Genomic DNA, 121,896 nt, shown 5'->3' with positions numbered 1-121,896 from the left:
TGAACTGCAGAGATCTACAGCTGAGGTGGGAGACTCTGTCCATAGGACAACAATCAGTCGTATATCTGGCCTTTATGGAAGAGTGGCAAGAAGAAAGCCATTTCTTAAAGATATCCATAAAAAGTGTCGTTTAAAGTTTGCCACAAGCCACCTGGGAGACACACCAAACATGTGGAAGAAGGTGCTCTGTTCAGATGAAACCAAAATTGAACTTTTTGGCAACAATGCAAAACTTTATGTTTGGCGTAAAAGCAACACAGCTCATCACCCTGAACACACCATCCTCACTGTCAAACATGGTGGTGGCAGCATCATGGTTTGGGCCTGCTTTTCTTCAGCAGGGACAGGGAAGATGGTTAAAATTGATGGGAAGATGGATGGAGCCAAATACAGGACCATTTTGGAAGAAAACCTGATGGAGTCTGCAAAAGACCTGAGACTGGGACGGAGATTTGTCTTCCAACAAGACAATGATCCAAAACATAAAGCAAAATCTAAAATGGAATGGTTCAAAAATAAACATATCCAGGTGTTAGAATGGCCAAGTCAAAGTCCAGACCTGAATCCAATCGAGAATCTGTGGAAAGAACTGAAAACTGCTGTTCACAAATGCTCTCCATCCAACCTCACTGAGCTCGAGCTGTTTTTCAAGGAGGAATGGGAAAAATTTCAGTCTCTCGATGTGCAAAACTGATAGAGACATACCCCAAGCGACTTACAGCTGTAATCGCAGCAAAAGGTGGCACTACAAAGTATTAACTTAAGGGGGCTGAATAATTTTGCACGCCCAATTTTTCAGTTTTTGATTTGTTAAAAAAGTTTGAAATATCCAATAAATGTCGTTCCACTTCATGATTGTGTCCCACTTGTTGTTGATTTTTCACCAAAAAAAATACAGTGTTATATCTTTATGTTTGAAGCCTGAAATGTGGCAAAAGGTCGCAAAATTCAAGGGGGCCGAATACTTTCGCAAGGCACTGTACCTGTTATTGGGTATTGTAATGCCTGAATAAAGCCCTTGCTTTTGGATGATAAAATATTTTGCAGGTTCTATACTTTAACAATATCGGTTTCTATAGTAGTTTTTTTTAACACACACATTCCTCCATTGACTGGTCCATAACTGCTGTGTGACCTTTCGCTCCATGTTAGTAAAACCCATTTTACAGTCATTAGTGTCATTAAACCAGAGGTGATGGTTGTAACTATGACAGCTTTCATATGCACTACGTTATGAATGGCCTATGAACATACTGTTCAGTACAGTACATGCTGAATCAGTCAGGCCCATTAAACATAAGACATTGATTTGACATGACAGTTGTGTTGGATAGGATGAAAACAGAAGATGCATGATTTAAAAACAAGTTATTTTTGGCACAACAATCACTTTGTTTACATAAATGAACACGCAGGAGCTTGGTTGCCTCTGGGCGTGTCACATCAACGACACTAAGAGCTCCATAGCCCACTGGCTGATTCTCTGTTGTTGCCACTCTTCCTTTGGCTCTTCTAAACTCTGCTGTCTACTGGTCTCTGAATAACAGGACCAGAACAGAGCTATCTAAACAATGTGGTGAACAGGTTTTTATAGTCTCAGCCCACTTTAACTTGGTGACTGAATTTGGATTGAAGGAATCAGTTCCTGACTGGCACTCTGAACTAGTCATTAACCATTTTATACTGGGACTTCAGCCTAGCTACATCAACTCCAGGCCTAGTGATAGTCTTATCTCATCCCATGCCTCTATGACACAGAAATGGCTCAAAATCACTTGCATACTAAATTGCATGTGAGTATGCCTCTCATTCTCTGTAATTAAGAATGTGCTTGCAGTCTCAAGATCAGATTTCGGTGTGACCTTTCACCCCACTTCACATGATGTGCTTTGCATAGTCTGTCTGCTCCACAATGAACAATATGTTAATACCTGGTCTAGGGTCTTCCCGAATGTCAAGAGTACATTTCAAACCTGTGAATGTCAATCTTACACAACTTAGGCACCATATCCTCCAATACGTTGGGACTTACAAACCCCATCTGTGCCACTCTGGTGGAGCAGAGCTGTGGGCCTCAACAATACCTCTCCAGTGTTATGTTATTCTGTTGTGTGCTGTTTTAACCTCACCTCATTCCAGGTGGTCACTACCTCTTTCATTCATTCCTCATTGGTTCCTCTCCATGTCTCTCTGGTACTGCTAGCCCTTCTCTTGACCAGTGGATACCATTCTAATGTCTGTCTGGTTATGCTGCATTGAGGTTTATGTACAGTTTAAACTGCCTAAAATTAATAGGGGCGGCAGGTAGCCTAGTGGTTAGAGCGTTGGGCCAGTAACCGAAAGGTTGCTGGATTGAATCCCCGAGCTGACAAGGTAAACCTCTGTTGTTCTACCCCTGAACAAGGCAGTTAACCCACTGTTCCCCGGTAGACCGTCTTTGTAAATAAGAATTTGTTCTTAACTGACTTGCCTAGTTAAATAAAGGTGTAAAAAAATTGCTGTTATAACTAAGTCATAAAGCCTAATGATCTAATGTTTGAATACCAGGTTGTTTATTCCACTGCTATCCATGCACTGAGTCTGTCTCAGTGCAGGGCCAAGCCAATGCTTATGGATGTAGGTGGGAGAGTTAAGGGTCAGTTCTTGACCCATAGAGTATCTCTCTACTTTCAATTCAATGCCAACAGAGTATTTGGACGGATTTTGTGGCAAAGCATACAAACATGACTAAACCATATACAAATGGTTACAGAAGGACAATATCAGCTGTATGTGTCCTATACCCACCATGAGCATAATTCCACGGCTTCAATAGTCTGAAGGCAATCTGTATCAGCTTCTCTTCATTGTGCTTCAGATGCACTAGAGAAAGAAGAGTCACTGAACAAAGAAATGAGAACTGACTAAAGGGACAAAATGAAAAAGGCAAATGTGCAAAATCAGTGTAATGAAATGTCCCTCTTTGCGAAGAGGTTGACGGTGTTCCCTCCTTCAGTGTTTTTCTTTTCTTTCACTTATAGTCCCCTCTTTCCTTACAGTTCAAAGTTAGTCACTCTGCATTACAGTTTTATCTCCTGCTCAAGTTGATCAAAGCCGTCCTCACACAATGGAGTCTTTGATCTCTGAGCCCAGTCTCACCCGAGGCCGCGGGCAGGTGTGTGAGATCTCTACAGTGCTCTCCTTCAAGTTCAGAGGCCTCTTCTCTGACTCTGAGAAGCTCTTGCTGTTGTCTGGTGATGAGCATTCATGTGACGGCGTGTTGCAGATGTAGTTGTCATTGAGGGTCTGGTAACCCTTGTGGTCTGACACAGCTGCTGGAACTGTGTTGTTGCCATTCAGAGGCAAGTTTTCTGCTGGCTTCCCCACTATCCTGGGTATCTTCTGCTGCATGTTAGGACACTCACCTTCCTTCAGCATGGACTTCATGCGGTCACGGTTCCTGTAGACCACAAACAGGGAGAAGACCACCAGGGAGAAGCCCAGCAGGGCACACACTACGATCAGCTCGTTCCAGTAGGTCTTGGTGTTGATCTGTGGGGAGCGGGTCTCTCCAGGTAGGATGATTGGCTCCTCCTGGGGGACCAAAGGGGTGCGTGAGTGGCCAATCAGGGTGGTGCTCTCCTGTCTGGCCTCACCTCTCACACAGTAGTTGGCCAGGAGTTGTCTGAAGCCCTCCTCCACTGACCAGCACTCATAGGTCTCCTGTCTGTCAGCCTGGGCCACCACCACTAGACCTCCCTCAGGACTGGGGTACAGGAAGTGACCTGCACCCTCACTGTACTCCCACTTCCTCTCAGCCAGGTTGGAGCGCAGCTTACAGGGCAGCACTTTGAATGTGTTGGCTGGGATCATTATCACCTGGCATGAAGACATCCCTGCAGACAACAAAAGGAATGGCTTTTTCATTTTTCATTTGTGAAAGCAAGTCCATCCCAGGTAGTTTGAACAAACTGCATTATTATATCACTGTGGTAGCTGAGTAGGAGTGCGCTGAGAAGGAATAAATTAAATGAGCTGGGTACGAATAATGATGGTAAGGGAATATCGGAATAAAATTGTCAGCAAAATGTTAATTTAAATGCAGCAGTCCCAGAGTAGAGCACAGTGGTACAGTATAGAGCCGAAAAGGATTTAGTCCAGCAGGAGCAGATGGTATGGTACCGTACTTACGTGTGGGTGGGGGTTTAACAAAGCGAGGGCTGGGCTGTGTCTTGTTGCAGATAACTGATGTGTCTGCCTCGTCCACATCCTGCTGCCAGTGGCTGAGAAAACAGACAACAGTAAATCAGAGAAATGGGTGTCTCAGAACAGCTCTAACGTGCACTATCAATCTACACATAGATGGTCTTGACAGACTACAGTGTTAGTCTGCACATATAGCATGTAAGAAGACAGCATTGAGCATTTTCCTGTATTGTCACTAGTAGTTTGAGTAGTCATTTGAGTAGTCAAATGTTCTGGAAAGTTTTCAGTCATTATGAGAGCTTAGCATCAAAATAGTTTATACCTATCTCTTACATGCCAATACAAGGCTAGTATCTATTTGATGAGTAACACCTACATCTCTCTGAGTGGACCATGGAAATGTAAAGTATAATGGTTGGTGGTCTGGATGAAACATACCTATCTGGTGGAGCCAGCCTGACATCCAGGCACTGCCTCCCTGTCCAGGCACAGTAAGGGTCTCTGGACAGGACACACTCTCCACAGCTCTGGTAGTTGGAGCAGTTAGCCACAGGGACCTCCACCAGGCCAGAGTAGGAGGACACAAACAGCAGGCCCTGTAGAGAGACCAGTCAGTCAGTCAGATGCCAGGGAGGAATAGCCCTAGGTCATGTATTCACATACAGTTACCCCTCTTTAATATAGTATCAACACCATCCCCTCTACGAACCCAATGCTGGAGTAACATCACAGACTAACAGCACAGACTACCAGCACAGGCTACCAGCACAGGCTACCAGCACAGGCTACCAGCACAGGCTACCAGCACAGGCTAACATCACAGAGTAACACAGGACAAGATTCATGATGGGTCACACGCCGTTTACAACCCATCTGTTTTCAGTTCCCCTGAGAGGAAGTTGCATGCAATTATCCCAATGAATGTGAGCTGAACTCCCCTTCAAGCTCCGGCTCTCTTCACGGCTCATGGGACCCCTAAGCTGATAGTGCTGACATTTAGTGAGCTCAATATTACTACCACTATGAGGAGATGCTTCAGAAATAAACAGAGTTCCCACTCTACACTCTGTACTGTACCTTCTCAGACTCCAGTTCTATGTGTTCTACAGGCTGGGGGTCAGTGAAGAGCACAATCTCTTCAATGATGTGCATCTTGTTGTTGACATTAATGGCTTTGTGGAGTCTTCCGTCATCTGCCAGAGACATATGACAGAACAGTAAATGGTTCATGTCTGCTAGAGCTCTGCCTCTCATACAGAACAGGAAAGGGGGAGAAGTTCTGTCAGCAGAGCTTGTTTACAGTACCTGTTCCAATGAAGAGCACATTGTAGTGTTTGTGGATAGCCTGGACCCGGTGGACAGCTATCTGGGTGTAGCGGACGCTGCGTTTCAGCAGGAGGGGCTGGCTGCGGATCACACTGTCCATCAGGAAGTGGTCCTTGACGAAGTTCAATACCTTGTCAGGCATGTGCATGGAGGAGGGGATGCCATGGTCCCGGGCTGCATTAGTGATGCACTGTGGAAGAAACACAGGGAGTCTCATAAGCACACACCGGGCTACAATACACACTACACAACCATACTACGGCCCCATGCCTACTCCCCCATCAATATGTGTTTGTATCCTTCAGTTGATGTGGCCATGATAACGCTGCCAGGAAATGAAAGTAGCAGCAGCTTTTTGATAACATCAGGCCTTCTGGGAAGAGGGCAGCCAGTGACAGCAGAGAAACAGATAACTTAGCTGCTTAAGCACTGATGTTCAGGCCAGATTGGTGATGTGACTAAGGCAGGCTAGAACACATCAGACCTGCACACACGAGGTTGGCTAAAGTTTACTGTACACTTCCCAATGGAACAATTTTGTGCATATATTATAACAATATTTTGGTGTTAGGTAGCTTTCAGCAGTTTTTTTATTCGGCTGTTCGAGCACACATTCTTTCCTTGAGACTTGTTGTTGTCACGACTTCTACCGAAGTCGATGCCTCTCCTTGTTCGGGTGGTGTTCGGCGGTCGACGTTGCCGGCATTCTAGACATCGCCGATCCATTTTACATTTGTTTTGTCTCGTTTTCCCACACACCTGGTTCTCATTTCCCTCATTATGTGTTGTGAATTTAACCCTCTGTTCCCCCCCATGTCTTTGTGTGGTATTGTTTATTGTAAGTGCTTGTGCACATTTTGCTTTACTGATGCGCATCGGGTTATTGTGCCCATACTAAGCCATTATCAAGTTCTGCTCTCCTGCGTCTGATTTCTCAGCCACCAGATACGCACCCCCTACAGAATACCACACCATCTACATGGAGTCAGCAGAAGCAGATGCCCCTGGTATGGGGATAGATGAGCGCGTCCAGGAGCAAGCGACAATGATCCAACATCTTGGCGTCGCGATGGACCGCGTAGTGCAGACCATGGACCACTGGGAGAGACCGAGAGTTCCTCCAGCGCCCCCACCAGCACAACCGGGGTTACCACTACTTGTTCGTTACGTTTCCTGAATTTTCCCCGCATTCCCAGCATAAGGCGCTCGTCGATTCAGGCGCGGCTGGGAATTTTATAGACAGATCATTAGCCTTTAGTTTAGGGATCCCCACCGTTCCTGTAGGAATGCCCTTCCCAGTTCACGCCTTAGATAGTTGACCATTAGGGTCAGGGTTGATTATGGAGACCACTGTTCCTCTGGGCATGGTGATGCAGGGGGTGGGGGAGAGAAAATCAGTCTCTTTCTCAATGACTCTCCTGCCTTTCCAGTGGTGCAAGGTCTACCCTGGTTAGCTTGTCATAACCCCACTATTTCATGGCAATGGAGGGCTCTCACGGGGTGGTCGCGAAAGTGCTCGGGGAGGTACTTAGGGGTTTCCACAGGTGCTACTACGGTGGAAAGTCCAGACCAGGTCTCCACCGTGCGCATTCCCCATGAGTATGCTGATTTTGCTCCCACCTTCTCCAAACAGAAGGTGACTCAATTACCACCCCATCGACGGGGGGATTGTGCGATAGATCTCCTGGAAGGCGTCACGTGAGTCACATGTATCCCCTGTCACAGACTGAGACAGTGGCTTTGGAAACATAAGTCTCCGAATCCCTGCATCAGGGATACATTTGGTCCTCTACTTCACCCGCCTCCTCAAGTTTCTTTTTTGTGAAGAAAAAGGAGGGAGGTTTGCACCTGTGTATTGACTATCGAGGCCTTAATCAGATAACTGTGAGGTACAGTTATCTGTACAGCCATGGCGATTGAGTCAATGCACGGGGTGCGCTTCTTCACCAAAGTTGATCTCAGGAGTGCTTACAACCTGGTACGTATCCGGGAGGGAGATGAGTGGAAGATGACGTTCAGTACCACCAAAGGGCATTATGAGTACCTCGTCATGAAGTACGGGTTGATGAATGCTCCATCAGTCTTCCAAGCATTTGTAGATGAGATTTTCAAGGAACTACACGGGCAGGGTGTAGTGGTGTATATTGATGACATTCTGATATACTCCACTACACGCGCCGAGCATGTGTCCCTGGTGTGCAAGGTGTTTGGTCGACTGTTGGGCATGACCTGTACGCCAAGGCTGAGAAATGCCTGTTCTTTCAACAGTTCGTCTCCTTCCTAGGGTACCGCATTTCCACCTCGGGGTGCGTAATTGGCCGACTCCCACCACGGCCCCTTTATACCTGGGTGCAGCGGTTTTTAGGGTTTGACAATTACTACCAGAGGTTTATCCGGGGTTTTGGTCAGGTAGCGGCTCCAATTACCTCACTGCTGAAGGGGGGACTGGTGCATTTGCAGTGGTCGGCTGAGGCAGACAGGGCTTTTGGTCACCTGAGGGCTCGGTTTACCTCGTCTCCCGCGCTGGCCCCATCCGGATCCCTAATTGGCATCCATAGTGGAGGCGGACGCGTCCGAGGCTGGGATAGGAGCCGTGCTCTCTCAGAGCTCGGGTACGCCACCGAAGCTCCGCCCCTGTGCTTTCTTCTCAAGGAAGCTCAGCTCGGCAGAGCGGAACTATGACGTGGTGGACCGGGAACTGTTGGCTGTCATCAAGGCTCTAAAGGCGTGGAGACATTGGCTTGAGGGGGCTAAACACCCTTTTCTCATCTGGACTGACCACCGCAATCTGGAGTACATCCGGGCTCGAGGAGACTGAACCCTCGCCAGGCAAGGTGGGCCATGTTTTTCACCCGTTTTTGTGTTCACCCTTTCTTACAGACCAGGTTCCCAGAATGTGAAGGCAGACGCACTGTCCCGGCTGTATGGCACAGAGGAGTGCCTGGTGGCACTGGTAGTGTGGGAGTTGGACACGGACAATAAGCAGACATTGCATGCAGAGCCCGCTCCACTCCAGTGTCCCGCTGGGCATCTGTATGTTCCGTCTGCTGTCCGTGACCGGTTGATCTATCGGGCCCACACGTCACCCTCCTCTGGTCATCCAGGCATTGGTCGGACGGTGCGCTGTCTGACTGGGAAATACTGGTGGCCCTCTTTGGCTAAGGACGTGAGGGTTTATGTTTCCTCCTGCTCAGTGTGCACCCAGTGTAAAGCTCCTAGGCACCTGCCCAGAGGGAAGCTACACCCCTTACCCATTCCACAACAGCCATGGTTGCACCTGTCGATTGATTTCCTGACTGATCTTCCCCCATCACAGGGAAACACTACGATCCTGCCATCTCCTTCCCCTGCCCGGTCTTCCTACAGCCCTACAGACTGCGGAGGCCTTGTTTTTTCACGTCTTCCGGCACTACGGGGTGCCTGAAGATATGGTGTCTGATCGGGGTCCCCAGTTCACTTCGAGGGTCTGGAGGGCGTTCATGGAACATCTAGGGGTCTCGATCAGCCTTACCTCAGGTTTTCACCCCGAGAGTAACGGGCAGGTGGAGAGAGTTAACCAGGATGAGGGTAGGTTTCTGAGGTCCTATTGCCAGGACCGGCCGGGGAAGTGGACAGATTTCGTGCCACGGGAAGAGACGGCCCAGAACTCGCTCCGCCACTCCTCTGCTAATCTCTCCCCCTTCCAGTGTGTTTTGGGGTATCAGCCGGTTCTGGCTCCTTGGCATCAGAGTCAGACCGAGGCTCCTGTGGTGGACAACTGGTTCCGGCGCGTGGAGGAAACTTGGGACGCCGCCCATGTTCACCTTCAGCGCGCCATGCTGCGCCATGCTGCACCATGCTGCGCCAGAAAGTTGGTGCAGACCGTCACCGCAGTGAGGCCCTGGTGTTCGCACCGTGGGACCGGGTCTGGCTCTGAAACCTGCCCCTCTGCCTGCCCTGTCGGAACCTGGGTCCCCGGTTTGTGGGGCCATTTAAAGTCCTGGGGAGAGTGTTTGTTTGTTACAGGTTACAGCTTACAGGTTACAGCTTCCCCACAATTACCGCATTAACCCCTCGTTCCATGTGTCTCTCCTCAGGCCGGTGGTGGCTGGCCCGCTCCAGGAGTCTGAGGCGAGGGAGGTTCCTCCACCCCGTCTGGACATCGAGGGGTCCCGGCCTACTCCAATCGTTCCATACGGGATTCGAGACGTCGGGGCCTTCAGTACCTAGTGGACTGGGGTATGGTCCGGAGGAGAGATGCTGGGTTCCGGTGGAGGACGTGTTGGATCATTCAATGCTGTGAGAGTTCTACAGTTTCCGTCCGGATCGCCCTGCGCCTCGCCCTCCGGGTCATCCCCGAGGCTGGTGTCGATGCGCCGCTGGAGCCACGCATCAAGGGCGGGGTACTGTCACCACTTCTGCCGAAGTCAATGCCTCTCCTTGTTCGGGTGGTTTTCGGTGGTCGACGTCACCGGTCTTCTAGCCATCGCCAATCCATTTTTCATTTTCCATTTGTATCGTCTCATTTTCCCACACACCTGGTTCTCATTTCCCTCATTATGTGTTGTGTATTTAACCCTCTGTTCCCCCATGTCTTTGTGTGGTATTATTTATTGTAAGTGCTTGTGCACATTTTGTTTTACTGGTGCGCGTCGGATAATTGTGCCCATACTTTGTATTTCTTATGTCGTTGGTTTAACTATTAAACTGCTCCGCGTATTATCAAGTTCTGCTCTCCTGTGTCTGACTTCCCTGCCACCAGATACGCACCCCTTACAATTGTAGTTCGGTAGTCAAAGTTTACGCCACTTCGTTGGTGATTGGTCAACAGTAGATTCTTTAAATGTTTGTTGTCATTCAAAGACAAGCGACTAGTTTTCATGTAAATGTTTTCACTTGAAAAATACTGCACCTAACATCTTAGTTAAAATTGCGTGACTAAGACCTCCTTGGCAAAAATGTCAAAATGAATGACAGATTTCTTGAGTTATCTTAGAAAATTTCGGACTATTTTGAGGAAGTGTACTGGCTGACACAGCGTTTCATGAAGATGGCAGACGTTTACGTGCTCCTAACCAACTGTTAACGAGTCCGATGAGCCCGACGTGAAGGACATACTGCTTTCCCGGGAACAGACCCAAATCCCTGTCATTTGCGTGAAGGCAGAGAAAAATTGTTCACATCGTCAGATGTGGCTGGGCTTGCAAACCATTACAGACTACAAAGAGAAGCACAGCCGAGAGCTCCCCAGTGACACGAGCCTAACAGATGAGCTAAACTACTTCTATGCTCGCTTCGAGGCAATTAACACTGAAATATGCATGAGAGCACCAGCTGTTCCGGACAACTGTGTAATCACGCTCTTCACAGCCGATGTGAGTAAGACCTTTAAACAGGTCAACATTCACAAGGCCGCAGGGCCAGACGAGCATGCGCTGATCAACTGGCAAGTGTCTTCACTGACATTTGAAACCTCTCCCTGTCTGAGTCTGTAATACCAACATGTTTTAAGCAGACCACCATAGTACCTGTGTCCAAAAACACTAAGGTAACCTGCCTAAATAACTACCGACCCGTAGCACAAGTGCATTGAAAGGCTGGTCATGGCTCACATCAACAAAATTATCCCAGAAACGCTAGATCCACTCTGATTTGCATACCGGCCTAACAGATCCACAGATGATGCTCTCTATTGCACTCCATACTGCCCTTTCCCACCTGGACAAAAGGAATAGTGAGGGCACCATAGTGCCCTCAAAGCTCATCAATAAGCTATGGACCCTGGGACTAAACACCTCCCTCTGAAACTGGACCCTGGACTTCCTTTTCTTTTTTTGTTGTTGAATTGTACCCCCTTTTTCTCCCCAATTTCATGGTATCCAATTGTTAGTAGCTACTATCTTGTCTCATCGCTACAACTCCCGTATGGGCTCGGGAGAGACAAAGGTTGAAAGTCATGCGTCCTCCGATACACAACCCAAACAAGCCGCACTGCTTCATAACACAGCGCGCATCCAACCAGGAAGCCAGCCGCACCAATGTGTCGGAGGAAACACCGTGCACCTGGAAACCTTGGTTAGCGTGCACTGCGCCCGGCCCGCCACAGGAGTTGCTGGTGCGCGATGAGACAAGGATATCCCTACCGGCCAAACACCCCCTAACCCGGACGACGCTATGCCAATTGTGCGTCGCCCCACGGACCTCCCGGTCGCGGCCGGTTACGACAGAGCCTGGGAGCGAACCCAGAGTATCTGGTGGCACAGCTGGCGCTGCAGTACAGCGCCCTTAACCACTGCGCCACCCGGGAGGCCTGATCCTGGACTTTCTGACGGGCCGCCCCCCAGGTGGTAAGGGTAGGTAACAATACATGCACCTCGCTGATCATCAACACATGGGCCCCTCAGGGGTGCATGCTCAGTCCCCTCCTGTACTCCCTGTTCACTCATGACTGCCCGGCTAGGCACAACTCCAACGCCATCATTAAGTTTACGATGACACAACAGTGGTAGGCCTGATCACTGACAACGATGAGACATTCTATAGGGAAGAGGTCAGAGACCTGGCCGTGTGGTGCCAGACAACCTCTCCCTCAACATGATCAAGACAAAGGAGATGATTGTGGACTACAGGAAAAGGAGGACCGAGCACGCCCCCATTCTCATCAACAGGGCTGTAGTGGAGCAGGTTGAGAGCTTCAAGTTCCATGGCGACCACATCAACAACAAACTAACATGGTCCAAGCACGCACACCAAGACAGTCGTGAAGAAGGCACGACAAAACTTATTCCCCCTCAGCAGACTGAAAAGATTTGGCATGGGTCCTCAGATCCTCAAAAGGTTCTACAGCTGTACCATCGAAAGCATCCCGACTGGTTGCATCACTGCATGGAATGGCCATTGCTCGGCCTCCGACCACAAGGCACTACAGAGGGTATTGCGTACGTCCCAGTACCTCACCGGGGCCAAGCTTCCTGCCATCCAGGAACTCTATACCAGGCGGTGTCAGAGGAAGGCCCTAAAAATGGTCAAAGACTGTTCTCTCTCCTACCGCACAGCAAGCGGTACCGGAGCGCCAAGTATAGGTCCAAGAGGCTTCTAAACAGCTTCTACCCCCAAGCCATAAGACTCCTGAACATCTAATCAAATGGCTACACAGACTATCTGCATTCCCCCTTTATGCCGCTGCTACTCTATTATTATCTATGCATTGTCACTTTAATAACTCTACCTACATGTACATATTACCTCAATTACCTCGACTAACCGGTGCCCCCTGCACATTGACTCTGTACCGGTACCTCCTGTATATAGTATCGCTATTGTTATTTTAATGCTGCTCTTTAATTACTTGTTCCTTTTATTTCGTACTCATATTTTTTAAACTGCATTGTTGGTTAGGGGATTGTAAGTAAGCATTTCACTGTAAGGTTTACACCTGTTGTATTCGGCGCATGTGACTAATACCATTTGATTTGATTGATTTGATTTGAACAGGGACAAACCACTTTTTGTCGTTTTTCAAGCAAAGGTATTTTAAGGGAGTATGTGCGCACAGATGTTCACTTTCGCCGAGTCAAGTTCTGCTAGGAGCAAACCAAACCTATGTATGCAGACGCCTTTAGTACAGTCTAACGCCTTGATCAAACCGATAGGGTTTTTGCGCAAAATAGAACTCAGCATCATCTGGATATGTGTACGACAAAAGTTCAACATTCACCTTCTGCTACCATTTCTGTCAAGTCGTCTGCGCATACAGTTTTACGCATACGTTCGAGAAATCCAACGTATTCACCACACAGAAGGCACTGCAGAAGGCACTGCAACACAATGCTTCAAGGCACACAGAAGGCACCACACAGAAGGCACTGCAACACAATGCTTCAAGGCAAACACGACGTTGCATTTGAAATTAATGTACTTCTGGTGTACCAAATGCAACTGCACTATTGGTGTGATCGAGGCGTAATGCAGGTTAGTGATACTGTGTCAGCTGTCCAGCAGAGGGCAGTGGACACTAACTCACCGTTCCAGGCCGTGGCTCAGGGACAGGGTGGTTGTAGGTGTACCACTGCTGGGTCTCCCGGTTGACCTCCCGGTAACGGCCGTTGAAGGCCTTCTCCACCTGTTCCATGGTGAAGGCACACACTGCTGAGCTGCCAGAGGCCCCTTTATACCTGGGAAAACACCACACAGCAGTGAGGCTGCATCACATTCCTCTTCCCCCAAGTCATCCTATTCTTTACTCTGACAGTAGTGCCGAACTAATATAAAGTACATGATCAATAATGTCTCCAATACACCATAGACGAACAGAGGGAATGGAGGTGTGGCTGTTTGCCCACGACTGGATCAATGATAGTCTGCTATAAACTGTATGGAAAATGTTACTGAGGAGATACCAACCAACCCAGACACAGAATATTTCATTACCCAAATCAATAGAAAATCCTACACACTCTCGCATATGTACTGTATGTCTTAGTGACAAAGTGTTTCCTCACCACTGTGAAGTGAAGACCCCATAGAACACGGTGTTCTTCCAGTCTTCTGGGCGGGGCGTCAACACAAACATGTCCTGGATGATGTTGAAGGGGAAGCCATCGTCAGGCAGCGAACAGAGGAGCTGTGCTTTTAGGAAGGTGGTCCATTTCTTCTGCAGCACCCGCTCTCCTCCTTTGTCACCCTGTAATACAAATCAGAGCTTTGTTATAGTATATGGACCTGCAGTCACAGTAACCCAGTGTCCAGTAGAGGGCACAAGCATGTACGTTTAAAATGTAAACCCAGTAGTTGAAATGGTGAGAATGCAATAATCTGATGATAATCTGATGTCATGGCAAACAACTTGCCTAAATATTATTATGGTTTACATTCTGCCTGGTATACATGTTCAACACCTGTTGTATTCGGCACGTGACAAATACAGTTTGATTTGATATATGTCTGAAACATTATTCTCCCCAGTTGTTTACCTAGAAACGAGGCACTGTTTAAATTGGCATAAATGAGAACCAATATTGTAAAACCACCAGACTGAGTACAACGGATTGTGGCTATATAACACATCTCCCCTGGGGCAGTGGAGTTCTAGGTCAAGAAAACAATAAAAGACATCACAACTGGATGGAAGAAAAACACTGGGGCACTGGGGAGGCCAAATGCTTTTCAGTGAGAGAGAGAACAGGACACTGCTCACACACAATGCCTCTCCACGGACACTACCACTCTGAACCTGTGCCTGTGGCACTACCCTGCCTGGTGGGCTGTGGTCATCTATGGGAGCATGATACTTGGTTGGCTTGAGAAGATAAAAGTAGCACAACTTTTCCATTAAGAAATTATTAATTCACTTAGATCACTCCAACCTCGAATGCTGTACCTATACAGATAGCTGGATGTACAGGGAATGTGTGGGGACATACAACTGAAAAAAGGAATATAATTGTCTGTTTACATTCACTTGAGTCTGTGGCTCAGAGTGCAGCAATTACTCCAATTCTTGTCTAGGACATAGATCTGAGGAGAGTGAAAAGGCTGAGGGAGGAACGGTAAGTCATCTTCACAGAGCACTGTTCAGAGGACTAAAAAGAAACTAAAAGAAGTCTAGTCTACATAACCCAGAGCCCTGTAAGATGTGCCTTCATCTGAGTCCCCCTCTGCCCACCATTAATCAGAGGAAATGACATCAGTGAATGGTAAAGGGAAATGACACGTGACTAATGCTGAGTTTCAGAAGCAATTACTTGCTGTATTAACCCAACCAGATAATGAGCTACATGTATTCCCTGCTCTGCTCCCCTGGGTCTACCTAGTTATTATTAAAACCAGAGAGAGTGTGTACCTAAAGTCTCTCCTTCTGAATATTGGACAGAAAGTGCTCAATTCATTATCCCTTACATAAGCCTCCCTTTCCAACACGCAGGTACTCAGGGCCAGGTTGAATTTCCAGAGTTTCAGTAATACCAGCTTGTTGTGTTTTTCTGTTTTCTGCACAGCTGTATACATCCACAATGCTCCACCCATCAAAAGTTTGATTTTCAGTATTATTGTAATTCTGTATTTTTGACAATGACTTGTCTACAGTTTCACCAACACATATTGCACCATCCAAACCTTTACAAGGGGAATTCTCTAACAAAGACACTATAGTGGTGTGTATGGCGTGAGGATAAGAAAGACCAGGAGCTGTAGCTAAGATACTCTGTACTCTGAGTTCAAATCTCCCCTGTGATTGGCCTGCACACCACCATCCTGTTTTTCATTTTAGAGGAGAATCAAGGGTGTGTCCTGCAGTCTCATTCTAACAGTGGCAGACACACTGGTTACCATTTGACTGCCACTCAGTGTAAAGACATACACCTTCAGCTACTGTAGAGAAGCCTTTCTGCTTGCAGTCTGCAGAGCCTGGGATGTATAGGCAGTCAAAATCCTATTACTAGAAGCTGTCTGCTGCCTGTTTGAAAAATATAAACAAGGAAAAATATCCCTCCATTGGAACTGCAACGTATGGGGCCTCTTAAAATGCAAAAGATGCCTGTCGCTGCTAAGTGTAGACGGCTTTAATGAGTTTAGCTCGTATGGCCGAGGTGGAAATTAAATTAAAAAGGCACGGAAGCAATTGAAAATGACTTGTGAGCTGGCCCCAAAGCAGAGCTCTATTTCACATCTCATCAAGGTAAATATTTTCAAATTAAGTTTGATACTGGGCTTTGGTGGATTCATTCCGTTTGTTTGTTATATGCGGGAGGACAAGGTGCTGCCTGCAGGAGGACAAGGTGCTGCCTGCAGGAGGACAAGGTGCTGCCTGCAGGAGGACAAGGTGCTGCCTGCAGGAGGACAAGATGCTGCCTGAAGGAGGACAAGGTGCTGCCTGCAGGAGGACAAGGTGCTGCCTGCAGGAGGACAAGGTGCTGCCTGCAGGAGGACAAGATGCTGCCTGAAGGAGGACAAGGTGCTGCCTGCAGGAGGACAAGGTGCTGCCTGCAGGAGGACAAGGTGCTGCCTGCAGGAGGACAAGATGCTGCCTGAAGGAGGACAAGGTGCTGCCTGCAGGAGGACAAGGTGCTGCCTGCAGGAGGACAAGGTGCTGCCTGCAGGAGGACAAGGTGCTGCCTGCAGGAGGACAAGATGCTGCCTGAAGGAGGACAAGGTGCTGCCTGCCGGAGGACAAGGTGCTGCCTGCAGGAGGACAAGGTGCTGCCTGCAGGAGGACAAGATGCTGCCTGAAGGAGGACAAGGTGCTGCCTGCAGGAGGACAAGGTGCTGCCTGCAGGAGGACAAGGTGCTGCCTGCAGGAGGACAAGGTGCTGCCTGCAGGAGGACAAGATGCTGCCTGAAGGAGGACTAGGTGCTGCCTGAAGGAGGACAAGGTGCTGCCTGCAGGAGGACAAGGTGCTGCCTGCAGGAGGACAAGGTGCTGCCTGCAGGAGGACAAGGTGCCGCCTGCAGGAGGACAAGGTGCTGCCTGCAGCAGTACAAGATGCTGCCTGCAGGAGGACAAGGTGCTGCCTGCAGGAGGACAAGGTGCTGCCTGCAGGAGGACTAGGTGCTGCATGCAGGAGGACAAGGTGCTGCCTGCAGGAGGACAAGGTGCTGCCTGCAGGAGGACTCAGTCACACAGCTCCTCCCTTCACTGTATGCATCTCACTCTGTCCACTCTGGCAGCACTGAAATGGTACTGCTGATCTCTTCATAAAACAAAAAAAGGAAAGAAATGCAATATTATAAGATGCTTTCCCGGAAGATTGACTGCTGGAAATGCAAAGCCTGGGAGGAGGGGTGTTGCCCATAAAACTGTCAGCTAGTATTTCACACTGTATTTGGATTGGCCATACTACAGCTGGGATAAACAAGAGGCCATGACCATGCTGTCAAAGTGAGGGCAGATTCTCTGGTCACAGAGAATAGAAGAGGTTCATTAAATTATTGTGGAGAAGAAGTATCACTCAACAATAGACCGGTGGTATAATGATTGGAAACCTTTCCTTTCAGGTTCAAATTCTGGAAACTGAAATAAAGTGTTCCGGCTGCTCGTAGTACACCCTTGTCTGCAGGTACGTGCAGGAAAGAGGTGGAAAGGGAGAAGTCATTTTAGGTTTGCTGTGAATCCTAGCTGAACGCTAATATTTGCTGAAATGTGATAAGAGTAGCGGAGGAGGGCCCAAACAGGGGGAACTCACAGGAGGAATGTTTTTATGTAACACGAACCCCTGTGTCCCTCCCACCCTGTGAAACCAACCACTTCCACCCTTAAATCCCCTACCTCACACACACATACATACATCACATATAAGTGTACACACACACACTTCTCCCACTCTGATAGAGTCCATTAAAGTGCGTCTAGATCGGTGGGGTTGAGGAGAGCCTTGCTCAAGGGGAAAAGACACTCTTTAGACAGGCCATCTCCGTTGAAGCATCACTCACCTTACACACGCGAGCGATGCGTGACACAATGGTTTTGTCAAAAAAATCAAACTCTTTTCCCGCTTCGCTGAAGAAGAAGTAAATCTTATCGTCGTGGCCCACTGGGTTGCCTTTGGGCAGGCTCTCCTGGATGTAGGCAGAGCCCACAAAGGCTGGGTCTGGAACAACAACAAAGAAACCACAGATTGAAATGTAAACCTAGAACTATGCATTCTAGTACACGGACATGCCTTTTACATCCACAAACGTCTTCTGGTGATTCAGTGATTTTACAACAGGAACTACTGCATGTTGAAATTAACAAAATACCATGGAAACGCCTATAGTTCTTCAAAGCTACGGTCATTTTCATTTATCATGTCCAGCCTGAGGTCTTCAAATACTGATTGTATGTTTAGAGGGAAACTTTATGCATGTATGTTTACCTTATCATCTAGCTTCATATACAAACAGTAGACCATGACATGAAGCAGTTACCAGATAGCTTGCTGCCTGAAGATCTGAACTTACCTTGGAGCCAGTTCAAGGAGTTTTCTGTTTTCAGGGCAGCGCCTTGGCCCAGGCTCTTGTAAATGATAGGTTCATTTCCTTGGAAATTACTGACCGTACCAGCATACAGTTCTCCATCTATAATGTAAGGAACGATAAGATGAAGACAAACAATATCTGGACCTAGAGAAGGAGCCTCTGTGCCTCTGTGTAACAAACCCTGGAGTCTAGAAGGGAAGACACTAAGGATGGTAAAATATACATTGCAGCTACTGTAAATAAAATATTTTATAAATGATACATCTGTAATTAAGTATGTCTACATTATGTCTATTATTTGTATGCATGTATTGACTTGTATACAGTATGTATTGTGTACACAGTCTTATGGAAGCCAAACATATTTCCCTGACTGTAAATAAGTGACCGATATAGTGAACCTACCGGCCATGATGGCAGTGGACTTGTACTCAGGGTTGAAAGGGCAGCGGCTGCGTCCGTCCTCTGTCACTATCTCTCCAGTCTGGCTTCTCACCAGGGTGAAGTCAGCTGTGTTCTGGAGAGGACCCAGAGAGAAAGAGAGCCTTGAGGAGAAGTAGGGCTGTAATCTACACCGATAATTCCCACTGCCTGCTGGCCACTCTGTTTGCTACTACAGCGCTGTAGCACAAATTCTGGGGCGGGAACCACTGTGTGGTCACAGTCGGTCACTTTGGGGTGGGTCAAACCACAGGGTGTGGTTTGATATGGGTGTCTCGTGTGTGTTCGCAGGTGGGAGGAGTTAGCCAAATAATTTAGCCAATTAGCTCCAGCGGCTGGTGTGCAACCGTGGGAAAATTGGTTTGACTTTGGATAGCCTATCTCTGGGGCTGTTTAGGGGCCGTAAATAAATTACAGAATGTAAATGGGACAGTATGTTCATGTTGCACAACTTTTAGTTGTCTCATTAAATGCTTTCAATATTTGTATATGAAATTGTATAGATGGTTTGAAGTTTTTAAGTCATTGACATTTGAAGCTATTGACCTTTTAAAATATTGTCCGATATACATTGTGCAATTTACTGATGGCCCCTAACCAGCCCCATAGGGATATCGAATGTCAAACCAAACTGACAATGGGCATTACAATCGGCTCTGGTGCAGCTGCGCTCCGAATGTATGATTATGTGGGTGCTGCCATCTGTGGGTAGGGTTGAAATAAACCCAACCCAAATTGTTACGCTACCCTTCATTCTTTCCATTATCTTGCAAATCTGACTTTTGAATGAGACTGACTTTATGACCGAATTTATCCTATTTTCACATTGTAGTACATTTTAATAAATATTTGGACTCATATTTATGCCACATATTCCATTTTCAAATGAGAAATATCTTTTTAGGGGCCGTCGCTGTTTAAGTAAATGTTATTATACAATTCCTTTTAAAAGCGATCTGGTGATGGGGAAGACGATGAGTGATGCTTCCAGAAGGAATGGACATAACGTTGTATACTGTACTTTATATCTCTCTGTGTGGGCTGAGACTCAATGGTTGTGATAAGAGAGACACTCGGGAATCCTGGTTCACAACCTAAAGTTCAGCCAAGATACTTCCCCTCCTCCCTTAATGCCCCCCCCCCATATTGAAGTAGAACTAAGGGGAAAGGAACACACATTTGAGATGTTCTTTGACTGTCAATATTTTTAAATGGAAATGTCAATGTTATTCTGAATTGCCTCACTTTTAACACTTTTAAAGATGCACTTCCTCTCAAATCTGTGTGTTCCAAAACGTCTTCATACAACCCAGAGCCACACATGCTCACTAAACATCTGTAAGGGGTATAATTGGAATACACTGATTTCAAGTGATAAAAAATGCAGACTCCAGGGGGATAATCGCACAGAGAAGAAAATATGTACCTTGATTGACAGTGTTAAATACATGGCTAATTACACCTCTCTCCAACACACAGGCATGGTGGTTCTCTCTCCAACACACAGGCATGGTTGTTCTCTCTACAAACACACAGGCATGGTGGTTCTCTCTCCAACACACAGGCATGGTGGTTCTCTCTCCAACACACAGGCATGGTTGTTCTCTCTACAAACACACAGGCATGGTTGTTCTCTCTACAAACACACAGGCATGGTGGTTCTCTCTCCAACACACAGGCATGGTTGTTCTCTCTACAAACACACAGGCATGGTGGTTCTCTCTACAAACACACAGGCATGGTTGTTCTCTCTACAAACACACAGGCATGGTGGTTCTCTCTCCAACACACAGGCATGGTTGTTCTCTCTACAAACACACAGGCATGGTGGTTCTCTCTCCAACACACAGGTATGGTTGTTCTCTCTACAAACACACAGGCATGGTGGTTCTCTCTACAAACACACAGGTATGGTGGTTCTCTCTACAACACACAGGCATGGTGGTTCTCTTTACAACACACAGGCATGGTGGTTCTCTCTACAACACACAGGCATGGTTGTTCTCTCTACAAACACACAGGCATGGTGGTTCTCTCTACAACACACAGGCATGGTGGTTCTCTCTGCAAACACACAGGTATGGTGGTTCTCTCTACAACACACAGGCATGGTTGTTCTCTCTCCAACACACAGGCATGGTGGTTCTCTCTACAAACACACAGGCATGGTGGTTCTCTCTACAACACACAGGCATGGTGGTTCTCTCTACAACACACAGGCATGGTTGTTCTCTCTACAAACACACAGGCATGGTGGTTCTCTCTACAACACACAGGCATGGTGGTTCTCTCTACAAACACACAGGCATGGTGGTTCTCTCTCCAACACACAGGCATGGTTGTTCTCTCTACAAACACACAGGCATGGTGGATCTCTCTACAATACACAGGCATGGTGGTTCTCTCTACAACACACAGGCATGGTGGTTCTCTCTACAAACACACAGGCATGGTGGTTCTCTCTCCAACACACAGGCATGGTTGTTCTCTCTACAAACACACAGGCATGGTGGTTCTCTCTCCAACACACAGGTATGGTTGTTCTCTCTACAAACACACAGGCATGGTGGTTCTCTCTACAAACACACAGGCATGGTGGTTCTCTCTACAAACACACAGGCATGGTGGTTCTCTCTCCAACACACAGGCATGGTTGTTCTCTCTACAAACACACAGGCATGGTTGTTCTCTCTACAAACACACAGGCATGGTGGTTCTCTCTCCAACACACAGGTATGGTTGTTCTCTCTACAAACACACAGGCATGGTGGTTCTCTCTCCAACACACAGGCATGGTTGTTCTCTCTACAAACACACAGGCGTGGTGGTTCTCTCTACAAACACACAGGCATGGTGGTTCTCTTTACAAGCACACAGGCATGGTGGTTCTCTCTACAAACACACAGGCATGGTGGTTCTCTCTCCAACACACAGGCATGGTTGTTCTCTCTACAAACACACAGGCATGGTGGTTCTCTCTCCAACACACAGGTATGGTTGTTCTCTCTACAAACACCCAGGCATGGTGGTTCTCTCTACAACACACAGGCATGGTGGTTCTCTCTACAACACACAGGCATGGTGGTTCTCTCTACAACACACAGGCATGGTGGTTCTCTACAACACACAGGCATGGTTGTTCTCTCTCCAACACACAGGCATGGTGGTTCTCTCTACAACACACAGGCATGGTGGTTTGCTCTACAACACACAGGCATGGTTGTTCTCTCTACATCACACAGGCATTGTGGTTCTCTCTACAACACACAGGCATGATGGTTCTCTCTACATCACACAGACATGGTGGTTCTCTCTACATCACACAGGCATGGTGGTTCTCTCTACAACACACAGGCATGGTTGTTCTCTCTACAAACACACAGGCATGGTGGTTCTCTCTACAAACACACAGGCATGGTTGTTCTCTCTACAAACACACAGGCATGGTGGTTCTCTCTTCAACACACAGGCATGGTGGTTCTCTCTTCAACACACAGGCATGGTGGTTCTCTCTACATCACACAGGCATGGTGGTTCTCTCTGCAACACACAGGCATGGTGGTTCTCTACAACACACAGTCATGGTGGTTCTCCCTAAAGCACACAGGCATGGTGGTTCTCTCTACAACACACAGGCATGGTGGTTCTATCTACAACACACAGGCATGGTGGTTCTCTACTTCACACAGTCATGGTGGTTCTCCCTAAGGCACACAGGCATGGTGGTTCTCTACTTCACACAGTCATGGTGGTTCTCCCTAAGGCACACAGGCATGGTGGTTCTCTACTTCACACAGTCATGGTGGTTCTCCCTAAAGCACACAGGCATGGTGGTTCTCTAATTCACACAGTCATGGTGGTTCTCCCTAAAGCACACAGGCATGGTGGTTCTCTACATCACACAGGCATGGTGGTTCTCTACTTCACACAGGCATGGTGATTCTCTACTTCACACAGGCATGGTGGTTCTCTACTTCACACAGGCATGGTGGTTCTCTACTTCACACAGGCATGGTGGTTCTCTACTTCACACAGGCATGGTGGTTCTCTACTTCACACAGGCATGGTGGTTCTCTACTTCACACAGGCATGGTGGTTCTCTACTTCACACAGGCATGGTGGTTCTCTATACATCACACAGGCCTTGAGGAATAGTATGCTGTATGCTGCAGCTGAGTAAAACATTTAACACTTACTATGTATGCACAGATTGGGCTGAAGGCGTACGTTCCACACACGTATAGATGGGTACTGTTCACACGCAGTAAAATCTTGATGTAATTGAAGCAATCCGTCTGCATTAAAGGCACAGGAGAGGAGAGAGCATCGTTAATATGATTCATATGTTCCCACAATTCTGGAGGGAGAGTTACTCAGGTTGAATGGAGTAGCTCGTTAGGCGACCCTCCAAGCATATTCCCACATTACTTGGCCGGAATTAATTGCTTTCAAATAGCCTGGGAGGGCTGTTGGCAGCAGTGGGACAGACATCTGAGTAACTGTCTCACATAGAAAACAGATTAGAATGTCTTCATCAAGAACCTGGTCTATGAGCCTCTGTACCACAACCAAACAATCAATAAACCATAAATGAATCATACAATATGGCCTTCTGATAATATACTTCCCACAGAATTGAGGTTTCACCACAATCACAGGGGATTGGTTAGATGGTAGACAATTTATCTGGCTGTAACAAAATCACTCAGGCCTCCACTGCTGAATGGATATGTACTTAAATTAGAGCTTCCACTGCCTCTGACTAAGTTCATTTTCAGTACTATAGCAAAAAAACAAGCCTAAGGACTGGAATGGAAGTGTAAATATTGTCACTAGAGTTCCAGACATTGCAGTGTACTCACCTGTAGGTCTTTGCCTTTGAAACTGCACTCGTCTCTCTTTATTTTCGGGGTACTCCATGTAAGCTACAGGAGAGGAGAGTACAGGTGTCAGGCACATTACTAAGACACATCATAGAGCTGTAAAGAAAGTAGCTGCCGAGCACTGTCAAAAAGAGCAGTGTCCACAAGATGTCATTCACCATATAAGTTATATAATACTGTGTGATGATGTGTATCTGAGAGCAGAGAGGGTATTACATACCACCTCTAAAAATACAAATGTTTCAATATTCACACACAGACACACTCATGCCCACTTACATTGCGTTGTAGTTTGACTCTGCTGATATCAGAGAGGTTGAGGGCGAAGAGCTCCTCTCGTGCTCCAACATAGAGCATGTTATCTTCTTTACTGAGGAGCAGAGACGTGTAATTGAAGACTCCATCCACAGAGAATCTCTTGGCTGATCTCTCCTTTGCATCTGGGGTGAGAGGAAAAACAGAAAGAGGAGTAGAAATATTAACCTTACTGCAGTGGGCTAAATCAGGGTCAAAGAATGTTTCTTGGTAAGTCTTAAACAAACCTGCTGTGAAACTCAAGTATACACCTCACACACATGGGGTTGGTTTAAAAAGAAGAAGACACCTGTACCATGTCAGATATAAATGCATTCAATGTTGGGTTTGCACTACACTTTATAGACATCACAGAAGACTGAAATAACACCAAAACGTTTGACATAGAAACATCAGATTTTCTGCACTAAAAAAATAGTTTATTCATTATGAAATTATGAAAAATATTAATAACATTCCATTCATGAGGCCACTAGAGGGCAATTTGGTCATTTGACTGCAGGAAAGGACTACTGAACGGAATGTATTACTGCAATATGAGCCTGCAAAGAGCATTCAAAGAGCATTCTGGGCAAAAATGGGCAAGAATTAAACATCAAAACTGCAGTGTGTGTGTGTGTGTGTGTGTGTGTGTGTGTGTGTGTGTGTGTGTGTGTGTGTGTGTGTGTGTGTGTGTGTGTGTGTGTGTGTGTGTGTGTGTGTGTGTGTGTGTGTGTGTGTGTGTGTGTGTGTGTGTGTGTGTGTGTGCGTGTGTGTGTGCGTGTGCGTGTGTGTGTGGTCACATAACATCATGAGCAGGATAAAGACAGATGTTGTGTCTTAACCAGAGACACCAGCACACCATGTCATTACTGACGGTGTTCCTTCAGGCTGTATATCTGTTCCCATGACAACAACACTGTCTGGCCTAGCAGGCTGTCTCTCTCCATCGCTACAGGGGAGCTACAATAGAGATGGACAGAGCCTGGCCTCCTGTATGTGTGTGTGTGTGTGTGTTCAGTTAACGGTATACATTAGCAGCCTCCAGTCTTATCACCCACTCTCATCACCTCTGGAGTGGGCTGCAGAGAAAGAGAGCGAGAGCCGGCACCCAATCTGTCTTTCACCATCCTGACACCCCTTGAAAAGCCCTCACTCTGTCTGCAGCCTGTAGCCACGTGTCTTATCATTGACTCTCTCTCTAAGCCTTCAGCATTGCTGTCAAAGCTTCACAATCAGCGCACTGTTGCAGAGTGGAAGTCTTTAGAGCTGGCCACGGTCAAACACTTTGTCTTTACGCAAGTCCATCATTAGCAACATGGAGAACATTCTGTCATGCAAACAACGCCTACTAAGAGATTCTCAGAGGACATTACTGCCTTATGGATTATACTACATACTTCTAGGTAGTGTGTAGTTACCTCCCGGCCTGCTAACCCCACCACAGACGACAGAAGGTGTATAGAGAGGGTTCGCTTCCCCAGGGGAAACTACAGGCTAATAGCAGTGCATCAACGCCGCAACAGGAGGCTTTTTTACCACAAAATCATGCTGCAAAACAACAGGATCCTCTCTAGTCTACATAGCAAAAACCCAAGCCCACCAGGACTGCTCCCTCCCTGTCTGTGATTACAGGATGTAGTATGATTGGCACTCTATGCTTGTGCCATTTACCCTCTCTCCTTCCTTCTCGCCTCTCCTCCATCTTCCCTCTCTCACCTCATTTCCTCTCCTCTCTTCTTCTCTCTCCCTTTCGCTCCTCTCCTCCCTTAGAAATTTAACAGTGATTTACCCATGCTAAGACAAAGGCTGGAGCTTGAACCAAAACAAGGGGATAGAGGGATTCTACACAGTTGGAGTTAGATCACCACTGTCATATTCTCTGAGCACTGCTGAGGGAGGCACAATGAGGTGTCCAGTGTCCAGGGCACAGCTGGAAGCTGAGGGGGGTCTATAACAGGCGGCAACGGTGAGAGACATTTCTGGAGAGATTCATTTTAAAAATTAGAAGCTCAAACTGTTTGGGCATAGACCTGGAAAGTATGACAGAACTTTGCAAGCTATCTCTGCAGTATATTGCAACTCCTCCCCTTTTGTGTGCTAGTGTTATTTATTCGAGGTGCTCCTCGCTCTTTGTTTGGGTTTCAACCCTGTGTTTTTGTTATGTGTTTGTTTGGTCTTCGTCCCCGTGCCTTATGGCACGCCATAATTTGGGCATCATTTTAAAAACTATTATGCATTCCTGTGCCTGTCTCCCGAATCTCTTTATGCCAACGCGACAACAAGAATATGTGTGTCCAGAATACAATTATTTCCATGCATCAGATGGCTTGCATTGATTAATTATTCATGGAGCATACTAAGATAATTGCTCATAAATCCAAGATAATAATCTGGACTGATCCAAGAAAATGACCCTATGAAATGTATCAACGATTTGAGCAATTCAACGCATTTCCAGGAAATGGTAACATATGGAGTGTGAGGCTTTTGGCAGAAGAGGTGCAGCTGCAAGGAGGGCTATAAAAAAACTCAAGTGAGTAAATATATTGGATAAAGATATAAAAGAAGATATAATAAATATTGACAGTCTGTCTGCCTGAATGTATTGTTGCTGCTGTTAAGGATTTTGTTTAAAGGTGCTATTACAATGGCATAATTTAGGAGATAAATACAACATGATTGCTGATCTCAAAGGGACAAAATGTGATTTGGAAATAAAATACCATTTCTAGCCCTGGGACAACAAACCCCAATAGTGAACTGGAAAAACTGTGGGTCAGTGTCTGTCTGTCAACTATCTCCCCCAGTCTCCATACAGACAGACAGTCACCAGAGTCTCTTTCAGACAGACTACAATCTATTGTTGTTAGAGAGTCTGAGGTTGACTCCCGGGGGCCATCCCATGACAACGCAGGCAGCCATGGAAACGCTGTACTGTAGTCTACTCTGGGAAGAGAAGAGGTCTGGCCTGTTTAGTGTTTAGAGGAAGCAGAAGCATTCAAGAGCTGCTAGTGTCTTCTGGATCTTGGGGGACAGGGGGATGTCTGCCGGAGCTAAAGAAGGTGAGGGTGTTGGGGAGGGCAGGTAAGTGGGCACAGTGTAACAAATGAATAGTCACAACAAACTATATCACAACTAGCATGCCCTCACGTTGTTGAGCACACTCCCCCTCTCCCTACCCTGCATGGCCTGTGCCCCTCGGCAAAAACCAGAGCTCCACTGTACTTTTATCAAAGGGACATCTCATTATTGAGTCCCACAATGTCAATGACGAACAGGGGAAATCAAGCTAATAGAGGCTGGGTTCAAATAGCAATACACTTATGTTGGAGAGGAGACATGGCTATCTAGGCTAACAACATAGCACGTGTGCAAAGGGAACTGCATTGACAGGTGTTGTTAAAATGACCACAACACTGTTTTCTGCTATCACTGCGGGGTTTGTCACGGTTTTGAACATTCATTTGGATAGACTCAGTCCAAGTACAACATTGGTGCATATCACAGTTCCCAGTCTCCTTTTCACAGACAGGCTCAGAGTTCATTCAACACAGTCCTATTTAACCTGCTGGCTCTGACTGAAAGACACAGCCTCCACCTGACACAGCTGCCAGTCACACCTTTCTCTTCCTGTGTGCCAGCTCTCTCACCGTATCGCTATACCCAGGCCCCCGTTCGTCCGTCCGTCCTTCCATCCATCCCACACCCTCAGAGAGAGCACTTCCTGTGTGCCAGCTCTCTCACCGTATCGCTATACCCAGGCCCCCGTCCGCCCGTCCTTCCATCCATCCCACACCCTCAGAGAGAGCAGCTTTGTGTGACTGGGAGCACTTCCTGTGTGACCCCACAACCAAACACACAGACAGACACACCACACATACACACCAGTGCTCCTTCAGCAGGACACACAATAAGATGCAGTTAGGGGGGATGGCTCAACCACGGGCAGCTGTAAGCAATATGAGATCTTTACAATCATTATGTAATTAAATGTCATTTTTAAAAATTACACTGCTAAATGGATTGTAATATCCATCCTGCCTTGTTCACTAATCCATTTAGGGGCAAATTAGCGATGTGGGATTTTTGGGAACCCTAGTCTACATTTTGTTGCCATGGATTTCCCAACGGCTCTGAGTTCCAACAGCGCAAAGTTAATTATGAGCACAGAACATCCCGTCTAAAAGGCAAACCTCAACTAGCCTGTACCCCTGCACACTGCCCCCTGTATTTAGCCTCATTATTCTTATTTGTGTTACTTTGTATTATTACTTTTTATTTTACTTGGTAAATATTTTCTTCTTCTTGAACTGCACTGTTGGTTAAGGGCTTGTAAGTAAGCATTTCACGGTAAAGTCTACAGTCGTGGCCAAAAGTTTTGAGACTGACAAAAATATTAATTTGCGCAAAGTTTGCTGCTTCATCGTCTTTAGATATTTTTGTCAGATGTTACTATGGAATACTGAAGTATAATTACAAGCATTTCATAAGTGTCAAAGGCTTTTATTGACAATTACATGAAGTTGATGCAAAGAGTCAATATTTGCAGTGTTGACCCTTCTTGTTCAAGACCTCTGCAATACGCCCTGGCATGCTGTCATTGAACTTCTGGGCCACATGGCAGCCCATTCTTGCATAATCAATGCTTGGAGTTTGTCAGAATTTGTGGGTTTTTGTTTGTCCACCCGCCTCTTGAGGATTGACCACAAATTCTCAATGGGATTAAGGTCTGGGGAGTTTCCTGGCCATGGACCCAAAATATTGATGTTTTGTTCTCCGAGCCACTTAGTTATCACTTTTGCCTTATGGCAAGATGCTCTATCATGCTGGAGGCATTCTTTGTCACCAAACTGTTCCTGGATGGTTGGGGGAAGTTGCTCTTGGGGGATGTGTAGGTACCATTCTTTATTCATGGCGGTGTTCTTAGGCAAAATTGTGAGTGAGCTCACACCCTTGGCTGAGAAGCAACCCCACACATGAATGGTCTCAGGATGCTTTACTGTTGGCATGACACAGGACTGATAGTAGCACTCACCTCGTCTTCTCTGGACAAGCTTTTATTCGGATGCCCCAAACAATCGGAAAGGGGATTCATCAGAGAAAATGACTTTGCCCCAGTCTTTAGCAGTCCAATCCCTGTACCTTTTGCAGAATATCAGTCTGTCCTTGATGTTTTTCATGGAGCGATGTGGCTTCTTTGTTGCCCTTCTTGACACCAGGCCATCCTCCAAAAGTCTTCGCCTCACTGTGTGTGCAGATGCACTCACACCTGCCTGCTGCCATTCCCGAGCAAGCTCTGTACTGGTGGTGCCCTGATCCCACAGTGGAATCAACTTTAGGATATGGTCCTGCCGCTTGCTGGACTTTCTTGGGTGCCCTGAAGCCTTCTTCACAACAGTTGAACCGCTCTCCTTGAAGATCCGATAAATGGTTGATTTCGGTGCAATCTTACTGGCAGCAATATCCTTGCCTGTGAAGCCCTTTTTGTGCAAAGCAACGATGACGGCACGTGTTTCCTTGCAGGTAACTATGGTTGACAGGGGAAGAACAATGATTCCAAGCACCACCCTCCTTTTGGAGCTTCCAGTTTGTTATTCGAACTCAATCAGCATGACAGTGATCTCCAGCCTTGTCCTCGTCAACACTCACACAACAGACTGGAAGCTTCAAAAGGAGGGTGGTGCTTGAAATCATTGTTCTTCCCCTGTCAACCATAGTTACCTGCAAGGAAACACGTGCCGTCATATTATTGCTGCCAGTAAGATTGCACCGAAATCAACCATTTATCGGATCATCAAGAACTTCAAGGAGAGCGGTTCAACTGTTGTGAAGAAGGCTTCAGGGCACCCAAGAAAGTCCAGCAAGCCACAGGACCTCTTGCATGGCAAGAGGGACTTTGCAATTAATTGCAATTCATCTGATCACTCTTCATAACATTCTGGAGTATATGCAAATTGCCATCATACAAACTGAGGCAGTAGACTTTGTGAAAATTAATATTTGTGTCATTGTCAAAACTTTTGGCCATGACTGTATACTTGTTGTATTCGGCACATGTGGCAAACAAAGTTTGATTTGATTTTGATTTGATTTGAAATGTGGAGTAATCTGTCGTTCAGTCAGGGAGATCCAAGTGCTTCATTTTGTAGGGCATTCATCTATAGTAGCACCCTGATTCACTAAATGGCCTCTCGTTTGAAGGGGTGTTGTCTTTCACATTTGTGGGTTGAGGAGTTTAAAGTATGCATTCCCCATGAGAGACAAATGTTGTTATTGTTTACTTCAATGATGCAGAACTAGCTGGAAACAGTGATGGCCACTGGCAAAGCCAACAACACCAGCAACCTAACAAAGGCCTTGAGTGGGGAAAAAGAGGCAGGAGAAAAACATGATGAGTACTCTTTCCATTCCTCAAATCCTCACCCTTCCTCCCAATTCAGACCTGCATTATTTGAGCAAATAGATTAGGCTAAAATAAGGGACAGCTCTCTATAGCTGCAATAAGATACGCTGTCTGTTCAAACAGTCATTCATTTGGTGCCTGTCATAACAGCAGATGACCTGGAAACAATCTCATCCCTCTTCATTGAGATCAGACAGCATGCCCTTTTGGTGCATCTTGAACGGGATGTCTGATGTCCCATTTCTAGCAGTCTGTCTATAAACATGGCCTAGATTCTCCTGTGGAGGGACACATGAAGGTACTTCTATGGCATTGGCAGCAGGAGGCCACTATTGGCAAAAGGGCTGTGCCTTCTGTAAGCAGGGCAGAACAAGCGTATCAGCAGCAGAGAGCTGAGCACAGCCCCACAGCCACAATTACAGCCTGATGGAGCTGAACCTATTACTCACAATAAGACAGAGCACACCTCCACAACCAAAACACACTAGAGCAGGGTCTCAGCAGCACCACATGCCATACAAAACATGTCTGTGGAACTACATAAACTAACAGGGCCTCCACAAGATTCAAGAGCTTATGGGGTTTTCATTGAGATGACCCAAAGATGTACATACACAGGCCACTTTGGACATATCTCAGGAACAATTAATTGTAAGCAGGTAATCAGGCCTATCTATTCATAGGTAACTGGGATTTAGCCTAAAAAGGATAGCTATGTTGTGAAAGCCATGGGAGAAAACTCTGTCACTATTGAACACATGCATGAAAGATATCTGTCCAGAAAGTCCAATCAAATAGGTTGGACACAGATACCAGAACTTAAAAACACTAACTTTTGCTTTGTGTTAAGAGTCGGAGTCTGTAGTGGGAGTATGCTGAGTGAGTGGGGTTTATCAAGGATTAGGCTATAAGCTTTGGAAGGTGTAGTCATGGTGGGGTTTAAAAGAGAGGTTAGGTGGATGGCAGTGAGATTGTTTCACCACAGCCAGACCAAAGAGGACAGAGGGGCTCAATGGTGTTTCATATGTCTCCGAGTCTTTCTGCTCCACCTGTATCAGAAACACTCTCTGTCCTTTCATCTCACATCTCCATACCTATCTCATGTGTCTATCAGCACGCAGACACACACAGAAACCTGTGTCATCACCATACTTGTTCTTACAGGATCCTCTGTTTTGACTTTGTGCACACTAAAACCAGGCGGTTACTTTTAGTCATGTTCTTTTTCAGTTGGATCTGACCCAATGTAGAAGAACAGATACTCACAGAGGAAGTGGTCACACCCCAACTCTTGGGAAACAGTACCGGGAACCCCTAACACAGTTAGAACTGAGCAGCTCTTCCCGCTTTCTAGAAACCACTTTCCCAATGGGGACAGACTGAGCAAGGAACAACGTCAGTTCACAACTTCCCCCATCATCCCATCTAATCATATTCTCTGTGGACAAACAGCAGGAAGACAAAAACCCACCACAGACCTTGCTCCTTGTGGAGGCACACATGACATCAGTTGACCTAGAGTGGGAACTGAGTCAACCCAATGCTCTGGGACCTGGCAGCTTGCATGAGTAGTTTGCTGCGGAGGTGAGAAAGCAACATGAACTATGATTAGTAAAATGGTGCATGGCCGTGGTAGAGCAGAGGCAAGGGAAAGGGGCTGACATCAGATCCACCAGGAGATTCAGTAGGCACTCTGTGACTCAGCTGTTTGTTTAGGGAAGGGCTTGGCTCTTGGCTCGTTGTGGTTAGCAGGAGAGATAGGTGGTGGTTAGCAGGAGAGATAGGTGGTGGTTAGCAGGAGAGATAGGTGGTGGTTAGCAGGAGAGATAGGTGGTGGTTAGCAGGAGAGATAGGTGGTGGTTAGCAGGAGAGATAGGTGGTGGTTAGCAGGAGAGATAGGCTAGAGCTCACAAATGGTGGCATGATCAGAACATGGTGACGCTGAGAATTCTGGCAAGTTTATACACAATCCATGTGAAGAGGATGTTGGCTACCACAACAATTCAACGAAGATGTGCATATCAATGGTGTGAAAATGCAGTATCATAGAACTCAATAGGCATCTACAGAACAATTAATTTTGCCTAATTAATAGCTTCATTAGGCAAAGAGGGGCGCAACAGGTTTCATGGGAACCATAGTAACATTTATTGGGAGAAAGAATTAAACTGCTCAGTGTTTTCAGAATTGGTACAGCCTGCAATTAGCAAACAACGGTGTGGTTCGGCTATAATTAAACTCATTCCTGCAGGAAAATAATGTTGCCCTCCTATGATCCAGGATCGGTTCTGCTGGTCAGAGAGATCATGCTGCTGTATGCTGCTGAGTGTTGCTGCTGACCCTTCAATATGGTGCTCCACTCCACAATGTAAACCAGCCGTGGCCTCAGGCGCTCAGGCTCAGGACCTCTGCTGCACTATGGGGAGAGGCTGAGCATCAGCACCATGTCGTCAGAGTCCTTGGTGTGAGAGGACAGCAGGGGGCTGAACAGGCTGGCGGCAGAACTAGGCTACATGCTGAGTGGAGCACCAGACTAGACTATACAGTGTGTTGAGGAGTCCCTCCCCACAACACAGGTTAGGAGATGAGGGTGGAGGAGGAGCAGCAAGGAGGGTGTTTTCAAAACAAGGCCTGTCCAGGGTGATTCATGAGCAGCTAGCTCCCTGGTGGACTGGAGAAAGTGGCTGGGTCTCATAAACACTAGCAACATCAACATCAATGTTCTCCTCTTTATAATGAACCTCAGTACCCGAGCCACGGCCTGTTCACCTCGCTACCATCTAGAAGGCGGAGACAGACGAGAGACTGACAAACAGCTTCAATCTCCAGCCATCAGACTGTTAAATAGCCACCACTAGCAGGCCCCCGCCCAGTACCCTGCCCTGAACCTTAAGTCACTGTTACCACACGGTACTCTACCCTGCAACTTAGAGACTGCTGCCCTGTGTACAGTTGAAGTTGTAAGTTTACATACATATAGTTGCATACTTGCATGACACAAGTAATTTTTCCAACAATTGTTTACAAACAGATTATTTAACTTATAATTCACTGTATCACAATTCCAGTGGGTCAGAAGTTTACATATACTCAATTAGTATTTAGCAGCATTGAACACTGGTCACTTTAATAATGTTTACATACTGTTTTACCCATGCAACGTGCCTTCAGAAAGTGTTTATACCCCTTTACTTATTCCACCAATTGTTGTGTACAACATGAATAAAAAATTGATTAAATATATTTTTCCCCTCACCTATCTGCACACAATACCCCATAATGGCTAAGTGAAAACATGTTTTTATAAACTTTCACAAATCAATTGAAAATTAAATATCGACATAAGTATTCACACCACTGAGTCAATACTTTGTAGAAGCACCTTCGGCGGCGATTACAGCTGTCTTTCTGGGTAAGTCTCTAAGAGGCTTGCACACCTGGATTGTACAATATTTGCACATTATTCTTTCAAAAATGATTCAAACTCTGTCACGTTGATTGTTGATCATTGCTAGACAGCCATTTTCAAGTCTTGCCATACATTTCCAAGCCGATTTAAGTCAAAACTGTAACTGGGCCGCTCAGGAACATTCAATGTTGGTAAGCAACTCAGGTGTAGATTTGGCCTTGTGTTATTAGGTTATTGTCCTGCTGAAAGGTGAATTCACCTCCCAGTGTCTGTTGGAAAGCAGACTGTAAAAGTTGATCAATCAGACTTGATCTTCTAGGATTTTGCCTATGCTTATGGTTGTATTCTATTTCTTTTTATCCTAAAATAACTCCGTAGTCCTTGTCGATGAGAAACATAGCCATAACATGATACAGCCACCACCATGCTTAAAATAATATGAGTGGTACTCAGTCATGTGTTGTGTTGGATTTTCCACAAACATAACGCTTTGTATTCAGGACATAAAGTTCATTTCTTTGCCACATTTTGTGCCAGTATTACTTAAGTGCCTTGTTGCAAACCGGATGCATGTTTTGGAATATTTGTTATTCTGTACAGGCTTCCTTCTTTTCACTCTGTCATTCAGGTTAGTATTGTGGAGTAACTATTATGCTCTTGATCCATCCTCAGTTTTCTCTTATCACAGCCATTCAATTCTGTAACTGTTTTAAAATCACCATTGGCCTCATGGTGAAATCTCTCTAACAGTTAGGAAGGATGCCTGTATCTTTGCAGTGGCCGGGTATATTGATACACCATTCAAAGCCTAATTAATAACTTCACCATGCTCAAAGGGATATTCAGTGTCTGCTTTTTTATTTGATTTTTTACACATCTACCAATAGGTTCCCTTCTATGTGAGGCAATGGAAAACCTCCCCGGTTGTGTGGCTGTATCTGTGCTTAAATTTCACTACTCGATTGAGGGACCTTACAGATGACTTTATGTGTGGGGTACAGAGATGAGGTAGTTATTCAACAATCATGTTAATTAAGCAATAAGGCACAAGAGGCTTTGCTGTATCATAAACACAGTCACAGCTAAATGCCGTTTTTTGGTCCGCTATAACAAAGGGGTTGAATTCTTATTGACTCAATGTTAAATTCAGGCTGTAACGAAACAAAATGTGGAAAAAGTATAGGGGCATGATGCTTTCCGAAGGGACTGTATATACTGTATTCTAATCATGGCTCATCCTATAGAACTACTGCTCTACACACATTTTCTACTCATATGCTGTCCATACTTATGTATATTAATTTCGGACTCGTTCTGATATTTCTTAATTATTTGGGGGGGGGGGGATTTGTGTGTATTGTTTTGTATTGTTAGGTATTACTGCACTGTTGGATCTAGAAACATAAGCATTTCACTGCACCTGCATTTACATCTGCAAAATATGTGTATGTGACCAATAGAATTAGATTTGATTTAAACAAACAGATACCAGTGTGCTGCAACATCTAGCAGATTTGATCATGAACAGGTAAAACAGCATGTTTTCACACATGGTCACTCTTTTCATGGATGGTATACACTGAGTATACCAAACATTCCCCCGTCCCCGTCTCTGCCATGGGGCTGTGGTCTAGTGGAGCGTGTCTAAGTACCTACGGCCAAACCCCTCCCGTAACAACACAGTCCACAGGCATGGAGACCATTTCATGCATACTTAAAGAAGATTACGGTATAGTAGCTACATTGTGCAACTATACTGTACATACATTCTTGGTAGTCATTTTCAATCACTTCAACGTGAGTGGCTCAACAGGCCTAATCACAGTCCTACAGGACAAGAACAAAGCACATTCTGATATACATTATGTGCTTTCAAATGAATGATCTTCTTAATTATTAGTGCTGTAGGCATGGCCGCTATATGCTGACCTATACCATGACTGGCCGCACTGGATTTAACAAACAGAGGGCTGAATAGATCGACAGGCACCTAGAGCCAACATAAACCGCTTATAGGTGTCCCTTTAAATAGCATTCTAGCACTCTAAGCTCTTCAGCATGGTCTGCATTAAAGCCAGGAACAAAAGAAGAGAGCAAAGCAGATGTAGGATCGCCTCCCTGAACCCATGATCCGTCCTGATAGGCGCATAATGAGAACCAGATCTATGTTCACACCATAACACACACAAATCCCCATTCAATATTCATGGGAGATTAGCCTCTCCATTGAGGCGGAAGGCAGATCGGAGGGATGGTGGGGGAGGGGAGAGGAGAGAAAGGCTGTCCAGGGAAATGTTGCTGCTGCTGGGCCTGACGAGGGACTGGGGAGGGCCTGGCTGGTCTGAGCGCACCAGAATCATAAGGCATGCAGTCATGAAGTCATGAAGGCTCACATACAAACAGACAGGACTGAGGGGCAGATGGAGAAGAGAAGAGAGGAGTCAGCCTGGTTTTGTAAGGTCTAGGTCCCCAATGGTCATGGCACGAAGTGTTGCTTTGATACAATAAACAAAGAGTGACACAGCCCTTTTGCAGGGAGCCTAGAAAATGTAATCACACCGGCACCGATGTTAGCAGGCAAAGGCAGCTTCCATCGTCAGGCCACTGGCAATCAGCATCCCTATCAACATGGCCACTTTGTTTTCTCTTCATGAAGGTGTTTGCTTAACCAATGGAAAATATATCACTACTGGACACAAACATTTGCCTATTCCATAGAAACAGATCTGTGTAGGTTGTTTAAATGTCAGTGGGACCACATCTCTTCCCTGTCAGGTTCAGTGCTGCAGCTGGTAAACATTTATATGACTGTAACTGTATCATGAGCAGACAGTCAGTTCCTTTTACTACGGAACCTCTCAACGTTTTAAGAGCTGGAAGTCACTCCCATTGTTATTAAAGTAGGCTGTTTCCTTACGTTGACCCCATTGAGAAACACATGGCTCATCAGTAGAACAGTGGCAGAACTGCAGTATGATGTCCAGTAATGTGATACTAATTAGCTTACAGCTTTACATAATGACTGAATGGGTTTATGGATCATTCCCAATGGATGCTTCTGTAACAATGGTTTTCTAAACCAGAAAAACACAACCTACAGAGTACAGACAGACAAGTGAGAAGATAGGTCAAGTTTCTATGTCCAGAATCTTGACATAATGTAGGCATCTTGACATAATGTAAGCATCTTGACATAATGTACGCATCTTGACATAATGTACGCATCTTGACATAATGTAGGCATCTTGACATAATGTACGCATCTTGACATAAGGCATCTTGACATATCTTGACATAATGTAGGCATCTTGACATAATGTAGGCATCTTGACATGATGTAGGCATCTTGACATAATGTAGGCATCTTGACATAATGTAGGCATCTTGACATAATGTAGGCATCTTGACATAATGTAAGCATCTTGACATAATGTAATGCATCTTGACATAATGACATCTTGCCATAATATAGGCATCTTGACATGATGTAGGCATCTTGACATAATGTAGGCATATTGACATAATGTAGGCATCTTGACATAATGTAGGCATCTTGACATGATGTAGGCATCTTGACATAATGTAGGCATCTTGACATGATGTAGGCATCTTGACATAATGTAGGCATCTTGACATAATGTAAGCATCTTGACATAATGTAGGCATCTTGACATGATGTAGGCATCTTGACATAATGTAGGCATCTTGACATCTTTGACATAATGATCTTGACATGATGTAGGCATCTTGACATGATGTAGGCATCTTGACATAATGTAGGCATATTGACATAATGTAGGCATCTTGCCATGACTGACTAGGAAAGTGACATTTAGGTCTTACATGTTTTGTAGTGTTCATTGAAGATTAGTGATTCACCCTAAAAGCAGATCTTTTTTCCAGCCCAAAGAGAAGTGTGAAGGGACTGAAAGGACCTTTTCAGGTAGTGATTGATGGTGTATGCTGTTATGAAATGCTCCGTCAGGGCCGTGCTGGGGGCTTTATGAAGGCTGGCAGGTGAGAGAGATGACCTGAGACTATAGAGGTCCACCAAGAGAAAGCCAGGATGCAGGCTGGGACAGGCAGGCAGGCAGGGCTCCAAGCTGAGGGCTCCGTGACCCATTTCAATCTTCCCCTGGCCTCAGAGGAGAACACAGTGGCTTACACTATTGTAGGTGAAGATATTATGACAACGGAATCTGAGCACACTGTTTCTATGCCAGTATGTGCATAAAGACTATAGGCTGATTGGGATCAACAGATCATTGGGATCAACAGTAAACTAACCCTATTCCTGCATTTGCTGTCTTGCATCACTACTATCCCATGCAAATAGCCATAAAGCTTTTGTCCTCCTATGAAAACAAAAATGTTACAGATTAATGAAAATTATAGCTAGGATGTCTAATGCTGCCCTCAATAGAGCTGGACCCCCTGCCCCCAAATGGTCTGTAAGACCGGAGACCATGTGAACCGTGACGAATTGGGTGGTAAATCACTTTATGAATGGTTCACACCAAAGGGCTTGGGAGCCATCCATAGCTTTAGCATTATGTGCACACGCTCATCAAACCTGGCAGAGCATTAGTATGTTGACAACTGGGCTGTAATGCCATTACATATCATTTGCTTCCTTCTTCCAAAACCACAAATCTGGAGCCATATTGAAATCAGATGAGAAAGCATAATCCCTACGCTTATTAGTTTAATGCACTGCACTGAATAAAGATGTGTTTTGAAGATTTTTTAAAAATACGGTGTAAGTTCATCTTGCAAACAAACCATTAGCACAGACTTAAAAGGACGACTCCAGAAGAGCAATACCTCCCTGTTGATGGAAACGCTGTGTGTGATATTGTCCTGAGTAAGACTGAGTACAATGACCTGGTTCATGTTGTAACTACCTCTGACCTGCTATGGCTTGATAGACCCACCCTGATGGAGCTGCCATTCATGCCCTGGGATTTAGCTGGCTTTACTGCCATCAAGGTCTAGACACACTGAGCAGTGAAATGTATTGAAATGTTGCACAATGACAGTGGAAGTTAATCAATGGAAACATAAGCAAAATGTAAAATCACTGACAAGAGCATAATTCTCACAATAGGTTACATAGTACAGTATCTTGTGCTGAGTAACAATATATCACTAAGACCTTGCAGAACATGCTTTCTCTCCTTTTCAGCAGGATAACATTCAAAGGGTGCGAGGCACTGTCCTGAAATACCAGCGACTTTCCGTGAGCATGGAAGTTATGTCAATGTTGTGCTCCACCACGATGTGTCCCACTGAGAACACACTGAGCTCCTCCACAGAGCCGGTTAGAGAGGAACAGCCCTGCTCCCATCCATCAGTTCATCAACACCTTGCCAAGCGTTACTGTCCATGTCGTATATTCCTCAAAGCCCTGCCTGAGCCCCAGAGCTATCCTCTCTTCTCAACACCTGGGCCATCCCAGCCACCTCCACCACAACCCCACCCCCACACTACTCCCTGCTCTTATTTATAGACAAGCAACAACTCTGGGAGGGAAGCAGGCTGAGGCTGCCTTACACATTTTTCAGTAAATGGATGATCTACACACCCAGGTCAGTGGGGAGAGCACACCAAGAGCACACTCTCACTCACTTTGTTTCTCCAACACTCAATGAATTATTGTGTTTCTCACACTATGACCTTCAACTGATCCTGGAGAAACAGGAATACAGAAGGGAGGAGAGTTACAGTGCATTCGGAAAATATTCAGAACCCTTGACTTTTTCATATTTTGTTACATTACAGCCTTAATCTAAAATTGATTAAATAGTTTTTCCCCTCCTCAATCTACACACAATAACCCATATTGATACAACAATTATTTTTTTTTAGAAATGTTTGCAAAACTTAAATATCACATTTACGTAAGTATTCAGACCTTTTACTCAATACTTTGTTGAAGCATCTTAGGCAGAAATTACAGCCTTGAGTGTTCTAGGTTATGACGCTACAAGCTTGCCACACCTGTATTTGGGATGTTTCTCCCAATCATCTCAAGCTATGTCAGCAGTACAGCGTCGCTGCACAACTATTTTTAGATGTTTTATTGGGTTCAAGTCCAGGCTCTGGCTGGGCTACTCAAAGACATTCAGAGACTTGTCCCGAAGCAACACCTGCATTGTCTTGCCTGTGTGCTTAGGGTCTTTGTCCTGTTGGAAGGTGAACCTTCGCCCCTGTCTGAGGTCTGGAGCAGGTTTTCATCAAGGGTCTCTCTGTACTTTGCTCCGTTCATCTTTCCCTCGATCCTGACTACTCTCCCAGTCCCTGCCACTGAAAAACATCCCCACAGCATGATGCTCCCACCGTCGGGCCAGAGAATCTTGTTTCTCATGGTTTGAGTCCTTTAGGTGCATTTTGGCAAACTCCAAGTGGGCTGTCATGTGCCTTTTACTGAGGAGTGGCTTCCGTCTGGCCACTTAACCATAAAGGCCTGATTGTTGGAGTGCTGCTGAGATGCTTGTCCTTCTGGAAGGTTCTCATATCTCCACAGAGGAACTTTGGAGCTCTGTATGAGTGACCATCGGGTTCTTGGTCACCTCCCTTATCAAGGCCCTTCTCTCCCAATTGCTCAGTTTGGCGGGCGGCCAGCTCTAGGAAGAGTCTGGGTGGTGCCTCGACACAATCCTGTCTTGGAACTCTACAGACTATTCGTTCATAGAGGCTTGGTTTTTGCTCTGACATGCACTGTCAACTATGGGACCTTATACAGACATGTGTGTGCCTTTCCAAATCATGTCCAATCAATTGAATTTATCACAGGTGGACTCCAATCAAGTTTTTGAAACATCACAAGGATGATCATTGGAAACCGGATGCACCTGAGCTCAATTTCGAGTCTCATAGCAAAGGGTCTGAATACTTATGTAAATAAGGTATTTCTATTATAAGTTATATTATAAGTTATAAGTTAAGTTCTATTCTATTATAAGTTATAAGTTATATTATAAGGTATTTCTATTATACATTTGTAAACATTTCTACAAGACTGTTTTTGCTTTGTCATTATGGGGTATTGTGTGTAGATTGATGAGGATTTAAAAATATATATAATCAATTTTAGAACAAAATATGGAAAGTCAAGGGGTCTGAATTCTTTCCGAATCGACTGTATGTTCCCATAAAGAACCACAGCTATTCTAACAGTCAGGAAGGAAAGCAATGGATGACACTTACTGTAAGTGAAGCTGAGTCGTGGAGTGACATCGTCTTCGGTGGCAGCTGCTTGGACAAAGGCGTAGGCCAGTAGGAGAGTGAAGGCCGGGAGACAGAGCTGGGCCATGCTTATTGTCCACATGGCTCCTCTCCTCACGACTGCCAGCCAACTCACACTGTTTGTTTTTCAGGATTTGGGGGAATTCATGAACAGCGTCTTTTTCTCCCGTGTTTATTTTCTCTCCCTCTCTTCCTGTAGGTCTGGGCTCCCTAAATGGGAGACCTGTGCTCTGTTGTGAAAGTGAAGCTTCTCCGGGACTGCAGACAATTCTGGCCTCGGAATGATGACCTTTCACCTCACAACGAGCCTCCCAGGACGGACAGCCAATCAGCCTCCATACAGTCAAACCACCCCAAGGGCTCAGCTGAGATCTACACACATGGACAAAAGAACATTCATTCACATTGGTGTACAGACAGTGCAACACAGTTCACATGATTCCTCTCCTTATCATGGAACATTGGTTCGGAAAAACACTCCATTCGCACATGTCTCAGTACTAACAAAGGCTTTAGCCATAAGGCTACTGGCTACATAGTAGCTACTTTAGGCTGAGTGCACTTCCCTGTGTTTGTGTTTGTTGGACATAACTGGCTGGACGTATATTAATTTCATAGCTTGTGGTCATTTCTGTCTGTTTTCAGATGGGCAGAGTGCACTCTTTACCTGGACCAAAACAAACACATCCTCTGTCCTCTTAACGGGCCCATAATATCATATCTGACAGACTGAGACAAAGACTCCCTTCTCCATGGGAGTTAGACTGGCGTTTTCAATACAGTTAATATCATAATACTATATCATAATATCACCCATCTTGTATGGGTCTGCTTTCAATTTAAATCAAAACCAAATCAAGTTTAATTGGTCGCGTACATATATTTTCAGATGTTATCGCAAGAGCAGCAAAATTATTGTGTTTCTAGGTCCAGCAGTGCAGTTATACCTATTAATACAAAACAGTACATGCAAATATATATATACAGCACCAGTCAAAAGTTTGGACACACCTACTCATTCAAGGGTTTTTCTTTATTTTTTTTACTATTTTCTACATTGTAGAATAATAGTGAAGACATCAAAACTATGAAATAACACATATGGAGTCATGTAGTAACCAAAAAAGTGTTAAACAAATCAAACTATATTTTATATTTGAGATTCTTCAAAGTGGCCACCCTTTGCCTTGATGACAGCTTTGCAATAGTAAAACTAAAGAAATACAGTTGAAGTCGGAAGTTTCCATACATTTAGGTTGGAGTCATTAAAACTTGTTATTCAACCACTCCACAAATGTCTTGTCAATAAACTATAGGTTTGGCAAATTGATTAGGACATCTACTTTGTGCATGACACAAGTAATGTTTTCAACAATTGTTTACTTATAATTCACTGTATCACAATCAGTGGGTCAGACGTTAACATACACTGAGTTGTCTGTGCCTTTAAACAGCTTGGAAAATTCCAGAAAATTATGTCATGGCTTTAGAAGCTTCTGATAGGCTAATTGATAACATTTGAGTCAATTGGAGGTGTACCTGTGGATGTATTTCAAGGCCTACCTTCAAACTCAATGCCTCTTTGCTAGACATCATGGGAAAATCTAAAGAAATCTGCCAAGACCTCAGAAGAAAAAGTGTAGACCTCCACAAGTCTGGTTCATCATTGGGAGCAATTTCCAAACGCCTGAAGTTACCACGTTCACATGTACAAACAATAGTATGCAAGTATAAACACCATGGGACCATGCAGCCGTCATACCGCTCAGGAAGGAGACGCGTTCGGTCTCCTGGAGATGAATGTACTTTGGTGAGAAAATCAAATCCCAGAACAACAGCAAAGAACCTAGTGAAGACGCTGGAGGAAACAGGTACAAAGGTATCTATATCCACAGTAAAACGAGTCCTACATGGACATAACCTGAAAGGCCGCTCAGCAAGGAAGAAGCCACTGCTCCAAAACCACCATAAGAAAGCCAGACTACAGTTTGCAACTGCACATGGGGACAAAGATTGTACATTTTGGAGAAATGTCCTCTGGTCTGATGAAACAAAAATAGAACTGTTTGGCCATAATGATCATCATTATGTTTGGAGGAAAAAGGGGGAGGCTTGCAAGATGAAGAACACCATCCCAACCGTGAAGCACGGGGGTGGCAGCATCATGTTGTGGGGGTGCTTTGCTGCAGGAGGGACTGGTGCACTTCACAAAATAGATAGCACCATGTGAGTGGAAAATTATGTGGATATATTGAAGCAGCATCTCAAAACATCAGTCAGGAAGTTAAAGCTTGGTCGCAAATGGTCTTCCACATGGACAATGCCCCAATCATACTTCCAAAGTTGTAACAAAATGGCTTAAGGACAACAAAGTCAAGGTATTGGTGTGGCCATCACAAAGCCCTGACCTCAATCCTATAGAAAACTTGTGAGCAGAACTGAAAAAGCATGTGCGAGCAAGGAGGCCTTACAAACCTGGACAAAATTCACCCAACCTATTGTGGGAAGCTCGTGGAAGGCTACCCGAAACGTTTGACCCAAGTTTAAATTGTTTAAGGCAATGCTACCTTCTGACCCACTGGGAATGTGATGAATGAAGTAAAAGCTGAAATTAATCATTCTCTCTAATATTATTCTGACATTTCACATTCATAAAATAAAGTGGTGATCCTAACAGACCTAAGACAGGGGGATTTTTTCTAGGATTAAATGTCAGGAATTGTGAAAAACTGAGTTTAAATGTATTTGGCTAAGGTGTATGTAAACTTCTGATTTCAACTGTATAATTGTGTGTAGAAAGACATTATGGTCGGGAAATGAATGGAGAAGGTGTTTACAGTGGTAGTTTAATATGATATGAGCCTTGACTAGAATACAGTATATAAATATGAAGTGTGTAAAACAGTGTATAAACATTATTAAAGTGACCGTTATTAAAGTTTTTGTTTCTACGGGTAAACAAATAGAATACACAAAGAGATGGTTTGCTAATGATTCACAAAATACTAAGCCATAATTTAACTCTGCCTGTAGGCATGCATTTCTCTGTGTGCATGTGGTAATGCGTGAGGTCAGGTTCATTTTGAGGCATCACCTCATGACGAAACATCCTCAAGGCCTGAGAACTGGTATCTCCATACATACACTACATGGCCAAAACTGTTTGTACACCCCTTCAAATGAGTGGATTCGGCTCATTCAGCTACACCCGTTCCTGACAAGTTTTTAAAAATCAAGCACACAGCCATGCAATCTCCATAAACAAACATTGACAAAAGAATGGCCCATGCTGAAGAGTTCACTAACTTTCAACGTATCATCATAGGATACATCATTTCCAACAAGTAAGTTCATCAAATTCCTGCCCTGCTGGAGCTGCCCCAGTCACATGTAAGTGCTGTTATTGTGAAGTGGAAATGTATAGGAGCAACAACGGCTCAGCTGCTAAGTGGTACTGTAGGCCACACAAGCTCACAGAACGGGTCCACCGAGTGCTGAAGTGCGCAGCGAGTAAAAATCGTCTGTCCTCGGGTTGCAACACTCAATACCGAGTTCCAAACTGCCTCTGGAAGCAACGTCCTCACAATAACTTTTCATCTGGAGCTTCACAAAATGGGTTTCTATGGCTGAACAGCCACACCCAAGCCTAAGATCACCATGCGCAATGCCAATCATCGGCTGGAGTGTTGTAAAAGCTTGCCACCATTGGACACTGGAGTAGTGGAAACACATTCTCTGGAGTGATGAATCACACTTCACCATCTGGCAGCCCAACGGACTAATCTGGGTTTGGCAGATGCCAGGAGAACACCACCTTCCCGAATGCTATTGCCAACTGTAAAGTTTGGTGGAGGAGGAATAATAGTCTGGGGCTGTTTTTCATGGTTACATATAGGCCTAGGGTTTCAAGCTGGTTGATTTAAAATGTAATGATATTTAGTGATATTGAATTGTGTTTGGTTGTCAACGCAACCAAATAGTAACATTTGAAGGAGATGTACTGTATCTTCTGCTTTTGAACGATTGAAAGCTCAGTGATAGACATTTGGGTGACAACTTACCCAAAAATAAGATTGTTTTTCCATTGGAATTTTGTTGTACTTTTAGATGGTTGAAATCATATTGATAACACATTGGAAATTCAACTAACTTTTGGCTGTCTTTTTGAGAAGGGAAAATATAGGCTGTGCGTTTCAACCAAGTATTACCCAATTATCCACATTGAAATGACATGGTGTGCCCAGTGGGAGTAGTCACTGAGATAAGAGGCCTTGTGTTTATTCATAATTGATCATAAGATGTTTTGCTTTTCACTGTACATAACAGCCTGTCTGCTTTCAATTATGTCCTCTACAAAACCCTATTAAAGGAAATTGGAATAAGTAGAGCTTGTTGCCAGCCATTTGTGGTGGGGTTTGAAGAAAATGAAAGGACCAATGCCCACAGGAGAGGAGAGGCCTCTGTGATTAAACATGGTTGGACACAGCTACAACACTCCTCAACTCTCTATGGATCAATGATAGGCTATTAAATCTTTAATGTACTTGCCAAGATCAGGAGTGGACACTGGCTACCTTGTATGCCCACATCTTAGCCAATATGATATGTGAAAGCATCAGGACAAAACCACAAAGCAGCTGTACAAGAGCATTAATGTGATGTGAACCACTGAAATGGACAGTGTGGCAAATGGCAAGGACTATATAGTAACAGAATGTAACTTGATAGACATCCCAATTCTGTCTAGTATTTCTCCTATATGTATTTAGCGGCGGCGTACCGCCACTGCTAAATCCTGGCCACCACTGCAAAATGTTTAAAAATAATAATACAATAAAATACAGTGAGGGAAAAAAGTATTTGATCCTCTGCTGATTTTGTACCTTTGCCCACTGACAAAGAAATGGTCCGTCTATAATTTTAATGGTAGGTTTATGGAACAGTGAGAGACTGAATAACAACAACAAAAAATTCCAGAAAAACGCATGTCAAAAAGTTTATAAATTGATTTGTATTTTAATGAGGGAAATAAGTATTTGACCCCTCTGCAAAACATGACATAGTACTTGGTGGCAAAACCCTTATTGGCAATCACAGAGGTCAGACAGTTCTTGTAGTTGGCCACCAGGTTTGCACACATCTCAGGAGGGATTTTGTCCCACTCCTCTTTGCAGATCTTCTCCAAGTCATTAAGGTTTCAAGGTTGACGTTTGGCAACTCGAACCTTCAGCTCCCTCCACAGATTTATATGGGATTAAGATCTGGAGACTGGCTAGGCCACTCCAGGACCTTAATGTGCTTCTTCTTGAGCCACTCATTTGTTGCCTTGGCCATGTGTTTCGGGTCATTGTCATGCTGGAATACCCATCCACGACCCATTTTCAATGCCCTGGCTGAGGGAAGGAGGTTCTCACCCAAGATTTGACGGTACATGGCCCCGTCCATCGTCCCTTTGATGCGGTGAAGTTGTCCTGTCCACTTAGCAGAAAAACACCCCCAAAGCATAATGTTTCAACCTCCATGTTTGACGGTGGGGATGGTGTTCTTGGGGTCATATGCAGCATTCCTCCTCCTCCAAACACAGCGAGTTGAGTTGATGCCAAACAGCTGCATTTTGTTCTCATCTGACCACAACACTTTCACCCAGATGCCCTCGGAATCATTCAGATGTTCATTGGCAAACTTCAGACGGGCATGTATATGTGCTTTCTTGAGCAGGGGGACCTTGTGGGTGCTGCAGGATTTCAGTCCTTCATGACGTAGTGTGTTACCAATTGTTTTCTTGGTGACTATGGTCCCAGCTGCCTTGAGATCATTGACAAGATCCTCCCGTGTAGTTCTGGGCTGATTCCTCAGTGTTCTCATGATCATTGCAACTCCACAAGGTGAGATCTTGCATGGAGCCCCAGGCCGAGGGAGATTGACAGTTCTTTTGTGTTTCTTCCATTTGCGAATAATCACATCAACTGTTGTCACCTTCTCACCAATCTGCTTGGCGATGGTCTTGTAGCCCATTCCAGCCTTGTGTAAGTCTACAATCTTGTCCCTGACATCCTTGGGTAGCTCTTTGGTCTTGGCCATGGTGGAGAGTTTGGAATCTGATTGATTGCTTCTGTGGACAGGTGTCTTTTATACAGGTAGAAAGCTGATATTAGGAGCACTCCCTTTAAGAGTGTGCTCCTAATCTCAGCTCATTACCTGTATAAAAGACACATGGGAGCCAGAAATCTTTCTGATTGAGAGGGGGTCAAATACTTATTTCCCTTATTAAATTGCAAATCAATTTCTAACATTTTTGACATGTGTTTATCTGGATTTTGTTGTTGTTATTCTGTCTCTCACTGTTCAAATAAACCTACCATTAAAATTATAGACGGATCATTTCTTTGTCAGTGGGCAAACGTACAAAATCAGCAGGGGATCAAATACTTTTTTCCCTCACTGTATATAATGTAGAAGAATGACGCAGGACAACCCCATCCACCGCCTCCCTTGCAGGAAGACCCCATCCACTGCTTTAATTATAGTTGTCGAGAGGCTTTGTTGGTGCTATATTTGTGCTATATTTCATTGGTGCTGAATAACAAATAATCAAAATGTATCAATGTCAGAAAGCACCTCAGGTTAAGAACGTCTCACCACCACCAGTAAATACCCACACAGGGAGCCGCAGAGCTCCTCATACTGACTGTATAATGAATTCATCAGGAGCATCTGGATCTGACAGGATACGTGTTTTACTCCGTCAACACAAACGGATGTCTATTTTCTCACTCAACTAAATCACTCAACAGTAAAATACATTCACAAATGCAAATATGTACGCATTTTCAAAACTCCAACCAGGCTATATTTCTCTCTGACCCCTTGTAGAGTTCTAATTCGAAAACGGGTTGCTGAAAGAACATAAAGAGCACAAAGAGAGAGGCTTCAGAGAGTTGTGATAGTCTGCTTGGCTATGATACCCCACCAATGGCATCAATGATAAAGATAACATGAAAGATAACAAGGCCATCTAATTGAAAAGGGCCACACTGTAATGGTTGCGCCTTCCAAGTTTCCCTGTCTTTTGTGTGGGCTGTTACATGCCGTAAACAGGGCCATGGTGAGGGCCACATCAGCAGGAGACAGCCACAAGCATCATTAGCCTTCTTTGTGGGGAGCAAATTGGAGTCAAGTCCCATCTGACCAATGAGCAGCCGCTGCTCCATTAATCCTTCTGTTGTGTGACAGGAAGAGGTAGAGTCCTACGCTACACTACTGGCCCACATGCATCAGGCCGAGTTTTACTGAGGCATGCCAACACTTGAACTCAATGTGGGTAATAGAAGGAGGGCCTCTGACAGCATAAAGATTGCAACTCTGTATTTCTCTCTAGTATGGTTTATCTGAAGGCACTGAATCATCTCATTGTCTTGCTATCATCTCTTCCACACACAACAGCCTACAATTTACTATGGTCAAGATACAACGGACCATAGCAAACATATATGATACAACTGAATAATGGATTTCATTGATATCAACGTAGGCTACTACTTAATTTTCATTCAGATACAATCAGGTTGGAGCAACCCTTTCTACTACTGTAGCAAATGTCAAGGTTGTTGATACGAGCTGCGAGTTAGTTTCCCATTTAGGTTGGAATAGTGTCTCTGGCATGTCTCTTTGGACACAATGTAGGGAAAAGAATGTGTATTTTTTGTGCAAATGAAAATAGCAGAGAAAAAACCCCATCTAAACACTCACATTTCCAAAGGAACAAGATGATGATGCCATGGTTTATTATTGAGGTGCTAAGTGAGTAGGTCTACAATTTCTAATAGACTTCACATTTTCAAAGGCATAAAGATGCTTTCCATCAGATTCATACTAGCCTATCATCTGCATGATGAGTAACATTAATAGTTTTGACCAGTCATTGCAATGGATTAATTTGGAGAGGAGGTGACCAATAAAACTAACTAGACTTTCCCAGTCACTATGAGAGTCACTCTACTGGCCTTCCTATACTGGGAGAAACCGGAGCACTTGTGAGAACTGCATCACACAGTGATGTGCCAGTGTGCTGGGGAGCCACCATGGAGTTTCTCACTGGAATTGTTTACAGAATCATGAATGTTTCCATTGCACTTTTAAAGGGAGCAGTGATTATTAGGGAGTAGTGATTATTCCGAGCAGAGAAAAGCTTTGAGGCAATCTAGACATATTAACTCAACATTAAAAGGGTATTAAGAGCTATGACAAGTTCAGAGCAGGATCAGCTGGAGCTATGTTATTGTTCCCACACTGAAGAAATAGATCATAGAAGGGTCTGACGCAAAAGAGGAAATATGTTTTATATTGAACTAAATCAGGGAAATTCCCAGGACTCTGTATAAGTCATATCCTGGAATACAGTTCCTGTTGTAACTTCCGGTGTATACATATAACATATAAATGTGTTTCTCATACAGAAGTGCTTGTTGGCCTACAAGTTAAACAGGCGCTATGACTAGCAGGTTTGCCATTTGAGTAGTGAGGGAAGGGTCAAGGCTTCTTGAATTCCACTCTGTTGACTGGAAAAGTGTTGATTGATAAATAGGCGAAGGCCCCCCTTGGCATGCACGTCATCTACAGACACCTGTAAACACAGGCACCGGGCACCTTAATTGTGGAGGACGGGCTCACAGTAATGGCTGGAATGGAATCAATGGAATGGTATCAAAAACATACATGTGTTTGATACCATTCCATTCACAACATTTCAGCCATTATTATGAGTCATCCTCCCCTCACCAGCCTCCTGTGACACACACACACCACCTGGGCAGCCTGGGTCACAACACTTCTCTCTGGTAAAGCAGCGTCAGATGTGTGAAGGAGCAAATGTGATTTGTGAAGGAGAAGATGCAATGTGTGTCAAGGAGGATGTGTCATCTGTCAGGAGGGGCTTTTTGTGAGATCAGGACACAGACACATAAGGAACCTGGGCCTGATGCATCGGCCAGCAGGATCGGGGGCCAGGGGAGCAGTGTTGACACAGTCCTACAGCAAGGTCATTTCACAACCAGTTACACAGATCTAAAGATGCCACCGTTGAGAAAGATAACGAGCTAAGGAAGCACTAGAGCAGTATCGGAGCCATAGTGACTAACGAAGCAATTAATGGTCAATTTCACCGCTGCTCTATTTCACTATATATACACAGTATGTCCATGAATATGTTATTAACATATACAGTACCAGTCAAAAGTTTGGACACACCTACTCATTCAAGGGTTTTTCTTTTTTTCTTTTCACTGGAATAATAGGAAAGAGATCAAAACTATGAAATAACACATATGGAATCATGTAGTAACCAAAAAAAGTGTTAAACAAATCAAAATATATTTTATATTTGAGATTCTTCAAAGTAGCCCCCCTTTGCCTTGATGACAGCTTTGCACACTCTTGGCATTCTCTCAACCAGCTTCATTGGGTAGTGAATTGTGCCTTGTTATAAGTTAATTTGTGGAATTGATTTCTTAATGCGTTTGAGTCAATCAGTTCTGTTGTGACAAGGTAGGGGTGGTATACAGAAGATAAGTCCAAATTATGGCAATAACAGCTCAAATAAGCAACGACAAACAACAGTCCATCATTACTTTAAACCTCTACAGGATCGGTGGGTCCCCCGTGGGACGGATTGAGCTAACGCAGGCTAATACGATTAGCATGAGGTTGTAAGTAACGAGACGATTTCCCAGGACATAGACATATCTGATATTGACAGAAAACTTAAATTCTTGTTAATCTAACTGCACTGTCCAATTCACAGTAGCTATTACAGTGAAAGAATACCATGCTATTGTTTGAGGAGAGTGCACAGGTATGAACTTAAAAAACAGTAGATACGTCTGTCAATATAGCAAATAAGTAAATATGGCTTATATTCAAGACAAAGTTTATTTGCTCTGGAGACCAAGGTGAGTTTCCACAGCAGTTATGGCAATGTATGATACAATAGAAGGAAAAATATACTACTAACGCTTTCAATAAATATTACAGTTCCACAAAGGGAGTACTTGCATATTGTGTGTTTGGGTGGTGCAGTGAGGCGTTTGGAGTTACTTTGATACAAGGGGAGATTGTTGTTTTCACATCTCACAAAGAGTCAACTTCTTTGAATCCAAGCAGTATTGTCTGTGAGAGAAAGACAAAAACGAAATTACACTTTCATTGGCAATCATTGTGTACTGTCTATATTTCTACTGTAGCAGCATGGTGTAGAATATGAGACATCTCACAGACACACGTTAGAAAGCTAGCTACAACACAGGTACAGTTACTCCAAGACTAATATGAGTCATAAAGCCAAAGTCATTCCTTTACTCTCCGAAATCATCATCAAACATTTATCCAGTTTTGCTCCTAATGAGAGGCACGGAGGCGAGCCAGGCTAGTTAGCTAGCTAGCTATAATGTTAGACTACAGTACATTTTAGGTATAGCAAATACACAGCTAGCTAGCTAAACTTGGCTAGGTTGCCTTGTAATGGTACTAGCAAGCCCCGTTGTAGCCAATAATCAAATTCTACTGTACTGAACAACACTCCCTCATGTAAAAATATACCTTATATTCCTAGCTAGTTAGCTACCGACAGCGAAACAACTTTCTCGTTTGTCATTTGCCCTTCTGATTCCAACTGGTCTAGGCTGCCGCAACTGCTTGCTGGTCTCAAAATGATTTTTCTCGCAGTCTCAACTCCTCTTCATGGTATTCCGACTCAAATAAATGGGGATGTATATTCCTATGTTAAAGAACATTTACATTTTGGGGGGGGGGGGGGGGGGGGGGAATCATCAGAATGTCACGCCCTGGCCATAGAGAGGCTTTTATTCAATATTTTGGTAAGGCCAGGGTGTGACTAGGGTGGGCATTCTATGTTCATTTTCTATGTTTTGTATTTCTTTGTTGTTTGGCCGGGTGTGGTTCTCAATCAGAGGCAGCTGTCTATCGTTGTCTCTGATTGAGAAACCTACTTAGGTAGCTTTTTCCCACTGGGTTTTTGTGGGTAGTTGTTTTCTGTTTTTGTGTCTGCACCAGATAGAACTGTTTCGGGTTTCAGTCATTCTCTTTGTTGTTTTGTTATTCAGTGTTCAATTCAAATAAAAAAGATGAACACGCTGCACCTTGGTCCTCACCTTCTTCCACCAACAGCCGTTACACAGAAGCAGCCGTTGTAGCTAATTATATAGAAATCCCGGATTGACAGTGCATGGTAACATAGCTTCCATAAACCTGTAAACTACTACAGCCCCCATTTGAAAAGCCTGCCTTCGAGGGTTGGAACAAGGAAATAGGGCTTCCGTCAGGCTGTAGTCTTTACAAAGCCAGGGAATATTTGTCAACCTAGATATTCTACAATATCCTGGCAGATACGAACATCTTTAATGTCCAATGGCTCTAATGAAAAAGTACAATCATATCTACTCACTGCTAGCTTGATCGTGCAATCGACAAAACATAAAGGCCACAATAATTGCTACAAAACATAACCCAATTAAAATCAAATTGTATTTGTCACATGCGCTGAATACAACAGGTGTAGACCTTACAGTGAAATGCTTACTTACAAGCCCTAACCAACGATGCAGTTTTAAGAAAATACCTAAAAAAAATTAAAAGTAAGAGAGAAGAACAACAAATAATTAAAGAGCAGCAGTAAATAACAATAGCAGTGCTATCTTCAATGGGTACCGGTACAGAGTCAATGTGTCAATGTGCGGGGGCACCGGTGTGGAGGTAATTGAGATAATTATGTACATGAAGGTAGGGTTGATAAAGTGGCTATACATAGATAATAGCAGAGAGTAGCAGCGTGGGGGGGGGTGCAAATAGTCTGGCTAGTCATTTGAATACCGCCTTGCAGTAGCAGAGAGAACTCGGGTGGCTGGAGTCTTTGATGATTTTTAGGGCCTTTTTAGGGCCTTCCTAAGGGTGTGCTCGGTCCTCATTTTCCTGTAGTCCACAATCATCTCCTTTGCCTTGATCACTTTGAGAAAGAGGTCCTTACATAACATGGTCAGGTCTGTGACCTCCCTATAGTCTGTCTCATCATTGTCGGTGATCAGGCCTACCATTGTTGTGTCATCAGCAAACTTCATGATGGTGTTGGAGTTGGCCGTACAAGCAACTGGCCATGCAGTCATGAGGGAACAGGGAGTACAGGACTGAGCACGCACCCCTGAGGCGCCACCATGTTGAGGATCACAATAGCGTATGTGTTGTTACCTACCCTTACCACCTGGGGGAGGCCCGTCAGGAAGTCTACGATCCAGTTGCCGAGGGAGCTGTTTAGTCCCAGGCTCCTTAGCTTAGTGATACGTTTTGAGGGCACTATGATGTTGAACACTGAGCTGTAGTCAATGAATAGCATTCTCACATAGGTGTTCATTTTGTCCAGGTGGGAAAGGGCAGTGTGGAGTGCAATAGAGATTGCATCATCTGTGGATCTGCAAATTGTAGCCGTGACCAGCCTTCCAAAGCATTTCATGGCCACAGACGTGAGTGCTACGGGTCGGTAGTCATTTAGGCAGGTTACCTTAGTGTTTTTGAGCACAAGAACTATGGTGGTCTGCTTGAAACATGTTGGTATTACAGACTCAGACAGGGCGAGGTTGAAAATGTCAGTGAAGACATCAGTTGGTCAGCACATTACGAGTACACGTCCTCGTAATCCGTCTGGCCCAGCGGCCTTGTGAATGTTGACCTGTTTAAAGATCTTACTCACATCGGCTGCGGAGAGCATGATCACACAGTCATCCGGAACAGTTGAGAGCACGTTTCATGCACGTTTCAGTGTTAATTGCCTCAACGCGAGCATAGAAGTTATTTAGCTCGTTTGGTAGGCGTGTGTCACAGGGCAGCTCTTAGCTGTGCTTCCCTTTGTAGTCTATAATAGTTTTCAAGCCCTGACACATCCAACGAGCGTGGGAGCCAGTGTAGTACAATTCGATCTTAGTCCTGTATTGAAGCTTTGCCTGTTTGATGGTTCGTCGGAGGGCATAGCGGGATTTGTTATAAGCTTCCGGGTTAGAGTCCCGCTGCTCAAAAGTGGCAGCTCTACCCTTTAGTTCATTGCAAATGTTACCTCTAATCCATGGCTTCTGGTTGAGGTATGTACATACATTTTTAGATCAGACAGCAAGCCCAATCAACCAATGAGTGTGCTCTGGGCGTTCGTAAACTCAGCGCATTGTCAGATAGGCCATTTGTAAATTCAGAGCACCTCGCATATCGCTCAGAGCGCACCCTGGTGCTCTGGCCGAAAAGTAAGGTTGATCTGAGCTTTCTGACCTAACAACAGCAGTCAAACACCCAAGCTAACAGGCTAGCTTTGGAAAAAATCCCCTATTTTCATGGTATCCAATTGGTAGTTACAGTTTTGTCCCATTGCTGCAACTCCCATATGGACTTGGAAGCAGTGAAGGTCAAGAGCCGTGCATCCTCCGAAACACAACCCAGCCAAGCCGCACTGCCCGCTTAACCTTGAAGCCAGCCGCACCAATGTGTCAGAGGAAACACCATACACCTGGCGACCGTGTCAGCATGCATTCCACCTGGCCTGCCACAGGAGTCACTGGAGTGTAATGGGACAAGGACACCCCTGCAGGCCAAGCCCTCCCCTAACCTGGACGACACTGGGCCAATTGTACACCGCCCCATGGGTCTCCCGGTCATGGCCAGCTGGGACAGAGCCTGGACTCGAACCAGGATCTCTAGTGGCACAGCTAGTACTGCGAGGCAGTGCCTTAGACCACTGCCTTGCTCGGGAGACCCAATGTTGGCTAGCTTGCTAGCTATTCCAGACACAAATGAGAGAACAGCTCACTCTGACCCTTTTCCTCACCCCACTCATTATGTCAGCCAATCATGGCAAGCGGGAAGGTTGCTGTCTTCTTCCATGGCTAAACCAACTAGGCTCGAAATGTAAGAATTTTATTAGTATTCAGATGGTATACAAGTTTGTTATTAATAAGGCACATGAAAGTTCACATGTTCCAGAAGTCATTTCTGCCAACAAAACACATTTTGATTTTTAAAAAAAAGTTTACGTTCAAATGGCACTCCTGTGAAATACTGATGAGCGACATACACCTAGTTTCCTGAAACTAGTCATATATCATCACATTGTCCTCTGGACACTTCTCGCATTCCGTTGCAGCACATCATCATTGCTGTTGAGATGTTCCTGTAGTTCCTGTAGTAAATGGGAACCGTGCAGCCAGCTAGTCTGTGTGAAGGTGACCGAGGGGCCTGGAAAGGCCACGTCTCTCTGCCCATTTCAAAGTCCGCTCCCCAGGCCCAGCTTAGAGTAATTAATGGCTTATTCATTCCTGAGCAAACCATCCAGCAGTAATTATGACCATATGCTATTTCAAAGACCTTTAATTGGCCAATTAAAATCTTATTAGACACCAGATCAGAGATGGGAGAATTTTTTTTACTTCAGGTTTTGGGAGTGTAAAATTCTTCAAGCCAAATTACCACAGGGACTCCTGAACCATGGTCAGTAACCATTAATTTAATCACAAACAGGGTTTTTAATGGATAAAAAAGCGTTGTGGCAATGGGCGCAGTCGGCCCATTGGCATGGTTGGATCTTAGAGAACATTTTAGAGTACCCCATCTTGGCGGTGTAGAGAAAAGTTTTAGTATTTAAGCCAATTTCCTGCAACTCTATACATTTTGCCATGGCTAATGCTGCATTATTTATCTCAAACATAATAACAAAATCAATATAGCAAAATCAATTGTTTTGGGAATTTTCAATTCTCTCGGACTGTCAAGCTTTAATTTTGGTGATTGTTAGTTCTTAAAGATTATATTATTTAAAAAAAAATCTAGGTCCTTTTCTACATACTTTATAAGTCATTTAAGTTTACACTGAAAGCGTTTTTTCCATCCCGAAAATGTATAAAACAATATTTATTAAAATGTTTGACACTGTTTGGACTTAGCCATCCTGAATAAACACTTAGGCGGCCCGTCCAAGGATTTCAGTGGCAGAAACATCCCTGACAACTGCTGACTGGATGAAATCGTTCCTATGTGAGGAGGACATCAGATGCTCTCTGTGAGCTCAGCTGATTGATATATTAATGTAATATATGGCTGTGAAAGTGGATGAGAATATTTCATCACCTCTGTCTTTGAAACCTACGCAGCAAACTGCCTAAATCAACCAGCTCTCAGAAGTGGAAATATTTGAAATGGTATTCCGTTTCATTCCATTTCCCCTCTGTGCTAAATTTCCGTAACAGATGTGGAGGCAGCAGAAGCACCTACTGTATCTGATGAAATGTAAAGTGTCTGTCTGTCTGTCTGTCTGTCTGTCTGTCTGTCTGTCTGTCTGTCTGTCTGTCTGTCTGTCTGTCTGTCTGTCTGTCTGTCTGTCTGTCTGTCTGTCTGTCTGTCTGTCTGTCTGTCTGTCTGTCTGTCTGTCTGTCTGTCTGTCTGTCTGTCTGTCTGTCTGTCTGTCTGTCTGTCTGTCTGTCTGTCTGTCTGTCTGTCTGTCTGTCTGTCTGTCTGTAGCTAGCCCTGCTGTCACTATCAGAGCTATAGAGGATGAAGGAGAGCAGCTACACATAGGATATTTTAGAAAATGTCCATGTACCATCTAAATTGCTGTGAAATATCTTTTCAATAATAAAAAATATTGTTTTTATATCTGTTTGAAGCTGGTGGACCAGAAATGTAAGTAACATTCAATTTTGGTCCACCAGCTTCAAACAGTTGTAAAATCTATATTTTGTGTTATTGAAAATATATTTCACAGCTATTTAAATGGTACAATGATTCCCTACACTATTCAGTGCTTGTTTTTTCACATAAACTGAAATTGAGCAAACAGTCTAGAATTTTAGCAACCAGGAAATGACAGAGCCATTTCCACTAGATATCACAGCCACAAAGTCCAAACTGCTTTCCCAGATGGTGGGAAAAATCAACAGGTAAATATCACAGCCAATCACAACACTGTCAGGTAAGTCATACCGTGAAACACTATCATTCCACTGTTAGTGGAAGGAGAACTACAACTCATCTACCCGAAAGAGGAGAGCAGTATGGCAGACTGTTTCCCCCTGTAAATGTGAAAGTATCCAATGTGCTGCCTGCAAAAGAAATCATCATCATGACATTCACAAAGCCAATGTCTAGGCCTACACCTTCTGTGAGTTATGACCATCATATCATGCACCCCCCCCCTCTTTTACACCGCTGCTACTCTCTGTTGTTATCATCTATGCATAGTCACTTTAATAACCCTACATATTACCTTGACTAAACATTTCACTGTAAGGTCTACACCCGTTGTATTAGGCGCATGTGACTAATACAATTTGATTTGATCATATCAGTAGCTCTTATGAGTCATTTTTGGTCATTTTTGACCAAAAAATAACCTAGTTAATATTCAACATCCTGTAAAAATACTATATTCTCTTTCCATTGAGAGGTGTGCTTTAGGTGGTTGTCCTGTGAGCTGTGCTGGCCTAACTGAGTGAGAGAGGGCTGGCGCCTCCCTTCCTCTTACAGCCAGGGCTTTTTTTCCTGGCACTGGGGCCAAATCTCCCTGTCAAAACACATCAGGCAGGGTCTAAACCAGGTGGATTAAAACCTCTCGTGTGTTGTCATGAAGAAAGTTTCATAACACAGTGAATGCAGAGGGATTGAGAAACATTTTGAACAGTCCGAGGGACCATTTCTTCGTGTTCTCCACAACTCTTGAAGAACTCTGCTGTAAGCTGATCTTCTTTGGGAGGTACCTTGTTGATTCAGTTGAAGTGGCCTGATTATTTTATACAGTTTGTGTTGCTCTTGTCACACCCTGTATTGTGCATAGGAACACCTCTACTTCCCCTTCACTATAGCGCATGATATTTATTGGACCACTGGCTATTTGATATGAAGCCACTATATTCCCATGGTGTAAGCAACAGTAGAGTGAGCTTTCCAGAAGGTAATTCTGAGACCTCATAGTGGGCATCCACAAAACATGAATCCATGCAGGAACTTCAAGAACAAATGAGATTCCTCATTGAACTATCCAACACTTGAGGTATTACATGCTCTATACACAGATCCCACTATTTGAATGCATGGCAGAGTTGTTATTGTTGTGTTAGCGGTGTATGGTTAGTAGCATCCCCTGAGATAGCTGAAATAAAAGGCTTAACATACCTAATTTCCTGGGTAAATACAGTATGTCATGCTGACATTTGCTTTGGTACACAATGCAAGAAGAATATGACTATACTGTTTACAACTTTCTAACGCAGGGGGGGATGTGTAATGATCCAGAGGAGTTTTTCAGATATAGATACAGAAGACTGTGTGGTGAGCTACAAAACCAACCTTGACTGCCATCTCAGTTATTTGAAATGATTGAGTATTCAACACATACATTAGTGTGTAGCCTATAGCCTACTCTAAATGCATGCATTGTTATAATGTTCGCTTATCTCCAACACTATCAAAGCTGGTACTGATTGGGCTCCAGCTGGTGCATGTTTAACTGATTCTTACCAAAGATATGCAAAATCACCCATTATAATCTTTGTCTTGTATGTGCTGTTATGATGATAGTATTCAACTGAATCAAAGCCTGCAGGTTCTATTCCCCTTCTAAACATCCTCATCAACAGCTGTTAGAGAAGTCATGACACTTCCATCTGTTGAGCCTCCTGGCTCCCAACACTCACAGAGCTGCTCAATATGCAGTCGGATCAATTGTCATCCCACATGTGTTTGGCAAGCACTAACCTAGTCTCAGAGAATTTCATATTATTCTGTATGTAAATCTGAGTCACTCCATTTAGTATGAAATGTTATGTTTTGTATGGTATTTATTAATTTGTGGATGTCCATCATCCATTTCTGATGACATGTTACGAATTACAATTTATAGGATATGTTATGAATTCCAATTTGTTGTTGCTAACGTGAGTTAGGTGGCTAGGTAGTTAACGCTAATATTAGTTAGCTGGCTAATGTTAGCTAGGCTAGGGGTTAGGGGTTAGGTTTAAGGATGGGGTTAAGGTTAGAGTTAGGTTAAATTGTTAAGGTTAGGTTTAGGGGAAGGGTTAGATAAAAGGGTTAAGGTTAGGGTTAGGGGAAGGGTTAGCCAACATGCTAAGTAGTTACAAACTAGTTAAAAATGTGTAAGTAGTTGAACATTTGCTAATTAGCTAAAATGCTAAAGTTGTCCCTGATGAGATTCCAACATGCAACCTCTGGGTTGCTAGACGTTCGCGTTATATGCCCACCCATCCTCTCTGACCCACCATCCGCCTTTCGTTTTTGCCTTAAGTAACCTTCTGTTTTATGTAACCATACCAAATGTAACGTATCATACTAATTTGAGTGTCCTGGATTTACATGTATTATGTTACGTCTAGTTTATGAGACCAGGCTGCAAGCACTGCTGGGACAGTCAGGAAATGCAGTACTGTACTAGGGGTATATCCTCAACCCAGGCCAGTCCTCTACTATCTCACTCTAGTATTGATTTGTCCTTGGTGCAGGGGTTTGTGTGCTAGCTAATTATATGGACATCCGGTAATGAGACTCACATATGCAGCCCTGACAGTGGGATTATGGAGCAGTCTTTTCCATTCCACATAAAGACAGGGGGCGTGTGCCTGCAGAATGACTCACGGAAAGGCTGCTGTCTTCATTACAGCCTTAAGGAGACCCTCATATAATTACAGTCACACCAGCCTGGCAGGACCACACCTCCTAGACCACTTTACCTTGAATGTTACATATTGGAGGATATGCAAGAAAAATACCTGAATACTATAATTAGGAAAAAAACATACTGTATGTTGACTAATCAAAGGATTTTCATTAGGAAAACTTTGCAGAAAAGTATCCATTCAACTATACCAACCACTCTGAAATGTCTTACTGTAGAAATGTTCTCAAGGCGTGCTTTGTTTATGAGGGGTCACATCGTCAGAGACGCAGGTGAAGAGCTGTCAAAGTCCCGGCTGCTTAAAGTAGGTCAGTGCAGGTCAGTCCAAACGCTTGCTGCTCTGCCTCTAAGTTTTTTGGAATTATCTCCATCCACGTGTCCTTCGTTGTACATTTACTGCCGGAGCAATATTGACCCTGATACGCCAAGCACTGATAAGCCTGTTACAATCTGCATGATTTCAAATCTCACTGTAGTTTCTGTTTTGCTTCAGGTCTGACTGCATGTGGTAGATTGGTTTTTAATGGCAAGGGCCTATTATTGTTAGTTCAAAGTACACTGTGGATGCTTGCCTTATAAATGACTAACACATCAGGTTTTACTAATACATAACCTAAGTACTTTAATTAACATTATGTTCAATTGTTAAATTTTTCATTGAATGGTTACAAAAAGTTTATAGTTATTGATCACCAGATCAAACCTGCATAGTTAACATGAAGAAATGTAAACGATTCTTTAACAAAATTCCTGAGACTAGGAGAAAGATAACATCCAGAAAAACATAGGCTATTTCAGAATGTGATTGAATACGGGTGCACGACCAGTGCTCTATTTGGTTGCGCGCATTCCAGTAGCTTAGAGGCTTAGACAGATGCTCGGAGCACTGGCCAGATCAGGGATGGTGTGCTCAGTCCATCCATCAGTCACTGTGTAGAGCCGATAAAGGGCTCAGAGTCACTGCTCCTACACACACCAATCACTGACACACAGTCCCCAAGGCTGTATCTAGACTTGACAGTTAATGTCGTTTTTGTATTCTGATCATGGAGTTCTGGAATTCCAAACACATCATGCGTCTACACTTACTGTTGAATGTGTCCACCATGTTCACACTATGTCCGGATTCTCTTTTCCTGAGCTATATTAAAATGCCACTGTGCATTTTGCAGATGGTGGAATAGGCAAAATATGATAATAATAACAACAACTGTAGCTAACTAGCCAGCTAACCTCTGTAGCTAGCCAGAAAGCTAGCAAGCAAAGCTAAAGGGATTGCAAAATTAAATAGTTTTTCTAAATATTAGCTAGCTTTATGAGGCCATCAAAAACTTTCCTCACGCTGGGAACGTATTTCCTCCAACGTTGTAATGAAAAGGTGCCTGGAGTGCTGAAGACTGTATGGGCTCTCGTGGCCTAATTGCGTCCAGACTGAGGAGAAATCCGCACACAATGTGCTCCGGCACGTCATCTGACCAAAGCATCGTTTCTGATTCAAGTGCCAATGCCGTTTATCAAACTTCAGGCATTTACATTTGTTGGATGACACAAAAATAGAGCTCTTTGGCCACGCCCACCAGTGGTGGGTTTGGTGTTGAAATGAGAATGCATGAGCAGAAAAGAATCCCTTACCTACTGTAAAATATGGTGGTGGATCTTTGATGTTATTGGGCTATTTTGCTTCCACTGGTCCTGGGGCCCTTGTTAAGGTCAATGGCATCATGAATTTGACCCATTACTAGGACATTTTAACCAAAAACCTGTTTGCCTCTGCCAGTACGCTGAAACTTGGCTGCAAGTGGATCATCCAGCAGGATAATAACCCCAAGCAAACATCAAAATCCACAAATAAATGATTGTTTGGCCACAAAATCAAAATTTTGCAATGTCCAGACTTGTAACCCATTAAAACCTGTGGTTTGAATTGAAGAGGGCAGTCCATAAGTGCGGAACGAAGGATATTAAGGATCTGGAAGAATTCTGTACGGAGGAATGGTCTAATATCCCTCCTAATGTGTTTGTGAACTCAGAAAACAATTCAGAAAAAGGATCTGTGTCATTATCGTTGCAAGGTGAGGTATTGAACACTATTGAAAATAGGGGTGTCAATCATTTTGACCTCAACCTTTTTGAGAGAAAAAATATTACATGTTGAACAAAATCTCTTTCTCTGAGAAATTACATTAGTGGCAAATAATAGAATTCCCCCATTTTTTTTGGATCATCCAATATAGCTCAGTATTTGAATTATTTATTTCATACAGTAATATTTGATCATCTTTATCAAGTGTCAATCATTTCAGGACCCCACTGTATGTGGGTGTATTATTATCTGCATCTATAGGCTACTTGTGGTCAACTCATAGCAAACCCTGCACACGTTTACACATAGCTTACTGTGTTACGAGCAGAGGAAGAAACTGACTACAACTCAATATGCACTACACACAATATGACCTAGAGGATAACATTGATTATTTAGCCTACATGTCTGAGAGGTGTAAGAAGAGATTATGCATACAAAGTAGTCATATAACTGCCCACAGTAGGGTACCAGAAAACAGAGAACGAAAGATACAAGCAATAAATGCATACATACAAAACTGATGGCCACAACAGTCAACTGGGGGGTGACGTTAACGTGTTCCTTCTTTGATGTTCGTAATATCGGCACACTATTTGACTGTTATCATGATGCTCATCCCAGATGCTTGGTCACCCTCTTCCATGCACCACTTTGTGTGCAAGCTGCTCTTATTTGCCGTGTGAAGATTGTAAATGTATATTTCATTGCAGGGTGTGTACTGGAGTAAACCTTCATCTGAGCATCCGTGTTTTCATTTTCATAATGCAGCAATAATGATCATTACAATGCTAATACCAAATATCGGGTCTCCCAGCTCAAACTGAATGCAGAAGTTGCCGTAATATGCAGACTGCTCTGCTCTGCCTTTGTAGTCAGGCTGTGCTCTGTATGATAAGACACTTCTCTATAGGCTGCAGATAGGAGAAAATGCTCTCTAAACATTCTGAGGTTGAATTCTAAACCCTGAACACAGTGCAAAGATTGCAAGACTGATATTATTTTGCTAATCAGGTTCACAAAATCCAGTTTACAGGGATATGCAAATGAGGTGCTACTAATCCTGGGGCAACAGCAGCAGACACTCTGACTGATGCCTGTAGTTCCTCCAGTTCCTCTGTTTCTTACTCAGCCGTGAAATGTGTGGGGATGATACCAAGTACCAGCCCAAGCCCCCTGGTTGTCTTTATCTAGCAGACAGAGCTTTTTGTTTTTAGCATAGTCTGTGTGTGGGCTATTGGCCCTCCACATGCAGTGACCTCATAGTGGAGTGATCAATAGCATGCTACTCATTCCTAAAGAGTATTGGTATGCCAGTCATCCTAGACATATCATCAATCATTTACACCACAGATATATAGGGTACATTCCACCCAGCAACCTAGACAACTGGCTTTGACCCCAAAGGGGGGGGCTGGTTGCCAATCTGGAGAAGACTTGGTCTTGTCACTCAATGTGTCAACTTGATAGCCATGGAACGCTAAAGCGCAACACAGCTCCTAGTTCTTGTTTAATAGTAAAAACGTATAATTTTAGGTCTAATTGAAGATAATCTCACATTGGAGGGATTGTTCTTTCAAGCCTTTCTCCTCTTCTTTTGTTCATATTTCTAAGTAAAGTTCTGCAGGGTCCCTATGATCCCTGTGCTGTATGGTTATGAGGCTGACTGACTGACTGCTCTACTTAACCAGACAAGCATAATAACACGATTAGCAGCCTATCAGATGACACAGTATAGTGAAGCTGGTTGCAGGTACATACAGGCCCACATCTTATGTCACATGGTCTGGTCAACAAGGACTATGCAGTATTAGAGTGCAAATGGCTTAATTTGAAACTTAATGTCTGAGAAAGAGGGTAGAAATTAAGTTTCTCCTTTTCATTAACACCAAGCAAAAATACATGTATAACATGCATTAAAATGCATAACCTTTATATCACATTTCTGCTAGTGGGAGTTAGCTTTCAGCTTGCTTTCACTGCCTCTGCAGAGGAATGTTGGTTAATGTCGTACAGAGTGGAGTGAACCTCAAAAGGACCCTTGACGTTCCTGTGGCCTTTGTTTGCAGTGAAGGGCCCAGTCATAGAGTGCAGTGGATGTGTGTGAGATCCAATCAGAGTCCTAACACGTCCACACAGCTCAGCTCTTTGCAGGGCCTTGCGGCTGCAGGCATGGAGGTGGGAGCTGATGTCATGGAGAGATGGCAGTGAAATGATCTGTGACAGGAAAGTTGAGCCTCTTCAATACCATGTTAGAGCCAAGCCCACATTGTCACGGCTGTTGAAGGAACTGGACCAAGGTGCAGCGTGGTGAGCATACATTTTCTCATTTAATCGAAATGATGCCGACAAAGCAATAAACAATAAAAAATAAACCGTGAAGCTTAAGGCTATGTGCCATCAAATAAAGTTAACTTCCCACCAAGACAGGTGGGAAAAAAGGCACCTAAGTATGGTTCCCAATCAGTGAGAACGATAGACAGCTGTCCCTGATTGAGAACCATACCCGGCCAAAACATAGAGATAAAAAATAATAGAAACACAACACAATAGAAATGCCCACCCCAACTCACACCCTGACCAAACCAAAATAGAGACATAAAAAGGATCTCCAAGGTCAGGGAGTGATACAAATAGCATTTCCTCAGACAACTTCATCTACTTTCACAACAGAGGTCAAGGCACGTCAAACCACATGTCAGGCCATTGGAAGAGATTGCATCCTCTTTTTTCAGACATGAGCAGAGCAAGACAGATGCTGCTTTTTACAATATACAAAGAGAAGAAAGATGATGTGCAGAACTGGAACAATGATAACCTATTTTCTTATCTGAGAAATGTTGTGGGTTAATCTATCAGGCAGACTAAATCTAAGTAGGTACTGTAGATGACTATCAGTTTTAAAATGGTTTTGCTTAACCTTAAGAGCTGGTTCTGAACAAACCAAAGGTTTTTATATTCTACCTGGATCCAGAGTCAACTGATTAGAGGGCACAGGAAGACAAACAGTAATTTCAAGAAGACACAACTCAGACAATGAGCATACAGTATACCTCAGGAGCCATACAAGGCAATCTCCCAAAATACCCTATAACTTCAGGGTAAACTGTAACTTGAGAAACTAGGCTTTACTGCTTTGTTGTTCAGTAAAAAAGCAAATACATGCCATAGCTCTTTCTTTTGGGCAACCTCATCACAATAAGTAATACAGCATCCTTCAAATAAAGTACAAGAAGGTCACATCCCTATATTAATTCAGGAACATGAGGAGTATGGCTGTGTAGAGGGACAGCATGAGGATATCTGTGTAATCTGAACCAATTAGACCAGCGGCCCTCTCCTCTTTTCCACTGTCCCACCAACCACGCTGGCAGCAGTGGTGAAAATGAGCATCAAAGCATCAAAAGCGTTAGTTGCTTCCTGTGAGCTGCTACCTGCATGCTAAGCAGTTCCATTCCCCCAGATGTCTAAAAGCTCTGCTGGACCCCAGGCAGAAGCAGCAGATCTGCAACCGTCTCCCTCCCAGGCGGCCCAGACCAGACTAGCCAGGCAGACAGTGTAGTGGACAGGTGCAGGGATCTGAACCCTGCTGTCACTCACAGAACAAGAAAGCACCGGGATAAGATGTTAGCTTCCTTTAAAAGGCCAACGGATGCCCTGCCCTGGGTGTTTATACATCACATATTCGATCCTATGCCATTAATTATTCAGACTGCACTCTGCCTACTGTGGCTCTTCAAACACCTGCACTGTCTGCCTACCTGCCCTGGGTAACAGTGTTACCGTAAGAAGTACGATTCGATATGCATCTTGATTAATGGGCTCCAATATGATACAGGAACGATAAGTTTTAGTTTGAAATGATTCGGTGCGATTCAGTTTCATTAGAATAACGCATTGATGTGATGCTCTAACATTTTCTGCATAAACACATTCATTTTACATGATATATTAAAAGTGTGTGTGTGTGTGTGTGTGTGTGTGTAAATTATGTATATGTCTATGGTGTACACACTTTTGATCTGAAATCACCGTCACCCACTAATTCATTTGTACCCACTGAATATATAGCACAACTTTGGATTCCACACTTCTCATAATCAAATGGTTTAGATCTTTTGGAAGTTATGAAAGACTGGACCTAAAATTGTGTATAAATGATCAAACAAGAGGTTTTGCCATGATTCCTATGTTGAAGATGTGAAAATGATTTGTTGGTCTGTAATGAGGAACATTCTGACGCTGCACTTGAAGAAGTTCTGAAAGTGCTTCCCCGGTTACTGGTAGACATGCACCCATCAAGAAACTGACTGTTAGAACTGACAAAACCCTATGGATAGATGATGCATTGAAACACTGTATGGCTGAGAAGGATGAGGCAAAGGGAATAGCAAATAAGTCTGACAACACAGCAGACTGGCAAACATACAGTCAATTGAGAAATCACCTAACTAAACTAAACAAAAAGAAGAAGAAACTATACTATGGAACAAATAGAAATGATATAAAGAATAATAGTAAAAAGCTCTGGAGTACTTTAAATGAAATTCTAGGTTCCATCCTTCATTGAGGCAGATGGCTTGTTCATGACAAACCCCTTTGATATAACTTATTTTGTTGACAAGATTAGAAACTTAGGCATGACATGCAAACATCAAATGCTGAGTCTTCATATTCATGCATACTGGACAAAATAATTAAAGACAAGCACTGTTATTTGGAGTTCCACAAAGTGGGTGTGGAAGAGGTGATTTCTTTTTGTTATCTATAAGGACAAACCACCTGGTACTGACAACCTGAGGTTGGTAGTGGAATTGCTGAGGTTGGTAGTGGAATTGCTGAGGTTGGTAGTGAAATTGCTGAGGTTGGTAGTGGAATTGCTGAGGTTGGTAGTGGAATTGCTGAGGTTGGTAGCGGAATACATTGTGACTCTTGTTTGCAACATCATCAATTAAAGCCTAGAAGACGTTGTGTGCCCTTAGACATGGAGGGAGGCAAAGGTCATTCCGCTGCCAAAGAATAGCAGAGCACCCTATAATGGTTCAAACAGCCGACCAACCAACCCGTTACAAGTGCTTAGCAAACTTTTAGAAAAAATCGTGTTTGATAAAATAAAGTTATTTTTACAGAAAACAAATGAACAACATACTTTCAGCATGCTTAAAGGGAAGGGCTCTCAACATGCTCAGCCCTGACACAAATGACTGATGATTGGCTGAAAGAAATTGATAGTAAGAAGGTTGTGGGAGCTGTTCTGTTCGACTTCAGTGCAGCTTTTGATGTCATTGATCAAAACCAATGTTCCCTCAAAAACTTTTCGGCACTGAGCAAATTTCAGAGCAAACTTGAAATTCTGTGCAACTTCCAGTGTGTGTTTACTGTGAACACTGAGGCTGTACCCAAGTTACAGCTTAACAGTGGCCAAGTAGGCAACTGTGGCTATTTGATCATAATCTAGGCCTACCAGAGTGGTCTACCACCAAAAGCAATGGAGAAAATCCCATACATAACATTTTAACACAGAAATTGTTTTTCTACCATTCAGCATACAGTAGCAGCTAATGTGTGGTGTTCAATGTAGGGCTTGACATGAACCTGTTGGTCCATCCTCCAGACACGGTGACTGAAAATGTTGTTTTGTTTTGTTTGATGCACGCAACCACTTCACAAAATGAAATGCCATTGTTAGAGAGAATCAGACAAATTATGCTACCCTCTGCCTATTGGCTACTTAGCATATTCAAGCCTGTCTCAAGCCTGCCCATTTAAGACACAAAAAGCTCTTTACCTTACTCGCTTTTCAAAGATGTCTAGAAATGTATATGTTTTTTTTGCTCTTGTAGGCAATGGTCTATTTGCATATAGGCTTACTGCAGCTCTGTTTGTTTATGCAACACAGGTCTGTGTAGAGTAAGGGCTGAGTCGTGTGTGTCAATGCAATAGAATCCTTCTCCGATGCATTCTGCCTACAACAAAATGTCTTGTGTAGTTAGTTTTGGGTATGTTTCATTGAAAGTGGCTAATATTGTGTTAATTCAATCACAATAGCCACAGTAAAGGAAAATGTTGATTGAGTTAACAGGGAAAATGTTATTGTATTTCAAAATTTGAGGTAGGCTATATGATCACACCGGTAATATATCCATTGTTGTGTTACTTGTGAGGCACAGCTGAGTGAGCAAAAAATTTAATAATTAGCTTTTTATTTGTATTTTACTGGGCTGATGCTGCCTGCATCTGATGGTTAGTCTCAGTGGAGGGAGAGAGCAGACTGAGGGTCCGCCTCTCAACATCCCTCCTCTCCTCCACTGACACTAACCAAAATGTGACACCGTCTTCCATCTGATGGTTAGTCTCAGTGGAGGGAGAGAGCAGACTGAGGGTCCGCCTCTCCCTCTTCTCCTCCACTCTCAGTGGAGGGAGAGAGCAGACTGAGGGTCCGCCTCCATCCCTCCACTAACCAAAATGTGACACCGTCTTCCATCTGATGGTTAGTCTCAGTGGAGGGAGAGCAGACTGAGGGTCCGCCTCTCAACATCCAAAATCCTCTCCATCCTCCACTGACACTAACCAAAATGTTCCACCGTCTTCCATCTGATGGTTAGTCTCAGTGGAGGGAGAGAGCAGACTGAGGGTCCGCCTCTCAACATCCCTCCTCTCCTCCACTGACACTAACCAAAATGTGACACCGTCTTCCATCTGATGGTTAGTCTCAGTGGAGGGAGAGAGCAGACTGAGGGTCCGCCTCTCTCAACATCCCTCCTCTCTCCTCCACTGACACTAACCAAAATGTGACACCGTCTTCCATCTGATGGTTAGTCTCAGTGGAGGGAGAGAGCAGACTGAGGGTCCGCCTCTCAACATCCCTCCTCTCCTCCACTGACACTAACCAAAATGTGACACCGTCTTCCATCTGATGGTTAGTCTCAGTGGAGGGAGAGAGCTTCCATCCCTGACACTAACCAAAATGGTTTCCATCTGATGGTTAGTCTCAGTGGAGGGAGAGAGCAGACTGAGGGTCCGCCTCTCAACATCCCTCCTCTCCTCCACTGACACTAACCAAAATGTGACACCGTCTTCCATCTGATGGTTAGTCTCAGTGGAGGGAGAGAGCAGACTGAGGGTCCGCCTCTCAACATCCCTCCTCTCCTCCACTGACACTAACCAAAATGTGACACCGTCTTCCATCTGATGGTTAGTCTCAGTGGAGGGAGAGAGCAGACTGAGGGTCCGCCTCTCAACATCCCTCCTCTCCTCCACTGACACTAACCAAAATGTGACACCGTCCCATCTGATGGTTAGTCTCAGTGGAGGGAGAGAGCACTGACTGACACTAACCAAAATGTCACCGTCCTCCATCTGATGGTTAGTCTCAGTGGAGGAGAGAGCAGACTGAGGGTCCGCCTCTCAACATCCCTCCTCTCCTCCACTGACACTAACCAAAATGTGACACCGTCTTCCATCTGATGGTTAGTCTCAGTGGAGGGAGAGAGCAGACTGAGGGTCCGCCTCTCAACATCCCTCCTCTCCTCCACTGACACTAACCAAAATGTGACACCGTCTTCCATCTGATGGTTAGTCTCAGTGGAGGGAGAGAGCAGACTGAGGGTCCGCCTCTCAACATCCCTCCTCCACTCCTCCACTGACACTAACCAAAATGTGACACCGTCTTCCATCTGATGGTTAGTCTCAGTGGAGGGAGAGAGCAGACTGAGGGTCCGCCTCTCAACATCCCTCCTCTCCTCCACTGACACTAACCAAAATGTGACACCGTCCCATCTGATGGTTAGTCTCAGTGGAGGGAGAGCAGACTCAACATCCCTCCTCTCCTCCACTGACACTAACCAAAATGTGACACCGTCTTCCATCTGATGGTTAGTCTCAGTGGAGGATGAGAGAGCAGACTGAGGGTCCGCCTCTCAACATCCCTCCTCTCCTCCACTGACACTAACCAAAATGTGACACCGTCTTCCATCTGATGGTTAGTCTCAGTGGAGGGAGAGAGCAGACTGAGGGTCCGCCTCTCAACATCCCTCCTCTCCTCCACTGACACTAACCAAAATGTGACACCGTCTTCCATCTGATGGTTAGTCTCAGTGGAGGGAGAGAGCAGACTGAGGGTCCGCCTCTCAACATCCCTCCTCTCCTCCACTGACACTAACCAAAATGTGACACTGTCTTCCATCTGATGGTGAAACTCGAGTCGCACCGCATTATTTCGGCAGAAATTATTAACAGAAAAAGTGAAATATTCCTCCATGTTAAAAAAATACCCAAGCCGCTAATAATAACAACAAAGCAAGCCTATTGATATTCATTCATTACTGCTTCCGTGCTTGTTGTTACGCTGAGTTGAAATAGGAAGAACGCACATTTTATGGTTATAAAAGTGTTGAATACAAAATGTTGACAGTGCTGAGTAAGAACTTAAAAACTTGAACTCAATCATAAAATCAGCAGTTCTTTGCTGTATTAGTTGACAGTCTCTTTCTAGTTAAATACATTTAAATGTTAGCATACAGGAGCAATTAGGTTTAACTAAGTGTCTTGCTTAAGGGAACATTGACAGATTTTTTCACCTAGTCAGATTCAAACCAGCAACCTTTTGGTGACTGCCCTGACCTCTTTACCACCAAGCTACCTGCTGCCATGATTTTAAAGTCTTTGAAATCTCACAATCTCAACTTTGCTGTAGTTTTCTTTTATGTCTGCTACATCACTGCAGACACATAATCTGAGCCATCCGATTGGCCAGCGGTAGGCTTATAGTGCACTTGATTTGGTCTCTGGGTCGCCGGGAATGAAAAGTTTGAAACCTTCAGACACATGAAATGGTTAAAAATGGAAACAGTTCGCCTACCTGGCGCGCAGGGCAGCTGAATCGGATTCACCTACCATCAGAATAGTTTTTACAGAAATGCCTTGGAGATCGACCAGTCGATCGCGATTGACCCGTTGGTGACCACTGTTTCAGAAAGTGGTCACGAACTCGTGCTTCTCTCTGTGGGCTGATATTTGTTCTGCAAGGCAGTCCTGGCGGAGCTGTGCGGCAGTCTCAGGGCTACTACACGAGGTAACATTGATCTTAACCTATTGCTGAAAAGATGTAGGTGTAATGGATTAGCATCCTCTGCTTTATTATGGATTGAGTGTAACCAATCTAAGAGAACACAGAGGGTTTTCTCATGCAAATTCAGTTGAGTGTGGTGTCTTGCAGGCCCTAGTTTTGTCGCACCTGGACTACTGCCCAGCTGTGTGGTCATGTGCGGCAAAGGGACAAAGCTAAATTAAAGTTGGTGCAGAACAAGGCAGCATGTATCACACTTAGATGTACATGGAGTGCAAGGGTCAGTTACATGCATGTCAATCTCTCCTGGCTCAAAGTTGAGGAGAGATTGACTGTATCACTATTGGTCTTTGTGCGAGGTGTTGATGTGTTGAAGGTACCAAACTGTCTGTTCAAGCAGTTGACACACAGTTCGGACACTCATCGCTACAACACAAGACTTGCAACCAGAGGTCTCTTCACAGTCCCCAGGTCTAGAACAGAGGCTGGGAAACACACAGTATTAAATAGAGCCATGACTACATGGAACTCTCTGCCACTCCAGGTAACTCAAACTAGCAATAAAAACAGAAGAAGAAAAACAGATTAAAGAACACCTTACTGCACAAAGGGGACTGTGAAAAGACAAAGCCATTTTATAGATCTTGTATTGTCATTTGCACTTTATTATGTGTTAGACCTACATATTGTGTGTATGTACTGATATGTAACCTATTTTTTGACGTTTTAAAATGTACACTACCGTTTTTGATTACAGGCTCAAAATGGCCAGAAACAAAGAACTTTCTTCTGAAACTCGTCAGTCTTTTCTTGTTCTTACAAATGAAGGCTATTCCATGCGAGAAATTGCCAAGAAACTGAAGATCTCCTACAATGCTGTGTACTGCAGCTTCATTAAATAGTACCCGCAAAATACCAGCCTCAACATCAGTGACGAGGTGACCCCGGAATGCTGGCCTTCTAGGCAGTTGCAAGCAAAGGAAAAAGCCATATCTCAGACTGGCCAAAAAAAGAAAATATTAACCTTTTCACAAGTACCAACACATGAGTATGATCATTCTACAGTGTAGCGTACGATCACACCGGTGTGATTAGAACGCTTACTTAGAACGGCCAGTTTCAAATGACACAACAATCAGCATTTGAGCTTAACCTATTTTCAGAAACATTTTGCACAAACACTGTCCTTTGAAAGTTAACATTTGAACTGGGTGAATCGTTACATCCCTAATAAGAAGCTTTTTGACTGCCACTGTCTACAATCAGTCTTCCAGTTCAACTGGAAGCCCCGGACAAGCACACCTAATTCAACTTGTCAATGAATCATCAAGACCTCAATGAGTTGAATCAGGTGAGTTTGTCGGGGGCTACAACAAAAATGTGTGCTGTTGGGGGTACTTGAGGACTGGAGTTGGGAAACACTGAACTAGGGTGATAAAACCAGCATACAGTACTCCCTTCACTCGCTCCTTTGTTTGTGGATTCCAGCTATACATGAAATGGCCAAATACCAGCATCTCTCCTCCTGGTTCTCCTCTGTGAAGGTCTCCCACTCCTAACAGCAGAGATTCCTGACTGGATAATGTGACCAACACTTCCAGGTTTGGAGGAGGACAGAATCACCCAACTACAGTTTAATGAGCCCTTGACTTCTCAGCTAGGCTAGGCTAAATGTTCAGTTAGCCTTCACATGATTGGATAATTGACAAAGAATATATGATCCCAAAAAAACAAGGCCTATGACTTGTTTTTTTTGCCAATCCGCGATTCTGTGAATAATTTTCTTAATGCAAAATCAACAATGCCTAGCATATTATGGGAGGGCTTGCAAATTTGACCAATCACTACACTATTTCTGCATAAAACAGTAAAATCATCTCAATGTTATTGCATAAAACTGAACCATCACCATAGTACAAAAAGTGGGCTCCCAATTTCAACCAATCATTGCACATTTACTGCATAATATGGTTCAATCAAGCCACACATCAACAAACAACCCACCTCAGCATAATTTGGCTACAAATTTGGTAAAATCCTGGCATACTGCCATGTAAAATGTCAGAATTGGCACAGCAAAATCAAGTATTATGCCTGCAAATATCACAACAAATCCCTGTGAAAAGCAGTAGAAAAGCAATTAAAAGCCTTCTATGATCAGTGGTCTGAAGTTGGGAGTCTGGGAGGGTCAGTAGCACCATTATTGGAGTAAAGGACACAACCTGAAATGCTGGGAGATATCAAATCACTACAGAGGGGAAGGAGAGGGGGAGGCTGCCATTGTACAAGGCTGATTCCATTCATCACACACAGCAGCTCCACACTGGTGTCAAAGAGGAGCACACCAACACCATCACAGTGAGAAACACCTCATATAGACACGTTTAGATCAACATGGCAGCGAATGACACATCGCCCTGTTTCTAGCTCCTAGACAACTTTGCTGTAGTTTTACTTTGTTATTTCTTACATTATTTGCTCATAAGGTTTTTGAATTATTACCTACAGCCGGAAATAACATTTGGATGTTAGATCGCCAGTCACTCACCAGAATTTTGAGCCAAAAAATTGACTTCCCTGGCCTGGATCCTTTGTTTGAACTTCCTGAGCTCTATTCAACCTGGGGGCTGCACCAAAACGTTGACGCCGGAGAAGAGGTAGAAGGAGTAGGACCCTAGTCAAAGTCAGGCGGTGTGTATACCATCCACTGCTTCAGAGTATGTTACTTTCTAAGTTCAGTCCCAGGATAATAAAGGAGACAAGCTCAGGGTGAGGATCTCCTTCCAGAGAGACTGTAACATACTCTGTTTTACGGAATCATGGTTCTCTACGAATATATTATCCCCGGAAAATAACCTCTCACTCAACGTCAAAAAAACTAAGGAGATAATCATGGACAACAGAAAACAACAGAGATAGCACGCCTCCATCAACATCAACAGGGCCACAGTGGCGAGGTTCAAAAGCTTCAAGTTCCTCGGTGTACACATCATGTCGGTCTGGTACGGTAATTGCAGCTTCCGCAACCGCATGGCTCTCCAGAGGGTGGTGTGGTCAGCCTAACGCATCACCGGGGGCACACTGCCTACCCTACAGGACATCTACAGTGTCACAGGAAGGCCAAACAGATCATCAAGGACCTCATACATGCGAGCCATGGCCTGTTCACCCCACCACCATCTAGAAGGCGGAGACAATACAGGTACATCAAAGCTGGGACTGAGAGACTGAAAAACTACTTCTATCTCCAGGCCATCAGACTGTTAAACAGTCATCACTAGCCAGCCTCCACCCAGTACCCTGCCCTGAACCTTAGAGACTGCTGCCCTATGTACATAGTCATTGAACACTGGTCACTTTAATAATGTTAATATACTGTTTTACCCACTTTATATATATATATATATATATATATATATATATATATATATATATATATATATATATATATATACTGTATTCCAGTCATGGCTCATCATATATACAGTTGAAGTCAGAAGTTTACATAAACCTTAGCAAAATACAGTTAAACTCAGTGTTTCACAATTCCTGATATTTAATCCTAGTGAAAATTCCCTATCTTAGATCAGTTAGGATCACCACTTTATTTTAAGAATGTGAAATGTCAGAATAATAGTAGAGGGAATGATTTATTTCAGCTTTTATTTATTTCATCACATTCCCAGTGGGAAAGAAGTTTACATACACTCAATTAGTAATACCTTGACTTTGTTGTCCTTAAGCCATTTTGTCACAACTTTGGAAGTATGCTTGGGGTCATTGTCCATTTGGAAGACCCATTTGCAACCAAGCTTTAACTTCCTGACTGATGTCTTGAGATGTTGCTTCAATATATCCATATAATTTTCCTCCTCACAATTCCATCTATTTTGTGAAGTGCACCAGTCCCTCCTGCAGCAAAGCACCCCCACAACATGATGCTGCCACTCCCGTGCTTCGTGGTTGGGTGTTCTTCGGCTTGCAAGCCTCCCCCCTTTTCCTCCAAACATAACGATGGTCAATATGGCCAAACAGTTCTATTTTTGTTTCATCAGACCAGAGAACATTTCTCCAAAAAGTACGATCTTTGTCCCCATGTACAGTTGCAAACAGTAGTCTGGCTTTTTTATGACGGTTTTGGAGCAGTGGCTTCTTCCTTCCTGAGCGGCCTTTCAGGTTACATCGATATAAGACTCGTTTTACTGTGGATATAGATACTTTGTACCCGTTTCCTCCAGCATCTCCACAAGGTCCTTTGCTGTTGTTCTGGGATTGATATGCACTTTTCACACCACAGTACGTTCATCTCTATGAGAAAGAACGCGTCTGCTTCCAGAGTGGTAGGATGGCTGGGTGGTCCAATGGTGTTTATACTTGCGTACTATTGTTTGTAAAGATGAACGTGGTACCTTCAGATATTTAGAAATTGCTCCCAATGATGAACCAGACTTGTGGAAGTCTACTTTTTTTTCTGGTGTCTTGGCTGATTTATTTTGATTTTCCCATGATGTCAAGCAAAGAGGCATTGAGTGTGAAGGTAGGCCTTGAAATACATCCACAGGTACACCTCCAATTGACTCAAATGATGTCAATTGGCCTATCAGAAGCTTCTAAAGCCATGACACCATTTTCTGGAATTTTCCAAGCTATTTAAAGTCACAGTCAACTTAGTGTATGTAAACTTCTGACCCACTGGAATTGTGATACAGTGAATTTTAAGTAAATAATCTGTCTGTAAACAATTGTTGGAAAAAATTACTTGTGTCATGCAAAAAGTAGATGTCCTAACCGACTTGCCAAAACTATAGTTTGTTAACAAGAAATTTGTGGAGTGGTTGAAAAACAAGATTTAATGAATCCAATCCAAGTGTATGTAAACTTTCAATTTCAACTGTAACTACTGCTGTCCAAACCTTTTCTATTCATATCCTGACCATTCATGGGGTGGCAGGGTAGCCTAGTGGTTAGAGCAGGTTGCAAGTTCAAACCCCTGAGCCCCTGAGCTGACAAGGTAAAAATCTGTTGTTCTGCACCTGAACTGGCAGTTAACCCACTGTTCCTAGACTATCATTGAAAATAAGAATTTGTTCTTAACTGACTTGCCTGGTTAAATAAAAAGGTAAAAAATTATGTTTTTATACACTAAATGCACAAAACATTAGGAACACATTCCTAATATTGAGTTTCCCCCCTTTTGCCTTCAGAACATGTTTTAAATGTTTTACTCACGTTGGCTGCAGTGAAGGCGAGTCCGCAGGTTTTGGTAGCGGGCCGTGTCAGTGGCACTGTATTGTCCTCAAAGCTGGGAGCAAGACATCCTGGTCCGCGACGGGGCTGGTTTTCTTTTTGTAATCTGTGATTGACTGTAGACCCTGCCACATACCTCTTAGGTCTGAGCCGTTGAATTGTGACTCTACTTTGTCTCTATACTGATGCTTAGCTTGTTTGATTGCCTTGCAGAGGGAATAGCTACACTGTTTGTATTCGGTCATGTTTCCGGTCACCTTGCCCTGATTAAAAGCAGTGGTTCGTGCGTTCAGTTTTGCGCGAATGCTGCCCTCAATCCACGGTTTCTGGTTTGGGAATGTTTTAATAGTTGCTGTGGGTACGACATCACCGATGCACTTGCTAATAAACTCGTTCACCGAATCAGCGTATTCGTCAATGTTGTTGTTTGACGCAATACGGAACATATCCCAATCCACGTGATCGAAGCAATCTTAAAGTGTGGAATCAGATTGGTCAGACCAGCGTTGAACAGACCTGAGTGCGGGAGCTTCCTGTTTTAGTCTCTGTCTATAGGCAGGGAGCAACAAAATGGAGTTGTGGTCAGCTTTTCCGAAAGGAGGGCGGGGGAGAGCCTTATATGTGTTGCGGAAGTTAGAATAACAATGATCTAGGGTTTTTCCAGCCCTGGTATCACAATCGATATGCTGATATAATTTATGGAGTCTTGTTTTCAGATTAGCCTTGATAATTAAAATCCCCAAGGACAATGAATGCAGCCTCAAGATATGTGGTTTCCAGTTTACATAGAGTCAAATAAAGTTCGTTCAGGGCCTTTGATGTGTCTGCTTGGGGGGGGGGGGGGAATATATGCGGCTGTGATTATAATCGAAGAGAATTCTCTTGGTAGATAATGCGGTCGATATTTGATTGTGAGGAATTCTAAGTCAGGTGAACTGAAGGACTTTAGTTCCTGTATGTTGTTATGATCACACCACATCTCGTTAATCATAAGGCATACCCCCCGCCCCTCTTCTTACCAGAAAGATGCTTGTTTCTGTCTGCGCGATGCGTGAAGAAACCAGGTCGCTGTACCGACTCTGATAGCGTGTCTCGAGTGAGCCATGTTTACATGAATCAAAGAATGTTACAGTCTCTTATGTCTCTCTGGAATGCTACCCTTGCTCGGATTTCATCAACCTTGTTGTCAAGAGACTGGACATTGGCGAGTAGTATGCTCAGGAGCGGTGCGCGATGTGCCCATCTCCAGAGCCTGACCAGAAGACCACTTCTCTGCCCCTTTTACTCAGTCGTTGTTTTGGTTCGCCGGCTGGGATCCAATCCATTGTCCTGGGTGGTGGACAAAACAGAGGAGCCGGTTCGGGAAAGTCGTATTCCTGGTCGTAATGATGGCGAGTTGATGTTGCTCTTAAATCCAGTAGTTCCTCCCGACTGTATGTAATAAAACCTAAGATTACCTGGGGTACCAATGTAAGAAAAATTACCTGGGGTACCTGGGTACCTGGGGTACCAATGTAAAAAAACAAAATACTGCATAGTTTACTAGGAACGTGATTCGAGGCGGCCATCTCTGTCGGCGCCGGAAGTAAGAGTAAAAGACACTCACAGACACTCACATTCCCTAGCTCAACACTATTTAAAATAGAACGGTATAATGTGTGTAACATGGACAGGCAAGAAAAACAGGTGTGAACCCAAGGGTGACGGACAGCACGCCCTGAAGACAATTTTGCAATTCTCACATGGACATATGAGAAACACTGAACATATTCCAAATGTCTTCCCAAAACTGTTGCACAAGCCAGCTTGTGTACAGTTAAAATAAGTCACTGGTCGGGTGATGTAAAAGCCTGAGGCACCTTGTAGTACATGTGCTGTGTTTCTGTTCATGTCTCATATGGGTTAAAGGCAGATCTGAGGCTCTCTGAGACAGCCGAGCAAACACAGGGTTATGGCTAGGATCCATGTCCACAGCCATTTCCCACATCATGCCACTGTGACTGCTCTGGACTGGGAAAACACAGGAGACTGCTAGCTGTGTTCCCAGAATGAGTGTTTGCAGAGTTCCCATGAGTAAGTAGACAGTAATAGGACTCCCTGAAGGCCCATGTTTAACCTTCAGGTTACAAGTGGCTGCCACTCCATGACCCATCCCCCTTTAGTCTCTCCTTGCTATCAACACCTCTCTCACTCACGCTATATATCCACCACAGCAAAAACTAACTGCTCTCTCACATTAAGACCCTTGCATTTATCATAGCACCTCAGTCCCAGCTGGCTTTCACAAACATTAAGTGGCAATCAGTCATCATAATGGTGGATGGGTCCTCCGAAGGACAGTGTTTCAGCTCACTCACATTACTTAATTTGCTTCCTCATTGAACTAAGCACATGGCTGTTGAGAGGGGGATGGGTTGGGTGAGGGTTGAAGTTTATTTACATTCCTTATTTTTACGACTAGAACGAATTGCATGACCTAATTTGTGATCTACTTCACACACACACAAGCAAGTGTGTACACATGCACACACACGTAAACAAACACTCACCCAGGTACTAAGCCCCAGAAATAAAGAAGAAAACCCAGTGTAATGCTGAGAAAAGGCCCCTGGGATTATATGATGAATGTGATTAGAAGCATGTGCTAGAGCGGGGCCAGGGTGGGTTGTGCTGTGCAAAGATACAACAGTGTGATGAATTTCTTATTTTATTTTTCTCAGAGCCGGATCACTAATCTGTAACAGGTTGTGCATTGCACTCACATTGTGAAGCTTCAGTGCACAGAAGCACTATTTTCCTTTCTTTGCTTTGTGCCCCTCAGCTGCTGGAACAGCATATCAAGAACGTCCTTCCACTGTAGCTAAAAACAGCCATGAAATGTTGTTTACTTTAGGCATTTATATTATCACTTTTAACGTTAGTCAAATATCCGAATATTTGAATATTTGTGTGAATATACTTTTCTGTGAAAGAAAAATGCATATAGGCCTATTTTAACACTGAAAAGGCTTTTTCTAAATTAAATGAAAATACCCATGTGACATTGTTACATAAAGAATATACCATGACATTTCAAATGATTAATTAAATAAAACAAAACTTTTCTATGTAGTTTAGCAAAATGAGAAGGAGTAGGGTACAACGAGCAACCAACAGGCAGAATGTTGTTTTATCTGAATGGGGTTTGGGCATGGCCGGGGGAAGAAGTATTTTTCTCCACTCATACAAGAGTAATAAAGGCCTAGTGCATTAATTTAGTAAAAATAAATAATGGGTTGGGGAGAAAGTGCACCATGTAGCCTCAGTTAGCCTAGCTAGCTTTAGCCAGCTAGTTTAGCTAGCTTCTCTCGGCTGCTCCAGTCAAGACAGGCACCGTTATATGGGACAATAAATAACATTGTGTCTGCTACAAGTTAGCTAGTCTTGGCTGTAGCCGAGTTGCCTTGGCTAGTGGCTACAGCGTCTGTCTCTCCCTCCATCTGCTCACTCCTATCTCACACATACTGGTCCATCCACAGCTGCAGCAATAGAGCGCCAGCCTCTCCCCCAATTAAGATATATTGGAATATATGCATATTCGACCATAACATCTGACCAAAATTCATGATATTATTCGAATAGTGAAATTAGTCAAAGCACAATATAGATATTTACACTGTACTATTGGCATTGAGAATACCACTATAGAAACATCCATTTACAGTTCATATCCAAGGGACCTCATCCATTTACAGTTCATATCCAAGGGACCTCATCCATTTACAGTTCATATCCAAGGGACCTCATCCATTAACAGACACAAAATGAAATGTACATCTCCCAATGGGATACTAGAAGTGGGTAGCTGGAGTGAATTTGTAAGTCGCTCTGGATAAGAGCGTCTGCTAAATGACTTAAATGTAAATGTAAATGTATTGATGTAACACCGTTCTCTACCACAGAGCCAAACTCTTTGTGACAGCGTCATACAGGCAGCGCATTGTCAAGGATTCTGTACCCAGAATTCTGTTGCCAGCTGTTGTTTTTATGGATCAGACCAAAAGAAAACACAGGGACAAGGTCATCAGTAGAGGCGGGCTTTTCTTCTCCTCGCAAATGTGCCACAGATGGGGAAATCAACACGTTTCCAAATGAACTAGGTAACATAATTCACCTTGTTTAAAGAAGATATCCAATGTTCTGTCCTCTCATTCGGAGAGGAACCCCCTCTGACTGTTTGTTGCAAAAAGCTGAATATCTCTGCTGTAGTTCTACATTTGCTGTTTGTGTTGTCTCCTGTAGCATATCCATGGTTGGGATGGCTATCCTATTGCACTTCAGTGATACAGTATCTAGGCTATGTAGTCCCGAATAGGTTGATGTTGACGCCATATTTTGACAAAAAAGTAGGCACTGACCAATGTGCACTAGTAACATAAAGTATGTCCCAGAATTAACTACCTGTACACACAACTATTGTATAGGTTAAGTCACCGCTTCCCAAACTATGGATCACAAACCCAATGTGGGGTTGCCTGATGTGAAGATGGGGTCATGAGGGAAACTCTGAAAGAAATGAAATGCGATCACACTTGGGTTACGTCAGTAACCTCTGGCAGCCGCTAGATGTGGTAAACATCTCAAATAAACAGAGTGGTTTGGTTTTTGTCCCTACAAATGTGGCTCTAAAATTTGGACCATTTAAGCTAAAAAATATTATGACCCCATCACTGAAAGACTCTCAGGAACACGTACATGTCTTCTGGTTCCCTCTACCAGCTCACAAGATGCGCAGGTCTCATTAGAACAGAGTGGACAAGACCAGGCACTAAATCAGACTGGGGGGGAAAAAGAACATCATCAATGATGAAGTTCTTTTCTACACAGAAGAGCATACAACAGGATGATCGCCTGATGATCTATACAACAGGATGATCGCCTGATGATCTATACAACAGGATGATCGCCTGATGATCTATACAACAGGATGATCGCCTGATGATCTATACAACAGGATGATCGCCTGATGATCTATACAACAGGATGATCGCCTGATGATCTATACAACAGGATGATCGCCTGATGATCTTTTGAACCTCCCAATACTTTTCTGATGCATTTCAGTCATTTCAAACCATACTTCCTTCAGATTGAAATACTGTCAAAAGTAATGTCAGACTGATTTGTAATAGACTGTAATAGCCCAAATTCAAAAGTAAACACTGACCGCTGATTGCATCACTTTTTTCACATGGTGGGGTGGTGATTTTTTAAATATATCAAAATGGGGCGCGGCCAAAAAAAGTTTGGGAACCCCTGGGTTAAGTTATGTACACTAAGTACTTGGAAACCCTGACTCTCCAAAGAAAGGCACAAAGTGTAACAAAGGTTGGCTTGTTTACTTCTTCATAGACTGGATTCAGTTTCCATTTATGTAATAATGAACACACCTCTAACACATTGGCAGGCACCTCTAACACATTGGCACCCTCAGAGTGAGGGTGAGAGGTTTGAATTTCACACTGTAACACCTGGCTGTGGCCTGAAATGCCCAGCCAGACCCATAACCCCCGACTGGCATCACAACTCAAACCACAACAACAGTCCTGCTGCACAGCACAGCCTGAAACCACTATGGGAGAAAAGGCATAATCACGCTAACACACTCTCAAATGTTGCTTTTTTGTTTGTTCTTTCCCCTCATTTACAAAGCCAACTTTACCACAGGCCACAGAGTTCAAGGAACGTTCCTGTGCTGAGAGAGGATGAGTGCACTGGCTGCCACATTCACTGACTCCTATCTGTAGAGAGGCCCCATTCCCTGTCACACACTCTCTTTGCCACAGTGGTTGTCTAGTTTAAAGAGCTGGAGAGACTGAGCCATCATCTCCACTAGAAAAAAACACTGCTTTACTATGGTCCCTCACACACAGGCCAACAACCCTTTAAATGTGAACACACCCAGGTAAATAGCTGTATAAATATAGATAGAAAAATACTGAGTCAACTGCCAACATCTTTTTTTTTACAGGAGGATTTAAACACACCCAAACATATAGCCTGCCACTATGTAGAAAAAGGCAGCCCTTTAAAAAACCCTCTACCCTGCTATCACCTTGTGATAAAACTTACTGGGCAGAGGCTGTCTCATGTCAGCATACACCCACTCTGGCAATGTGCACAGAGAGAGGGAGAGCAGCAACAACTAACCCCATGCAGACAGAGAGAGCCATAAAGTAGCCCTAAGCCCATAATGCAGCGAGACGGAGCAGAATGACAGCACAGAGAGAATGACGTCATTTCAAAAGGTAACCAAAACCACAGGAGACACATCAATGATTAACTGAGGCTAGGCTCAGCGCCGTTAATAAATACAAGGCTGCCTCTATAGTAGTGGCTTGTAGTTACACAACTCTTGTACTTACAGTCTTTCTAGCACTTCTCTGTACCAAAATGATCTTCAGATTTAAACAAAGGTTCCTTTAAGGTGAATCAGAGATAGAAGTCCTTCAGGGATTGAGTAATAGATTAGCCAGTATGTTATCCAGCGTAGAGCAGTTCGAGTACCAGTAGTTAAGGGCTCCTACTCCGTGTCTGTCTGCCTTCTCTCTCTCTCTCTCTCTCTCTCTCTCTCTCTCTCTCTCTCTCTCTCTCTCTCTCTCTCTCTCTCTCTCTCTCTCTCTCTCTCTCTCTCTCTCTCTCTCTCTCTCTCTCTAACAGTCTGACACACTGTTGTAGTACAGCCTGCCTCAACTCTGGCCACTCTCCACTATAGCCCCACCCCTCACACACTGCTGCCAGAGGGAGAGCGAGAGAGGAGGGAGGGGACTCTTATATTCCGATTCCACAGAGGTGGGGGAAGAAAGTGAGGTGGACAGGATACATCCACAGAATGGTTCTCTCTACCTGATGCATGAACCAGGCTTAACTAGAATTACCACTCCAAACAATGGAACCATTTAGTAGGGGTTTGAAGAAGGAAAAACCTACGCCTGTTTAAATTCAATCAAAAAGTCACTTTGTATTTGACTTGCTACATACATGTACATATCTACTGTGTCACTGTAATTTGACTAGGCAATATAGTGATATGTCCCCTGAAAGTTCAATATTTCACACACAATATTAGGCATATTATTATAAAAGGTCAGTGAATGATATTGGATGGGTTCGGGTTACATCCATTAAAAAGAAGATGTTCATCATATCTAGAAAATTCAGTGGGAAAACTAACTTCTCTGTCCAATTTCTTTGATGAGTATCACTATCAGAGTATTCATTGGAAGAAGTGAACTGGTTAAGAGGAACCACAAATGTATTTTATATTCATCAGAGGAAGCAGAGGCAGAGTATGAGGCTATCCCTGACATGATGGTGTCATGAAGTGCTCCTAAAATAATACCCAACCCACTACCAAAGACGAGCTAGACATACACAGCTAACACGTCTTGGTGGGAATTGCATTCAGAACTAAGAGACCATTTCATACGCTGAAAAGGGGCCACTGTCTTCTGGTGAAACCGCATACTCCCATGCTAAATAGACATAGTTTGGAGTTGGCTCTCATTTCAATAGCATTAGTAAATGCTGTTATTCTTGCATGAGTACCTTGGAGAATGCTGAAACGGAATTGAAAATGGACAAATCATATCACTCAGCCATCACATGCTTTTTTCCCTTTATCAAACAAAACAACCATGAGTGTTTGGTAGAAAACAGGTGCATTACATGCAAACAGTAAGGAATGGATTCAGTCCAATTTCACACGCAAAAAGTTACAGTCTCTGATGTGTAAAAATAACTTTTGAAAGAAGAAAAAGCCATCCATAAGAACACAGAGAGGTGTAAGGGAGCAGGCTGTTGAGAGGGGGACGCCTGTGTCTAAACTCGTGGGTGCTAATTAAGCCTGTTAACAAATACAAATGATTCTTTATGCCAGAGTGCTAAGGAGGCAGACGGAATGCCGGGTTTAGCCTAGAGGTGTCAGGAATGGAAATGCCAGCTCTGGGCATCTCTGCGAGAAGGTATGAGGCTGAGATTCCATTGGTCCCATGAGGACTACTATGGCAAGGCGAGCCTACTTTACAGACGTCTTAATTACAGTCACTGGACACAGTCAGTCAGTCCTGTAGGAGACCGTCTGTTCTGCAGCACATACTGAAGCCAGACAGACAGTGTACCTCTATAGAATGTGTGTAGGACAGTCAGTTAAGTTAGAACAACTGTCATTGCCTATACCAGATGTCCCTAAAGTAAACAGTACTCAGTGCAGAAGGAACCCCTCACCGAGGCTGGGAATATGTGGATCAAACTAGTCAAACAAAAAGTAGACAGAGGTGATTATTAAGGCTCTTTCTGTTGTCTGAGATCCTGTTAATACATTTGAACAGGTCTCTCTTCAGACTCCAGTCTACATACGCTACTGTATGGAGGGAATGCAGATAGGCTAAGCAAAAGACTCATTTCACACAATGGTACCTATGAAATAGTAGGCATTAAACATATGCATGAAATATTTGTTTAATCCTTCTGTGCATCACACACCCAGAGGAAGTGTTGACAAGTCACTTTATACAAATGACTTACAAATAGTGAACAAATTACAGCACAGTGATAAGAGTCTGTATTACACATTTTAACCTAATGGGAAAACACCGGATAAGGTCCCTATTGAACTAGTGGGGCTGACAGGACCAATGAGACAAGAGAGATTGGCTAGCTCCTCATTGTTATCACCTCAGTGTTCAGGGATGATTTTATTATATTCAAGACCTCATCATCTTCAGGATAAGGTTTGGGTTTCATCTTTCAACAATTAACAGCAGGGAATGTTGTGGAAGGTCACTTTATTCATGTGAATGTGCATCCAGAGGATAGCCACTCTGACTCAGTGATTCTGACCTCTATAGACAAAGACAGGTACTGCAACATCGATCACATGACCACTTGACCTTTTCAGTATCGATTCAGGAAAGAAAAGCATAACGGTATTGAATGATAGATATGTCAGAAATACGGTAGTCGTGACACAGAGACTATGAACCCAAGGTCAACTGTCTACTCCCACGCTCTCTCTCTCTCTCTCTCTCTGTTCTCAGGTTATCTATTGTAAAAACGATACGGCAAACCTTTTACATCACGTCTCAGCTTGTCACAGCCACAGGCACTTTAAACAGAGTGACGGTTTGCCTCTATTCACACAAAGTGTTGAATACTTTAGACCGAATTAGTGTATGTTAAAAACAGAATTTAGAATACGATTTTAACGAAAGTCTACAAGTTACAACTTAAGTAATTAAGTAATTGCTCTCACAGTTCATTTATCTTATTGTGACCAGAGATCTTTTTTTTCCTCTGGAAAAGTACACGCAGGAGTGGCACTGTGTCACAATGCTGGGGGTGAATGAAGCATCTTAACCGGAGAGACTGTAGCCAGTAGCAGGTTGCGTTTGAGTGGCATAAACAGTCATGTACTTGTCAGATGCCTGATGTAACAGAGAATGTAAGGCCAGTTCACTAGGTTCCCCCTCTAGATGATGAAATCTGTAATTGCTATTTTGAAAATTCACTCAGAAGAGTCATTGAGCTGTACAGTATGAACAATAATAACATCAGTATGGTGGCATTGCATAGCCTGTCACAAGCTATTGAAGCCAAATCTCCATCTTCCCAACAGCATTAATATATAATCTAGCATTATAAAACAGTAATTCCCTGACCAGAAGCCTTATTACACCACCAATAATGCCTCTGTATCTCCTAGGGAGGGGTAGGATGTGGGCCGTGCGTGCCCTCTGGCAGATTGGCAATCCCACTGCTCCATCCCAGGATGTGTTGTAAAAGAAGGTTTGTGATAATCTGTGTGACTCACTACACGACATGTCCTTGCATTAGAATACTGAGTCCATGCACGCTCCTCTGTCTCATACACTATGTCACTATCTTTACTCATCAGTCTAACCTCCCTCTCTTTCTCCAGACCTGTCTGTCATGTGCTCACCATATCAGCTGTGTGCAACATCCTTTTCTCTCCTAAACCTGCTTTATCCCTCCTCGTTCTCTGTCTCTCCCTCTCTTTCTCATCCTCTATAGAGCATCTGAATTTGTGACATAATCACAACTGTGCAATATTGAATAATCATGATTAACAAAAAGTTTATTGAGTTGATAGTCAAACTCCTTCAGCATCTCTCTTTGTCAGTATTGAGAATCTATGTTCTGGCTTGACTAGAACAAGCACCTGTTCAATATTCAGATGGGGCTTTGGGGAGAGAAAAACTCCTGTGCTCCTCAGGTGGCCCTTCATGTCCATATCAAAGGCAACAGCAGCTCACTTTCATGTCTCCTCTATTTCAATCCCTCTGATGGCATGCAACAACATCGCCTGTCCTCCTCACGTCAATAGAGAGAGAAATTAATGAATTGAGCAAATCACTCCGCTCTCTCATGGCCAGTGATCTGATACTGTACCACAGTAGTTATTATTAGTAGGTCCAAGAGTTTTACCTGACCATGTGACTTGACCAAGGAAAACTCCTGGCTCTAGTTATGTACTAAAAAAGATTGTTTTGGAATGTTATTTTGAATAATGTTTATTTTAAAAATGGAATCCACATTAGGGGAAACAGTGTCACTGTCCCACCCCAGCACCTTTCCCACTGGGCACAGATGAAAATTCAACATCTATTCCGCATTGGTTCAATGTACAGCACTTTCGTTGAAAGGACTTGGACGCAATGTTGATTCAACCAGTGTTTGCCCAGTGGGTTGTTATGGGGGTTTTTTTGTGGACAAAACGGAGTTAAGGTGTGTCTAACAGCATGGTGAAAAAATGCAGTACATTGCACATGCAATTATGTCAGAGGGAATAAAACTGTTTGTTGTTTGTATCCCATATGGATGTTCCAGTTTCACCATTAAGGATTCCAGCTTGAAAGGAGTCCTGAATATACACTACATCACCAAAAGTATGTGGACACCACTTCAAATCAGTGCATTCTGCTATTTCAGCCACACCTGTTGCTGACAGGTGTATAAAATCGAGCACACAGCCATGCAATCTACATAGACAAAGAATGGCAGTAGAATGGCCTTACTGAAGAGCTCAGTGACTTTCAATGTGGCACCGTCATAGGATGCTAACTTTCCAAAAAGTCAGTTCGACACATTTCTGCCCTGGTCAACTGTAAGTGCTGTTACTGTGAAGTGGAAAAGTCTAGGAGCAACAACGGCTCAGGCGCGAAGTGGTAGGCCACACAAGCTCACAGAATGGGACCAGCGTTCTCTGGAGTGATGAATCAGGCTTCACCATCTGGCCGATGGATGAATCTGGGTTTTGCGGATGCCAGAAGAACGCTACCTGCACAAATGCATAGTGTCAACTGTAAAGTGTCACGCCCTGATCTGGTTCACCTGTTCCTGTGATTGTCTCCACCCCTTTCAGGTGTCGCTTATTTTCCCCAGTGTATTTATCCCTGTGTTTCCTGTCTCTCTGTGCCAGTTCGTCTTGTATGTTTAAGTCAAGTTAACCAGCATGTTTTTCCCGTAATCCTTTTTCAACCAAATCCCAATGGAAAAACTATGTCTGATTTTTGGTTTAGTTGTCACCTAATGTCTATCATTGCGCTATCAACCATTTAAAAAGGTACAGCAAAGTTCAAAAAGGAATACAATTACAGATATTTTGCTTATTTATACAACATATTAATGTGTTATTCCTGTGCTTCATCAAATAGCAGAACCAAATGACCTGGATAGCGGCTGAGATTACATTAAAAGTACAGGGTGCAGTGCTTAATTTGTAGGTGCTGAAACAAAATGTGAGCGCGAGAGGGGGGTGCCCTGGGGAGTTCTGAGGTACCGGAACGTATGATAAAAAAAGAAATCACCTTTATAATAAGGCATTGCATGCATATCATTGCATTTGCGTTGTGGCATATGGCAATAGAGCAGAGGCACTTACACACGGGGGGGAATTTTGTAGCCTAGGGTCTCGGAACAATGTGGCATTTTATAAACGCATTTCATACAATTCTACATAATTTTACTTGACTGGAGAATTTGGCAGAAACTTTTTTAATACCGCACAAATTATCGAAATGATAGGATACTTTGGCACTGACAAACTGAGAATCTGACTGAGATCAATAAAAACGACATTGAATCCATCAATAGTATAGGCCTAGGTGTGTGGAAACACATATAGCAGGCTACAATATGAGGAGAAAATTATAGTCCTAAACATCCTTTCCCAATGATGCGCAGATGCGTTCTTGCCAAAAGCCTATATCTCGCTCTTGTTTAACTTGATAAAACAATATTTGGAAGTGGATCAAATATGTTGTTAGCATACATCAGGTAGATTAGAGTCTTCTCTTTTCAGCAGGAGCCATTTGGTTTCCAAACTGTTTTCCCGCGCGTTCCCGACAGTAGGCTATTCCTTGTTATTGGGCTACACACAATCCACAGCTAAGCCATTTAAGAAAAATAAGATACTGATCTTATGTCGCTACATTATGGTCATTTCCATGGTGTAGTAGGCTATTCTGAATTAGTTCATTTCTTTCTGAACAGATGCCAGTTATTCTAACTTCGGAAAATGTTTTTCACATTTTCAGGGGTGCTGTAGCTCCTCCAGAACTCATCGGCTATGATTCAATAAATAAATAAATAATGAACTGCAATGCAGAGTGATGAGAGTTGCAGGCTCATGTCTTCCGTTGAAATAGGTCCCAGAACGACACAGTCCAAAACGGAGACGCCCCGGACCCTGTTCCGGCAGGATCTGTTGTTCCCAAAATCTCCCCTGCTTAGAACCCCCCCTTCGCGTTCCTCATTGCTACGACTTGCCGGCTAGTTTAGATTTCTGCTCTTCACTCCATTGTCAGTTTAGCCTACATTTCACTTATCTTAGTATCAGAAAGCATTTTTGTCTGCAGTTTTCGGTTTGTCTAACGTTATTTGTTTCAAGTGTAGCCTCGAAACCATAATGACTTGGAGAAGATCTGCAAAGAGGAGTGGGACAAAATCCCTCCTGATGTTTGCAAACCTGGTGGCCAACTACGAGAAACGTCTGACCTCTGTGATGGCCAACAAGGGTTTTGCCACCAAGTACTAAGTCATGTTTTGCAGAGGGGGTCAAATACTTATTTCCCTCATTAAAATGCAAATCAATGTATAACATTTTTGACATGCGTTTTTCTGGATTTTTGTTGTTGTTATTCTGTCTCTCACTGTTCAAATAAACCTGCCATTAAAATTATAGACTGATCATTTCTTTGTCAGTGAGAAAACGTACAAAATCAGCAGGGGATCAAATAATTTTTTCCCTCACTGTATTTATTTTGCTCCTTTGCACCCCATTATTTATATCTCTACTTTGCACATTCTTCCACTGCAAATCTACCATTCCAGTCTTTTACTTGCTATATTGTATTTACTTCGCCACCATGGCCTTTTTTTGCCTTTACCTCCCTTATCTCACCTCATTTGCTCACATTGTATATAGACTTATTTTTCTACTGTATTATTGACTGTATGTTTGTTTTACTCCATGTGGAACTCTATGTTGTTGTATGTGTCGAACTGCTTTGCTTAATCTTGGCCAGGTCGCAATTGTAAATGAGAACTTGTTCTCAACTTGCCTACCTGGTTAAATAAAATAAAATTAGTGGCACAGATGGAACAATCCGAGCAGAAGATCCTTCAAATATTGTCACGCCCTGGCCATAGAGAGGCTTTTATTATCTATTTTGGTAGGCCAGGGTGTGACTAGGGTGGGCATTCTAGTTTCTTTATTTGTATGTTTTCTATTTCTTTGTTTTTGGCCGAGTGTGGTTCCCAATCAGAGGCAGCTGTCTATCGTTGTCTCTGATTGGGAATCATACTTAGGTAGCCTTTTCCCCACTTGTGTTTTGTGGGTAGTTATTTTCTGTTTAGCTGTTTTGTTGCCTGACAAAACTGTGCCCTTTCGTTTTTTCTACTTTGTTATTTTGTTGCGGTGTTTAGTTAATTAAATATCATGAACGCCTACCACTCTGCACCTTGGTCTCCTTCTTCAACCCACGAGAGTCGTAACATAACTACCCACCACCAAAAGACCAAGCAGCGTGGCCAGGAGGAGCAGGGATCCTGGGCCCGGGAGAAGAGTGAGTGGAGGACCTCATGGACATGGGAGGAGGTTATGGCAGGGGACAAGATCCTGCCATGGAAACAGGCGGAAACAGCAAGGGAGGAACGGCGGTGATACCATGAGTCAAGGCAATGAGGCAAGCACAAGAGGGAGCCCCAAAAAAGTTTGGGGGGAGGGCACACGGGGAGAGTATCAGAGTCAGGGTTCAGACCTGAGCCAACTTACCGTGGGGAGCGAGTGACCGGTCAAGCACCATGCTATCCGTGCTAGAGTGGGTATTCAGCCAGGACGGATTGTGCCGGCTCAGCGTTCCTGGCCTCTGGTGTGTCTCTTCGGCCCAGGTTATCAGGCGCCAGCTCTACGGTGCACCGTGTCCCTGGTTCGCCAGCAAAGCCCAGTGCGGTCTGTTCCAGCTTCCCGCACTTACCGGGCTAAGGGGGGTATCCAGCCAGGACAAGTTATGCCAGCTCTGCGCTCCAGACCTCCGGTGTGCCTCCACGGTCCAGTGTGTCCTGCGCTGGCTCTACGCACTATGCCTCCAGTGCACCGTCATAGCCCAGTGCGTCCTGTGCCAGCTCTCCACACTCAACAAGCTAGAGTGGGTATCCAGCCAGGATGTGTTGTGGCAGCTCCACTCACTAGGCTGCCAGTACGTCTCCTCAGTCCGGTGAGACCTGTTCCGGTTCCACGTTCGAAGCCTCCAGTAATGATCCATGGCATGAAGCCTCCAGTGATGATCCATGGCACGAAGCCTCCAGTGATGATCCATGGCACAAAGCCTCCTGGGATGATCCATGGCACGAAGCCTCCAGTGATGATCCATGGCACGAAGCCTCCAGTGATGATCCATGGCACGAATCCTCCTGAGATAATCCATGGCACGAAGCCTCCTGGGATGATCCATGGCACGAAGCCTCCAGTGATGATCCATGGCACAAAGCCTCCAGCGACGGTCCCCGGTCCGGAGCCTCCAGCGACGGTCCCCGGTCTGGAGCCTCCACCTGTGTTTTGTGGGTAGTTATTTTCTGTTTAGCTGCTTTGTTGCGGTTTTCAGTTAATTAAATATCATGAACGCCTACCACGCTGCGCTTTGGTCCGATCCTCATTCCGACGAGAGGTAACAAATATTGATATTTGGTTGCATTGAAATGTGGTTACCATGATGATATAATACTGTGGTTGAAACTTCACCCTCAAAACAAAAGTTTTTAAAAAAATCCAATGTATTTTCCAAGTCACAATACAGTGACAAATTACATTGAAACAACTTTAATTCAAACAGTTTGTGCCCAGTCGGAATGTTCAATTTTCAACAACTGTTTAAAGGTCAGACACATTAACTTTATAAACGTTACCCTAGTGCACACAGACCAGATTTGATCAAATGTAACCTTTATTTAAACTACATTACTATGATTTATATATTTGTTTAAAGTAAGGACACAAGAGTAACCTCGGCATAAAAGTGACCAAAACCAAATGTATTTTCAGACCTATAATATCCAACCCTCATACAAAGGGTTCATAGTAGACTGATAGTATGATACGATTCCATTGGGAGTCCACTGTATGAGCAGCCCCTATGTTCTCCCCAAGCCTTTTTCATGACTAAGGTCTGAGTGTAATATTTGAATAGCAATCCACCACATCTCAGAGACAGACAGGTCTTCCCCAGCTACTCTCTTAATTGGAAACCATTTCCATAACAAGTCTATTTATGGATTTCACTCCTTTCCCAGGAGAAGTTTGACACAAAAACACCTGCTGTCATGGTGCTATATTCAGCTAACAAGTGTAATAAGCAAAGCCCTTCATTTACAGAATCACTTTGGTGTAAGATTCACATTCTTTAGAAGCCACAGCTCAATAGAATCAGATCGGACCTTTTTCCCCCCATTTTTGCCTAAAATGACATACCCAAATCTAACTGCCTGTAGCCCAGGACCTGAAGCCAGGATATGCATATTCTTGATACCATTTGAAAGGAAACACTTTTAGTTTATGGACATTTGTAATTAATATAGGAGAATATAACACATTAGACCTGGTAAAGGATAATACAAACAAAAAACATGTGTTTTATTTTTTCTTCTTCATCATCTTGAAATGCAAGAGAAAGGCCATAATACAGTGTAGCAGTTTAGGCGCAATTTAGATTTTGGCCACTAGATAGAAGCAGTGTGTGCAAAGTTTCAGATTGATCCAGTGAAACGTAGCCATACTAGACAATATTTTGTATCAAATCTCCTCAAATGTGCCGAATTGTTCAATTTATACATTTTCTTTTTCTTTTTTACCCCTTTTTCTCCCCAATTCCGTGGTATCCAATTGTTTTTAATAGCTACTATCTTGTCTCATTGCTACAACTCCCGTACGGGCTCGGGAGAGACGGAGGTTGAAAGTCATGCGTCCTCCGATACACAACCCAACCAAGCCGCACTGCTTCTTAACACAGCGCCATCCAACCCGGAAGCCAGCCACACCAATGTGTCGGAGGAAACTCCGTGCAACTGGCAACCTTGGTTAGCGTGCACTGTGCCCAGCCCGCCACAGGAGTCACTGGTGCGGGATGAGACAAGGATTTCCCTACCGGCCAAACCCGGGCGACGCTAGGCCAATTGTGCATCGCCCCACGGACCTCCCGGTCGCGGCCAGTTACGACAGAACCTGGGCGCAAACCCAGAGTCTCTGGTGGCACAGCTGGCGCTGCAGGACAGCGCCCTTAACCACTGTGCCACCCGGGAGGCCAATTGATACATTTTCAAGTACATAACTATAGAGAACATACCAAAATTATATGGTAATACAAAATGTAAGTTTACACACTCCCAGGGATGTCATACAGGATTGAACATTAGCTTATACACTAACTTTCACACATCTAGATGGTCGGGCAGGGTGGGTGTGGAGCCAGAGACAGCAGGGTTCAAACTGTAAAACCCAGTTGCTACATCAGAATATAAAAATGGATTTTATCAAACAAAACTATGCTACATTTTTATCTCTGGGACCCTCAGGATGACAAATCAGAGAAAGATAACTGCATGTAAGTATATTATTTAACTTCAGAGGTGAATGTATCAAACCAGTTGCCATGATAAGTTTTTTGTTGTTGTGCACTCTCCTGAAAAAATATCATGGTATTTTTTCACTGTAATACCTACTGTAAATTGGACAGTGCAGTTAGATTAAGACGAATTGAAGCTTTCTGCCCATATAAGACATGTCTATGTACTGGAAAGTTTGCTGTTACTTACAAAAGGCATGCTAATCACATTAGCACACGTTAGCTCAACAGTCCTGGTATAGGGACACCGATCCCGTAGAGGTTATTAAGGAGGAGGTGCATATTTTTTGTGAGAAGCTAAGATTGTGAGAGCACTACCTGGGGACAATCATTTGGCTGAAATAACACATTAAAGAGCACTCCATTGAGCACTCCAGGAGGAAAGTTTGCATGCATTTCATTTCAGCTCTCTTCTGTAGCTCAGTTGGTAGAGCATGGCGCTTGTAACGCCAGGGTAGTGGGTTCGATTCCCGGGACCACCCATACGTAGAATGTATGCACACATGACTGTAAGTCGCTTTGGATAAAAGTGTCTGCTAAATGGCATATATTATTATTATATATTACAGCAGTGTTTCCCAACCATGGTCCTTGAGTACCCCCAACAGTACACATTTTTCTTGTAACCCTGGACAAGCTGTAATAATGGAGCTGTAAATCGGGAAGCAGGTGCAGGTGAAACATTAATTAAAACAACAAAACCAGTAACGAGATAATTCCATGGGCTACACACCGGTGCACAATAATAATACCAACTGGTGAGTGAACATAAGAGAGTGACATATAAAATGGGGAGGAAATGATGAAGGTAACAACGTCCAGGTGGGAATCATAATGATTAACAGGTGCGTGTAATGATAAGTGCCAGGAGTGCGTAATGATGAATCACAGGACCGGTGGTTAGTATTCCGGCGACGTTGTCGTACACTGGAGGGAAGGAGCGGGAGAAGACGTGACAGTACCCTCCCGGTACTGTCACGGTGTTGGGTTCTGGTGGAGGACATTCTGGACCCCAACATCATCAGTGATTTCCACCTTTGCCACCCGGACCGACCCGCTGGTCGTCCGAGGGGTCGTCCTTCTGGTCGGCATCATCCTGCGGTTGGAGCCTCGCGTCAGTGGGGGGGGGGGGCGGGTACTGTCACGTCTTCTCCTGCTCCTCCCCTCCCACAGGGATAAGGGACCTGCTGCTGACCTGGGAACACAGCTGTCATCGCTGGACATCCAGGTAATTCTCACACCATCCACACCATCACTGAGAAGTACTGGTGGCCCACCTAGGTGCAGGATGTCACTCGGTATGTAAACTCCTGTTCCATATGTGCTCAAACCGAGTCCTCCCCCCCCGGAATTATCCAGCAGGGAAGCTCCTGCCACTTCCAGTGCCTCAGCGACCTTGGTCACATCTATCCATTGACTTTGTAACCGATCTTCCCTCCTCTGATGGTTTCACCACCATTCTGGTGGTAGTGGATATATTTTCCAAGTCATGTCGATTAATCCTTCTTCCGTGTCTCCCCACTGCACTCCAGGTCGCTGTGGCACTCTTCCAGCAGGTCTTCCTGCATTATGGCCTTCCAGAGGATATCGTCTCTGACTGTGGCTCCCGATTCATATCATGAGTATGGAGGCCTTCTTGGAGAAGCTTGGGGTTACGGTCAGCCTCACTTCCGGGTATCGGCACCTGCCCTGCAAGAAACTGAGCCCCCGGTTTGTAAGGCCATTCAAGGTACTTCGGAGGGTCAACGAGGTGATGTACAGGTTAAAAATACCCAGTCACTATTGTGTCTCACCCTCTTTCCATGTCTCCCTTCTCAAGCCGGTGGTTCCTGGACCCCTAGCTGATACTGTCCCCCAAGACACACCTCCACCTCCCCTGGACATCGAGGGGGGTCCGGCGTACGCTGTCAGATCCCTATTAGACTCACGATGTTGTGTGGGTCAGCTCCAGTATTTGGTGGACTGAGACGGGTATGGCCCAGAGGAGTGGTGTTGGGTTCCGGTGGGGACATTCTGGACCCCAACATCATCCGTGATTTCCACCCTCACAAACCCGGACCGACCTGGTCCTTCCCCTCGGGGTCGTCCCTCTGGTCGGTGTCATCCTGCGGCTGGAGCCGCTTATCGGGGGCCGGGGGGGATACTGTCACGTCTTCTCCTGCTCCTTCCCTCCGGTGTACGACGTTGCCGGAATACTAACCATCGGACGTGGGATTCATCATTACGCACACCTGGCACTCATCATTACACGCACCCGCACACGTTAATCATTATGATTCACACCTGGACTTTGTTACCTTCATCCTTTCCTCCCCTTTATATGTCACTCTCTTATGTTCACTCACCAGTTGGTATTATTCTTGTGTACCGGTGTGTAGCCACATGGAATTGTCTCGTTACTGGTTTTGTTGTTTTATTAAACGTTGCACCTGATTCCCAACTCACAGCTCCATTATTACACAAGCACACATTGTCAACTAATCATCAAGCCCTCAATGAGTTGAATGAGTTGTGTTTGTCAAGGGCTACCATGAAACTGTATACTGTTGGGGATACTGGAGGACCAGGGTTGGGAAACATTGCTCTACAGTATGCTACACATGCAGATGTTTAAATGTTTAAATTGCCTGAAGTGTACTACTGTATGTTGGCTGAACACTACAGTATAGTTTGGCTCAAAGACCCAATTACCTTGACTGTAAACATCACCTCTTCCCATAGGGAAATCATAGGATGACCGCCCATCCCCCCCAACATCTCACATGATCTTACCTGACCAATCAAAGCAGGAGATTGTTGTCTACGGTAGATCTTCTCTGCACAAAGGATCCCCAATATTCACACCTTTTAGTGTTTGGTTTGAGTGTTTATATAAATGGATGATTAATCTGAAAATATGATGAAATCATTTCCAAATAGTTTAAAATGTACCAATATAGTGGCCTGAATGTCAAGCAGCATAGTGAGATAAGTGAACATATTACAGTCCGTAATTACACTGAGTGGTTAGTGGGTACAGAGGGGTGTAGGTATTCTCCTCTGAAAGTGGAAGGGGAAATCCTCTGTATGAATTAGTCATGTCCACAGACAAGACATTAATTATTAACATTGCATCAGATAACGTACCAGAGTTTAGCCCAGGCAACCACTGAGAATTCACAAGCTGCATTTAAAATAGCAACAGATTTGAAGCATATGCACCAGAAATATATATATCCAGAGTATATTTTTGACAATATGATGATGTAAGCATGATGCATTAAACCTGTACGATATCAATCTACCTCCACTTTTAAAACAATCTATGGTCTAAATGGAAAGAGATCTGCAATCATGCAGATGACTCCTACTGTATAACTCATGCATCATTGGCCGTGCACACACCCACATTTTCTGAACTGAAAAAAATAATATATTGAAAATAGATAGAAACCTATAATTAGACAGAACAGCATAATCATTCATTTAGTTACAGCAAAATGTATTTTTTTAAGTATGAGAAAGAAAGAACAGTAACCCTGTATCCCTGTTCTATGCTTACTCTTAAATAATTTAGAAGAAAGGGAAGCTTACTGTAATTCTCCATAAAATGTGCCTGGGAAAAAAGGAATAACCTTTCCAAATGTAGCTCTTCACTAGACATGCTGAATTAGCTCTGAGCCAGTATGGGAATCCATCTCATCTTAACCATGGTAACCAACACCTTATACTACATGCACAGAGAGGCAGGCAGAGAGAGAGAGTGGGGGTGCGATAGCAGAAGCCACAGGGTGCAGAATTCAATCTATTGCCATGGCAGCCAGCGCTACAGAGACAAGAAGCTTTCACCGCACAGACCGATTCATTCAGCAGTTGACTGGACACCAAGCCAGGTTTCTCCTGTCATACCTCTCTCCTTTCTCTGTCTCTCTCTCTCTTCCTCGCTCTTTACAATATATTCCTTTGTGGTGAGCCAGACGAGTTACCTTGAGTAATAGAGGATAGGTATTGCAGTGGTCTGTACCAGTATCTTCTAGTCAGGCTGTGACAGAGGAACAGAAGCTCTGCAGGGATCCCCAGAGGTGACGAGAGCCGCAGCTGAACCAAACCAGCGCCCGGCTCGCAGACTGAGCCAATACTACCAGCAGCCTCAGAAGCAGCAGACAGCAAATAGGAAAGGGAGGGGGAAAATCTAAAACAGGAGAGGGGTTTGCTCTATCAGTGGCAGGCACATTACATCATAGGCTGCTCCTGTAGAAGGGTGGGAGAGGAGAGGAGGGGAGAGTGCTGGGGAGAGGAGCGGCTCCCTGTAACAGCAGTACTCTCTGTCACTGGTGGGCTCTTCACACTGCACACACCACAATGAATGCACTGTTAATTCTGTTAATAGTCTGAGGTCATTAACAGAAGATTCTGTAATGCTGTAATTAATGCTCAGTATTGCTGATTGTTACAGAAGATTACTGTTATTGTTAATGGTACTAATGCTATGCATCTGAGTGTTATTCTAAAGGGTGTAATTTGTGTGTGGTTGCATAGTATTGGTGAGCATGCTTGTATTGTGTGCGTTGGCGGGTGTTTTTGTGTGTGCACGTATAGGTGGTAGCATTGCAGGTTGATATTCAGCTCCTAACAAAAGGTAATTTTAGATTCCTTACAGCAATGTTATTGAGAGTGAAAATATGGAATTGTTGCTGGTAGACATCTCCTCAAGTTGATTACATTTAAACCAAACTGTCACAAATAAGTGAGGCAGCAGGAAAGCTGCTATGTTAACAGCTCTCCTCTTGCAGCATGTCTCCGACAGAGAGAGACACACATTAAGACAGAACACAGACAGATTATCAGGTGGCACTAGGGAAGACATGATGGTGGTCCTCCCTTCACCAGTAAACAGATGTTCATCCCCCGCCAACAGACCCACCACATGCCACACACAATACCCACAACATTGAGTGTTCAGAAAAATGTTAACTTCATATAATCCACTAATCCACTGCTAATGTAGGCTGTTGGCCTGATATCCTCACACATCCAGCCTGTTAGATGAGGTAGGGTGAGACTTGTCGTGTCCCAATACTCATATTAGTGTACCACATACTTGAACTGCATAGTATGTACTCATCGTAGCATACTATTTAGCACACACTGTTCAGTAAAAAGTAGGCAGCATGTTATGGCGTCAACGCAGTAGCGGCTCCTGATTGGCTGTGTAGGTGGGGTGGTGGCGAGTGGATTTTTCCGAATTCAACAGACATGCATCACATTAACCAGCCTGATAATAGCCAACTGCCAATTTGATTTGTTTCTCGAAACTCTGAATATAATAGGAATGGAGGTATAGGCCTACTCAGGCTGCTTATAGGTAGACTATCACATTCAACCTATACAGGAGGTTAAAAAGGACTGAAGACAGAAACAGATCATTTGGGTCCATTTCAACATAGTTATTTGTGAAACCAAAGTGATATAACATATATAAATTAAATCAAATAGAATAGTACACACACCAAAACAAAATTAAGACTTCTGTTCAAATCTTGAACACCACCGTAGAAGCTTTGCTATTTGGCATCTTCCCAATGAAGTAGCCTTGTTTTGTTGTATGGCTACTTGAAGAGAACTAGGGACTATCACTCGCAGCCCACCTCTTCCAATGCATTGTGGAAAAGTGTGCATCGAATTCTACTAGACGAAGAGTCAAAATGAATATAACATACTGGTATTTAAACCATACTTGATAAAAAAAAATATACATACTATAAAATATTATATTTTCGCATACTTAGAAGGCATCATGCGCGATTGTGTTGTTTCCCGCTATTAGTTGATTTCACTAGCACATCCCTATATCTAATTTATCAGCTGTTGTTAAAGCCGAAATTAGTATGACATCCGGGCATTTAAAGTACACTCGATTTTTGAAATGTTGTCTACTATTAAACTTTTTTGTTCGCATACTCAAGCAGCCTACTATTTAGGACGGACATATGGGTATTCAAAAACAGCCAGTGTTTTCAAGAGGTCTTGACCGCACATTGAGTCAAACAGCAGAAAATAGCAGCCAAATGCTTCTCCAGCTGGTGCCAGATGTTACTGGCAGAGAGCACAGCTCCTCAGTCCCCCCTGCTATTACCTCAAGATTGAAGGAAACATTGAAACCCTTGGATTTCTCTCTTTGCTCAGTCTCATATCGATCCATAGAAAGAACTGAAGAAAAAAAACAGAATCGATTGACGTTTTAGAATGAAAAAGACCATGGACAAAAATTGGAATCTAAAGCGTGAAAAATTATCCCCTCTCCTCCTCCTACTGTCCCTGCATCACTCATCTCCAAATCGAGACAAATCTTGTGCCTCCCAACGGAGACTGTGCATCATGTTATTGTGTACTCTCTGTGCTTACACAGCTAGCATTCCAAGTTAAGCTCTGTCCATCCAGGAAGATAGTATACTGTTTGCCTTGCAGCCGCACTGCCTGTACCACTGTGCATACTTTACCCAGCTGGCAAATTGCCATTGATAGATAATACTGTTCTAATTTACTTTATATTGTTCAGATTGACTCTTGGAACATCATTGTTTCGACTTACAATTCAATGTCAATCATGTGGGTTACCTGTTTGGGCCATTTTGAACTGTCCAGTTTACCCAGCAATGTAGCACTGCCAAAACAAATGCTAACACTCAACAGCATTAAACAAAGGCCATTTAACTTAAGCATGAACTCAAGAGATCCTTCTGTGGAGCTGATGAATTGTGTTAATGTTTGAAGGACATATTGTGTGCAGTTGTCACATGTCTTTATGGTAAGGTTGAGGTAAACTGCTTCAAATACCGTGCTGGTTGTCACATGTCTTTATGGTAAGGTTGAGGTAAACTGCTTTAAATACCGTGCTGGTTGTCACATGTCTTTATGGTAAGGTTGAGGTAAACTGCTTTAAATACCGTGCTGGTTGTCACATGTCTTTATGGTAAGGTTGAGGTAAACTGCTTCAAATACCGTGCTGGTTGTCACGTCTTTATGGTAAGGTTGAGGTAAACTGCTTTAAATACCGTGCTGGTTGTCACATGTCTTTATGGTAAGGTTGAGGTAAACTGCTTTAAATACAGTGCTGGTTGTCACGTCTTTATGGTAAGGTTGAGGTAAACTGCTTTAAATACCATGCTGGTTGTCACATGTCTTTATGGTAAGGTTGAGGTAAACTGCTTTAAATACCGTGCTGGTTGTCACATGTCTTTATGGTAAGGTTGAGGTAAACTGCTTCAAATACCGTGCTGGTTGTCACATGTCTTTATGGTAAGGTTGAGGTAAACTGCTTTAAATACAGTGCTGGTTGTCACATGTCTTTATGGTAAGGTTGAGGTAAACTGCTTTAAATACCGTGCTGGTTGTCACATGTCTTTATGGTAAGGTTGAGGTAAACTGCTTTAAATACCATGCTGGTTGTCACATGTCTTTATGGTAAGGTTGAGGTAAACTGCTTTAAATACCGTGCTGGTTGTTGTCACATGTCTTTATAGTAAAGTTGAGGTAAACTGCTTTAAATACCGTGCTGGTTGTCACATGTCTTTATGGTAAGGTTGAGGTAAACTGCTTTAAATACCGTGCTGGTTGTCACATGTCTTTATGGTAAGGTTGAGGTAAACTGCTTTAAATACAGTGCTGGTTGTCACATGTCTTTATAGTAAGGTTGAGGTAAACTGCTTTAAATACCGTGCCTATGATATGGAAACCACCGTCGGTTTGCACTTCCATGTAAAAGCACCCATTAGAATTTCATAGGAGCATGTTAAATCTGGTGTCAAATGAAAGATAAAAGTTTTCATTTTAGAGAAATGAAGGCATACAGTTAAAGTTGGATGTTTACATACAGCTTAGCCAAATACATTTAAACTCAGTTTTTCACAATCCTGACATGTAATCCTTGTAAAACAATCCCTGTTTTAGGTCAGTTAGGATCACCACTTTATTTTAAGAATGCGAAATGTCAGAATAATAGTAGAGAGAAAGATTTATTTCAGCTTTTATTTCTTTCATCACATTCCCAGTGGGTCAGAAGTTTACATACACTCAATTAGTATTTGGTAGCATTGCCTTTAAATTGCTTAACTTGGTTCAAACATGTTGGCTAGCCTTCAACAAGCTTCTCACAAGGAGTTGAGAGAATTTTGGTCTATTCCTCCTGACAAAGCTGGTGTAACTGAGTCAGGGTTGTAAGGCCTCCTTGCTCGCACATGTTTTTTCAGTTCTGCCCACAAATATTCTATAGCATTGAGGTCAGGGTTTGTGATGGCCACTCCAATACCTTGACTTTGTTGTCCTTTAGCCATTTTGCCACAACTTTGGAAGTATGCTTGGGTTCATTGTCCATTTGGAAGACGATCAAGCTTAAACTTCCTGACTGATGTCTTGAGATGCTGCTTCAATATATCCACATAATTTTCCAACCTCATGATGCCATCTATTTTGTGAAGTGCACCAGTCCGTCCTGTAGCAAAGCACCCCCACAACATGATGCTGCCACCCCCGTGATTCACAATTGGGATGATGTTCTTCGTCTTGCAAGCCTCCCCCTTTTTCCTCCATACTTAACGATGGTCATTATGGCCAAACAGTTCTATTTTTGTTTCATCAGACCAGAGGACATTTCTCCAAAAAGTACGACCTTTATTCCCATGTGCAGTTGCAAGCCGTAGCCTGGCTTTTTTTATGGCTGTTTTGGAGCAGTGGCTTCCTCCTTGCTGAGCGGCCTTTCAGGTTATGTTGATATAGGACTCGTTTTACTCTGGATATAGATACTTTTGCACCTGTTTCCTCCAGCATCTTCACAAGGTCCTTTGCTGTGGTTCTGGGATTGATTTGCACTTTTCGCAACACAGTACGTTCATCTCTAGGAGACAGAACGCGTCTCCTTCCTGAGTGGTATGACGGCTGCGGTGGTCCCATGGTGTTTACACTTGCGTATTATTGTTTGTACAGATGAACGTGGTACCTTCAGGCATTTGGAAATTGCTCCCAAGGATGAACCAGACTTGTCTACAATGTTTTTTTCTGAGGTCTTGGCTCATTTATTTTGATTTTACCATGATGTCAAGCAAAGAGGCACTGAGTTTGAAGGTAGGCCTTGAAATACATCCACAGGTACACCTCCAATTGACTCAAATGATGTCAATTGGCCTATCAGAAGCTTCTAAAGCCATGACATCATTTTCTGGAATTTTCTAAGCTGTTTATAGGCACAGTCAACTTAGTGTATGTAAACTTCTGACCCACTGGAATTGTGATACTGTGAATTATAAGTGAAATAATCTGTCTGTAAACAATTGCTCAAAACATGACTTGTGTCAGGCACAAAGTAGGTGTCCTAACCGACTTGAAATGTGTGGAGTGATTTAATGACTCCAACCTAAGTGTCTGTAAACCTCTGACTTCAACCGTATATACATTTTTTCCATCCTAAATATTAGGAATAAGCAAAGGCTTGGAAAAATCTGTGAGGTAATTACTACAATGGGAAATCATAGTGGTCACAAACCACAGTTGGGTCACCTGCTACAGTTCTGCCTTCCACTGGCATACTGTTATTTTGAGCTCATAACCGTTTTCAGTCCGGTTATGAGACAGAAACAGCCTACAGGAGGAGTTGAGAGCCCTGGTGGAGTGGTGCCAGGATCATAACTGCACCCTCAATGTCAACAAAACAAAGAAGTAGATCATGGTCTACAGAAGAGAACGGCAGAGCAGAGAGAACAGAGAGAGCACACCCCCATCCACATCGACGGGCCACAGTGGAGAGGTTCAAAAGCTTCAAGTTCCTCGGTGTGCACATCACTGATGACCTGAAATGGTCCCTTAGTTACTGTTACTAGCCGGCAACCACCCAGTACTCTACTCTACACCTTAGAGACTGCTGCCCTATGTACATAGAGTTATTGAACGCTGGTCACTTTAATCATGTTTACATACTATTTTACCCACTTTATATGTACACTAAGTGTACAAAATGTTATGAACACCTGCTCTTTCCATGAAATAGATTGACTAGGTGAATCCAGGTGAAAGCTATGATCCGTTATTGATGTCACTTTTTAAATCCACTTCAATCAGTGTAGATGAAGGGGAAGAGACAGGCAAAAGAAGGATAAGCCTTGAGACAATTGAGACGGGATTGTGTATGTGTGCCATTCAAAGGGTGAAGTGCCTTTGAACGGGGCTATGATATTTTGGTATAATCAGTGTATATACTGTACTCTAGTCATGGCTCGTCCTATATAACTACTGATGTACACACCATTTTCCATTAATATATTGTCCATACACCATGTGTATATATATATATATATACACTGAACAAAAATATCAACGCTACATGTAAAGTGTTGATCCCATATTTCATCAGCTAAAATAAAAGATCCCAGAAGTTTTTCATATGCACAAAATGCTTATTTCTCTCAAATTTTGTGCACAACTTTGTTTACATCCCTGTTAGTGAACATTTCTCATTTGCCAAGATAATCCATCCACCTGACAGGTGTGGCATATCAAGAATCTGATTAAACAGCATGATCATTACACATGTGCGCCTTGTGCTGGGGACAATGAAAGGTCACTCTAAAATGTGCAGTTTTGTCACACAACACAATGCCACAGATGCCTCAAGTTTTGAGAGTGTGCAATAGGCATGCTGACTGCAGGAATGTCCACCAGAGCTATTGCAAGATAATTTATTGTTCATTTCTCTACCATAAGTCGCCTCCAATGTTGTTTTAGAGAATTTGGCAGTATGTCCAACCGGCCTCCCAACCCAACCGCAGACCATCATGTGGGCGAGCGGTTAGCTGATGTCAACGTTGTGAACAGAGTGCCGTATGGTGGCTTATGGTATGGGCAGGCATAAACTATGGAAAATGAATACAATTGCATTTTATTGATGGCAATTTGAATGCACAGAGATACCGTGTTGAGATCCTTAGTTCCATTGTTGTGCCATTCATCTGCCTCTTTCACCTTATGTTTCAATGCACGGCCGTATGACGCAAAGATCTGTAGACATTTCCTGGAAGCTGAATATGGCCCAGTTCTTTCATGGCCTGCATAGGGGGTGACCTTGATAATTTATTGTTGAAACGAGAGGCTGCCTGGATCTTTAATTTAAAGACCCTTGCGCCCTTCGGTCTCAACGTAGACTTTGATCTGAAGCCATTCTTGTGATTATTGTGACTTTGCCATTGTAATTGTTTGTAAACTTGTGTAGTCAAATTAATCTATGATTGTATGCTATCCATTTGTTGTTTGTATGCTGTTCTTTGTATGACATTTTAATATTTGATTATTAACCAATGATATTAGGCCACTCTTGGCCATGATTACAGACACCTGTGTCTTTTGACACTATATAAACGAGTCATCCCGCAGTGTTTGTGATTATACCCTGATGAAGACAGCTTGGCTGTCGAAACGTTGGTAATTACATTTTTGCATCTGAGCTCCTAGAGTGTGCTGCTCTCTTTTATTTTCAAATGGCCTGCATACTCACCAGACATGAAACCCATTGAGCATGTTTGGGATGATCTGGATTGAAGTGTATGACCGTGTTCCAGTTCCCTCCAATATCCAGCAACTTTACACAGCCATTGATGAGGAGTGGGACAACATTCCACAGGCCACAATCAGCAGCCTGATCAACTTTATGCGCAGGAGATGTGTTGCCCTGCACACCAGATACTGATAGGTTTTCTGGTCCATGCCCCTACCTTTTTTTTAAAGGCATATGTGAACAACAGGTGCAGATCTGGTATCAAGGGACCTAACATGTACCAGGAAAAGATTTCCCACACCGGTACACTACCGCCACCAGTCTATACCGTTGACACCAGGTAGGATAGGTGCATGGACGCTGCTTACACCAAATCCTGACTCAGCCATCAGCATGACGCAACAGGAACTGGCATTCATCAGATGAGGTAATGTTTTTCCACTCCTCAATTGTCCACTGTTGGTGATCCAGTGCCCACTAGAGCCACTTCTTCTTGTTTTTAGCTGATAGGAGTGGACTCCAGTGTGGTCGTCTGCTGCAATAGGCCATCCGTGACAAGGATCAACGAGTTGTGTGTTCCGAGATGCGGTTCTGCACACCGTTGTACTGCGCCATTATTTGTCTGTTTGTGGCCCGCCTGTTAGCTTAACCGTTTGGTTTACATGAATTCTGATTATTTCCAGAGATACACAACATCCTGAAATATATGTAGATATCTTTGTTAGAAATAATACTATATTTCCCTTGATGTAGTGATGCTTTTGGGGCAGCAGGTAGCCTAGTGGTTAGAGCATTGGGCCAGTAACCAAAAGGTGGCTGGATCGAATCCCTGAGCTGACAAGGTAAAAATATGTTGTTCTACCCCTGAACAAGGCAGTTAACCCACTGTTCCCTGGTAGGCCATCATTGTAAATAAGAATTTGTTCTTAACTGACTTGCCTAATACAAAATGGCTCTACATGTTCTTTTCCAGCTGTTTTAAACAGAGAACAAAGTTGACTTTTTTATTAGGTCATGCAGCTGAATCCTGAGATCACTTGAGATTTTAGTAAGGCCTTGAAGGCAAAGTTTACCATTGTATGGGCATGTCAGCATGATGGCTGCCTCAGTGATTGATGTGGTGCCATCAAAGCGTCACTAGAGATTTACTGATACTTACTCATTATTCGTCCCTACACAGTCATACTTCAACTCTTATCCAGCACCATGGACAAACTGTACAGGCCAGAAACACACTCCCCAGATGAGTAGGAAAACTACAGTGTATTTTCTCAGTAACAACATGTCATGCTTTGATTTGTGTTTAAAAATGGAAATTACATAAATGGGATCAAAACACTACATTATATTAATTTGGAAAAGTGGCCTGGAAATGGGAGTTATATTTCACCTCCCTTGTCAGATGCCTTTTCTACATCTCACCCCTCACTCACTCTCTCTCTCTCTCCAATCAAATCACATCAATCACCTTCCTAATATTGAGTTGCAGCCCCCTTCTCCCTATGCCCTCAGAACAGCCTCAATTCGTTGTGGCATGGATTCTACAAGGTGTCAAAAGCCTTCCACAGGGATGCTCGCCCATGTTGACTCCAATGCTTCTAACAGGTTGTGTTAAGTCGGCCGGATGTCCTTTGGGTGGTGGACCATTCTTGATACTGGTATGCCTTGCACCTACTACCATACCCCGTTCAAAGGCTCTTAAATCTTTTGTCTTGCCGATTCACCCTCTGAATGGCACACGTACACAATCCAATCTCAATTGCCTCAAGGTTTACATTTTCTTCTTTAACCTGTCTCGTCCCCTTCATCTACACTGATCAAAGTGGATTTAACACATGACATCAATAGCTTTCACCTGGATTCACCTGGTCAATCTATGTCATGGAAAGAGCAAGTGTTCTTAATGTTTTGTATACTCAGTAAATATATATATATATATTCGGGATTCTGACATGGCTCGTTCTGATATTTCTTTATGTGTGTATATTATGTGTGTATTATTTTGTATTGCTAGGTTAATACCAGTAATCTGCACTGTTGGAGCTAGAAACACAAGCATTTTGCTGCAACTGTGATAACACATTTGTGTACGTGACCAATTAACTTTGACTTGAGTTCAGTACATCACAGGATTGTAGAGTACAGTCATGTACTGTACTCTACAGTAGAGCACACTAGAGTTGAGTACATTAAAATGTACTGTATTGTCCTACACTCTACTGTACTGAACTAGGCTATACTCTACTTTACTGTACTCTACTGAAATGTACTGTCCTGTATTGAACTCTACCTTTTCTGAGAGATGTTTTCAAACTTCAGGTGTCATGTCATAGCTGACACCCCATTCTTTCTGCAGACATGTTTCGGAGCAGATATTTAACAGTTTTTGGAAAACTGAGGGAGATTTTACTGTAATTCTGTTACCAAACGTTGCATCTGCACAGTTCTTCCAGTTAATGTGTCATACATTTTAAAGTGAGGAATCTGAGTCTTAGCTCAAAATTCCCTTATCGTGGACTTGCGCACCAATGACAGACCAGGGGTACACCCTTAATTGTAGCCCTGTTGACAGGCTCCAAAGGTCACAAAAACTGACAGACAGCCCATAATGCTATTTCACAGTTGTATGAGTAGGTTTCAAATGAAACTATAGATCATAAATGCCATATCTTTGAACGTAGCCATCTACAAAATCAATATGAGTATGTTTATGAATCTTACTATGCTAGTCTGAGAATATCCATAATTATGTCCAGGTGTTTTTTCTGACAGCGTTTCCAAGAAAGACAGAATACAGCTCCAGCATCGTAACACGCAGATGTGACCTTCACTTCCCAACAATATAGCACATCTCAGCACTGATACGCCCAAACAGAATGAGAAAATAAAGGGGCCATTGTGTGTTGCAGTGTAGAACTTAAGAAGTATGACAGGCAAGGGAGAAAATCAGTCTAGCTAGTCTTTTGCTTCTGCCTCTTTTACAAACTGAAGAATGAAATTCCGAACGTGTTAGATACTGTAGGTTGACTGGAATGCAGAACAGAAGATGATCTTGGAGAGAGCAGACTGACTGTATAATGTCCAGTGTGTGTAGAGGACATGGCCTGCTATTGAGTAGAGAACTATTGGCCTGGGTAAGGCCAAAATGTAAACACCCCTTCAGATGGAGCTGACCCCTACTACCACAAATTGGTTGAACCCTTATAACCGCAGGGGACAGCAGCTATGAAATATTATTGCTCAACACACAGCTTTCTATTTTCCACTGCAATAAAATGCTATTTTCCCAAAGAATTGTGCGGTTACAAAGTTGCTCATAGATTCCAGTATTACATTGCATGAAGCGGAGGGGAAATAACAAAAGCATTCAACTGGAGGGGATGACCTTGACAAGAGAAGCAAAAAGGAAGAGAATCATTTTCATGGAATACAGTGGTTCACTTCGGCCATTAACCATATTAAAGTAGAAATATTCATATGATGTGAGTGAAGTAACATTGTAAAATGTTAATCAAACAAAGAACAATTAGCCTATTCTTATTATATCAATATCACATTGTACAGAAAGCAAAACTGGAACAATGAAAAATCTGGCATATATCTAGTTATTGTTTTGCTTCATTCTCCTACCAGTCCAAATATTTAGCTACAAAACACGGACTTTCATGAGAATCACTGTGGTTGTATAATTCAACAACCAGACAATGAGTTCCTTTGAGGGTGTTAGATGTCAGAGAATTACTCAGATTTCACACATGAAGTTGAGAAGTGATCAGTGGTCAGGCTCAGCGTGATGCATGGTGCTGATTAATCATACTTAGCAGCACATCCTGGCCCCCGGCCCCTAAGAGCACTTCCCTAATGAAAAGGTCAGAGGCGAGTGCTAGGCCCATTCTGTAACCGCTGAACAGAGGCGAGAACAATCAACGTCATGACAACCCCACTCAGTGACATCCTCCCTGATATGAGGAAAAGGATGTAGAAGCAACATGGACATTAGTGTAGTGATATCTGGCCTCACACATACATTAATCATGGGAGATAATGCCACACCAGTAATGGTGACATACTTAACCCAATGCATGGACAGACTCAGCCCACTATGAGTGGGGTCAAGGGTCAAATAGACAGAGTTATGTTCTGAAAGCATAAAGGTCCCCATATCACTGATGTAGAAGATGGGTATTCCTTCTAATATGGTGTCCTCCACATCACCTCGCTCTCATTACTAGGCCTATACATTTTAAAAAGTGAATTATAAAATAATACCCTAGGCTAAAAGACTGGATGTCTAATGTTTATAGTCTATGTGCCTTACCAAAGCATTTTAAAGCACATTCCTCCCACACACTGAAACTTTGCAGCTCTGCTCATATTTACCACGGTCTATTAGACCAGCTTTGCAATTAATAACCAGGGTCAAGCCAGGCCTTTCAGATGCCTCTGCTAATGCTACAAGCAATTCATCACTTGGACACTTCCACAGCCTGTTTTCTCTGGATTTTTCATCCTTTGTTTCTCTGCTGTTAACAAGCCAAACAGAACAAAACAAGAGTGCAACAGTTCTAAATGAAAGAATGACAATGCAAACAGATTAGTACAAGGGCATGAACACGAACACAACCTTGGCTTTTGTCAAAACACTTGTGGCAGACAGTGCAGCATCAACAAGAAACACAAGCTGAAGCCCTGGTGATAAACATGCAACCCTCTGGTAATTGTGTACTCTAATGATACAAAAATCTAAACGAAAACAAGTGAGGCCTTACAGATGTCTAAACATGGCCATGAGAACATCTGACCTTCATTACTGTTGAAGCCTTTAAGGAACAAAATGCAGCTAGAATGCAGCATAAATGCAGTTCAACAGCAGTACACTGCAGTTATTCTGCAATTGCTGCGTCCAAAATACAACAGTTGACTTAGGTTACTGCACTTTTACTGCAGTTTCAAAACTGCAATATTGACTTGAAAGGGAGGATATGTGTCTCTACATCAGAACCCTCAGACCTCCAGCTGTCCAGTGAGATAAAGTAACTAGTGAGGATGCATCATCATTGTTAGCTGTCCTGCAGCCCCGTGTAACAGCTAAATCACCTGAGTCTGGATAAGGAGTGCTATGTCCTGAGCAGACAAAGGTTGGGTCTCTAAAAACCATAAAGCAATGATCTAGCTGTAATAATCCAAAGCCAGGGCACTATCAGATGTCATCATCTCACATTCAACCTCTTGTCACTCAATATCATGTGGCTGTGGCAAGAAACTAAATCCTATCTCATCTGAGTGCCCGACTTGGTACTATACTGCACAGTAGGTCTAAATGTCAAACGTGTCATAGGGTTATCCAGTATGTCTGAAACTACATAAGGATACACAGTGTTATTTTACAATCCGCACAAAAGTTAACAAAACAGAAGTGTATTACATAAGAAATGCTCCAGGGATTTAACACTTCCTTTGTAGTCTGAGCTAACTGACAGGCAGGGCCGGCTGACCATGTGCTGCTGTCAATAAGAGACAGAGGAACAGCAGTTGTAGTCTTGCCATGCCTTTAAACAGTGACCCTAATCCCTGGCATAATCACAGCATCCAGCCAGGAGATAGCAGCCCCACCCCAGGCACCATGTCAGAAAGCCCCCCGGCCCCCAGCCCCCTACCCTCTGTCAGAGAGGAGTGTGTCGCACTGGGATGAGGAACGATAGTTTGACCTCCATATCCACAGTGATTGTGGGACAGCTGCTCTGAAGTAGCTCTAATAGAAAGATGTGAAACATTCCTCTGGCTTCGCCTTCATCATACCACTGAGCTCTGGTCAATCAACATCACACAACCTAACTACAGATCCTAACTCTACAAACACCTGTATGTACTGTACAGTGCTTTCGGAAAGCATTCAGACCCATTGACCTTTTCCACATTTTGTTACGTTACAACCTTATTCTAAAATGGATAAAATTGTTCCCCCCCCCCCTCATCAATCTACATACAATAACCCATAATGACATTTTTTGCTAATTTATTAAAAATAAAGAACTGAAATATCACATTTACATAAGTATTCAGACCATTTACTCAGTACATTGTTGAAGCACCTTTGGCAGCGATTACAGACTCAAGATGTTTTGGGTATGCCGCTACAAGGTTGGCACATGTATTTGGGGAGTTTCTCCCATTCTTATCTGCAGATGCTCTCAAGCTCTGTCAGATTGGATGGGGAGTGTCGCCGCACAGCTATTTTCAGATCTCTCCAGAGATGTTTCGATTGGGTTCAAGTCTGGGCTCTGGTTGGGCCACTCAAGGAAATTCAGAGACTTGTCCCGAAGCCACTCCTGCATTATCTTGGTTGTGTGCTTAGGGTTGTTGTCCTGTTGGAAGATCCACACAGCGTGATGCTGCCACCACCATGCTTCACCGTAGGGATGGTGCCAGGTTTCCTCCAGATGTGACTCTTGGAATTCAGTCCAAAGAGTTAAATCTTGGTTTCATCAGACCAGAGAATCTTGTTTCTCATGGTCCGAGAGTCTTTAGGTGTCTTTAAGCCAACTCCAAGTGGCCTTAAAGGCTGTACTGAGGAGTGGCTTCCATCTGATCACTCTACCATAAGGCCTTATTGCTGGAGTGCTGCAGAGATGGTTGTCCTTCTGGAAGGTTCTCCCGTCTCCACACTCTGGGTTCTTGATCACCTCTCTGACCAAGGCCCTTTTCCCCCGGTTGCTCAGTTTGTCCAGGTGGAGAGCTCTATGGATGAAAGTGTTGTAGTCATGCTTGGCCACGCAATTGTGGATAAACAGGGAGTACAGGAAGGGACTAAGCACACACCCCTGAGGGGCCCCCATGTTAAAGGTCAACGTGGCAGAGGTGATGTTGCCTACCCTCACCACCTGGGGGCAGCCGGTCAGCAAGTCCAGGATTCAGTTGCAGAGGGAGGTGGTCAGTCCCAGGGTCTCCAGCTTGGTGATGATCATGTTGAGGGTGTTAAACGCTTAGCTATGAACAGCATTCTCACATAGTTACTTCCCCTCTTGTCCAGGTAGGAGAGGGCAGTGTAAAGTGTAATTGAGATTGCATCATCTGTGGATCTGTTAGGGCTAGGGCTGTTATGGTGACCATATTACAGCCACACTGGCGGTCACGAGTCATGACTGCAGTCAAATTCCACGTGACGGTTTAGTCATGGTAACTGGGGTTCTACAAGCTCTATCACTTGTGAATAATGTATTATCACTTGTGAATTATGCCCAGTGTGTGCATTACACAGCGCATGCCTTTTTCTTACGGCTTTTTCAAATCATAGTCGCACACCTCATGTAGCCTTGACCATAGCCCTACATGTTTTGATAAGGTTTGTATCACAACTAACAATTAAGCGTATGAATCAACATTACAACCGGTGTAGCCTAACTGGCATACATAGGCGGTACCTGAGTTTCAAGTTTGGGGAATTTTCACCATAAAAATGCACTTTAATAATAAAGTATAATATTAATAATTGCGGTCACTATTGAAAACAGTGTGTCGTGGAAATTCTTACACAGGGACACTCGAAGTCAATCTTAAATTAATCATCCTTTATTTGTCAGTGCGCTGGAGAGGTTCCAACCAACTCAATGCACCCGAGTACACATCACGTCAATCAGGAACTCTGCCTGGGCAGTCCCAGCAGTTGTCTTATATACAGCTATACACAGACAAGTTATATATATATATATATATTGCATGATATAGCATAATTAATCATTACTGTTTTGTTTAATTCACATAACAAATCAATACGGGTTCATAACATGTGACAGACCAATACCTCACAAGGCTTTTTCTCTCTAAGCTGAGACCTTGAAGCTGAGACATCCTTTGTTCTCAAAACAAGGTCTGGGTGTACTGCCAAATTGCAGCTACTGATAGTGAAGATCCGTTCAGTCAGCCACTTGCATGAACACAGAAATTGATTTATAGAACAGGATATGAATAGAACACAGAAAAAAAGCACAAACATAAATATTCAATTTCAAGTGTTTTCCTGTTAATTGCATTTTGGAATATTTACTGCCATGTGTGCATTTCTATGCTTATAATGTGAAGAAATATCCTTACAGTTCAATAACATTTTAAGCTAAATATTCTGATCTGTTGCATCAGCCTCATTGCTTTAAAAAAAAACTATCGCATCCCACAACTGCCCCAGAGTATGTTTGGAATATTCATTTATTGCACAGAAGGACAAGTTGACCAATAGAATAGGTCAACTTCTGTACTATCTGTACTTGTAGATTGACATAGGCTAGTGATTTTGCGGCTTGTTAGGCGTACTCATCTTGTTGACTGACGAAAAGTAAATGTGGACAGTTCTTCTATCATCTTCAATATGTGCCTCGGAATTTGATAAGAAGGACATGTGCAGTTGTCCAAACATCTATTTATAAGGGTTTAGATTTTTATCTCAGCAAAAGTGAGATTTGAATAATTATTCAGATGTTTCAAGAGAAAACAGTCTGCCTTTTCCAGCTTCACACACATCATAAAAGTATAGACTTGTTCTAATATTAGTTCTTAATTCTTCAATGTGTCTGTCTTCACTTGTAGCCTACATCTTAGCCGAGATGCCTGTGAGAAGGAACCGATCACCTGACAGCATTGGCTAATAATAATGGAGATATCTAAGAGAGTCATGTGTGAGAGGTGCTTTGTTAATTATATTCAGCCCAAGGGCACCAAGGTCTCTTTGGCCACAAAAGGGATATATTTTTTACGGGGCATTATGGCCACACAAGGGGGATGTTGCCGGGAAATTTGAGACCCAGTGAGAAAATTATCAAGTGCTTGTGAAATTGTGAATGATAGACTGACGAAGTGTGTGCAGCCTGCACAAGAAACAAATCAGAGCTCATGCATGTCGTGTACTTTTTAAAATCATCACTAGAGCCGCATCACGCAGCCTTAGAATGTATTAAAAATCTAAACATACAGCCCAACGTTTGTATCACAACTAAAGTTGAATAAATAACTCTAAATTAAGCATATAGGATAATCTATTTCTTTGTTAACCACTCAACACAGAATAGCCCAAAATATCCTTTCTATTTTATTCCGTTATGTTCAATTGTATTCTTCATACTGTAAAATAATAAAAAAATAATGCAATGGAATTCTAAGCAAATATTGTCTGCTAAATGAACTAGTGTAGTCCTCATCCATAACCATATCATGACCTAACAAAAGGAAAACTCAGAGTAAGCTATTCTGTTCTTCTGAAATAGACCACATTCTCTTCAAATCATGTTTCATTAGACCTGTCTAAAATAGGTAATGGATTAATTGTGATTAAGTAGGCTATATTAAATTGATTTATTAGACTTTTTAAAATGTAGATGTTCCAAGGGTCTGCATCAGAGGCTTGTAGGCTATGTGCGGAAACCAGGAGATGCTAAACGTCTTTATGTTAATTAATAATGAGAAATTGAGAATTGGAGTGGGTCCAGGGTGTCTGGGATGATGGTGGTGATGTGTGTCATGACCAACCTTTCAAAGCCCTTTAGAATTACATATGTGAGTGCTACAGGGTGATACCTTTGAGTTCTTGGGAGCAGTGACAATGGTGGTCAGATTGAAACATGTTGGGGATTACAAACTGGGAGATTGAAAATGTCAGTGAAGACACATGCCAGCTGGTCTGCGTATGCTTTGAGAATGCGCCCTGGTATTACATCTGGCCAGTGGTCTTGCGAATGATAACCTGTTTAAATGTTTTCCTCACATCAGCCACGGAGAGCGAGATCACACAGTCATCCGGAACAACAGGGGCATTCACACAAGACTCAGTGTTGTATTCCTTGAAGAAAGCATAAAAGGCATTTAGTTCGTTTGAAAGTTCTGCATCACAGGGCATCTCACGGCTGGGTTTCCCTTTGTAATCCATTATCGTCTGCAATATCTGCCACATCTTACGAGCGTCGGAACTGGTGTAATAGGATTCCACCTTCAAATATTTTCCTTTAGCACAGTCCAGTTGAAGTGGGAAGTTAACATACACTTATGTAGGAGTCATTAAACCTCGTTTTTCAACCACTCCACTAATTTATTTTTAACAAACTATCGTTTTGGCAAGTTGGATAGGACATCTACTTTGTGCATGAGCCAAGTAATTTTTCCAACAATTATTTACAGACAGATTATTTCACTGTATCACATTTCCAATGGGTCAGAAGTTTACATACACTAAGTTGACTGTGCCTTTAAACAGCTTGGAAAATTCCAGAAAATTATGTTATGGCTTTAGAAGCTTCTGATAGGCTAACTGACATCATTTGAGTCAATTGCAGGTGTACCTGTGGATGTATTTCAAGGCCTACCTTCAAACTCAGTGCCTTTTTGCTTGACATCATGGGAAAATCAAAATAAATCAGTCAAGACCTCAAAAAAAAAACATTGTAGACCTCCACAAGTCTGGCCCATCCTAGGGAGCAATTTCCAAACGCCTGAAGGTACCACGTTCATCTGTACAAACAATAGTACGCAAGTATAAATACCATGGAACCACGCAGCCGTCATACCCCTCAGGAAGGAGATGCGTTCTGTCTCCTAGAGATAAACGCACTTTGGTGCGAGAAGTGCAAATTAATCCAAGAACAACAGCAAACATCCTTGTGAAGATGCTGGAGGAAACAGGTACAAAATTATCTATATACACAGTAAAACGAGTCCTATGTTGACATAACCTGAAAGGTCGCTCAGCAAGGAAGAAGCCACTGCTCCAAAACCACCATAAAAAAGCCAGACTACGGTTTGCAACTGCACATGGGGACAAAGATCGGACTTAGTGATCCTAACTGACCTAAAACTGCATTTTTACTAGGATTAAATGTCAGGAATTGTGGAAAAACTGAGTTTAAATGTATATGGCTAAAGTGAGTGTAAACTTCCGACTTCAACTGTGTGTATTGCGATTCGATACTGTGATTTATTTGCAATTCGATGTTCCAAACATATAGGTCACTATACTGTATGTCTGCTGCAAACAGACAAGAGAGAGCCATGAAAAAAACAAGTTTTGATCAGACATGGAAATAAAAGTACTGAAAACAATTAGAGTTTTGCTGTATATACAGCCAACCAGCGCAAAAACAATTGTGTGATGTTGTCAAAACGATACGATATATCGTCAAAAATAATATCCAGATAGGTAACTGTATAGATTTGTTTTCCCAATCACTGACTCGCAGGCGTGCTAACATCACGTAAATCCAGCATGTTTTCTCCAGTTATCTCAAGAACATATTGTACTCTAGGAACTTCTTTATTTGGGCGGCAGGGTAGCCTGCAGGTTAGAGCATTGGGCTAGTAACCGAAAGGTTGCAAATTCAAATCCCCGAGCTGACAAGATACAAATCTGTCGTTCTGCCCCTGAACAAGGCAGTTAACCCACTGTTCCTAGGCTGTCATTGAAAATAAGAATTTGTTCTTATTTTGTGGAGAAAGTCACGCATTTTTCTGGGACAAGATCAACACAACAGAGGAGGAAGTTGTTAGTAAAATATGAGTTTTACTCAGCCCTCCCCTCAAGTAATCCAGGCAGGGTTCAAACGACCCACGGCCTTGTCAGACTACAATGCAACTACACTTTCCTTACACTTTCCGGACTGTCATTTGATCAGCCCTTAATTTCCCATTAACCAGGAGGACACGCACAACCTCTAACACCCTACCGCTGAGCTACTGCAGGTAATTACTTCTGTTATACCAGTACCTGTCCAGCCACCCGTCCACCTACCTACTTTCACTGCGGTGTCCTGTTCCCCGTTACCTAGGCAACACAGCGGTTATGTTCTCCTCTCCATTCACACAGCACTCTTGTCCCACTAAGGAACACTCTGGTTGTCAGCACACTCTGAGAGAACAAAAAAAAAACATCCACTTGGCCATTACAACAAACACTCAGTTTCACTACAAGCAGGGGGAAAAGGCCCCTCCCTACTCTATGGGATATTTCAATCAGACCGGCTGTGATGTGTAAAGGTGGCCTCAAGGGGTTAATGCTCACATCTCATGGAGGAAGAGGTGGGACAGATTTAATGAAGTTTTACAACACTGCTTTCCCAGTGTGCTGCCAAGGGCAATGTCACGTTTCTTTATCTATGGCACACGGTACAGAGCAGCTCTCCCTATTCTGTTAGCTCCTCATTGGACACCAGCTGAAATGTACTGCACCAATGATCACCAGGTCAAACACACAGGAACAACATCGTCACTTTGGTACATTGGTCAATTCAACTCCTACAGCTCTCTATACAGAATTACTGATCAGTCAGAGTCTCAGAAGGGTGGCCTATGTGTAGGTAGTGGTAAATATTTTGTTAATGTAGCTAACTGTGTGAACTCATCTAGAAAAACTGAGTATAAACAATTTATAACCACAAATAATTCAAAATAGCACCATCTACTATAAGATTCCACATAACTATGAAGGAGCAGAGCGAAGTCTTCATCGAACTACGTAAATCCTCTTTCAGTTTTAAAGCATCTCATTACTGGAACCAATTACATTGAACAAAAATATAAACGCAACATGCAACAATTTCATATAAGGAAATCAGTCAACTGAAATAAATTCACTAGGCCCTAATCTATGGATTTCACATGACCGGGAATACAGATATGCATCTGTTGGTCACATGTACCTTAAAAAAAAGTAGGGTTGTGGATCAGAAAAAGTGTCAGTATCTGGTGTGACCACCATTTGCCACATGCAGTGCAACACATCTCCTTCACATAAAGTCGATCAGGCTGTTGATTGTGGCCTGTGGAATGTTGTCCCACTCCTCTTCAATGGCTGTGCGAAGTTACTGGATATTGGCAGGAACTGGAACACGCTGTTGTACATGTCAATCCAGAGCATCACAAACATGCTCAATTGGTGACATGTCTGGTGAGTATGCAGGCCATGGAATAACTGGGACATTTTCAACTTCCAGGAATTGTGTACAAATCCTTGCGACATGGGGCTGTGCGTTATCATGCTGAAACATGAGGTGATGGCGGCAGATGAATGGCATGACAATGGGCCTCCGGATCTCGTCACGGCATCTCTGTGCATTCAAACTGACAAAATGCAATTGTGTTTGTTGTCCGTAGCTTATGCCTGTCCATACCATAACCCTCCGCCACCATGGGGCACTCTGTTCACAACGTTGACATCAGCAAACCGCTCGCCCACACGATGCCATTCATGCTGTCTGCCATCTGCCGGGTACATTTGAAACCGGGATTCATCCGTGAAGAGCCCACTTCTCCAGCGTGCCAGTGGACATCAAAGGTAAGCATTTTCTAACAGAAGTCAGTTTGCATCGCTAAACTGTTGTCACGCCCTGACCTTAGTTGTCTTAGTTTTCTTTATTATTTTGGTTAGGTCAGGGTGTGACGTTTGTTTAGTTTTTGTATTGAATACTTTCAGAAGGTACTGCCCATACCAAGGAGAAAGTATAACTTTGTTTTTCGTCAGTCTGACATCATGGCTGTGTTTATTGGGCTGGGGAGTGCTGCTCTATTCTGATGGTGTACTTCACCCATTTTTACCTCATCTCTTTCCAGATTAGGAGCCAAAAACATTAGGTGAGTACAGCTGTTCCCTCATCTAGATTAAACATTTTCATTCTGCATTCAGTCATCCATCTCATGCACTCCTCAATTATTCCGTTTTTCTCTAGCCTCAGAAAGGAGGATCATTTGAGCAGTGGTCATTTGAGGGCTAGAGTTAAAGAACAGGTAGGTATGTCAGGGTGCGCTGGGCTGTGTGCACATCGCCAGCCTGTTTATTTGCTGCTAACTCCTGTCTGATTGCTGCAGATCTAATGACAGGCTGTATATCCAATAAAGTAACACATCAGATCAGCCCCCTGAATGTCACCTGGTACAGCAGAAATACACAGCACTCATCCCACTTGGGTATACTCTATGTGATTAGAGCAGAGCATCCCCATAAGGGTGCTGCAGAGAGTGACGCTGGGTCTGTCCATCAGTCCGTTCATCTGTCAGTCTTCCTGTCTATATCTGCCTGGCTGCCTACCTGCCTGTATCTCAGTCAGTCAGTCCCCCGGAGAGCAGAAAGCAGGGCTTCATTACTCTCGCCTCCATGCAGTAAGCTCTGATATGCAGAGTGACATCTCCCAGCGCAAACAGTAAGGCAATCAATTTGGGACATAATTACAATTTTCACGGACGCTGCTCTCAACTAACAAGGATTAACTGTAGCGATAAATGAACGGCAACGCATCACATTTTATACATAAGTTCATGTCTCATCCATTTCAAGTGGGACATTGCACCCACCTTGTGTTTTCTTAATCAAGATGCTGGTATTTACAGAAAGAGATTGAACAAAATAACTAAATACCTTTGTCATAATATGTTTCAATGGGGAAAGGGAAGCCATGAAGTGGCAGTGACATTGTAGCTACAGGCAAGGTGACCCTCAATGTGATATCAAGGTAATATTTTCAGAGCAAAGCATGGAGATGGACGTGTGCAATAACAAAACTGTTCCAAATGAACTCCTTTTAGGAGAATTCCCCTTAAATTAGAGCAGTAGATTCTGAGAAGCAAACCAAGCTGACAGAATCTGTTCTATAAATGATCCTGTATCAGACTTAATTCCTGTTCAAACATTAGGTACTGTAAGCAGCAAGAAAATTTCAAACTTCAGAGTTTATTTTTATAAGAGAAGCTTAGTCATCGGCTATTCCTGCCTCTCTTCATAAAATATTAAGCATATGACGCACACCAACAGTGGCATGGGCACAAGGCACCAGGCAGAATTACTCAGCATTAGCTGTGGCAAACTTGGGGAAGCAACGGTTGGGTTGAGAATATGTTGTGCATTACCGGGTTCTGATGAGCTGTTGACTTCCATGCTGTGGTGTTCTGATCTGAACCACAAAAATCACAAGGTAATGTTGATACTCGTATTAAGCTTATGTGAGCTTAACTGGGGAATATGGAAAAACCCATTTAGACATCCAAAATAAGCTATTCCATCTAGGGGCGGCAGGTAGCCTAGTGGTTATAGCGTTGGACCAGTAACCGAAAGGTTGCTAGATTGAATCTCTGAGCTGACAATGTAGAAATCTGTCATTCTGCCCCTGAACAAGGCATTTAACCCACTGCTCCTAGGCCGTCATTGTAAATAAGAATATGTTCTTAACTGACTTGCCTAGTTAAATAAAGGTTCAAAAATAAATTAACTGCACAAACTTGATTTAAACCAATACAGTGAAGTATGTGTGCCTATCATTTCCCCCACTAAAAGATGTGAAAGCTGGGTGAGCATCTATTACGAAAGGACAGGAACTGAACAGTGGGTTCTATCCTCTTCACTGTGGTAAGAGCCACAGCCATCTTTAACCGGTGATTTAATGATGTGTCACAAGAGTACTCACTATAGGCCTGCTTACATTATCAATTAAACCTGTCTGGTTTTCCTTGAACTGACTGCACCGTTTTAGGCTACTGTTTGTCACTGAAAAACGAGGCTATTTGTTTTGTCTGTTTGAATTTGTCATTTTCCCTAGATACCACACATTTCTCTAACCATGATCCAGAACTGTTTCAATGCAGCTTGGCATAGATTCTACAAGGGTGAACGCCAGCGGAAATTATTTTTGGTATCTCAAATTGTTCTGGCAATCCTCACATAGAAACTTCATTGGGAGGAAGGATGTTTGACATGTGTTTCACATTTGGTGTTTTGTTGATGGTGGTGGAAAATGGCGCTGATGGTGGTGGTCTCAGGCGCTGCTCCAGAATCTCCCGTAATGTGAGGCATATCAAGCGCACCTTGTGATGCGGACAATAAAAGGCCTCTCTAAGATGTGCAGTTTTTTCACACAACACTTTGCCACAGTCTCAAATTTTGAGGGAGCATGCAATTGGCATGCTGACTACTGTAATGTCCACCCCATCCAATGTTGTTTTAGAGAATTTGTCAGTACATCCAACCGGCCTCACAACCTCAGACCTCGTGTAACCACGCCAGCCCAGGACCTCCACTTCCGGCTTCTTCACCTGAGGGATCGTCTGAGACCATCCACCCGCATAACTGATGAAACTGAGGAGTATTTCTGTCTGTAATAAAGCCCTTTTGTGGGAAAAACTCATTCTGATTGGCTGGGCCTGGCTCCTCAAGTGGGCGGGCCTATTTCCTCCCAGGCCCACCCATGGCTGCACCCCTTCCCAGCAATGTGAAATCCATAGATAGGGCCTAATTAACTTATTGTAATTGACAGATTTCCTGAAATGAACCGTAACTCAGTAAAATCATTGAAATTGTTGCATGTTGTATTTATACACTGCATTTTTGTTCAGTATACTTTGTATCCCTCATTTACTCATGTATTTCCATTATTTTGGCAGTTACCTGTATCTCTGTGTCCCTCATCCCATTTGTGTGGAGCCCTGAGACAGGATACAACAGCAACAAACAGTCAGCTACGTGCATCTCTGTTCCCCCACTGCCAAATGATGCTATTCATTTTGTCAAGCGCACCTTGTGAACGACCTTCTGTCGTTCTGCCCCTGAACAAGGCAGTTAACCCACAGTTACTAAGGCCATTGAAAATAAGAATGCATTGAAAATAAGATTGGTTCTTCTCTAGGTTTCTTCTAGGTTTCTTCCTAGGTTTTGGCCTTTCTAGGGAGTTTTTCCTAGCCACCGTGCTTCTACACCTGCATTGCTTGCTGTTCGGGGTTTTAGGCTGGGTTTCTGTACAGCACTTTGAGATATCAGCTGATGTACGAAGGGCTATATAAATAAATTTGATTTGATTTGTTACACACAGCCGGGTGAGGATCAATCGCTCGCCCCTCTCTCTCATTGATGTTTCTGACATTTATTCAAATACTGTTCACATGAGCACATGGCTCAATGGCAACTCTATTGACTATCACTGGCCAGCTGCACTCCAGAGGAT

The 121,896-nt window shown here is 43.6% G+C and overlaps 1 protein-coding gene across 3 annotated transcripts; it reads right to left on the bottom strand.

Annotated features, from left to right (window-relative positions):
- Positions 1-867: 867 nt before the first annotated feature.
- LOC124001283 (semaphorin-4B-like) lies at positions 868-97,506 on the bottom strand. 3 transcript variants are annotated; one of them, XM_046307956.1, is made up of 16 exons: positions 82,651-82,855; positions 51,218-51,289; positions 41,087-41,497; positions 24,048-24,208; positions 23,748-23,810; positions 23,082-23,180; positions 18,850-18,961; positions 18,427-18,543; positions 17,917-18,074; positions 13,992-14,173; positions 13,514-13,664; positions 5,491-5,701; positions 5,263-5,378; positions 4,624-4,781; positions 4,171-4,262; positions 868-3,875 (listed from the first exon to the last, which is right to left on the bottom strand). In XM_046307956.1, exons 3-16 carry the CDS (start codon positions 41,205-41,207, stop codon positions 3,100-3,102), a joined length of 2,517 nt encoding a protein of 838 aa, XP_046163912.1. In that variant the 5' UTR covers positions 41,208-41,497; positions 51,218-51,289; positions 82,651-82,855; the 3' UTR covers positions 868-3,099. The 3 variants fall into 3 exon arrangements, with proteins under 3 accessions (XP_046163912.1, XP_046163921.1, XP_046163905.1); XM_046307965.1 differs by lacking the exons at positions 51,218-51,289; positions 82,651-82,855 and adding an exon at positions 97,389-97,506; XM_046307949.1 differs by lacking the exon at positions 51,218-51,289.
- Between the last annotated feature and the right edge of the window lie 24,390 nt (positions 97,507-121,896).

This window comes from Oncorhynchus gorbuscha, linkage group LG02 (assembly GCF_021184085.1).
Source record: "Oncorhynchus gorbuscha isolate QuinsamMale2020 ecotype Even-year linkage group LG02, OgorEven_v1.0, whole genome shotgun sequence".
Lineage (NCBI taxonomy): Eukaryota > Metazoa > Chordata > Actinopteri > Salmoniformes > Salmonidae > Oncorhynchus > Oncorhynchus gorbuscha.
The sequence above is the reverse complement of the archived record's forward strand: the minus strand, read 5'-3'. Positions and strand labels throughout refer to the sequence as shown.

Bases quoted from the DNA above. Each gene is read 5' to 3' on its own strand.
- LOC124001283 (XM_046307965.1), bottom strand. From the start codon at position 41,207: ATGTGGACAATAAGCATGGCCCAGCTCTGTCTCCCGGCCTTCACTCTC. The intron at 23,811-24,047 runs GTAAGTGGGCAT...CCTCTCCTGTAG, and splicing joins GAGTCAAACTACAACGCAAT to CTTACATGGAGTACCCCGAA. The intron at 18,962-23,081 runs GTAAGTGTTAAA...GGTCCTCTCCAG, and splicing joins GCCCAATCTGTGCATACATA to AACACAGCTGACTTCACCCT.